Source organism: Pecten maximus, chromosome 10, assembly GCF_902652985.1.
Source record: "Pecten maximus chromosome 10, xPecMax1.1, whole genome shotgun sequence".
NCBI classification, from domain to species: Eukaryota; Metazoa; Mollusca; class Bivalvia; order Pectinida; family Pectinidae; genus Pecten; species Pecten maximus.
This window is the reverse complement of record NC_047024.1, coordinates 29,223,033-29,367,211: the sequence shown is the minus strand read 5'-3', so window position 1 is coordinate 29,367,211 and position 144,179 is coordinate 29,223,033. Positions and strand designations below refer to the sequence as shown.

Genomic DNA, 144,179 nt, shown 5'->3' with positions numbered 1-144,179 from the left:
CATCAGAATTTGACCAAATTTGGTCAGAAGCATCCCTATGGGTAGGGGACTCAGAATTGTACAAATGATGGGGCTGACCCCCTGGGGGCCTCAGGGGCGGGGCCAAAAGGGGTCATTTTTGCGCTATTGATATAAACGACTTCTTCTCTGAAACCAAGCAATGGCTATCACTCATATTTGCCTGGTAGCATCACTATGGGATGGGGATTCAAAATTGTACAAATGATGGGGCTGACCCCCCAGGGGCCTGAGGGGCGGGGCCAAATGTGGTCAATCTGGCTATATTGATATAAACGACTTCTTCTCTGAAACCAAGCAATGGCTATCGCTCATATTTGCCTGGTAGCATCATTATGGGGTTGGGATTTAAAATTGTACAAATGATGGGACTGACCCCCCAGGGGCCTGAGGGGCGGGGCCAAATGTGGTCTATCGGGCTATATTCATAATTGACTTCTTCTCTGGAACCAAACAATGGATATCTCTCATATTTTACTGGTAGCATCACCTTGGGGTAGGAATTTGAAATTGTACAAATGACGGGGCTGACCCCCTGGGGTCTGAGGGGCGGGGCCAAAAGGGGTTAATTTGGCTGAATTTATATGAACAGCTTCTTTGAAACTAAGCAAGAGATATCGCTCATATTTGCCTGGTAGCATCCTTTTGGGTAGGGATTCAAAATTTATAAAGGAAGGAACTGACCCTCACTCCCCCCGGGGTGCAGAAGGCGGGGTCAAAAGGGGTCAATTGGTTTAAACAACTTCTTTTCTGAAACTAAGCAATGGATATCACTCACATTTACCTGGTAGCATCCCTATGGAGTGGGGATTCGAAACTGTACAAATGGTGGGGCTGACCCCCAAGGGGTCTGAGGGGCGGGGCCAAAAGGGGTCAATTTGGCTATATTGATATTAGCGACTTCTTCTCTGAAACCAAGGGATGGATATTGCTCATATTTGCCTGGTAGCATCACTATGGGGTGGGGATTAAAAATTGTACAAATGATGGAGCTGAACCCCCGGGGGCCTGAGGGGCGGGGCCAAATGTGGTCAATTGGGCTATATTGATATTAGCGACTTCTTCTCTGAAACCAAGCGATGGATATTGCTCATATTTGCCTGGTAGCATCACTATTGGGTGGGCATTCAAAATTGTACAAATGGTGAGGCTGACCCCCGGGGGCCTGAGGGGCGGGGCCAAGAGGGGTTAATTTGGCTGAATTGATATGAACAGCTTCTTCTTTGAAACTAAGCAAGAGATATCGCTCATATTTGCCTGGTAGCATCCTTTTGGGTAGGGATTCAAAATTTTATAAAGGAAGGAACTGACCCTCACTCCCCCCGGGGTGCAGAAGGCGGGGTCAAAAGGGGTCTTTTCTGAAACTAAGCAATGGATATCACTCACATTTGTGTGGTAGCATCCCTATGGGGTTGTGCCAAAAGTTAATTTTATTTCATGGATTAATGCATTTTTTTACATCAAATCCTTACGTACCCATATAAAATGCCTATGATATATTGACATAGCAGTGACAAATATACTTAATAATCATTCTTGTTTCATATCTCATGAAATCCAGGTGAGCGATACAGGCCCTCTGGGCCTCTTGTTTAAAATCAGAAATGTAAAGTCAATGCTCACTATAGGCATACTACAGCAATGTTTGTCGCATACCGTCCCCGCTAGCTATCACACTGTAATGATCCCTGCTGGTGCATGCCCTGGTGTTAATTTGATATAATGGAAAGTATACAATGACAGGTAGCTTGTAACCAATTTTAATGTAATAATACAAAAAATTGTAATGTTATTATTCTTAAAGTAGGATTTTCAAAAACAGTAATTTGGTGACCATGACCTTACAACCCTAAAACTCTAACTCGTTCAAAGACATTATGATCCCTTATAAAATGATTGTCTGATACACAATGGTTGATAAGAATAGCATATAGTGTAATACAATTGACTCTCAGTATCTGACACTGTTAAAAAACTAGAAATATACAATGATATGTGGTGGTTTATTAGGTCATCTGACCCGAAGTGCGTAAACTTTTCACATTTCAACCAGTGGGATTGAGCTGAAACTTGCCTGAAATGATGCTGGGATGGTCCCGACCAAGTGTTGTTATTTTTCGGGTCAGTCTGAAATCAAAGATGGCCGCCACAGCCGCCATTTTGAAAACACATTTGAAACTTCTTCTCGAGTTCCACCAGTGCTATTGAGCTGAAACTTGCCTGAAATGATCCCGAGATGATCCCGACCAAGTGTTTTTATTTTTCAGGTCGGTCAGATATTCAAGATGGCCGCCATAGCAACCATCTTGAAAAACACATTTTAAACTTCTTCTCCAGTTCCACTGGTGCCATTGAGTTGGAAATTGGTGAGGATGTTAAGGAGGGAGAGCCAACAAAGTGTTGTTATTTTTCGGCTTTGTAAAAACTTCGACATGGCAGCCACGTCGGCCATTTTGTAACATGATTGCGCAATCATGGTTCTTCTGAACAACACCTATTTGAAACTTCTTCTCAAATTCCACCAGTGGGATTCAGCTCTTACTTACCAGAAATGATTCTGAGATGGTCCTGAGGAAGTGTTGTTATTTTTCGGGTCGGTCACAAATCCAAGATGGCCGCCATGGCAACCATCTTGAAAAACACATTTTAAACGTCTTCTCCAGTTCCACTGGTGCCATTGAGCTGGAAATTGGTGAGGATGTTAAGGAAGGAGAGGCAACAAAGTGTTGTTATTTTTTGACCCCGTAAAAACTTTGACATGGCAGCCATGGCGGCCATTTTGTAAAGTGATTGCGCAATCATGGTTCTTCTAAACAACACCTATTTAAAACTTCTTCTAAAATTCCAATTGTGGGATTGAGCTGAAACTTGCCTGAAATGATGCTGGGATGGTCCTGACCAAGTGTTGTTATTTTTCGGGTCAGTGTGAAATCCAAGATGGCCGCCACAGCCGCCATTTTGAAAACACATTTGAAACTTCTTCTCAAGTTCCACCAGTGCTATTGAGCTGAAACTTGCCTGAAATGATCCTGGGATGGTCCTGAGGAAGTGTTGTTATTTTTCAGGCCGGTAAGAAATCCAAGATGGCCGCCATGGCAACCATCTTGAAAAACACATTTTAAACGTCTTCTCCAGTTCCACTGGTGCCATTGAGCTGGAAAATTGGTGAGGATGTTAAGGAAGGAGAGCCAACAAAGTGTTGTTATTTTTTGGCCCCATAAAAACTTCGACATGGCGGCCATTTTGTAAAATGATTGCGGAACATGGTTCTTCTAAACAACACCTATTTCAAACTTCTTCTCAAATTCCACCAGTGGGATTCAGCTGTAACTTGTATCATGGCCCACAGTGCCACTATACCTGCTACAGAGAACGCATACTACAATAGTATAAGGGTCTTTAATTTAGAGTCAGATGACAGTTAAGGCCCTTGGGCCTCTTGTGTGTCTCTGTTATGGGTAAATAATTATCTTGTCATTCCAGCTAAACTTCTTCTATTGGACACATCGATCCAACCCCAATTTCCCTTAACTCAAGGATGGCTCAGACCAAATTTGGACGAACTCCTGTTATTGAATCGAAACGGAAAGTTTAAAGAGTTCACAATGTTTCCCCTATTGGGCCTCACCCCTCAGACCCTTTAGGGGCTATACCAAATGGATTTTCCTTCACCAATGCGTGCTTCAGACAAAATATGGACCAAATCCGTTCCAGTAATTTGCTTCATTTCCCTATTGCCCTTCAGTCCCCTGGGGACATCAGCCCCACCATTTGTAAAATTTAGAATCCCAAACTCTTAGGGATGCTTCCAGTGAAATCATATGAATGATATCCAGAGCATTATTCTAGAGTTGTTCATGGAGATAGCCAAGGTTTCATTAATTAAAATCTCTGCCCTAAGTGATGTTCCATGTCAATTAGTTTGATAAAAATTGGCCTAGAAGTTTAGAAGAAGATTAAAATGTACAAAATAAATTGATACAAGATTAAAATGTAAGTTATTGGACGACTGATGACAGACAACGGATGACGAATGCTGTGGTATGTCATTGGCTTACTTTGAACTTTGAAACAGGTGATAACCTAGCTGTCTCTTGAGAAAAATCCTAGTGATGTTCCATGTCAAGTGTCGTCCAAATTGGCTCCTTTTGAAGGAGATGATTAAAATGTAAAAAGTTCATGGACAATAGCTGACAGACAATGGATGACGAATGCTGTGGTATATGCCATCAGCTCACTTGGGCCTTTGGGACAGATAAGTTAAACTACGAGGGCTGATTGATAAATTGTGAGCCTCATATTGAAGGATTTGAATTTTGCCAGAGATATACATGTAGTATTATTTTTCAACATAATCCCCTTCAGTATCTATACACTTCTGCCAGCGGTGTTTATGGGCCTCAAAGCCACATTTATAGAACTCCTTTCCTTGGCTGTTCAGAAAGTCATCCACTGCATGTTAGGGTTAGGGTGCCTGAAAAAGCTGTTTTCAGTTTTGGAAATAGATGCAAGTCTGAAGGAGCAAGATGAGGTGAATAAGGCGGATGCTCAATTAATTTGAAGCCACAATCGTGAATGGCAGTCATGGCAATGACAGACTCTTTCACCCTAACTCAACCAATTTTGTCTATTTTGCAAACCAATCTGTTTATTTCAGAGTGCTCAATATAAACTAACCAAATGAGACCAGTCCTTGGGTACACGGCTCTACATAGTCGGAGAATAGTAGGACTTAAAAAGAATATAATTGAGTACCTCCTTCAATACGAGGCTCACAACACATCAATCAACCCTCAAAGCTGTCAACGGAGAACACCGACACCGAGGGTACAGCAGTAGTGCTTCTGGACTTTGTCCCATCATATGAACAAGAGGCCCAGGGGCCTAAACGGTCATCTGACTCTAAATTAAAACTCTTATATTATTGTAGTATGCATTCTCTGTAGCAAGTATATAGTGGCACTGTTAGCCATGGTGGCCATCTTGGATTTCTGACCGATCCAATAAATAACAACACTTGGTCTGGACCATCTAAGGATAATTTCTGGTAAGTTAGAGCTGAATTCCACCGGTGGAATTAGAGAAGAAGTTTGAAATAGGTGTTGTTCAGGAAAACCATGATTGCGCAATCATGTTACAAAATGGCCGTCATTGCTGCTATGTCAAAGTTTTTACGAGGCTGAAAAAATAACAACACTTTGTTGGCCCTCCTTTCTTAACATCCTCACCAATTTCCAGCTCAATGGCACCAGTGGAACTGGAGAAGAAGTTTAAAATGTGTTTTTTAAGATGGGGGATATGGCGGCCATCTTGGATTTCAGACCAATCTAAAAAATAACAACACTTGGTCGGGATCATCTCAGGCAAGTTTCAGCCCAACAGCACTGGTGGAACTTGAGAAGAAGTTTAAGATGTGTTTATGAAGATGATGGTTATGGTGGCCATCTTGGATTTCGGACCGACCCCAAAAACAACAACACTTGTTTGGGATAAAATCAGGATCATTTCAGGCAAGTATTAGCTCAATAGCACTGGTGGAACTTGAGAAGTTTCAAACGTGGATCATATCAGGATCATTTCAGGCAAGTTTCAGCTCAATAGCACTGGTGAAACTTGAGAAGTTTTAAATGTGTTCTTCAAGATGGCGGCTATGGCGGCCATCTTGGATTTCGGACCGACCCGAAAAGTAACAACACTTGGTCGGGATCATATCAGGATCATTTCAGGCAAGTTTCAGCTCAATAGCACTGGTGGAACTTGAGAAGAAGTTTAAAATGTGTTTTTCAAGATGGTAGCTATGGCGGCCATCTTGGATTACGGACCGACCCCAAAAATAACTACACTTGGTCGGGATCATATCAGGATCATTTCAGGCAAGTTTAAGCCCAATAGCACTGGTGAAACTTGAGAAGAAGTATAAAAGGTGTTTTTCAAGATGGCGGCTATGGCGGCCATCTTGGATTTCCGACCGACCCGAAAAAAGAACAACACTTGGTCGGCATCATATCAGGATCATTTCAGGCAAGTTTCAGCTCAATAGCACTGGTGGAACTTGAGAAGAAGTTTAAAATGTGTTTTTCAAGATGGCGGCCATCTTGGATTTCAGACCGATCTAATAAATAACAACACTTGGTCGGGATCATCTCAGGATCATTTCTGGCAAGTTTCAGCCCAACAGCACTGGTGGAACTTGAGAAGAAGTTTAAAATGTGTTTTTCAAGATGGCGGCTATGGCGGCTATCTTGGATTTCTGACCGACCCGAAAAATAACAACACTTGGTCGCGATCATATCAGGATCATTTCAGGCAAGTTTCAGCTCAATAGCACTGGTGGAACTTGAGAAGAAGTTTAAAATGTGTTTTTCAAGATGGCGGCTATGGCGGCCATCTTGGATTTCAGACCAATCTAATAAATAACAACACTTGGTTGGGATCATCTCAGGATCATTTCTGGCAAGTTTCAGCTCAACCATCACTGGTGGAACTTGAGAAGAAGTTTAAAATGTGTTTTCAAGATGGCGGCTATGGCGGCCATCTTGGATTTCGGACTGACCCGAAAAATAACAACACTTGGTCAGGACCATCTCAGGATCATTTCAGGCTAAGTTTCAGCTTAATCCCACTGGTGGAACTTGAGAAGAAGATTGAAATGTGAAAAGTTTACGCACGGCGGACGGCGCACGACGACGGACGAAGCATGATGACTATAGGTCATCCTGACCCTTCGGGTCAGGATGACCTAAAAACGAAACACAAACACAGAATTTCTTCAATCATTTTCATTGTACAACAAAAATGACGTAGGAGGACAAAACATACAAAAAGTTTGTTAAACATCATTGCAACTTAAATACATATTGACAATTCACATGTTAGCAACAATGACGGACAGATATATTGGTATCTTTGGTACACCAGATCTTCCAAAAAACATGGCACAATTACCAGATGACAATGATCAGTATAACTTACCTATAGTGATAAAAATTATACCCTAACAATTCCAGGGTAACAAAAACATACCGGTATGCACCATGTTGATAAATTATATTGGTAAATGTGACAAAAAGGAATGTCAATATTCTGTTGAAAAAAATGAAGGAAATTTGTAATATATCAACCAAAATGATCAATTTTCAGTCTATGATGACTTCCAGGCATTCTAAACAAACCAATTTTCATTCAGCTAATATTTCACGGTTGACCCAGCTGAAATTATAGCTAGGTTGTGAGTATTAAATTTCCTGCAACACTTCATTATAAATTCTGTTGAAAATGCTTCTTAAATAATTTTTTGTTAATATATAAATATTCACTGGTTCTTTATTTTTTTGCATTCAGTAAATATACATGTAAAATTTGTACTGCCATTACTGAATCTCCACAAATATTATCAATTATACAGTATGAATTACCACCAGGCATATCAAGGTCACCAAATAAAAACAATTTAAACTTAGAAAGATCAATATTTACTACTTCAACAACTCTTGGCTGATTTCAGTAAACACCACATCTAAATTTGGTAGAAATAGCCAATTTCAACATTTATAGCAAAAAATGCTGGCGACAAATCGGCAACATATATAGCTGTATTTGCTGAAGGGAGTAAACAAAAGTATTACTGAACCAAAAGATAAGTTGCGGTATGAGATTCCTATAACAAGAGTTATTGCAAGGCGGAACAATATAGTTGGTCGAATGTCATATACATCTAGTGTTATATACTGTCTTGCATGAAAATAAGATTTTCATCACCTTAAGAGTCACTAAATGGCATGTTATAAATCCTGTCTATCACTATGAAGTCATAGTTTTATTTTCTAACGATTTGATGAAAAAGGGTAATCAAAAGATCTGCTTAAAATTTTTAATTAAAAATGGTGATTTGCTTATTCAGGACTGAATGAATTCTTTTTTTAAAGTGTAAGCCACTTCAAACATGACAAGGTGATATAGAGTCTAAGTACTCCAGATTGGTTAATACCAGGTTAATGAAAAAATTTCAAACCTATAAATATAGTCAATTTACATTAATTGGACTGCAATGTTTTTACATATAAAAATTCAAATCCTATATAACATGTATGTAAATACATGTAGTACATTTGAGGTCTCATTGCTACTCATCATGATAAAAAAATGGCATCCCAAGCTAATTAAAATCACATCTCACATTTTGTATCATGCATTACATTAACAAAATACAGGAAACCAAATGGAAATGAGAGATCTGACTTTAATTGGATGTACCCCAGTACTCTGATAACGGCTGTAATTGAGGATTTCCCAATACATGTAATTCCTAACTAACGGGTCCCTTTGTTACCTGACCAACGTATGTCATCCATCAATAAGTCCATGTCTTGTAATAAGTCCACCTATATCAGAATCAGTTAGGCAGAATTGCTAAACAAATTTGTCATTGTCCTACAATTAGCCCATCTATGTCAATACATTTCAACAGAAATTAAATTATGTTATTGTGTCCTAAATAAACCCACCCATGTCAAATAAGTTCAGAGAAATCACATTCTTACCCACCTATTACCTAGTTTAAAATAAGAGTTTATGAGTTTTTTAAGCTGTAGCCTCTTAAAAATACCCAAGTTAACAACTCTTAAAATCTGAGACTGAGTTCTACAGATAGTGTAGTGTTAAAGTTGTTCTTTTCCATTTCTTTCTGTAGTCAAATCCATAGTCTGAAGCAAAAAGATGTGTTTTTCACTTTAACTATGAAACATATTACATTAATTTATATATTCAACTTTGAAAGTAGCAAAAAAATATAGAACCCCACAGAAAATTGTCCTAACACAAGCTTAAGTTGTAAAATATCAGCAGGTTCTCACACTGAATGCTGGAGAAATTCCGACGACAATCAGGCTTACTGCAATGACGGATCTACACATACTGGCAATACAAAGCAGATAAGTATATGTGTATATGATAGTAATGTCACTTAACAAATATAAATGATATTAGTGAAAAAAGTCAATCCTGCTCTTCAAAAGATTCTGTAGCATGAGAATGTTGTAATCCAATATACTGGTTAAATGTGATTCTACTGGTACATAAATGAAATGAAGCACCCCAAAGCTTTCTCCACCTGCATCATTTGCCATGTTTCATCCCAACAACAATAGTCAGTGAACTGTCGGTATATTCCCCCCCTGCTATCTCCCTGACAATAGTCAGTGAACTGTCGGTATATTTCCCCCCTGCTATCTCCCTGACAATAGTCAGTGAACTGTCGGTATATTTCTCCCCTGCTATATCTCCCTGACAATAGTCAGCGTTCTGTCTGTATGTTTCCCCCCAGCTATCTCCCTGACAATAGTCAGTGAACTATTGGTATATCCCCCCCTCCCCCTTTATTTTTTACATTTGAATAGATTTAGAGAAAAAATTATCACTTCCATGTAATGCAGAGAGAAAGAAAAATCTCAATCCTTGTAATACAATGTACATGAAATTTTTAAAGGTTAGTTTTCAGCAAATTTTAAACCTGATCACACTTTAATTATTATTCCAAAGTATGTATCATGGGGAGTAAAAAATATTATTAATCCTTGTTGAAAAGACACGACACCACCAGGTACATTGTATTGGGTTGTTTTTGTTTAACGTCCTATTAACAGCCAGGGTCATTTAAGGACGTGCCAGGTTTTGGAGGTGGAGGAAAGCCGGAGTACCCGGGGAAAAACCACCAGCCTTCGGTCAGTACCTGGCAACTGCCCCACGTAGGTTTCGAACTCAAAACCCAGAGGTGGAGGGCTAGTGATAAAGTGTCGGTACACCTTAACAACTCGGCCACCGCGGCCCCCTATACATTGTATATAGTGTACACAACCATTTTGCATGTAGAATGAAACCTATAGATTTTTTTAGCAAGAACATACACACACACATATATATATATATTGATAGGCATGTTCTAGGGTTATTTTTGTGGTGAGTTTGGGGGACTGGCAGAATATCTGAAAGGCAATGAAAGAAATAGAATGGACGGAGAGATATAAATTTTCAAAAAGTACAAAAATATTTTACACCAATGTTTAAACTCTTAACATCCCCCCTTCGACACTCTGACAATGTAAAATAACAATAAAAGCAATGATATACACATCTGTTTGTTAAACACAACTATTAAAAAATACAACTCACATTTACATACATTAAAAAATAACACAAAAATGTTCGTAGCTAGTCAGAATACATTTACATACACCTTGAAGATGGTATTTATCATACAACAACAGAGCAAAAAATGAAAAAGTTTTTTGGTGGGATGGAACAGAACCAATGAACAATGAGTTTGACTTATTCCAACAATGTCAATGCCTTACACATAAGTTATTTCTCTTTGCAGATAGTACTTGTAAAATGAAAGGGATTTAAAACAGTGTAAGTAAAATCACAACCTTCTTGCTGTCACTTTGAAGCAAATATTTCTTCAATAACTCAAGACAATGGATTTTATTTTATAAATACTTATGTTGTATATTTGTAAATAAAGTGTTACTTCAAAATCTACATCTGGGTAAGTGTATTCCTTGGCCTTTGGCTAACTCTACAATTACAATACGGAAGCATACATCCTAAATGATAATGAAATTTGAGTAATCTAAACATTGCTCATTTAAGATAAAAATAGTTTTTTAATATTTAAATAAAGTGACACCAACTTATGTACCTTTTATTTCAAACTAAGCCAATTTCAGCATGTGAGGCAAGATATTCTTTTGATATTTGTAAAAGGTGGGGTGTTGAGAAGCTGGATCTATATCAAAACAATGATGTTCTGGTTATATACATATATACATACATAACACCAGTACCTGTATATAGTTATTTATGGGGTGACAAACTGGACATGAACTTTAAACAAAGGTGAACTAAATCTGACCTTTGATAAAAATTGGATGATAAGATATTTGAACTTCAGAAAAACAAAGGAAAAACAAAAATTAGATTTACAAAGTGAATTTAAGAAAAACAAAGAAAAAACAAATCCTAGATTTATAAATCAAACAACTTAGGGTTATTCAGAAACAATTGTCGCGATAAATGATGACAGTGAAAATGTGACAATTTACAGAGTTAATTTCTCTAATCCAGCTGAGAAATGTAACATTAGGCCCTAGTCTCATCAATATTCCTTTACTGAAGGAAATCCCTGAACTTAAAATTTTCATTAGGAAGAAACATTTCAGAATTTAAAAAATTACCTTACTAATATTTTCTTCATTAAATCTAATGATGCATTCCTATGGAAATTTAAAGGTCAGGAATTTCCTTCAGTTAAGGAATGTTAAAAAAAGCAGGACCGTATAACACAATTACATATCTTCACAACAGTTTCACTGGACTATTGTAATAGATGCCCATTATTTACAGTGTCATGCCCAGTTTGATGGTTAATGGTCTTATGTCTACTTTTATAAATAAAGTCTGTGCATTCAAGCTGTTCCCAGCCAAATCAATCAGCAATTATAGTGCTCTAATTACCAAATAAGGCATGTCCACCACATTCATCCAATCAGATTAAAGTACACTGTACGATAACATGTCATCCAAAAGTCTGAACCACCAAATAACAAGTCAACCTCTCTCATCCAATCAAATTGAAGTAAACTTTTGTGCTCTCATCTGTCTAAGACAGAACTACCAAATAAGGTAAGGTATGTCTACTTCACTCATCATCAGATTTAAATACCAGATATGATATTTCTACCTACACTATTCAATAAGATTTAAATAACCAGATATGGTATTTATCTCTACACTATCAGATTGAACTACATGTGTACCCTTCCATTCTTGCTCAATATAGAATGAACTACCAAATAAAGCTTTTTGACAGTATTCCTCCCACCAAGTATGGAAATTCCGATCGAGTTAACTTCCAAATAAGGCATGTTTATCACAATCAGTAAGCTGGACATATCTACACACAAAATACGTTGTACAGGACATCAGAGATTCAATTTCGGAACTTGGTCCCATCACATTCCTTGCACGCACACTGAAAATACTTTAGTATTACTATACTACTTTAGGTACAATTTGTTCAAACTATTCAATGATATTAAAACTTGATTATTTAAAATAAATAACTAAGAATTAAATATCCATACTGAATCATCTCTGCATCAGGAAATCATTGTATGAAGAAGAAATGTTCACAAATGTCAATCTGAATAAGAATTCATCACATTGTCATTTGCATGTCAGCAAAGTTGTAAAAGTCCTCAATTTGTTTGTCTGCTAGTGCCTTGGACTGGCTGATGAACACTAGACCTGTGGTACCCTTCATAAACTCCACTAGTTCAACCTGACACAGGTTTATACAGTCGTCTCCATTGTACTCCAGACCAATCACCGCACCTGAAACAAATGCAGACAGCCAATCAAAAACTTTCATACATTGTAAACAGCTCAATTTTCAATCAAAATTGAATTCACCATAATATCTATGATTGTTTTTAAAATATAACCAGACTTGTAAGCTATTTAAATGATTACTGAATACCACTACACAAAAATAAAAATTTACATAAGGAAATTGTTAAAGGGGAATAACTCCTTAGAAAAAATCATCAAAATACATTTAATATCACAAGAACATAACTAATTTATATACAGATACTATGTAATATTTATGAAAATTAGTCAGAGTGTAAATGTATTTATTTAAGGATTGAATCTTGATTTGGTCGATTTCATGGGGTCATGAATTGAGTTGCTCTTGAGACAAATTTAATGAACTGCGAAGCAGTTCATGTTGAATTTGTCTCAAGAGCAACTCAATTCATGATCCCATGAAATCGACCAAATCAAGATTCAATCCTTATATTTCAACTGTTTTTTTTTTCGAATAAAAAAGTCGGTCTAGATATTAATGTCTGGAAGCTTGTGCAAGTCCAATTGCGGAAAAGCCCGAGGAGTTCCGGATTGTGCATGTCTAGTCGGTCGAGTAAAATAGTCCACAATATTAGGATTAAAAACAGCATTAATTTGTCAAAATAGAAGTATTTAGCATATCTGGTCTTTCATAAAATACAAGAATGCATTATAAATTTGATAATTTTAATAATTATTCCATGTTTATGAAATCGTTTCGCGGAAGGATTTTAACCATGTATTCATATGCACTGATCAGTGTTAATCTGGTCAAATTCATGAGCAAATGAAACATATTAAGTTTGGTAGTTTCATTGAGTCCAACTTGAGTAGAAATTGAAATATTTTACAATAATTGACAGACAAGTTATATCAACTTATACTAATCCCTCTTGTTGGCCTAGATAGAAATGCGAGTGTTGTTCAGAAGAACCATGATTGCGCAATCATTTTACAAAATGGCTGCCGTGGCTGCAATGTCGAAGTTTTTACGAAGCCGAAAAATAACAACACTTTATTGGCTCTCCTTCCTTAACATCCTCACCAATTTCCAGCTCAATCGCACCAGTGGAACTGGAGAAGAAGTTTAAAATGTGTTTTTCAAGATGGTTGCCATAGCGGCCACCTTGGATTTCTGACCGACTTGAAAAATAATAACACTTTGTCAGGACCATCCCAGGATCATTTCTGGTAAGTTAGAGCTGAATCCCACTGGTGGAATTTGAGAAGAAGTTTGAAATAGGTGTTATTAAGAAGAACATGATTGCGCAATCATTTTACAAAATGGCTGCCGTGGCTGCAATGTCGAAGTTTTTACGAAGCCGAAAAATAACAACACTTTATTGGCTCTCCTTCCTTAACATCCTCACCAATTTCCAGCTCAATCGCACCAGTGGAACTGGAGAAGAAGTTTAAAATGTGTTTTTCAAGATGGTTTCCATAGCGGCCATCTTGGATTTCTGACCGACTTGAAAAATAACAACACTTGGTCAGGACCATCCCAGGATCATTTCTGGTAAGTTAGAGCTGAATCCCACTGGTGGAATTTGAGAAGAAGTTTGAAATAGGTGTTATTAAGAAGAACATGATTGCGCAATCATTTTACAAAATGGCTGCCGTGGCTGCAATGTCGAAGTTTTTACGAAGCCGAAAAATAATAACACTTTATCGGCTCTCCTTCCTTAACATCCTCACCAATTTCCAGCTCAATCGCACCAGTGGAACTGGAGAAGAAGTTTAAAATGTGTTTTTCAAGATGGTTGCCATAGCGGCCATCTTGGATTTCTGACCGACTTGAAAAATAACAACACTTGGTAAGGACCATCCCAGGATCATTTCTGGTAAGTTAGAGCTGAATCCCACTGATGGAATTTGAGAAGAAGTTTGAAATAGGTGTTGTTCAGAAGAACCATGATTGCGCAATCATGTTACAAAATGGCTGCCGTGGCTGCCATGTCAAAGTTTTCACGAAGCCGAAAAATAACAACACTTTATTGACTTTCCTTCCTTAACATCCTCACCAATTTCTAGCTCAATCGCACCAGTGGAACTGGAGAAGAAGTTTAAAATGTATTTTTCAAGATGGTTGCCATGGCGGCCATCTTGGATTTCTGACCGACCTGAAAAATAACAACACTTCCTCAGGACCATCCCAGGATCATTTCAGGCAAGTTTCAGCTCAATCTCACCAGTGGAACTTGAGAAGAAGTTTCAAATGTGTTTTCAAAATGGCGGCCATGGCGGCCATCTTGGATTTCAGACTGACCCGAAAAATAACAACACTTGGTCAGGACCATCCAAGCATCATTTCAGGCAAGTTTCAGCTCAATCCCACTGGTGGAACTTGAGAAGAAGTTTGAAATGTGAAAAGTTTACGCACGGCGGACGGCACACGACGGACGGCGCACGGCGCACGACGACGGACGAAACATGATGACTATAGGTCATCCTGACCCTTCGGGTCAGATGACCTAAAAATAAAAATTTACATAAGGAAATTGTTAAAGGGGAATAACTCCTTAGAAAAAATCATCAAAATATATTTAATATCACAAGAATATAACTAATTTATATACAGATACTATGTAATATTTATGAAAATTAGTCAGAGTGTAAATGTATTTATTTTACAATAATTGACAGACAAGTTATATCAACTTATACTAATCCCTCTTGTTGGCCTAGATAGAAATGCGCGAGAGGTCTTATTGAGGACGTAAACCAATGACTTTAGAATCTGCGATCGATTGAGTATTGGCCTGTATATATAAAGTTTTCAATGGATACTGACCCCGCTGTACCAGAGATTGGTATGCGTCTGTACCAAACACACGCTGAGCATCCTGTGGCTGCATGTTTACTTCCTTTGTCTGTACTAATACACATGTGGGCTACAACATCAAAGGTGGAACAAATATTTATTTCAATATATACACATCAATCTACAAAATACTAAAGAATATTCCACATGAATTTTTTCTTCTTGTTAATAAAAATAAATTTTGTTGAGTTATAATATTGATGTACAGTACCTGGAATATTCTAATTCTTATTTTTTCCTCATTTTAACTGAAATGTAACTTTTTTTAAGAAATTATTTTTCCACAGTTCTCAGTACAGTAGGAATTATAACTAGGTTTCATTTTAAACTGGGTCTTAACATATCCAGGTTTAAATATGAAGTCAATTAATTGCATGGAGCACACCTGTTTGTTTGTTTTCCCTCAGAGAAATGTATACTCTATTAAATATAAGTTTACAATGTATCCCTTTGAATGAACTTAGACACCTGCCCTACCACCTGAAATTTTTGTCCCCAAGTTTAACCCTACAATACTCCCTACAGAGTACCTGATATTGGCCATGTAACATTTTAAAAAGAGACACATATTTTGGTGTGTAAATACAGTAAAATATGAACTGTAATAAAGAATATTGACTTTTTTTTGCCTCAATCAAAACACTGGTATAATCAGTATACTAAAGGGTCATATTTGTTTGTGAAATTACCTCATCCCAATATTATTCAGGTGTTACTTGGAGGAATTATGTATAACACAGACCATGAGATAATCGTGTGCCCCAAAGTGATTTATAGTGTACAAACACAACTCTTTATAGCTAGTTGCTAGATTCAATTTTAGAAACAGTCCACAATTCTAAATTGTACTATCACACAGAATTTAGCAGTTGAATGTGTGAATACCAAAAAAGTGAACACACAAACTGACAGGCTGACTTACAGTGAAAACCTATAAACCCCCTCATTACTATACAGGTGGAGGACTGACAGTGAAAACCTATAAACCCCCTCAATAATATACAGGTGGAGGACTTACAGTGAAAACCTATAAACCCCCTCAATACTATACAGGTGGAGGACTGACAGTGAAAACCTATAAACCTCAATACTATACAGGTGGAGGACTGACAGTGAAAACCTATAAACCCCCTCAATACTATACAGGTGGAGGACTGACAGTGAAAACCTATAAACCTCAATACTATACAGGTGGAGGACTGACAGTGAAAACCTATAAACCCCCTCATTACTATACAGGTGGAGGACTGACAGTGAAAACCTATAAACCCCCTCAATACTATACAGGTGGAGGACTGACAGTGAAAACCTATAAACCCCCTCAATACTATACAGGTGGAGGACTGACAGTGAAAACCTATAAACCCCCTCAATACTATACAGGTGGAGGACTTACAGTGAAAACCTATAAACCCCCTCAATACTATACAGGTGGAGGACTGACAGTGAAAACCTATAAACCTCAATACTATACAGGTGGAGGACTGACAGTGAAAACCTATAAACCCCCTCAATACTATACATGTGGAGGACTGACAGTGAAAACCTATAAACCCCCTCAATACTATACAGGTGGAGGACCGACAGTGAAAACCTATAAACCCCCTCATTACTATACAGGTGGAGGACTGACAGTGAAAACCTATAAACCTCAATACTATACAGGTGGAGGACTGACAGTGAAAACCTATAAACCCCCTCAATACTATACAGGTGGAGGACTGACAGTGAAAACCTATAAACCCCCTCAATACTATACAGGTGGAGGACTGACAGTGAAAACCTATAAACCTCAATACTATAGAGGTGGAGGACTGACAGTGAAAACCTATAAACCCCTCAATACTATACAGGTGGAGGACTGACAGTGAAAACCTATAAACCTCAATACTATAGAGGTGGAGGACTGACAGTGAAAACCTATAAACCTCCTCAATACTATACAGGTGGAGGACTGACAGTGAAAACCTATAAACCTCAATACTATACAGGTGGAGGACTGACAGTGAAAACCTATAAACCCCCTCATTACTATACAGGTGGAGGACTGACAGTGAAAACCTATAAACCCCCTCAATACTATACAGGTGGATGACTTACAGTGAAAACCTATAAACCCCCTCAATACTATACAGGTGGAGGACTGACAGTGAAAACCTATAAACCTCAATACTATACAGGTGGAGGACTGACAGTGAAAACCTATAAACCCCCTCAATACTATACAGGTGGAGGACTGACAGTGAAAACCTATAAACCCCCTCAATACTATACAGGTGGAGGACTGACAGTGAAAACCTATAAACCCCCTCAATACTATACAGGTGAAGGACTGACAGTGAAAACCTATAAACCCCCTCAATACTATACAGGTGGAGGACTGACAGTGAAAACCTATAAACCCCCTCAATACTATACAGTTGGAGGACTTACAGTGAAAACCTATAAACCCCCTCAATACTATATACAGGTGGAGGACTGACATTCAGAATCAGAATACTGTACATCCTTATAGCAATAGGATGCAATGTTGTCAGGGGGTAATGGAATGTCTCCTGATAATTAATTCCATAAAATACTGTTTACAGCTGCTGTAAGGTGACCTGTTGTAGGTTTATCATAAATGTTTTTTAATGTAATAAACTATTAAATATACCTAATGTTTATCAATACAGAAAGTTACCTTTTTCTGCCTCATGTTCCGTATGTACTTCATGGTACGATCTGCAGCACTGCCATCATTGAAGAAGACCACTAAGCAGGACTGAAAAAATCACAAATGTATATATTCAGTCTTCAAATCTTATCTACTGGACTGGAAATCACAAATGTGTATTGTCTACACATACATGTATACTTTATCTTTAGATTAAGGATTAAAAATTGTGCAATTGCGAAATCATAAAACAGGACATTTCAGCGAATTACATTCTCCCACCTGATCAGAAATTATATAAGAATCCAGATAATGAATTAGAGTTGGAACTAATTCCACACACTGATTGTTTGATAGACTCGCCACATTTGAACTGTAGTGTGTGGTATTGATGTAAACGAATTGGGGAATGTTAATAATCTTAGTAAGTAATATCAAAAGTTATAGGCAAGAGGCCATGTTATATGAACCTATGACCCAAGTAAAAAGTTCAAGTGACAAGAAGAGCAGCATATCAGACCCAGACACCTTTTTTCTTTGATGCAGGTCAAAGGTCAAAATGTAGGTCCATGTAACCTACATTTGGTTAATGACACACCACTTCCTGTAGGAAATGAAGTCCAGACGAAAGAATGTGCGGAGGGACAAAAGGACAGACGGGCAGATGGATGGACACAAATTGCTAAACTTTAGTCCCATCACATCAGGGTTAAAAATGAAGTTGCTAGAGCGCTGACAAACATTTTCTATAAAAAGTAATGATGACCTTGTCCTTGACCTTGGCAGCCTGAAACATGAACTCATTTAAAGTATACCCATACTTAACCAATGTACGAAGTTTGATTAAGATCTGGATACAAATTATTTCACTACGAGTACTGACAAAAGGTGAACATATGAATGAATGTACGTATGTACATATGGAACGGTAACCTTTTATCTCCAAGCAGGTCTATACCTTGTTCATATTTTGTCTTTGATAAACACATCATATTTGAATTCGCGATTGGTGGTATTAATGTGAATGAATTCAGGAATGTTAATTATCTTAGTAAGCACTATCAAATGTTAAAGGCAAGTGAACCCCAAGAAATATGAACTTATGACCTAAGTTAAAAGTTCAGTAGATCAGGTCCAGACAAACGTTTTCTTCGATGTAGGTCAGAGGTCAAAATGTAGGTCAAAGTGACCTACTTTTGGTACATGACAATGCCTCATCAAGGATTTTTTTATAAAAAGTAACGATGACCTTGCCCTTGACCTTGGCAGCCTGAAACATGAACTGCTTCCAGGTATACTCATACTTAACCAATGCATGGAGTGTGATTGAGATCTGGTTACAAATGAAGTCGCTAGAGTACAGACAAGAGGATAATAAACGAAGGTATTAGAATGTACGTATGGAATACTATATCTCCTTCCTAGCTTCGCCGTGAGGGTATGAAAATGAAGTATGTGATGATGTTAGGTGGATATGACTGGATTTTTTTACACTTTGTAAATGGAAAAGCTCATCTAACCTCATCCGATGCTTTGCGACGCAGTCCAAGAGTTACAGGGACAACACTTTTATCAGCAGACAGGTCAATCTCCATGGTAGAAAACTGCTCAGCAAGAGAAATGGGCACTACTTCTTCAACCTTAGTATCCTGAAAAATACATATGGAGGATCATACAATGTAATATCATGGAACAAGTTTGATAAATTGATAATCATTAAATCTGCTGAAAAGTGACATATTGCTAAAATAAGTGAAATCTCACAAATCAATTACCCTACTAATTATATAATACTTCAAAGTCAGATGGTATATTTTTCACTGGCAACACAACTACATATGTATATGAAATAAATTTTTTTTACACAAATTGACTACCAGGTTAGATTCTTATCATATTCATGTTGTCAACTTTCCATTTCTAGACAGCAACATCCCTGATCCTGGTTCCTAAACATTAAAGTGTTTTCATATTCAAGGACTTGTTCTGACACCCATTATGACCATGTCTACTGCTGACAGAAAAACTAACAAAAATGTCATTTAGAGGTTCACATTGATGAAGACCATGACAATGTTTTACTGTTGACATTTGGACATTTTTGCTATTCTGTGGCACAATATGTAGATGGGTTCAATGCTTGTTGCTACACTCGTATGCCTGGCAGATTCTTTGTCATCACCTTGGTTCTCATTTTAGAGAACATGGCAATACAAAATGTACCTGGATTTTGACCTAGATTTACCTGGCAGGTGTCATTAACAATATTAAAGGTGCTTACACATCTGGAACACCTGGTCTTATTCTCCTTGTATGTTTCAGAGGTCTCCATGCAGATCTATATCATGTTCATATTTTGCCTTTTTTATCAATTTTGAGTTAGGATGACATTTCTTTTGAGATATTTGTTTTCTCTTCATGTATTGATACCTATCTTGAAAAAATACACTATTATAATATCTACACCCCAATCCCCTACACCCCCATCCCCTACATCTCAACCCTCCTACACCTCCAAACCCCCTACACTCCCAACCTCCTGCATCTCAACCTCCATAAACCCCCAACTCCCCTACACTCCCAACCTCCTACATCTCAACCTCCCTACACCCCCAACTCCCCTACACTCCCAACTCCCCTACACTCCGCTCCCAACCTCCTACATCTCAACCCCCCTACACCCCCAAACCCCCTACACTCCCAACCTCCTACATCTCAACCTCCATAAACCCCCAACTCCCCTACACTCCCAACCTCCTACATCTCAACCTCCCTACACCCCCAAACCCCCTACACTCCCAACTCCCCTACACTCCCAACCTCCTACATCTCAACCTCCATACACCCCCAACTCCCCTACACTCCGCTCCCAACCTCCTACATCTCAACCTCCATACACCCCCAACTCCCCTACACTCCCAACCTCCTGCCTCTCCATACACACCCACCCCCATACAACCCTATCCTCTTACATCCCAACCCCAATTGATACTCTGTGTAGTTCATCCATCCTACTTACCTCTGGAATATAAGAATAATGCTTCTCACTTGGATCATTTGAAAAATCATGGATTTTACTCCAGTTGTTGTTGAACAGGCTCATATCCACTGCCTTAAACTGTTCTGAAAGCATGATCACCAAAAACCAAAGATCAGTCTATTATCAAATGTTATGACATTTTCTAAAATGTTTACCAATCTGCTTTTCAATTTCACATTATATTGATATTAGCTATTTTAACCATTCTAGAACCAAAATAGATGACTCATTTATTATTATAAAGATGACAAATTATTTCATTCAAAATCAGACTTAACTTTTGAAATTAGTCTCATATCAGATCTAGTTGTTATTTGAATAGCATCATTATACAATATCAGATATGTTCTGATATAATCCTTTATATTAATAAGCTAGCAGTTTGTGTTTTTCAGGAAGCTGCCATTGTTGTGCTCTAGATAGCATACAAAGGATATCTGGGATATTGTTCCGTGAGGTAGCCACCAGCTACAGCATGTCCTTGGGGAAGATAATTACCCTAGTTACTCTAGATAGCAAACAAAGGATATCTGGGATATTGTTCAGTGAGGTAGCCACCAGCTACAGCATGTCCATGGGGAAGATAATTACCCTAGTTACTCTAGATAGCAAACAAAGGATGCCTGGTATAATGTTCAGTGAGGGTAGCCCACCAGCTACAGCATGTCCATGGAGAAGATAATTACCCTAGTTACTCTAGGTAGCAAACAAAGGATATCTGGGATATTGTTCAGTGAGGTAGCCACCAGCTACAGCATGTCCATGGAGAAGATAATTACCCTAGTTACTCTAGGTAGCAAACAAAGGATGCCTGGTATAATGTTCAGTGGGGTAGCCAACAGCTTCTACATTGTGTAACAAGATCCCCTGCCTTATAACCCAGGTTGTAGAGAAAAATACCTACCCTCCAGTTCTGGATAGAAGTATGTGAAACAGCCAAACTTCATGCCTGTGGAGTCCTCAATGATCGGTTGGGAGGAACAGAAAAGGAATGTCTCGATCTTACTGCAGTCACGAGTACGGAACTGCTGGCATGCAAGAACTAACTTCAGGTTTTTACAGTCTCGTATAAATATACTGAAAAAAAAACACAATTTTTAATACACAGTAAAATAATTGGTACTAAAACAAGGCTTTATAATCTATGAAAGTTGTTGATTTTAATGATTTCTATTTTTTGTATTTTCAAGGACAAAACAAAATTGTAAACAAGAGATCCCAGAGGGATCTTGGCGCCCACCATTGCATGATCTTTATAGGTTCCATGTCAGATTGATCTTTTCTCTACTTTTCCCTTCCTCTAAGTCTTACTAATCTGTGTAAATTCAGAAACAGCCCTCTAGTACTTTTCAAACAAGGAGAACCTACCAGGGACCAAGGGGAACCTACATATGAAATTTGAGAAAGATCCCTTCAGTACCTTCTGTAAAATAGCGATAACAAACTTCAATTGTCAAAATACAAGATGGCTGCCTGTCGGGCAGGTTGTTTTCTGACTGGTCTCAAAATCCAATATGCATAACTAGGCACCAAGGGCAACCTACATATGAAATTTCAGAAAGATCCCTTCAGCAATTTCTGATAAATAGCGATAACAAACTTCAATTGTCAAAATCCAAGATGGCTACCTGTCGGCCATGTTGTTTTCCGATTGGTCTCAAAATGCAATATGCATAACTAGGCCCCAAGGGGAACCTACATATGAAATTTGAGAAAGATCCCTTCAGTACTTTCTTAGAAATAGCGATAACAAGTTTCAATTGTCAAAATCTAAGATGGCTGCCTGTCAGCCATGTTTTTTTACGATTAGTCTCAAAATGCAATATGCATAACTAGGCACCAAGGGGAACCTACATATGAAAATTTGAGAAAGATCCCTTCATTACTTTCTGAGAAATAGCGATAACAAACTTCAATTGTCAAAATCTAAGATGGCTGCCTGTCGGCCATGTTGTTTTCCGATAGGTCTCAAAATGTAAAATGCACAACTAGGCACCAAGGGGAACCTATATATGAAATTTGAGAAAGATCCCTTCAGAACTTTCTGAGAAATAGCGATAACAAACTTCAATTGTCAAAATCCAAGATGGCTGCCTGTCGGCCATGTTGTTTTCCGATAGGTCTCAAAATGCAATATGCATAACTAGGCACCAAGGGGAGCCTACATATGAAATTTGAGAAAGATCCCTTCTGTCCTTTCTTAGAAATAGCGATAACAAGTTTCAATTGTCAAAATCTAAGATGGCTGCCTGTCGGCCATGTTTTTTTACGATTAGTCTCAAAATGCAATATGCATAACTAGGCACCAAGGGGAACCTACACATGAAAATTTGAGAAAGATCCCTTCATTACTTTCTGAGAAATAGCGATAACAAACTTCAATTGTCAAAATCTAAGATGGCTGCCTGTCGGCCATGTTGTTTTCCGATAGGTCTCAAAATGTAATATGCACAACTAGGCACCAAGGGGAACCTATATATGAAATTTGAGAAAGATTCCTTCAGAACTTTCTGAGAAATAGCGATAACAAACTTCAATTGTCAAAATCCAAGATGGCTGCCTGTCGGCCATGTTGTTTTCCGATAGGTCTCAAAATGCAATATGCATAACTAAGCACTAAGGGGAGCCTACATATGAAATTTGAGAAAGATCCCTTCAGTACTTTCTCAGAAATAGCGATAACAAACTTCAATTGTCAAAATCCAAGATGGCTGCCTGTCGGCCATGTTGTTTTCCGATTGGTCTCAAAATGCAATATGCATAAGTAGGCCCCAAGGGGAACCTACATATGAAATTTGAGAAAGATCCCTTCAGAACTTTCTCAAAAATAGCGATAACAAACTTCAATTATCAAAATCCAAGATGGCTGCCTGTCGGCCATTTGTTTTCCGATCGGTCTCAAAATGCAATATGCATAACAAGGCACCAAGGGGAACCTACATATGAAATTTGAGAAAGATCCCTTCAGTACTTTCTTAGAAAGAGCGATAACAAACTTCAATTATCAAAATCCAAGATGGCTGCCTGTCGGCCATGTTGTTTTCCAATTGGTCTCAAAATACAATATGCATAACTAGGCACCAAGGGGAGCCTACATATGAAATTTGAGAAAGATCTCTTCAGTACTTTCTCAGAAATAGCGATATCAAACTTCAATTCTCAAAATCCAAGATGGCTGCCTGTCGGCCATGTTGTTTTCCGATTGGTCTCAAAATGCAATATGCATAATTAGGCACCAAGGGGAACCCACATATGAAATTTGAGAAAGATTCCTTCAGTACTTTCTGAGGATTAGCGATAACAAGAATTGTTTACGGACGGACGGAGGGACGGACGGACGGAGGGAGGGACGGACGGACGGACGGACCACGGACCACGGACGCAGGGCGATTTGAATAGCCCACCATCTGATGATGGTGGGCTAAAAACTGATAACAAGTCTGTGGTACTTTTAGGGCGGTTACGGTAGAATAAAAAAGTATCTAGGGGTGGAACAATGTACTCCCATCGAATGCCATACAATGTTATATACTACCATATTTTACTGGGTAGCCCAGCGGGTTAGTGTACTGAAAATGATGAAAGTGGGGGTTGGGCTTATCCATGGATATGACCCTACACAAGACGGAACATTTTCGGCTGCCATCTTGGATTATGATATGGAAGAGGATAGCCTGATCTACATCAATGATCCATAACTGAAATATTTTATAAAAATAACTCATGAAATTGGTTATTTCATTCAAATCTTGGTGTCCATAAGGTTAAAAAAATGTGTTCAGTCACCGCATAATTTGTGAAGACAAATAACAAGAATTACACATTATTATATAGGTTCATTTACATTTAATTTAACCCTTTAAACCATAAGAAATTTTAGTGGACTCTGCCTTTCATTCATCTTTCGATGTTCAATATAGTCAGTAGGGGTGAAAGGGTTAAGTCAACATGTATTTACTATGTTTATTGTTGTAATTACCTTAATTTTATCATTATTATTTTTTCTATTTTATTGCTGCAATATTTTTCTCCGAATATAAAAAATGAGAAACTAATTATAAGCTCAACCCCCAAGGTAACATTTTACAATTAATTAACAAAGTCAAATTAACTATAAACTGTGTGTAGGGATGCCCATGATTAAACTCAAATTGATTCTCAGCTAAACAGTAAACTTAAACATGGCCCAACTAATTATAATAAGAAAGTCCAAAACATAGTAGATTAAACTGAAATTCTGAATCTGAAATGTGTGTTTGAATGGTATATATATACTTTGGTTTGTTTTTGTTTAACGTCCTATTAACAGCCAGGGTCATTTAAGGACGTGACAGGTTTTGGAGGTGGAGGAAAGCCGGAGTACCTGGAGAAAAACCACCGGCCTACGGTCAGTACCTGGCAACTGCCCAAATAGGTTAAAGTGTTGGTACACCTTAACCACTCGGCCACCGCGGCCCCGTATATATATACAAGTATACACCAGGTGACATTATAATAGTTTATGTACTTAGAGATAAATTCAGATCAATGTGGAGGTAAATTTTAAAATGGTCCAATCAATTAACAAAGTCCAATTGTTGAAATTCTGAATCTGAAATGTGTGTTGGGATAGTTATATATTGACAGAAGGTCAAGGTCATTCATCTGAACAAAATTGGGAGCCATTTGATCTCAGCATACCAATGTACTTTAAAATCTACATCATGACCATATATGGGCTTCTCGGTAACTGAGAAGGTGTTAATTTTAATTATTGCAACACATTTGACCCCAGTGTTGAAAGTCGGTTGTGTAAAAGATTTTCAGGATTACAAAGACATTTTTTTTAAAATTATATACATGTAGGTGATCAAGCCAAAACAAAAAACAAAAAAAATAGTCACATTTGAAGTTACATCATAGGCCTGATGAAAACTTCTGCCCACAAAATATTCTCATCATCATCACTAAAGCAGCAGCATCATGTACTGTTGTCTGAACATGACACATTCTGATATTACCATGCTCTGCAGCAAACAGGTGATATTACATCACATATTGGGTAATAACGAATAATATTTCTTAAATCAATATTCTCGCCAGTATCTCCATATGATCAAATATCAATAAAACAGACAATCTACATTAATGAACATTTTCATAAACAGATCAATACAGTTACTGTAGAACAGTGTTCCAAGGCTATCTAATAGCCCCAACAGGTTAACGTAAGCTCTCAACTTATCAGAGGTTTTCATAACATCCTTGAGGTTACATTGTAACAGTTTGGTACAGTTGTACTCCTTATCCTTCAATACCCCAACCTACTAATTATCAGATTAATCAGAAAATGGCTAAATTTTTATCAACGTGAGGCCTCCTTTCTAGTATAACAGGAGAGGAACAAGATATCCCAGAGAGATCTCGGCACCCACCACCAAATGACCTTTATTGGATCTCTGTAAGGCTGATATTTTCTTTACCTTTCTCTCCTCTGTCTTAATCATTTGAAAACAAGAGGAACCTACATAAAAATCTAAGAAAAATCCATGAAGAACTATCAGAGAAATAGCAATAACAAACTTCAACTGTCAAAATTCAAAATGACCTCCTGTTGGCTATATTGTTTTTGGATCAGTCTCAAAATGGATATTCAGAACTAAGGGGAACTCACATGTGAAATTCAAGAAAAAATCCATGAAGAATTTTCAGAGAAATGGCAATAACAAGCATTGTGTAAGGATGTACGGACGACAGGCAACCACCAGATGAAGAGCGAATTCATTAGCCCATATGATGATAGTGGTCTAAAAATGCAACAAACAAACCAGAAATCGACCTTGGAACATGTACAGTAACTGACCCTCAGCTCACTTCAGTTTCACTACACTAGTTAACCTGGCAGCAGAAATCGGAGACTTCTGATTTGGTAGGCGTAACATTTTACAACTAAGTGACAAAATTTGATGTTTCTACCTTCCTGCTACAAACTACAGTTTCCTTAAAGCTGGTATCAAACATTGCTGGGTACAAAACCAAACTCAAGAACAGTAGGCTTTCCAGTAATATAGATACAGATTAGGCTTATAACAACATGGAACGGTACATACCTTTCTGAGATAGGTCCCAGGAAAATATTACAATTTATGCAGTCATCAACGGTTACACTTGATAATGAGTCGTATATATAAATATTGCAATTCTGAAATAATAAAAAAAAAATCAATTAGGAATGTGTGTGTGTGTTATGTTTCTATTTATCAATACAGAATGTGTCTTAATTATTACTTAATTATGTCAGAAACTGCTGATCAAGTTCTCACTTAAAGGTGGATTGCTGCTGAAGCAAATGTCTCACAACTTTCCAGTAAAATTAAATAAAAGTATGAATTAAGATTGTCTACATCATTAAAAACTAAATTCCACATTACACTGGGTTCCAAAATGTGTGCAATTGCACAAATATTTATAGAATTCCCTATCTGACTGGAATTAATGGCACTGACTTTGTCAACTGACAACTTAACATGTAAATGAGGCTCCCATATTTAGCTAACAAATCCCATAATGCAGTATAGGAAGGCATTTTCTGATGTAAACTACATGGCAACATGGCCAAACGAAAATGTTGTACTTGTTAGACATTTAGGAGTAATTTACAATACATTTTTTGCATGTTTTATATTGCCTCATTTTGATATACATTGTCACAGTACCAAATTAAGTTTTTTGACTTTTTTCTGGTCAAGCTGGACACTTACAAACTGTTTGTTACTGTACATGTGTTGATTTGATAAAAAATGTACTTACCTCACAGTTCTTTATTATGAACATCTGCCCATTGACCTGTCCAGGAGTTCGGCCAAGCGTTGCATCCTTGTGCCCATCAAATGTGTAATCCTCGATGTCGATCTTTTTACGCCGGTCCCTGAAAAACACAAAGAAACGTAAAATTACTTTTTTTCATCTTCTTTATGACAATGTATATCATAGGGATTTGGTACGTGTTACCCAGACCCAAACAGTAAATTAGTATGCCAATATGTAAGGTGAGGAATACTGTGTCAAATCCCTGTGTTGTAATTTGCCATATACACTGTATATACAATCAAATGTACATGTATGCCTTCAAACAACTCTATAGTGTATAATCAGTTGAGAATAGATGTTTTGTATCAATTCAAAAATTTTAATAAGATTAATACGATTTCAGTTTATATATATGCATACCAGATTGGCAAACAAGTTATAACAGGTTTTCCTGCTGACATACATATACTACAGGTAAAGAATAGGGATGGTGTAAGACAATATGGAAGTGAGTATGAAAAATCTTGTCTCGTATTCAAGACAATATGAAGGAGAGTATCAAAAATATTGTCTCGTATTCAAGACAATATGAAGGAGAGTATCAAAAATATTGTCTAGTATTCAAGACAATATGAAGGAGAGTATCAAAAATATTGTCTAGTATTCAAGACAATATGAAGGAGAGTATCAAAAATATTGTCTAGTATTCAACTGCAAGAGAATATGGAAGTGAGTATCAAGAATTTCGTCTTGTATTCAATAAAGACATTATGGAAGAGAGTATCCAAAATCTTGTTCAGAATGCCAGACAACAGGAAAGGAAATCAGCAGCCCATAAATTTGTTTAGTATGTCTTTGGTTTTTTCCAACTATTTTGTGAATGGGCCCATGGCTTTGAATTTGGGGGAAAAGTGTCACAAAACCTTTAATTGGCCATGGGTGACTTTCAACAAGTTGCAGACATGCAAGACAGCAGTCCAGATTGTCGACAAATTGTTAAACTTGAATCATTTTGTGAATTAAATGCTTGGAATTAGACTGGGAAAAATAAAGGCTTTGTCATTGGGAATGCCAGGGGATATTCAGCCCTAATTCCTGAAGAAAAAATATGTTAGAAAAGAAAAAAAAAAAAAGTAATGAAACGTTGTTTGGCACATTTGATTAATATTTGTAAGACAGATAACTCTTATACAAATCAAAGGAAAAATAAAGTGATATCCTTAAATAGTCATACTAGTACATGTTAAATACTCTCTGTCCATGTCAATTGTCCTACTCTAAATATCATGACATCTTATAACTCCCTTGCAGATTCCTCCGAAACCAGGCACAAGAGATTTGACTCAAAAGGCAGAGCAAACGGTAGAGTCTCGTGGCTACTGGTTCCATATGATGACTCCCCTGTAATGTTACAGATTAAAATTTTACAGATTCATTGACCATATATGGATATAAACTAATTAGGCAGCACACATTTTTAATGTTGACAGAGATGTGGCGATGATATGAAGTATTCAAGCCCGGTGTACTAAACATACTTTTTGGGTAAGCATACAACGAATAGTCAAGTATCATTGGCCAGGGGCACCGTTAATTATATATTCGTGTACCAGGTATATAAAAAGATTTTGTATATGCAAAATATATGAATTTTGTCAGATAAAGGATTAACTTTTACAATATTAAAAGTCCTTCATATCTTCATGGTTTTTCAATGCTTTGATCCCCAGTAACAATTAATCAAACTCCTACCTGGGGAATGACACCATTTTATAGACGTCATGCTATTGAAAACATAAATTGGTTATGGTAATTTTAACACAATCTATTGTAGTTATCAATAAATCTTCACATAATGTAGTATTTTAAATGTTTATATACACCAAAATCTAATATTCAGAAAACAAGAAAGAGAAATTTGAAGAAAGAACTGAAAGCATAAGTGTATATTTAACATTTATCAGAAATCTTTGACAAGTTAGTATGAATATGGACAGGTATACAAACAGTCTTACCTATAATGTTTACCAGAGGTATAACATGGTATTATCTGCTTAAGACACAACATTTCCTTTAGGCCTGAAACAGTCTAGATATGCAGGAATGTCCATGGAATCACACTGTCGGTGAAATCTCTTATCATACCAATATGGTTGTAAATGTGTGTTTTATAATCCAAGCATTTCACTCTTCATTTGGCATGTATAATTGTAACACATGGAGTCCAGTTATGAAGTTGTCGCATTTTCCTATTGAAAACAAACCGCTGTTGACCACTTTTCTGTAGTCATTTCCAGTACTGTAAGATGTTAATTGTCCACCCACATAGCTGTATACATATACCTGGTATGTATATATTGAATTATGACAATCTCCATAAAAATAAAAATAGATTCTTCAATTAATCACTTACAATCTGACAACTCAGAAATATACCACATCTTAACACCATGAAATCAGAGTTTATGCTCCCTTTACAATCCTAAATGTTTAGTGTGTAATAGCAAAAAAAAATCAATACACAATTTCTCTCCATACAGGAGAGAAAACTATTTATAATAGTTATGTATGTCTATATGAACAAGTATGTTAGTACGATTCACAAGAAAGACTGCAAATAAAATTATCCAGTCACAAATAGTGAAATGTCTTCTTTCAAACTGTGTTCTCTGGAGCGTGAAACTGAATGTTAGTTCAGCCTTAACACTTAAGAACCACCAAAAGAACTGATTATTTCAATAAGAGGTAATGATAATTGGAAGTAATTATACAGCAAAACTTATGAAATAAACAAGTTTATCCACAATGAAAAGGCTGTGATCCAACATTCTTAAAACAGAAAGATTACCAGTGGCTAAAGACAGCACAAATTGTTTTCACTTTTGGTAGATTTTAGAAATTACACAACTACGTAAGTATAAAAACTATTTAGTCAAAGTTTATTAAATGAATTTACAATTATGACACTTAATTTTATTGTCAATTTTTGCTTGAATTTGAGAATTCATGATTTTTAGCTTGAACTTTAAATTTTATTTCACAATTTAGCTAAGGTTTCATTGACCTTTGAGGAGAATTAATTTACATTGATAACAAAGAATAATTATTTGATAAAGATGTAATAAGTAATTGATGATATATTTTAAAGAGAATGTTGTTCAGATATAAGATATTCACATCATTGTCATGTGAACACCAATTACATGTAGCATCAACAGGTCCAGTGTAAAAATCGTTACAAAATGATATCCTTAATTCCAAACATTATATATATCATATCTCGATGCTAGATGTGTATCTCCTGATGAAGAAAACAGGAATGCCATCCCAGGATGAACAACCACTTAACAAACCAGAACACATTCACTAATATCTCCCGTGATCACTAGTGAGTTTAACATAACACAGTTCTCTCCAGGCTCCAGCTGTTGTTTATCAAAAGCGTTAGTGATTTAGTAATTACATAACGCCTGGCTATCATTTTAACAGGAAACATTTAAAAGAGGACAAAAAATCAATTAAAAACAGAGGTGATCAAAATCACTAATGTATATAAATGATTCAACAGGTTGTGTATTTCACTGATTCAACAGGTTGTGTATTTCACTGATTCAACAGGTTGTGTATTTCACTGATTCAACAGGTTGCGTATTTCACTGATTCAACAGGTTGTGTATTTCACTGATTCAACAGGTTGTTTTGTAATGTTTCAATGTTCCAGACCCCGATATGTTAAAAACATCCATTTCCTCCAGAAATCAATACGGGTACCCTTTGGTCAATCAGGCATTGAGCTAATGATGTCTGGTTTTGAAGAAAGGTTGAGTCCTATAGACACTCGTCAGAAGATAATTAGTTCCTACCATACTAAACAGAACGACAATTTCTTGACGGTGGAATTACTTTGTCCAGGAAAGTGTCTCATACCATCCCATCAGTCTGCACAAATTGGTGAAAACCACCAGTACATCATTATACATGGCTTGGAGTTCGGGCAAAAATCCATTCTCTACTGTATCAACATAGCTATGTTGTTATCTCAGACCCCGGTTAGAGTCCATTTTAAAGTCTGACGCGGAAGGAGTTTCAATAATTCATTATTAACATCAATTATAAGAGCTCGCCATTAAATTTCCCACAGGTATACGAAGCATGATGTCATAGACCAACTACGATATTGATACAGGTGAGACATCAATAAATAAGTAGCAGGGGAAATGGAACCACACATGTGATCGGTTCGCAGGTATATTGATCTAACTTTGTTGAAAATTCCAGCATAAAGAGAGGCCAATGGAATAAAAACATTGAGCATTGAGCTTGAAAACGGCAATGAAAATCGGAACAAATTACAACATTTATTTACAAACTGTTTTCAATTAATAATTACACCCTTCATTGGAGAATTCTTTGTTACGAATTAATCCCGTGGTCAGTCAAAAATATGTGGTTTTCACCTGGGGCCGAGTATGCAGTAATCCTATTTTAAGGTAATTACAATAAATCATTAATATTTTCATAAACGATAACAACCTAACGGACCATCAATCACAACAGATTCATAGAACATATTGGCGGCCCTGCCACCGAGGACATTCTTTTGGAAGGTGCTTGGGTACGTCTGGTAATAGTCTGGCACCATAGATAAATAACAACGACATACACAGCTTTATGAGGCTGGTTACAAGTACAGTCCTGATCATTTTTTTTTGTCTAGGTATACATGTGCAGAATGTTAATATATAGTACATGTAGCCTATTTCTAGGGATTTGATTCCTTACTATTGATGCCAGTATACCAGGTATGTCACTCCTGTACAATGAAAATAGATGTCTGTATATATCATGATGTCCAATATATAAAGAGTGATAATTCATATAATTAAACCATTTTCAGTGTTCTAGCTAAGAATTTTAAAAGGTTCTATAAAATGGTAAACAGAAGGATTAATTGTCATATTCGCCTACACACATCTTAATAAAACAGCAGGTCTAATAAATTGAGGAATACCAATAAATGAGTTGTGATACAGTAAAACCATGGTTAAATACTCTCTGCATATGGCAGTTATACATTAAAACAAAATGAAATTAAGATTACTGCATCCGATTTTAAAGAAAACATGACATATTAACTAAATAAACTACATTGCATTACATCATAACTAAAATGAGACAATGTTGGAATCACCTGAAGATCAACAATAACCAAAATGTGACATTAGTGGAATCAACAGACCATGACATTAACCAAAATGTGACATCACTTGGAATCAACAGAACATGATATTTACCACAAATAGACATTTTCAAAACAACAGACCATGACATTAACCAAAATGTGACATTACTTGGAATCAACAGAACATGATATTAATCAAAATGTAATATTACTTGGAATCAATAGAACATGATATTATGGTAATCAAAATGTGATATAAAGTGGAATCAATAGAACATTACATTAACCAAAATGTGATAATACTTGGAATCAACAGAACATGACATTAACCATAATGTGATAATACTTGTAATCAACAGAACATGACATTAACCAAAATGTGATAATACTTGGAATCAACAGAACATGACATTAACCATAATGTGATAATACTTGTAATCAACAGAACATGACATTAACCATAATGTGATAATACTTGTAATCAACAGAACATGACATTAACCATAATGTGATAATACTTGGAATCAACAGAACATGACATTAACCATAATGTGATAATACTTGTAATCAACAGAACATGACATTAACCAAAATGTGATAATACTTGGAATCAACAGAACATGACATTAACCATAATGTGATAATACTTGTAATCAACAGAACATGACATTAACCATAATGTGATAATACTTGTAATCAACAGAACATGACATTAACCATAATGTGATAATACTTGTAATCAACAGAACATGACATTAACCATAATGTGATAATACTTGGAATCAACAGAACATGACATTAACCATAATGTGATAATACTTGTAATCAACAGAACATGACATTAACCATAATGTGATAATACTTGTAATCAACAGAACATGACATTAACCATAATGTGATAATACTTGTAATCAACAGAACATGACATTAACCATAATGTGATAATACTTGTAATCAACAGAACATGACATTAACCAAATTGTAAAGTGGAATGCACAGCTGCAACAAAACTAGAACAAACACAGAGGCATGTACTTTTAAACTTAATGCTGACATGTTAATGGAAATTAAGCAAGCCTTTAGGTATGTTCAATATTTTAACATCATACCAAGGTATGTATAGATCTAATTAAAATCTGTTATCAGGACGGGAGTGAAATATCGCTGGTTATAATGGTTCAGTGACTGGCCTAAAGCAATCAATCAAATTAAAACAGCTTTATATACTGCAACATATCCTAAGTGTTTTAACCATAAATGGATTCTGATCATAATTAAAAATTACCTCATGTAGGCTAGCCAGATCAAATTACTTCTTGTAATCATTCATTTCAAACGGAAGATTTTCATTTCTTTTTTAAGAAAGTATATATACCCGATAATGAAAAAGCATATTGCTGAAGCAATGCATGTCCTTATTGACTATGCAAATTCAAAGGGACATAATTCAGTCATAAGGGGCAGTAAGAAACCTTTATAACAGCCGATACAACTGAAATGCCTATCATATCATTCTGGACAAACAATGAGGAGAGGTTAGAAGAAGGTCAACCCTCCTGTCTGAACTGCTGAACTCTAACTTTTCTATAATACATTAATGATAAATATGGACCAATGAAATACCCCTGAGGAAACCATGTATAATTTATTATTCTACATTGTTGTGATAATGTCTCCTTTTGAAGATATTCAGGCTATAATAAAGGACCAGCTATCTTTCTTTTCATCAAATCTGCAATGTGAGGACATTATAATTGGTGTTTATGAGGGGCAGTGAGATCTTAGATTCTGACTATAATGCAAACTTAGGTGAATATCTGAGGTAAGTGGTTCAATTCAGGCAGTTTTTATTTTGTGAAGCTGAGCTCACCGACCTTGATTCCCGTGATGGCATGGTTGTGCTTTGGACAAGACTCTTTATCCCAATGCTCCAGAGAGCAAGTCTTTAATATGTTGTTCAGCCAGCTAGCCACCAGCTACTACTGAAAGACCTGTCAGGCTGCATGTTCACAGGGCAATAAACCCAGCAAACAACAAAAGGTCAAGAGGGCCTGGATCATTCACCTGAATGATAATTGCAGAACACTCTGAGTTAATCACGAATACTTTCCCATCTTATGATCTGCCTCTGATTAAAGTACATTAAGAGTTAGTTTCCTTTAACTAAAACTTTGCTTTCTGTTTCTCTATCTCAAGATAGGTTAAGATGATTCAAAGCAAATTCAGTCAAAATATGTCTTTATCAGTATTTGGTTTGGTTTGTTTTTGTTTAACGTCCTATTAACAGCCAGGGTCATTTAAGGACGTACCAGGTTTGGAGTGGAGGAAAGCCGGAGTACCCGGAGAAAAACCACCGGCCTACGGTCAGTACCTGGCAACTGCCCCACGTAGGTTTCGAACTCGCAACCCAGAGGTGGAGGGCTAGTGATTAAGTGTCGGGACACCTTAACCACTCGGCCACCGCGCCCCCCTCTTTATCACTAACCAATTTGGACTTTCTCTAATACTGCAAGTTCCCACTCCATTGCCGTAGAGCAAAACCCTCTGTTTATATAACAATGAATCTTCTAGATCTTCCCCCAGTAATGCTTTATAACATTTGATCAAATTCACTTAATCAATGCAAAAGAAAGACTTAATAATGTTTCCCCTATTTTTTGCCCCCTGAGAAATGGACCAGTCTGTTTATCAGGAAGCGGAGAAATGGACCAGTCTGTGTTTATCAGGAGGCTGAGAAATGGACCAGTCTGTGCAGTCATGATACTGTCCTTAGGCAAAACAATTTACCCTAATTGCTCTGGATTGCATGTGATGGGGCTCCTGTATGTTGTCCAGTAAGGTAGTCACCACCTACTACAAAGAGACGGTTGAGACCAGCCCCAAATAACCCTGGCTGTACAGGGGGTAGTAAACCTAACTAGCAAAAAAATAACAGGTTTTAAAAACCTAATTATCACGTAATATAAAAAGTGCTATGATGGTATCGGTGAGTTCTACTTAGAATTGTCCTTGGAACAACAAGGAACAGCACATTGAAGATGGTCCACAGATAAGATATATGGCAAAGTAGAAAAAAAAATCAATTATACTTCCTTTGTATCCTCCTCACTAGCAATACAATAAAAATGTTTCCCACCTGCAGGGTGATCCATTGTTAATGAGATACCATTAATAAAAAAACAGTCTTCCAACATTATAACAGTCTTCCAACATCATAACAGTCTTCCAACATCATAACAGTCTTCCAACATTATAACAGTCTTCCAACATTATAACAGTCTTCCAACATCATAACAGTCTTCCAACATTATAACAGTCTTCCAACATTATAACAGTCTTCCAACATTATAACAGTCTTCCAACATCATAACACAGATATTTGTTTACCTATTTCCTTAAATACATGCAGATCTAAAATTTCTTTTGATTCAAGGTAAAATTTGTGTTTGAGGTTTTTCGGGCAAACAGTAAATACAACCAATTTGTCCGGTTTCTTATAATCATCAGATTTGTCTTCATAATTACAAATACTGAACTAAGTAATCTTATTTGGCATTTTAGGTACCAGAATTCAGTATTGTCAACCCTGTATTGATAAATGGTACATAGTAGCCCTCAAAAATCAAGGGTGAAAGCTAAGAGTGTTTGTAAGATCCCTAAATAAACAAGTGGTCAATTGGCCTTTAAACGTTAACCAGTCTTAAACATGTACCACCTATCATCTATGTAAAATTGATTTACAAATAATATAATTCAAAACATTTCCTATATAAACAATAGTAATGTTTAGCCCCTCATCATAATTGTAATCAAGTTTGAATCATTTCCAATGGAAATATCTATATTTATGGTATATTTAATGCTATTCTAATTATACAGTCAAACCTGTCTATGGGGAGGCAGGAAAACAGTCACTATAGACAGGGTGCCTTTATATACAGGTCAAAATTATCATATCAACCAGCTTTCATGAAACTGCCATAAATAACTTGTCATTGAATAGGGCATTCAGTAGACCAATAAGTTTTAACATTTTGAAAAGTCACATCAATGCATACGCTTTATATATATATATATTTTTTTTTTTGATATAAATCTTCAGGGTAAAGTCTTTATCAAAAAGATTTGACTTTTCCGTTAAAAATTCAGGAATAAAACATGATTTTGTGGAGTCCGAGACAAAACATAACTCAAAATGGTCTTTTTCAATTAATTCATCTTTTCCCTTTTTTTTTATTTCCAGTTTGATAACTTTAGATTTGATATCAGGTGATTCATCTTCTGGTTTTTTTTTCAATCTTATAATATTAATTCTAGTTGATTTTTGATTAATTCCTTTTTCCTTTTTATTTCATAATTTCCAGCCGAATTTCGATTATCAGGTAATTCATCTTCTATTGCTGCTGCGGTGGCCTCTGTTGGTGTCAGAGACCTCTACACTTTAGTCTGATGAAGTGGTTGTGTTATTTAACTTCAATCATATTTACATTAACAACCTAAAGTAAATGTTTCAGAATTAAGAGAACATCATAGGGGAGGTAACTCTAGGAAAACATAATACTGGTAGTGAGCATTTATGTCTGGTACCTGCATCTAACACTGGTGCTTTGGTAAGAAATAAGAAATTATATATTGCATTTGTGTACTTTATGACCCTCGAATTACTATATAAAATATTTTATATAATAATACGAAGCTCATATAGTACACATATGCAATTTATTATTTCTGACCCAATTAAGCACCTGTTAGATGCAGGTACCAGACAAAAAATAATCCTGACTTTTAAAAAATATGAAATATCTTATATAGGAATACAAGGCTCATATAGTACACATATGAACTATATTATTTCTAACCCAAAGCACCTGTTAGATGCAGGTTCCAGACAAAAAGTAATCCTGACTCTTATCAAATATGAAATAGTTTATATAGTAATACAAGGCTCATATATAGTACACATATACACTATATTATTTCTTACCCCAAGCACCTGTGGCATCTAACCTGAACTCTGATTGATCTCATACCTTAGGGAAACTCAGGAAGGCTTTGAAAATTACTATGGTATTTGTAATCTTTACCACCAACCTCCCAGGAGCCATATGTATTTATTGAGGTAGGCTCTGATCTATCCTTGAATGCACACAAGAAAGTTATAAAAGAAAAAAAAAATGCAAGCTCCATGTTCACACTCATTTGGGAAACATTTGACTTGAAAGATGATGATCTATATCAATTTCATTTACTCCTCCGTATAAATGTCATATCAACATGCTAGATGGAGTATAACAAATTAAAGAGCTCTCACTTAGAGATTGTGACCAAACCTACAGTCAGAGGTTGGATATGTTCATTATTGGCCGTCAGAAGACTTGAGTGAGATTTAATCAAAGTGTACAAAGTAACGACAAAACATAACAAGAGGCACAGTAGGCCTGAAGCAATCACATGACTGAGAAGAGGATTCTTGGAAGTTTTAACATACATGTACTTGACCCTGTGATTTTGTAAAAAGATCAAGGTGATTCATATGAAGAAACTATAATGTACTGTACCCATGTATCTCCTGGCCAGATTTCAGTACCTGGTTGCTTTTCATGAAGAATTTAAAAGTTGGCAAATGGTTTGGTTTGGTATAATGTGTAATAATCTTATTAACAGTCAGGGTCATTTAAGGATGTGTCAGGTTTTGGAGGTGGAGGAAAGCCAGATCGAGTACAAATTTTACAGAATTTGTACTAGTACTGGAATGTTTAACAAAATGCCAAACTGATACCCGACTTAGACTAACCAAAGTGTAGCCAAGGCCCAGTTGTTCAAAATGTGATTAGCTTAATAACGGGATTTAAGTAATCTTATTTTTCCTTTACTTCAAAATGTGTGTGTACCTTCCTTAAAATAGACAGATGCAGATCTAGATCTAGAGAACAAAGGGTGTTGTAGCATTTTGTCCAGTTATTTTCAACAAAATTGATTTTATCAGGATTTCAAAATTGTTAAAATTGTAATTAGCCTAATCACTTTTTGAACATCCAGGACCAGATGGCTGGCTGCAGGACTTAAAATCATAACTGTACTCACTACTGTCCCCAATGGTAAATCACATGCTGTTCGGTTATACACCACAATGTACACTGAAACAACTGCCATTGCTAGTGATTAATTTCATTTAGGTTTACACTATACTTTCAGAAAATTGCTAACATAAAAATATTACATTGTTGTCATAATACATTCAGTACATGTCAGGTGATCCTCAATCACTGCGACAGTGACAAGGTCTAATCCCTTCCACTCACTTAGTCGGTTGCATCTCTGTTGAAACTCGGACTGAAAACCTGAGTGGTCACCTGTTTACTGTCATCGTGGGACACGGTACGGAAGAGTGTAGGGGATAAGTAGAACAAAGGACCTCACTCATGATTGACAGGTGCACTGCCCAATACTGTGGTTAGAAAGAGAAATAAAGCAGCTAGACTGGGGTTCGAAGCCAGGAACCCTCCAAACTCTAGACTTCCAGAAGTTTTCTGGAAATCTGTAGGAGCCCGATGAATTGTTACATGGTGAAACAATCAGAATGAGTAAGGTATAAGAGCTCAAAGCACTGACCACAGCCACGTCTTGGAAACTCCCAAGTTGAAACACAGGGCATACTTATTCCCAACACTCGAGTCAGACACTCGCAAAGATAAGGGTCAAATGGAACCATAACACCTGACATATATTGTATATTCTTGTCTGCTACAATGAACATAAACAAGAAAATGTCTAAGACATAAATGCCCCCGCTGCCATTTGCCATGTTGAAACAATGTTTGTTGAGGGTCGTATCAGCAGTTCCTTGGATTAGATAGTTACATTGCATAGGGACAGGACTGGATGGTCAAGGGTAACACCATTTTATGGCAGGGGCATAAATATAAACAAAACCAGTTAGCATTTGTACTTTCAAACCCTATACTCCCAAAGAAATATACAGAAATGTTTACATTTTGACCTCTTTACAGATTTCAGACTCATAATATACCTAACAAATTATCGCAAAACAAAAACTGGAAGTAAACGTGTATTTATGAAAGTATATGGGAAATTCCCATAAATAATAACTGAGTCTGATGAACCAAGTATCTATGCAAATAAGTCCCACAATGCAACAGGCGGGTTATCAGTCAAAATAAAATGGCAGAACGCCAAAAGCGTGGGCTTGCCAAAAGGCAGAAGTTTCAGCCAATAGAAACATAAAAGGGACTGGAATCAGCAAAACCTTAAGATTTTCTTAGAAAAAGAATTGATTCATTAAAACTTAGCAAGAGAAAAAAAGGAATAGACTTAAATTCCTAATTCACAGGACATGACGGTGGTCTAATTGGATTACTGGTTAGCCTTTTCCTAACATTGTCAACTTCACCGATCTGAATTTTATTGATGTTTTGTTGTATTCATATTTATTATTGCTATATTTTAAAATTAAGTAGTTGGATGTTTGTTCATATGGATCAGTTATTATAAGAATATTTTGCTAATATGTTCAAATGAAAGCATTGTTAGGCAAGTTCATGTATACTCGTGATCGGTTTATAATCAACGGCCATGTATGTAGTGTACGTTGATGAGGCCACATTCTCAGCTCTGTGACATATCTCGCGATAAAAATAAATGTGGTGAGTTATTTTTATGTACACTGATGTCGCAAGGATTCCCCCAATCGAGCGTCCAGTCCAGTGGTCATTTTAATGTTAGGACAGAGTGAATGAGCATCATGGATTGTTGTTGGATCGATTGTGTGCAACTAGAATTTTAGGTCATTTTACTCATTTAAGGGTATGCAGCTTTGAGAGTAAATATATACCATTATAGTAATAATCATGATGAGGCATGGATACAGATATTTTAACAGGCCAGCAGGGCCTTTGCCACATAGGACAATGGTGGTGATTTATAATATCAGATAGTCTAAATGCTAACCAGATATCACTGTCAAGAGGTTCCAACCTAACCGTGAACCAGTTATCCTGTTACGGTCACCATTCAATTAGCACAAAATTTAACCCAAGCTGGTGGAATTTTTGGTCAGCAATCCATTTCGCTCCTGGTTATCTCCATAACTGGCACTTATTAACTGGGTATGTATATATGGATTATTATATATTCTTAATGATAGAATGTCAAACTCCTGTGATGAATACCAGGTACTAACCTCAGTTTTCTCTAGTCTTGACACCAAGTCTGGTGTAGAGCCAGAGCGCACTTGACTTCTATATGACAATGTGGAATTCTCTGACACTGTTTGGTGTCACTAAGATTTTGGTAGATAAAATAAAATCGGGGGTGACACAACACCTAACTTGTACCTTTTAATACATATATATGGATAAATGATATATTTATTCACTCCAAAACACATACACTGTACTTAGTTGATGATGAAATCAAGTATAGATGAAGTCCACAATAATCAATGTAATCACTGGAGTTAGCTAGTTTAGCTCTAATCCTATATAGCTACTGTAGCTAGTGACAAAGATACTTTTTTTACCAGCAACATAACTGTATGTTCGAAGCAGTGAATGCATGCAAATAATTTGCACAAAAATTTAATTACTAATTAGCAATGCAATATTTTCTGTATGAGGAAATGTCAAATTAAATATGAACATTAACTTTCAAATAAAACATTTGTTCAGAACAAACACATAAACCTATAAATTATTCATTTAAATTGGAAATCGATTATTGTAAAACCGGCTTGGCTGCTAAACCAAACTGAACCCCGGTTTGTTTACACTCGGCAACCGATAAAAACTAAAATCCAAAATGTAATTTACCATGAATACTTTGGAGGAGTTTCTTCCTCTAATTCTGCATGTCGTCTTGGTCGGAAAAGGCCCAATTTCGAGAAAAGACAACCCATCTTTAGCTTCAAATGTGAATAAGAAAAGCCAAACGTGAAACAAGTGTCGACAGAATCAACAAATACCGGAAGTGGGAACCAGCAGGATAGAGCAGAAATAATACTCGCTTCTGATTGGTTGATATTGCAATTAATACCGCATTTATTACAGAAAAAAGCATGTTTAGTTATAAGTTAGGTTATCAGTTTCTTTTCCAGACCAGGATTAATCCTCTACTATGTATACATGATATACTATATAATAATATATAGTATGTACAAGTCACATTAAAATATTTTTAGTGTTAGTTGGGTTAATTATTAATTAAACATTTCATATTGATACATCGACTCTGTAATTGTATAAGATATCTTAATTGGTTTTATCTCAGAATTTATCTAATCTGTTTTTGAAGTTGTTTGTTTTTGGGCTGATATGTGCCTGCTGCTCTTACAGTGAAATATTTTTTTCTGAAAACATTTTTTGGAATTCCATCTGGCACTGTGTTTGTCGGACATGTTAGACAACAGTTTTATATACAATATTATAGTTATAGTTATTGTTATAGTTTATTCAACTTGAAGCCTTACGGCTCATAAGTATAACATAGAAGCATCAACATACACATATATACAATACGTAACTAATTGTTATAGAGGATGAACAAAACAGTAGGCGTAACTGGTGAAAAGCATCCGCAAACATTGATTTTGGCAACAAAAGCACAATTTGTCAGAGTAGTCAGGGGGTGGACAAAACAATAAACATAAATGGAGACGAGTACCTTAAGTCATTAATAAAAAGTAAATAATACAGTTTGTAAGAGTAGATAGATAGTAGTTACCAAACAATAGGTATAACTAATATAAGTATCTAGGATTTTTCAAATGCAAATATATACTTTGTGAGAATAATTACATGATGAACAAACAATATATATAAATAGATATAAATAGAGATAAGTAACTAACATCGTTAATACAACACTAAATACAAAGTGTACATAATTTAGATGAATAGTTAGGGTATGAAAAAAAATAGGTATAGCTGGAGATAAACACGTACAATACGATATTGATCTATACTAAAGGTTGGAATCTCGACCGTAGTAACCAGCTTGATTGTAAATATTTTCCAAGATTACATAACTCTTTTTTATTGTGAACAGAAAGCAATTGGACAAGTTTAAAAGAAGACGGGTGATTCCAATAATATTTTTTAATGAATCTTTTTCGAATATCACCATATAGTGGACAAATAAGGATGAAATGGAATTCGTCCTCTACTTGGTTCTGGTTGCAATAACGACATAACCTATTTGACCTTGGAATATTACGATACCGGCCTTCTATATAAAGCTTATGCGATGAAAGTCTTAATTTCGAAATAAGTTTACGATACGGATCAGGAATAGATTTTGTTAGATAGAATTGCAGTGTGAAGGTGTCAACCATATATTTATACAGATAACATTTAGAAGATCTTTCAATAAATTCATTTCTTGCTTGAATAAAAGCATCAATGAAACTCTGCTTAAAGCAATGTAAAAATACCTTTTCATTATCAACATAACGTAGGTACAGCCTTCCTGGTCATAAACTCCGATACCTCGATCATGTCTCCCCGCGCGCCTATATATATACAAAGTAGTAATTTCAGAGTGTTTTTTTAATCTTTCTTCATATGTTAAATTTTGTAGACCAGGTATAGGCATCGTGTCGCTCTTCTTTGAACGTTTTCAATCAAATGAATATATTTGTATTTGTAAGGATACCATACTGCATTTATTTGGGTGCATTTACAGAAGCCATTATTCACTCCACTTGCACATAGTATCTAAGTCTTTTTGCAATATTGCTGTATCTTCAAATTTAGTTAGTATTTTGAATATTTTTGTATCATCTGCAAAACGGTACATGTCTGAATCCACCAAGCCTGGAAGCTCATTTAGGAAAATGACGAAGAGATGTGGGATCATCATCATCATCATCATCATCATAATCATCATCATCGTCGTCGTCATCATGGCAAGCACAGCCTTCATCACCACATCGACATATCATATTGCATTTTTACTCAAGTCATACATTCAATTCAATTTACATACTTATAAGCTTAAGTTCATTTCAAACATTACAATGACACTTATCACCACATATAATAGAAGAACCACATCCAGTCTTTTACAGCACTCAGCAGGGACATGTCCAAGGATGTATTACAACGCGTAATTCTTGTTATCATCATCGTGGCATTCCTGGAATAGGTAGGGGCCGCGGTGGCCGAGTGGTTAAGGTGTCCCGACACTTTATCACTAGCCCTCCACCTCTGGGTTGCGAGTTCGAAACCTACGTGGGGCAGTTGCCAGGTACTGACCGTAGGCCGGTGGTTTTTCTCCGGGTACTCCGGCTTTCCTCCACCTCCAAAACCTGGCACGTCCTTAAATGACCCTGGCTGTTAATAGGACGTTAAACAAAAACAAACCAAACAAACCAAATCCTGGAATAGGTTAGACTCGGGCAATAGGCTGTTTCTCGTTCTTCTTTTAAAACTGGCTGTTAATAGGACGTTAAACAAAAACAAACCAAACAAACCAAATCCTGGAATAGGTTAGACTCGGGCAATAGGCTGTTTCTCGTTCTTCTTTTAAAACTGCGCCATTTCATCAACAAAAATAATCTTCTTTTTACAACACTTGAGAGAGAAATGTAAATATGTATTAAATTGCAATCTAAATATTGTCCTTTGAATTATGGCTTAAGAGTAAATCTTGTTGAGAATTCTGTATGTAGATTAGGAAATCCTTGTGAACAATGTAAATCAGTTCTTTTTCATATGCCCTAATTAAATATGCACATGTATGTACACTGTACTCTTTATATTAATATTGATATTAATGTATTGCTTCACGGAAATAAAAATCTGACAGTAAAAACATGTAATGTAAATTTCAGAAAGGTGCTAAATCACATCAAATCCAGCCAAAGTTTAGTTAATGCGATACCTAATTACACTTTTCATCATGTACCTTTTGCATTAGTATACCTCTGTATGTAAATGATATTGTAAAGTTTGAATGCTAGTTAGTTAATTTAAACTTCATCTCATTTAATGACTGAAATATGTTTATAATCGCATACATTTTCACTAGATCTGGAAAAAGGCCAAGACACCATGAATTGCAATATGAAATATTATCAGGTCTCATATCAATATACATATTCTAGATGTTTAAGGCTACATTTTTTTGCTTTTAAAACACTTTTATGCTCCAGCTAACAGTTTCTGTGTGATTGATTTATGAGTATTGATGAGGTGATACAAATACTTGTGTATTAAGCTGTTTTAAGGTTCACTGTCGACGTAACCCAGTACCTTTGTACCATTAAATCTAACTATATGTACTCAGATGCCCCAAATTATAAATTAAGCTCTCTGATGCCAGGGCACTGGAATATTTTAGTCATATTTGGTAACTTCTCGGAATCTTCTTTGGAGAGATATGTGCATTGAAACACTTATGCCTCTGAAAATAATACATTTATGAACCTCCTTTTGATAACCTTAAATCTAAAAAGTCTCTTTCTGCTAGACTTATCGTAATTTTGAAATATGAATACAAAAAAGGGTTCAAAGATAATTTATGTAGAATACAACAAAAAAAAAAAAAAAAAACAGCAACAGAAAACAAACAAATGAAAATTTGAATTCACGCCATCAGACGAATCTAACAATACAAATTGTTGGCAGAGAAAAACATATTACAGTATTCAATAAAATGTCCGTCCAAATTCGAAGTGTGTAAAGATCCTTCTTGACAGGTGCCTCCACATTATCGCGGTTTTATTTTCCTTATAGTTATATTAAAAGTACTCACATGTACTATCTTGCAAATGGGTGTTTTCAGCAATTAAAGGGACACTAAAAATTGTATTAATTATTCAACCACCTTGTACCAGTCACGATTTCTAACTTCATGTATTTGACATTAGAGATTATATCTAACTTTTTTCACGGAATCCGTAATGACATATTTCGACTGACTTATACCACCTGATATTTAGAACATGGGGAGGCTTTGTGATTGACATTGTGATCTCATTATTAAACATTCTATTTCTTTGTGCGATAACTGTTCGGTGGATATTCATTAACCTAATGGGTCCATTGTCACCACGCTAACTCTCCTTTGAGAATGTAACTTAACCCGGACTTGACCTAGATTTGTATTACGGGTGTCGTAGTTACCTAGATTTGTATGACGGGTGTCGTCGTGACCTAGATTTGTATGGCGGGTGTCGTCGTGACCTAGATTTGTATGACGGGTGTAGTCGATGAAGTAGAAGAAGCTTACTCTGCCGGAACACCTGGTCTTATTCTCCTCGTACTTTTTTTCTAGGGGTGCCATGGACATCTTTCCCTATATATATATTTCATATTTTGCCAAGGTTTGATATATGACTTGTTATTGTACTTGTAACATGTGGCTTATAAATGCTGACTGTTGACCCAATTCAATCCACAGGCGCTTGCATAGAAAATGAGAATTAAAAAAAAATTAATATCAGTGGTATGTGTACTGTGTAATACGGTTGTACTTTACAGAGTACACATACCACTGTCATATAAAAAAAATGAAATCACATTTTCCATGCAAGCGCCTGTGATTCAATCCGGTCTTGAGCAAGATTTGTATGTCGAGTGTCGTTGATTAAGTAGAAGTCACATACTCTTTCGGGACATCAGCGGGTTTTATTCTCAACGCACTTTTTCACGTCTCTATGCGAAATCGATATGATTTGCTCGCATTTTGCCCTCGCCTTATTTTGACTTATAATTACGATTTTGTTTAATATTTCGAATTTTGTTGTTGTTTCTAGATATTAAAAAAAATATAAATTGTTTCCCAAACCTTTCATTTGAAATTCCATTAAGCGATGTCGGGGGTTAACTAATTTCAAACTTATGGTATTTTGGATAATTAAGCCGACACGAAAAGACGTTTCAACGCCCTGTGATGCGCCTTTGTTTGTAATGAGATTAATTGAGGTTGAGGCATTGAGATGAAAGGAAGTCGTTACAAAATCTGAAAGTATAGTTATGATGTCAAAGCCACCGAACTAACAGTGTGGATTTATGTGATGTCCTTAAACAGGACACGTGTGTTTTTGTTATGAAACAAGATTTATCTATTTTACTAAAATATAGTAATGTCGGCAGCGAGCTCTACTTGTAATTGCTACCTCGCATTCCCAAGTTTAAAATATTTCGAATAGTGCAATAGGTTCAGAAAATACAAATGTATTTTATGTTTAAAATCCCAAAACATATAATTAATTAAAATATATGATAAATATATATCGCTGTTATATTCGAACAAAGGTACATCTTATGGTTGATGATGGTAACGGGCTACTAAGGCTAAGTTATTGTTTTATTCATAAAACATGACATATGTGTATTTTCCCCAGTTTTATACAGAAGAATCATACATAGTGTATAACGTTGTTTTTTTTTTGTTTTTTTGTTTTGTTTGTTTTGTCTTTCCCATACAAATGATATAAATATTTTATCTTTTAAATTCGGTTTTTGTAGAAAAGATGTCATAAGATGAAATAACTCTGATAGTGATGTGTATGTCCAATAATATCAACACCCACCTCTTTACAAAATAAAATATTTAAGAAATCAAGACCATAAACAATTTACATGCAAGGAAAAGGACTGAATCTGTGGTGTGATTTCGAACATTATGAATACATTATATTGATTTCATTTGTAAAGAAATTTATCGCGTTGATGAAATAGTAGCGCAAACCGACAACAATGTAAAGCATTGTTATTCAACTACCTGCAATGACAATAGACTTCTGGGTTGAAGAAAACGTCTTAAAGCTGTCACTTTGTGAAGTCCTAAAATTCTAATTCCATTTATTCTTCGTTATATATCTATTTAATCTGTCACATTGAAGGTTACAAAACTGCATAATTGACAACTCTTTATCACCCGCCTAATTGAATAGAACCATTTCAAGTGCCCACATTAGCTTTTACTGTAAATAACCCTTACATGTTACCACGTCAATAACATGTACTTATATCAATTTGAACGCCAGTTGCATTGACTAAAACGGCAGAATGTAATTAAATAAGCTCTTTTTTCATTTAATTCATTTCAAACTTATAATTGTTTAAATATCACATTTTTACGACCAAACATTTACTTCAAATAAGCTCTCACCCACAATGTACCAAATAGTCCTAGCACGTCGAACGAGGCAGTAGGGCAGGAAAACGTCACCAGAGCGTTTGTAAGTATGGACATTATTATTCTGTTAGCAAAACATTTGTTATTGTTTCCTTTTTATTCCAAACTATTAAATACATTCGTTTTGACACTAAGTCTTCAAAAATGCCCAATCTTTTTTCAGGATTAGTAATACTGTAACAGTACTTTTTTTCAGAAAACGTTCCCAGTCCTTACCATGGAGGGGTATGTCAGGCGTTTGGTTTTTGGCTTGCTGTTTTTTCCGACAGTGTGGACACAAGGTAATTAATGTATTCATGCCATCCATTTATATGTATATTTTCGTTTATCTGTTGAAACAGTAGTTTTTATACTTAAGGATTCTTGAATTAAATCATTCGAGTTTATAGAAAAAAGTATTAACGTATAATATAGTGTTTTTCATAAAACTTAAATCGAAGACTGCAATTAAATTTTTATATTAATTTTATTTCAAGGAGACCACATACATGTATATTTAAAACAATATATAGTCGCTAATATTTTATAGAAAGAAAGAAGAAATAAACTTTCACGTATATGCGATTATGCTACCGTTGGTATACCCGATTGTGTTGCTGAATTGTGTCTTTAAGATCCATGCACAATACCAGTCCCCGATGTTGTCCCTTCATTGGGAAAGAGAGGTCCCAACACTGTAGACATTGGACTAGAAGACCTTCTCGCTAACCAATGGTTTAGTGGTACTGCCGACTACGATATGGTCATCACCGACCTTTCCAAAGCGGACCATCCGATTGACCAGTGCGGCTCAATGTACCCCGCCATGATCATAGGTATGTGACTGAACCCGCTACTCCATCTTATACATAACTTAGCTATTGGATTTTAGCTTAATATTGCAATATCACTACATTTAGCACATCTTCGTATTTATGTCAAAAGGTAGAACGGCGTCTTGCTCAGTCTTATATCAAAATCATATAAATGATACTGAGCTTTAAAATACTCGTCTCTAGGATTTTTCCCTGGTATACAAATTTAGTTGGACAATTAATTACCAAAAAAAAAAAAAAAATAAAAAAAAAAAAAAAACCCCAGTGTTTCTGGCATGTGCAGTCAAAAAGATGATATCCTTGATGATTAGTTAGGTTTAGTATTGTTGAATGTCTCATTAACATCTTTGGTCATTTAAGAATGGCCTCCCCTGTGTGCGAGGTGCACGCGTTTAGTGTATGTATGTGTGTTTGGGGAAGCTGCGGCTTGTTCGTGTTTGTAATAGAGCGAATCTGATGTCGACTTTATAGTGCTATCTCACTGAATCATACTGCCCAAGACATTCAGCAGGACACCCCATCCGTTCACTTTATAATGACAACGGGCGAATTAGTCGCTCCATTCCCTAAAATGCTGTGCGATAAGCAGGAGCAGCAACTACCATTGCTGTAGACTTTGGTGTACTAGGTGTCCTCGGCAGTATGATTCATGCAGTGAGGTAGCACTACAAAATTGGCTATGTTTCCTTTTACTTTAATTACCGAAATGAAATACAGTATTATGAAAATGGAATATATGAGCATTGACTATTTTACTACTAAAACACCAGTTTAATACATCCGTGCAGTACTAATTTATTAAAGAGACAAGATACTGAGCTGTAGTATTTTTATTACGATAGTTAATGTCATTACATTGCTTTCAATTTTCTTTTCCTTATTCTGAAATAAAGATATTTTGATTTCCATGAAAGTCGAACTATATAACATTTCTCTTTGCGATTGTTTTCATATAAAATAATGTATGCTGACTACTTATTATTTATTATTAATTATAAAAACAAAACCCGTAAGTAGTCTTGATAGGCACTGATGAGGAAATGCTCCTAAACATGTTGTTAGTTATATATTCGGCAATTCCTCTGAATGAAAAAGACCAATCTCTGTTAGAAATGGAGGCCAAATGTTCAGTCACCATATACGTAAAATTCTGATATAGGTTCTGTCAAAACGGGACATTTTGCAAAGCGAATTAAAGAAGCAAAACGAGTCCGCCGAGGACTTCGAATGATTAGCAAAATGCAAAGGGAATCTAAGATTGGACGAATTCAAAATATGTTTTAAATGAATAAGCTAGTATGATTTTCAGCGTGTAAAAAAAAGGTTTTAATCAAGGAAGAAGTTTAACATCAAAATGATATTAATTGAGTAGCATCTAGCTTAATTTCTATATGAACTACAGTAATTTCACATTTCTTATCGTGTTCTTGACAAATTATAAATTTTGAACATTCAGGCTTATTGTTAGTAATTCCGTGTGTTCTGTTATTGCAGGTCCGAATTATACGATACCTGATAACAACACACAACAAACTGTGAAAATCAGGTACCACGAGACCACGTCTATGATGTGGACGACGATGGACATTCAGATCAAAGACTGTGGCACTTATCGAATGTACCAACTGCCGTCGATACCCATGGGGACATATTGCTTTGGTAAGTCTTCGTCGATGATTTCACTGTTTTCCGCAAATAGTAGCGCTTATTTCGCACTACGAATATATTCATACTCTACATTGAATCTCCGACTGTACTGGTTCTATGTAACCTACTTGATAATTTTTAACGCATAGTGCCTCTAACCTATGGGAAACCTGCATTTAAAATTGAAATAACGAACTTTCCTTAAATAATTTATGAACAAAGATTTTTCAAGGCTTTTATCTTATATCACGTAAAAGCGTTCAAAATTATATCGTTTACTTCTGCTTTGCAATAGGGGAAATATGTAAGGTGACGTCAACGATAACAATGTATATGCATAACTTTATTAGCTTTCTTCTTAACGATTTAACGGTTACACCCAAGGAGTAGCTCGAAGCATCATTTGTTGGAAAAGTTAGTGGATTAGGTGTCCTCCTCGCACCCTCTATAATTGTACAATCTTTCTTGGTTTTCCCGTTTACACCTTTTGCTGATAACACGTTCTCAGGGATACTGTTCCATCCTCTCACTTCCAATACGAAGAGCCATTTTATCCTTTAAGAGTTCTTAACTTTTGAGTATATAAGATTTTTGAGTTCCCCTTCAATATGAATAACTACATATCAAGTTTGAGTTTCAGGGTTTATTTGGTCAAGGTGACTGTTTACTATTTCTAGCAGGGGTGTATGTTAATGTTACTAACGATCAAAGCAAGCACTGTTAATTGACTACTACTGATCAGGTGTTAAGAGTGCATCTTATACCCATTAAATCCCGAGAAGATTGGAAAACCGTTTTCACGATAAAGTTGATCAAGGTCGTTCGATTTCCCTTAGTCATAACAACATTATTTAACTACCGTTCAAATTTCTGTTTTAATACAAGTACAGATATAAACAATAATAAACTTCCAATTAAAGTGTTCATTTCTATTGAAACATTTACTTTTGTGATTGAGGAATTCCTGTGATGAAATAGTAGAAATATGCGACAAATAAGACCTTTCTTTAGCGATGATGGTATATGCATAGTGAAAAACAAAAGAAACAGACGATTGTTTAGAAATTAGGAACATCATTTTCCCTCCGCATGGATTATTTAATGAAATCGCCATGATCAATGATACAATACCATATTGATCATATACAACTCATAACACCTCTCTTGTGGTTGTATTACACGCTTCCGGTTTTTAAATGTTCAGCCTTCACCCATGGAATTCACTTGCGGAGGTTCGTGGTTCCTTGATATGTTGCCTCCTCTATACCGCTGATGTTTTTCACATCACGACATCCATACCTGTTTGACATACATATTTGATTTTGCAGATGATGTTATTCCCGTTTTTTTTACTTAAATATGTTACGCAGTCAATAAAGTATGGTTATACATGATCGTACAGACAATCACTTATGATGTGTTATGTGTTCAGCCGCAATGCCTGCCATGTGAAAAACACATTTACGGATAAACATTTTACATTGGACTTTTGGGACCTTAGGACAGCACTCGCTATTTTTCATGACATAATATAACACATTAAATCTATACATAGAAACGGCTAAAATAAACGAATCTGAAATCTTAAGTGTAACATAACCGCTTTTATTTCTGTCAGAATTTTAAGTGTGGTGACTTGCATTTCATTCTCCGCTTGGACGTTTGCATTTGCTGAATTTTGGTTACCCACCAATTCTTGGCTCCAATCTTTTACCATAAAATGAAGAGAACCACTACTAATTATCTACTATTGTTTGCTTAATTAAGTTTTAAGGTGCTTGAAATGTTTGTGGTGCCTCAAGCATGTAAGTCTACCAAATTCATGTTCAAATGTATGTGTATGTGCTTTGAAATAAAAAAAAGATTAACAAAATTCAGTTTCTGTTTCAAAACTGTTGATAGGTTCAATGATACGAAAGCCGGTTGGGACCATTTTTGTAGAAGAAAATAAAGAAGAAAAAAAAAATTCGCGTTATTACGCGAAACTAACGCGTTATATCGCGAAACTTTCGCTATTACGCGAAACTAACGCGTATTATTATATGACTGTGATTTTTCCCATTTCCTGATTAGCCAATTCTAAACATTCTCACTGCTCAAATATTATTATCAACCCCGAAACCGCGCTACAGAGTGATATAACTACACAATTACTGTACTCGAGTTCGTACCCGAATATAATAACAAGGGACTTTCCTGCGATCCGTGACGTCAAATCCAGGATGACATAACAATCCAACAACTTGATTACGCACCCAAATATAGTAACAAGGGAATTTCCAACTATCCGTGTCGTCAAAAATGTATGCTTACATGTACATGTAGGTATGTGCTCCAAGACAGAGTTAAATAGACTGAAATCTTAAATGTTTTAGCATTTACATTTTGTTGAATTTTAAGCAATAATAAATAATGAAGTCTAAATTCATTGCTGACATTGACTTATTAATTGTCATTTTGAACTTTTCTCCAGTCGATCATTATTATGTATTCAATCCTATGACAGGTAATGATAAACATTCTGTAATATGAAAATGTTGCAGTTTTGTCATATGATAAAGCAGTTATCGACCTGTTTTCAGGTGAATACGATGACCTTCGGCTTCGGGAAATATCATTTTCTCGAGTTTATAAATCATCATATTCACCTGAAAACAGGTAGATAATTGTATAATATCACGAAACTTTTGCGTTGTTATGCGAAGCAGGTTATATAAGACGATGAAATGGTTTCAGAGTATCAGATACTGACTGTAAAGATGGTGGGCGAGAAGGAAGTTTTTTTCTGTCCAGAATTTTGTAATTCATTGAGAATGATTATTGCAACATCGTATATATCAGAGAACTTATTTCCTTATTGTTAAACACTATCGTTTGAAATATCGTTTAAGTGTTGAATTGCTTAGAACAACTCTATCTACTATTGCTAAAAAAAACTCAAGGCCAAGCTCTGAATGAAATCTCACTAAACTGTCGTGTCTCATGTCGATACTCTTCAAAAGTAGCCGATACTTCTTATATCTTTATATATATATTCGTGATATAACGCGTTAGTTTCGCATAATAACGTGAAAGTTTCGCGATATAACGCGTTAGTTTCGCGTAATATTACGCGAACATTTTTTTTTCTTCTACGAAAATGGTCCCAACCGGCTTTCGTACAATGAGATCAGAATATATTATACCAATAAAAACAAAATAATTCTTAAAAAAAATCTTTCAAAAAGTATAATGTTAATGTCTATTAATGATTTTACTTGACATACTCGAGTTAATAGCACTTTTTAAAAACAAACTCATAGCTAGATGCAGTATAGCAAAATGAATTAAACTGCATCATGCTGCTGTTTCGTTCTTTTAGGATTCGTAAATAATGCTAAGAGCCTAAAACGTATGAATATGTAAAGGTCCCGTAATGTTGTAAATTTAGTTATTGATCAACACTGAATTCCAAAAGAAGTCTTTCTGTATGTATTCTGGACCTTGTCACTGAACTAATTTGATCTACGGAAAATAAGTCAATAAATCAAATACCGATCAATCACATCAATTGATTCTTACATTTTGTATTATGATCACATTCATATCGTTCATGAAACTCTGACATAAAACCCTTCAGGTTTCATATACACGTAGATATATGATTGATTTTGATTGACATATATCGGGTTCTTGGAAAAAATGTTATGTGACGCAATCAGGAAGATTTCCAGGTCATTATGTATAACAGTTTTATTAACTTTTTTTTTTATATTTCAGCACCCAATGTCAATGCGGGTAAGTGCATATTAATGATATCATACCTCATATTGATCAATCACCCCATCAATAAAATAGGAATACTACGCTCAGATTTTTATCTTTCAAAATCTTTCTTGAAACAAACATTTTCATTGGCTTAAAGATTGACGTTATCAAGCCCATCATATAAAAGATGTAGCGTCGATTTTGACTTGCCGATACAGCGGCGTATTGATCCTATAATTTCCTGCTTGAGTGAGGCTGAATTATCAACATAGTTAATCCTCAAATCATTTTCATGTTGTTTATATATTTCTATACTATCGTCGCACTTTTCTTTTAAGTAAAAATATGAATTAATGTTAGCATACGAATGGAGTTGTTTTCCACGGTGATGAATGTGGTTCATAAAATGACTTTTTAGCAGCTCTAACACTTTACGAAATTTGTGTGTTTATAAAAAACATCCCGTAACCAGACATGATACTGTGTTGCGATCATTTTTGGTAGATTATCGATTTCGAATTATGATCATTTTCTCACACGAATCCATTGTTAACCAGGTTTTATTTCACCAGAAATCAATGTTACATTGTCACACTACTTTCTTCTTACCAACAACAACTACAGCAAATAATAAAAATAGTTATTAATTTTGAAATTTCATTTTTTTTTCACTCCCAACGGACAAACAGAAAAAATAATAAATAACAAAAGCATGAGTTGATTTTAAAAACACCAGAATCAACAGAATCATCATATTCATGTTAATTTAGGCTCGTAATCGTAAAAAATATACTAAATTTCCAGGAAAGCATTTAATTTTATTGTTATATTACTTATTTTACCAATGAGTAGTAATTACCTCACACAACTGTTATATTATCTCGATATCTGTGAGGTATTTCAAATAAGTTGTGGTGAGGAAATGGTGGATCGTAAAACTGGTTGGATTATTTTATTGTGATATTTCGGCTTATGTTTCATTCCCACAATCATAATTTACTTATTATAGCCCTTTCAAGTAAACTATAAAACAACATCGTTGATCGGATAACCCCATGTCAACATCACTGAAGATAGTTGAAAGTTTGATGTCAGTACCATTTGATATTTGCTAATAGGAATTTCAGGAAATTATCCGACGTATTTATTTCAGACCTTTGTATTCGGGATGACATCCCGGAGATACCAGATGTTCTGGACCGTCGGCCCATGTTCGACGCAGCTTATCTAAATGACAGTAGCTTGACAACAGGCTGGGTCAAAAGTTCTCTGTTAGATATTTCGCAGGCATTTCCGGTTGACAACCTTGATTTTCATCACTGTGGTGGAGCACGACCAATTTTTGCAGAGAGTAAGTTATCTTAACATATTTTGGGATATGTACATGTACTACATTATATTAGTACATATTTGTGGTTATTTGTCAAGGGTGGCCGAGTTGTTAAGGTGTTCCGACACTTCAACATTAGCCCTTCACCTCTGGGTCGCGAGTTCGAAACCCACGTGGGGCAGTTGCCTGGTACTGACCGTAGGCCGGTTGTTTTTCTCCGGGAACATAGACAATGATGTGAGGTCATGCATTTTGAATTGCTTCACAAAATGACTGTTGTTATTCACGTTCGACTTAACAACCTTTAAAACGTACGTGTAAGTTCGTAAAAATAAAAAAAGATTCTGAGAATAATTTCATAATATCTCAAACGAAATAAAAACGCCTTTTAGGTCCTTTATATATGCTTGTCTTATACAGAATAAAGAATACAAAACTGTTTCAAACATATGTTTCGCCTTATTGAACTCACTAGTAATGCTAGGGACCAAATGTACAGAGATTCACAGGTGGGAGCTAGGGAACTCAAACTTGTCGTAAATCAATGTAAAAGAAAGAAGGGAAAGCACATTTACATGGAAAGATTATCGTCAATAGAATCCACATAAAAGATTGAATATCGAATAATTTCAAAAGAACGGTGTGCATTCTGAACTTGTGGCACTTTCATCAAGTAAGCTGTACCAATGGCTTTTGTTTGAGGATATAAACATGGTATATGTGTCATACATTACCTTAAAATATTAATTTGCCATTTGCGTTAGAGCCCAGGAATTAGCTATTTTATACATTTTATCTAAACTATAGGAATGTTTTGTGCTAAAAGTAAGGATATATGCTACCTTACTCGTCATATCAGTAATTTGTCTTAAAGTACCTTTTGGGATGGACTATACCAATGACTGTAGGCAACTTATTTGAGAGAGTTCACGTTGCATTATCGGATAACACCAATTACATGAGAGTATATTCCCGTCGAAATTTTAATGTTATCATGACTTTAATTCATGCACAATAACGACCAAGGTTATAATATCAAATAAGACATGTCTTAGTATTTTTAACGATTGAAATTAGAAGATTTTAAGCTGTCTGTGTCTTTTACCTTCGTTTATATATTACTTATTTACTGTATGACTTCACGAGGAATAAAACCTTAGCTAAGTCGATAAAAATATATAGAGGATATCTAACAGTGTCTTCAGTTTCAGTAATACCATATATATTTCATGGCTAATATTTTGATATTTTTCACGCGTAGCACGAGTGAAAAAAAATCACAATATTAGACACACGAGTGAAATGTATTTGGTATTACTGAAGATACTGTAAGATATTTTATTATGTTTATTACATTTTAATGCAAAATATACCGAATCAGCTCAAAACCTCCCCGAATTCATTGCGGTCCCCTGTCAATTGCTCACAAATGTACATCAAATCGTGACGTTATGTATTATACCTTACATTATGACGTCATATAACATGACGGAGAGCCATATGCTATCTTAGTTTTTCCAATTGTCGTTTGTAAACAGTGTTCTGGTTGGTCAAATCAGAAAGTGTTTTTTACTAGTGAAAAGTATCAGAAAAAATGAGAAAAACAATTTATGGAATGAACAATTTTCGATATTTCACTGGTTAAAATGTAATAAACATTCATATTGTTTAGTGATGTTGAGTATATTGAATACATTGGTTAAAACAGGTTATTTTCATTGTTTTCATACCATATGCTGCCGTGTTGTTTTCACTCCAGACGTACAAAACAATTCACTGTTAATTTGCTCTGCAGTGATTATCTTTTACATATATTACATTTGCTTTAACTAATATTGATACAAACATTTTGATTCTGGGTTAATTGACCACCTTAACTAATCGACCACCCCTTAACTTTACAGTCTTTTGGCTAATAACTGTATATAGTTTGTGAATTACGATAAGAAATTAAATTCATTACACCCATAGGCCCTTTGCCACCAAACGACAATATGGTTCACGATATGAATTTGACTATCTTCAATGTGAGTGGAGATGATCCATCATACATCACCATCCAAGTGAGGAATTGTGGAGAGTTTCGGATCTACAACCTTTCACAAATGGTACCCAATTACTCCTATTGCTTTGGTAAGATATTGTTTATTGTTTAGATTTAAATGGAAATATCTACAACATGGTAAGCTATGTTGAAATTAGCGCATTATCACATATGTCTGTTTTTTCGTGTTGTTTTCCCTTTTGGCGTTTCCTTGCACCCTGTTATTGTTAGATATTTACTATGAACTCCAAGGTCAATGCCCGCAAAATACTCCAAGGTCAATGCCGGCAAAATATATTTATAAAAAAATAGGTTTGTTAATATATTATTCATTATGACTAAAGAATATTTAACCTTAAAATCATCCTAAAAACTGTTTCTGATGCTTATGTTTTGTTGTTCAAGCTTTGCATAAAGCTTGGGGATTTTTTTCAAAAGCATATATACTTCAGCTACCATTCTATGTTTTCTAAACTGATATGTTCATTATAAAGTTGTCTATTCTAACAGATTTTCCACGTTCAACGGATGGTAAGTTTCTATTACCCAGAAAAGTACTTCATAGCAGATTAATGAATTGCAGTGTATCATAGAGGAGCGGAAATTACATGTCTAATTTCAATTAGATTGCCACTAGTACAAAGTGTCATGAAGCATTGCTCTCTTTAGACTCAAATATGTCAAGACATTACCCACTAGTACATACATTGTTACAGAACAATGCTCCCCTATGTACTGCCACTTTGCCATGGAACATTGCTCCTGTTATACTTATATATACTTAAATGCGGTATAAATGTTGCTCCCCAATATGAAATGTTCCGTGACAATGTCTGTACTAGTTGGTAATGTCGTGATACATTTGAGTATAAAGGGGAGCAATGTTCCATGACAATGTAAAGTTTCAAACTTTGATAATTTGCCGTTTATTGATATCAGCATAACAAGATTTCCGTAGGCGTATACTTCATTACAGGTAAGGGATGATGATTATATTGTAGAAGTATTAAGGTAGAAATGATCCATTACAGAAAATCAATTTAAGCAGAAATCTTCGTCTGTAGAAAACGTTTTTCCTAATAGAAGACGTTAAGTTAATATTACAACAGGAATGTTTGATTTCTATAAGATATAGCACCAGCACGCTCAATGAGGTGCACTTCAGAAACAGCCATTAAAGCGTCATTAGTTCAAACTGCAAAATCATTAACAGCATTATCTTTATCGTTATGTGTTTTATTGGTTTGATCAATGAAGAAATGTGGGTTTTTGTACCTCTCATGGTCATATAAACATGCAAATTTAAAGGCAATTAAGGAGCCACAAGAGTTATAAATCAAGAAATCACCAATCTAAACCCCACGTAACTCGATACACATTGGAACAGCGGATGCATCACATGTACTATGTAAATAAAGAGTTATTACTAATTGAAAAATAATTTGAATTTACATTTTGAAGTTTTTGACAGAACAAGTCGGGACTTGAAAATGTAGTAGTACTAAAACTTGTAGTTTATGTATATTGTGGCAAAGCAAATCACAGCTAATTGATCACTTGCTAATTTCGGGATTTTTTGTCATCAGCAACATCAGTAATTATAACATCTGAAATACTTAGTGAGGGAACACACCTTAACGTTTCTTCATTTAAATGTTGGACAAATAAATGAGTTTTTAGGAACTGGATGTATACACTATATCAATAATTACAGAACACATATGTATGTTCACGCGCGATGTTCACGAGAAAAAAAATTGCAAAAAATAATGCCCGGGAACCGAATTTTTAAAATCGAACCTTTAAATCGTAGTAAGAAACGAGAAATTATAGAACAGCAAATTTTGGTATTTTGTTAGAAACTTATGTAGCCGGGAAAGTTAGAAGGAATAACAGTAAATTATAGCAGATTTATTACCGAAAGTTGTTAATCATACTGGTGCCATCGACTTCAATTTTTCCGTAAGTAATGTTTTTTTTATCCTTTGTATAAATATTGCTATATTTACGACATATGATGTCCTTAATGATGTAAGTTAATGAGCATTCTTAATTAATATAATGCATTAGTATTTCACTTGATAAAATCATATAATTGCTTAACTGTCGTATTATTTTGTATACATTCGGCAAGTTGATTGCGCATTAGAGTATAAATGCGATCAAATGCCGAGTAAGCTAATCTCCTAATAAATATCCCGGTCAAATTAACTCGAAAAAATGTGGTTACATGTCGGCACGATTAATGCTGACCTAACGACATTTATTCCGATCATGACGACACCTTTCATAAGTCGATGACAGAATATGCCAACATTCATGGTACATTAATTATCAATCAACATATTTTTACTGTATGTTGCAGAAGCTGCGCCGTGGATAAATCCACCTGTGTCTATTGATATTTTCCATAACTGTGTGAATGGCACAGAAACGATTAATGCAGTGTGTGAATTTGAACCAGAGGCTACCAACGACACAAACTTCTACCTGATCACGTGGTACGCCTCCGGAATACCCCTCTTAAAGCGGCAGCAGGTCAATGCTACTGAAGAGGCCATGATAACGGATACAGATCTTGTAAACGAGGGATATTACCGGAAAGTGATGGTAAGACCTTCACAAACTACTGTGATGAGTGTAATAGAAAGTGTATTTTAATACAGAGAATATGGTTTAGGATACAGTCTTCATTACGTGCATTGTATGTTGAATATGTGCATCCAATTATCGAATGTATTACTGTAAAGTTCGTCGGTTTCAATGGACGATTATTTCGCGGTTGTCCTGGTTTGTGGGGAAAAACGTTAACGCGACATCACCACAAACAAAATCTGCCATACATTTGTGTTTACTTGTTATAGATATTTATAACTATTGATATTCGCTGACTTTTTAATTTTGCGCTATATTGAATGCTTCGCGAATATAAGCAACTATTCAGCATAATACTAACTGTCAAGAGTATATATTTAATACATTCGAAAGTGAGTGGTGCCAGATTTGGACTCATTTCAGCACTAGGGGTCTAATCAAGGGACAATAAAGAGAACACAATTCATCCGGTTTCGCATCACTTGAGATATTTATCATTTCTGTTATTTCCTGTGTCTTCTTCTTTATATGCCTTGATATCTTCCTGTATCTGCTTGGACACGCCAACTCACATGAGTCTTGCTACTGTGATAACAATAATCTCCAAAAAAGATTTCAGCATGATATTTCACCTATAACAATTGCACCTGCATGTATAGCTACATATATGTGTCATAGTCTATTGTTTCTAAACATTTCTCTAATCTCAATGACCAGCGCCACAATTGAATATTTACTACTTAATTGCGATATTTCCATTTAGCGTAGATAATCCCATACGCATTCGTGAAAAATATTAAAACATTAGCCACACTCGTGAAATATATTTGGAATTACTGAAGACACTGTTTGAATTCCTCTGTATACTGGTATATTTCAATTTCTACTCAAGTTTGACTCAATGAAACTACCAAACTTAAAGGGACATAATGGTTAGATTTCAATAATTTCTACATGCGTTTGATTTCCGGAAAGCGTTGTGATACTTGAAATTAGATTGTTTACAAAATTATGACACTTTTTGTGAAATATTGGCAATGTTTATCAACTTCGAATTATCGCTGAACAACATTTGCTGTTTACATCGGAGAGAGCCGAGTGCGTCACATGATTTCAGTATCCTCGCTTTCACCCGACGAAAATGGAATCGAGGTAAGTGTAAACATTTGTCACGTGGATGTAGAACATGTGATTACTTTGCAATCGGATGGCTTATACGGTCTCTAGGAATACCAATCGTTATTCACTATTGTTGATTGAGAGCTCAAACAGATAAAAGTACGTAATAACCCTCAGAAGTAGCATGTGAAATTTTGACATTCGGCGATGGGGCCTCCAAAGGGGACTTCGTTTCGTTTTTTGTGAACTAGGAAACTATTATTATTATTCATCTTTGAAGTGTTCATTCAATTCAATATCGTCCCAATGTAAGAAATCGAAGTGTAAACTCAAATTGGAATTGCTATTTTGTATGACCGTAAGTGCTGTGACGACGTAACAGTTATACAGTTGTAACCAGACATATATGTCTCTGTTGTAACCAGAGACATATATACAGATTGTAACATAAAAAAAAAAAAAAAAAAAAATGCCGATCACTAACGTGTTAGGCCTACCCAAATGTGAATTCGATTTAAATCTGATTAATGGAGACATTGTAAATTGATTGCACTGAGTGCAATACACAAACTGTAGGTCTAGGTATAAGAAAAAATAATTCAGTTTTACTCAGAAATTGTAATTTATTCGACTGTTTGAATTCCCTCGGCCTTTCAGATTGACATCCTAATTAAAAATCGGAACCTTCATTGAGTTAGTAGTTTTTGCACTTAACTTTGCTTCTGTTTGATGATTGTAGTTAAAATGTTGTTGAAAGTCTTGTACGTTATTTGATGAATTATATAATTAAATATGTACGTTAACAAATGGATAACAATGATACATGGTAAAAGATGGATATGAGTATTGTTGATTATCTCATTTATATCAATAATATATTATCTCATTTATATCAATTTATCATCGATATAAATGAGATATTTAATTCACAATACTGATGTCCATACTGTTTTAATAATTCAATGATTAGCTGACAGTCTCAATGACAGTCATGGATTGAGGAATCGGACTATTCTCAAGTTTACCTACATGTACAATTATGTTCATTAATATGTTACATGTTCTTGTATTTCAGTCAACCTCAATAGCATCTTGATTGGCAAGTCAGCAGAGCATGCAGTCTAACTATATATGGGTAGAGGTCAAGGCGACAGGAGTAAAGAAAATATAGAAAACGTGAAAATTTAAGCATTTTATTGGTAATCACCTTGTCTGTTTGCCCATACACATAAGCTAAATTATCTTATTTCAAGGAAGTTGTTTTGACACCTGTGCAGTGAACAAGTTTGATATAAAACCAAAATAAATTACATTACGTCACTGAATTCATGGAAACCTTTTGTTTTATTTACCATATTTCATATGCATCAGTTTTCACTGTTACTGGCTTATGTAAAACAAGAGGCCCATTGGCCTTAATGGTCACCTGAGTTTTGAAATATTCAATTTAATTGGCCCTTTTTAGCCTCGCCCATCAGCCCAGAAGGTCAGTCAGGGCCAACATGTGCATGCCATCAAGCTGTCATCCCATGCTGATACTGTTAATGAAGTTAGAATGAATTTCAATAGAAATCAAACAAATGCTGATCAAAATTGTGATTTCCCTATATAAATTTTAGTCCCCCCTCAGGGTCATGAAATTCACAATTTTTGTTAAAGACCTTGCTATCTGTTACCAGTATATGATTCTACCATATCTGGGAGCTGAGATCTTTTAAATTTTAGTCAATTTGACCCTTTTTGACCCTGCCCCTCAGGTCCCTGGGGGTTGGGACTATGTAATCCACAGTTTTGGTTGACCTTTTGACCATGAAAGCTTACTGACAAATTGTTTAAGACAAACAACGCAAGACGACAGACAAAAGTCAGTTAGAATAGGTCACTTCATACTTCATCTCAGGTGACCTAAAGATGCAACCCTAATTTATCAGAATATCAACAGAACAGTGACTTATGATGTTGATAATACACAAAACAGTAAATGCACAGTACAATTTGTCTCACAAATAGTTTTGATATAGAAAACACTGAGAAAAGTCAAACATGCAAATAAAGAATTTACCACATTGTATTTATTGTCTTGCTCAGATGTAAGCATTGGCATCAATGACTAGAGAAAGTTGACTGCCATGACTAGTGATTTAACATCAATGACAATTGTTGGCATCAGTGATAATTGAGTGTTGACATCAATGACTATTGAGTATTATGGAGTGTTGACATACATGACTATTGAGTATTTGTGAGTGTTGACATATATGACAATTGAGTATTAGTGAGTGTTGACATAAATGACTATTGAGTATTAGTGAGTGTTGACATCTGTTACTATTGAGCACTAGTGGGTGTTGACATCAATGAATTTTGAGAGTTTATAATTACTTGTGAGTGTTAACATGAATATTTCCATAGTGCACACATGTACAGCTATGAATAATCATTTTTGACTAAGCATTTAAATTTCAGACCACACAATGTTGTTTGTCTCTTGAGATTATATAAATTTTGAAATTAAGGCTGCACTGATTATCATATGACATTTATGGAATGGATAACAGCTAAGCTATTATAGTAACATTATACCAATAAACTAAAGGCCCAGAGGGCCTGCATCGCTAACCTGGATAATTCAGTAATGATGGCAAAATACTCAAATTTAAGTTACATTTCAAACATTTTTCTACTTTTGAACTACCTCTCCCAACAATGGTTCAAACTACAAGTGGACTAGATGTAATTCTTGAAAAAAAAATGAGTTTAATCTTTTTTTTTGCTATACCGGGTAATTCTCTTATTGTGCCCCAAAGGTGCCACTCAGATGATGATGACGCTTCATTTATGCAACATATAACATTGCCACATAATTCTCCTGGCCAAATTTCATCAAATCCATTTAATTGTTCAGGACTAGTAGAATTTTAAAAAGAGTTTCCATTCTGACCAGTGAACTAAAAAAATGTTAATAATAAGACCATTACAAAGGGCAATAACTCTGCAAACTACTGTCCAATAATTTCTATTTTTGAAGTTGTCTGAGATCTTGTCGATATATGGCTGCATATAAAGTTTTATCAAATTTGGTATATTCTGATATTTACTCAAGTTATTCAAATATTGTGTTCACAATGTTGACAGACGAATGCCGGACGCCTCAGTATGGCATACTCACCTTGGTCCTTCGGACCAGGTCAGCTACTAAACGTAAGGACAGATATTCAAAAGTAATAGTCTCTGGAACGTGATTAGTCTCAAAATTTCAATTATTCCCATTCATCTTAATTGGGATTTCTTCTCCTCTACCATTTGGGCAGTAGATGATGGAGGAACATGGGCTAGGAGTTTGAATCTTCTGGGATCTATTTGATGCAAGGGTTTTGGTTTAGATATTCCAGTTCTATCCTTTATTCTGTTGGCCACTATCAGATTGATGAGTCCCTGGATGTGTTGGTATGTCCTTTCCACCTTGTACGGCACTATTGTCCTCCGAGAACTTTTGTGTTATAAATCCTCTGATATCTATAAGAAGAAAAAAAAAGATATTTTCTTACACAAAATCAATATAATTTCCAGTTACACAAACCAACAAAATTTGCAAAATTGGCAATATTATAATCATGCCTTATAGGCCTATTGAAACATAGCAGTCATTTTTTTATCATGCAAAGATGGCTCTTCAGGATATTTTGTCTGATTTTTCATCAAATAATTTGCCTGTCAACATTTTCTCAACACACATTCAAGGCCTCTACACACAATCAAGGCTTCTGCTGGGTCTAAAATATGTATACCAGTATCAATAGTTGAAAAATGTAAATTCAACACAGTATATGTTGTGTTTCGCTAACGTTTTCAGGCCTAATGACCATCTTAAGGCATGATATTGTATATGTGACATCATGATGTGGTATCCAAGACGTCAAATAAATGAAGCGCATGAAGATGGCCATTAGGCCTAAAAACACCAGTATCAATATATAATGCAAAACAAAAAAAATTTACTAAATTCACAAAATTGATACTCCAGCAGTTTTTTCAATCCCCAGTTGCACAATATCTTACCAAATACACTAAGAATTCAGCAATTTTCAACAAGTGTTAACAGTAGAGGATACATGTGTAACAGGAGAGGAGAAAATGTAGCTTAAGCGGCCAGACCGGGGTTCCAACCCGGACCTCCGAACACCAGTCGGATGCTCTACCAATTGAGCTACCTGGTCACTGATGATCGACCCAGTCCAGTCCCGCTACACATGCATGCAGCTCATGCAGGAATTATAGTGGTCAAAACTGATTGGTTCACTTTTTCTGATTCAAATTATTAATTACAAAAAATCCATTATTGGTAGCTGCTAACAAAACCAATATTTCAAATCCATTCATTTTAATTAGAAAAAAAAATTGTTATCGAAAATTGATCGGTTGGTGGTATCTGATTACAAACCAATATAGGAATTGGTTATGTTTTTAAACTGATTACAATATGTCATATACTATAGACCAGAACATGTAATCAAACTTGACGCCTATATACGTATATATATCTATATCAATATGCAAATCATAACGTAATAACAGTTCACAGTGATACATGACTTGTGTTGTATAATTATGAGAATTTTGAATGTTAATAAGCATCGACAGAAACTATTCCACGACTTTCTAATTATACGACTCAATAAATAAATAATGTTCTTCCTTCGCATCCAAATGCTAATGATTTATATAAATATTTGCTAATTAATGGCCTCTAGGATTTGTAATCAATTTACTATGAAAAATACCTAAGTGCGACTAGTAATAGTGTCGTCCGTAGTGGCTGGACTCCATGCCGCCTGTGGTCATCTTCATTGGCTTCAGTTTCTTTATGACCAGACGCTCTAGATCTCAGGCTTGCTTTCAAAACTGTACAACAGAATATTAATAACACAATGTAAACTCAATGTGTAATATACAGGCAGTCTAACAAAAGCATAAAGTCATCAAGTTTACTTTCTGGTATAATACGATTAATTTTACAAATGTCAAAATCCCCTCTTGGGCGCCCCCTTCGATTTGTAAGCCCATTTCGGACTTGTGGAGGCCAATACCAAGCGATTCATGCCGTGTTAACACTACATGACCTTTCTTAAGGTTAATCTCGATATCAGTTGTTACCATTTATGATAATTATGTACCATCAAGTACTATCAAGTCATCATCTGGGCGTACACGACAGTTGATCTACGAAACTTCGAAGTCCAGTGCTGTCAACTAACCTGTGCCAAGGCATTAGCTTGGCCAACGGAGGGTCTGTTTTAATCCCTTCGGTATTTTTTAACTGATGCCATCTGCTTGCTCTGTCTCTAAGATACGTGTTCGTCTTTGTGAAGTTAAAATCACGTTCTCGATTCTTCGTTTCTTCGTGCTCTCGGTTAAAACTGATTCAGAACCCTTCCACTTAGATCGGGTGTTCGCCATCTTTGTTATGACGTTTCCAATTTCCCGCATCGCGCATGCGCAAAGGTACGCATAGGTATTTGTTTACACACATCGAAAAATAATAATATGAAATAGCTACTAGGTTGATCATATTTATTTTATTTTTTTTATTAAATTTTAACAAATTGTTATGGACACTTTTGAAATGTATAATTAACATAAAGTACATAACTTTTTACATCATTTTAAATCGTATACCCTTTTTTATATATTATTTAAGTGAAAATCTAACCATTATGTCCCTTTAATCTGTTTCATTTGCTCATGAATTTGACCAGATTAACACTGATCAGTGCGTATGAATACATGGTTAAAATCCTTCCACGGAACGATTTCACTTTTCTACATTGCTGTTATAAGAATCGAATAATTATTAAAATTATCAAATTTATAATGTTTTCTTGTATTTTATGAAAGACCAGATATGCTAAATACTTCTATTTTGACAAAGTAATACTGTTTTTCAATCCTAAAATAGCGGACTATTTTACTCGACCGACTAGACATGTACAATTCGGAACTCCTCGGGCTTTTCCGCATTTAGACTTGCACAAGCTACAAGATATTAATATCTAGACCGACTTTTTTATTCGAGAAAAAAAACAATTGAAATATAAGGATTGAATCTAGATTTGGTCGATTTCATGGGGTCATGAATTGAGTTGCTCTTGGGACAAATTCAACATGAACTGCTTCGTAGTTCATTAAATTTGTCTCAAGAGCAACTCAATGTTCATGACCCCATGAAATCGACCAAATCAAGATTCAATCCTTAAATGAATTCTACAATAGCAATAATATACTCTCTCTTGTCCTGAAGTCACAACGCATTTTGCGCTATGAAGTTATGACCTCACAATTATAAATAAGTCATTGCTAACACTACAATTGCTTAACTGTACAATTAATCTATTCAGCGGAGAAAATTCCGTTATTCTTTGCTACTTATTTTATTTTCATTACACAGCCTTTGAAGTTTGATTAACTTGTCTCTTAATTATATACAAATGCAAAAATAAACGCCATGAAAATACCATTTCTTTATATCGCTAAAACACATAGAGCATGCCAGCAACATTAACGGTACATTTGATTAGTGTAATTGTTGTTTTTTTCTCTCATTTATTGTTTTCTATATCTATTTCACATTTAATTGTTTATGATTTTTTCACATATTAATTCAGCTGTCATGCGGAGTTGGCGTCCGATCTACTGCCACTGGGTTTGTTGGAAAATTGTCACTAAGTAGCGAAGTCTTCTTCGGATTAGAGGTACATGCTACTACTGTATGCATAATTTGAATGGTAATCCCCCTACATCATATTCCTGTTGTTAAGATGTCTGCTTGGTGTAATTTCACGTTTTTATATTGCCCTAATTTTATACACATAATTAAAATATGGGGAAATGACACTCCAACATTATAGCTTTTCATTCGGTATTATTAGTATTCTTTATCTTTCAATAACGACGGATTTGATGAAAAGAAAGTAATTGCATTTATTTAATCATTTAGAATATATTTCAATATCTTAATAAATATAATGAGAATAATTTGTTTCTTTTTGTTTATGTGAAGTCACATAATTATCTGATAACATATCTATCATATTGGATTCGATATCCTGATTATATTCAGTTCATGATAATCATTCACCGGTTTGTTGAATTTCAGACGAATGAAACCGCTGTCGAGATTGAGCCCGGGGAATTCAGGACAGTTCATGTTTTCATGAACGCTCCGTTATCTTGTGCATGTGGAGAGGAGTTTTGCAATATAAAACTGTTTGCAACTGACCCAGCTGTTCCTACGACGACTCCAAACCCAGCAGATCAAATGGCTTATATATTAGCTGTGGGTTCAGCGGATGGTGAAGACGGGGTTATGGTAGAAGGTATTGTTATTTGTTTGCATGTTGATATTACCTTTACCAAATGCCTGGCAATGCTATTTTTGATATTGGTCAAATATTGCTGTATATGCACCTTACATTTTCTAATTAAATCTGTGTTATACAACAGGTTCGTTTTAAACAGATTCATTTGTTATCAACTCCACCACGGCAAGCACAAAAAGAGGAAACAAATCGCTGTAACTGTGTTTCGAAAATGTTACGCTCTTTATGCGTGAGAGGATTTCATCAAAATTTGGTTTGACATATTAGTTTTGGAACACATTAATTTCTGAAACATTAGTTACGGTGGACACTCATTTCTAAAACATTGGTAAGGGAGGACGATCAATCCTGAAACATAAGTTAGGGAGGATACTTATTTCTAATTACAATTTAGGGAGGATACTCATCAATGAAAAATTAGTTAGGGAGTACAATCATTCATGAAACATTTGTAAGGGAGGACAATTATTTCTGAAGTACATGTTAGGATGGATGATCATTTCTGAAACAACATTTAGAGAGGACGATCATTTCTGAAACACTAATAAGAGTGGACGATTGTTTCTAAAACATTCGTTAGGGAGGACAATAATTTCTGAAAAAAGCCTGTGCACACCGACTGGAAATCTCAACGTTTACACGGAACAATCAAAGTGAAAATTTCAACCAAGAATATAGTGTGTGCAGCTTCCCAATGTGTCGCTTTGTGATAAGTAGTCCCAAAGGTGACAACGCGTGACCACGACCGGCACAGTCTTCACTTTGTCAAACCTGTATACAGACTTATCAACGTACTGTCTAGGTATATTGTAGTCTGCACTTGTCGTTGTTGTTACCTCATTTACAGGTTGTATTGGTTATGACTGAAGATGATATTTCACTAGCGTATTTATAATAATAATATCTGATTTAATAGTTTTATCTAAATAAAAGTACATACATAGAATTGTCGATAACGTTGATACTTTCATGTTGATAAAGGTGCAGGTAATACTCCGTTGCGAAGACGACGAAGTTTCAGTACAAGTGGTAAATTGAATAGACTTAACTTCAATATGAAACACATGTTTCCGTCTACTACCAAGAATTATATAACCAGAGAAATGATACCCATAACGTTACGGATGAATTCTAATAAAAATGCGTTTTGGCCGGATGGAATTTTCGGTACCGTTGATGTAAGTACAATGGTTATTTTCTAAAAATATGACACAGGATGCATGTTTTCTAATCTCGAATTATATTGTGGCTTTATTGCACTGTGTTATCTATAAATGTAGTAGCAGACTAGGTTGTGAGGGCGGGATTCATAGCAACATGGCTTATAAATGATTTTGAAAATACTTTATCACATAATGCGCATGTTATCAGTTAGTTTGCCAATGTGATAGGTCAACTAGGAAACGATACTGGATAACAATTACACACATATGGGTATAAAAGAGACAAATGACTCGAAACTTAGAAACGAGTCGTCATATACAGTAAACACCCTACAAACAATAAATACAAAACTAAACCAATCAAAAACAAAACGCAAACCCGTTGTTCCCTCAAAACTTTCCAAGAGCTCCAGAGATTCGGGAAAGAAATTTTTTGATTTGTCACTCATCCTATTGAGGGAAGTAATGCGGGGAATCGCCTGTCAAGCCAATGGGATCAGGTGTTTTCCAATCGATGTTTACGAACTTCAACAGGGGAGAACCTTGTATTTCTAGTTTTGTGAAACGAAAAAGAGACCCACATATATACAGGAGTACTTCCAGCAAGTGGAGAGCATCCCGATCTTAGAGGTCAGACGGATCCCGTCCACGCGAAATGGTCAAAAACAAAAACAAATAGATCTAGGCTCACTTTTCATAATATCGCCGATGACATGGACATCCATTTAAGGTCCTATGTTTTTCTTTACCCGATTTTATTCACATTGATATTGATTTCCATTTTTGAAATACGCTTGTGTGATATTTGTAGATGTATATAGTGTGCAGAGGTGAAAATAGTTCAACATTTTATTAAGTTTGCGATACCCACACCAATTCGGAAATACCTATCGGTGTTACTGATTTTGAAGCCGATTCCGAGAGACTTTAGCGCTTCAATATCAATTTTCAGTGTATATTGATATTGTCGTGATTTCATTTTTACATATGATAAATAATTACAAAATCAGGTTTAATTTAAATTATCTTATACTATACCGATGACTAAAAAAGATCGAATAGCACAGTGAAATATTAATAAAAGATTCACAACATGTCATAATTTGAATAAAACTGATTTATACAGCCTCTTCGTCCATCAAAGACTATAAGGTCATGTTAGGGTCTTAAGTTTGTAAATCCATAAAGTACAACACAGATTTTCAAATATTTTCCCAATGTAATTATACTTTATCAGCTTATTAGCAAATGTAGAAATATTATCTTACATTGTAGTGTTATTTTTCATTGGAATATCATAGTGATATTATTTTATCGTTATTATCATCTTATATTGTTGAGATAGGTTTCATTGTAATGTTATGATTTTGTTGATATTATTTGACATTGTCATTATATGGTATAACATTGTAAAGCTTCAATCAAACTTTGAGGTAACATTATCTTATACGCAGCAGTAATGTCACTGTTATCTAATCGTTATCTCGGTTATTATTTTAACTCTCTTTTACTATTGCAACTCTTTTATTATATAAACCCTCTTTAATAATAATAATGATCTAAACTTACAATGGGAATGATTTTAAAAATGAATCTTTGTATATGATTTTGTTTTCACTTGTTTATAATAAGAATCCCAGTGAGCTTTTCTCTTATGGAATTTGTACTTTATATCAATTGAAATGGTCAAATTCTTTTAAATCGCATAGTGTTTTAACACAATTAGACCATTTAATTGATATAAAGTACAAATTCTATAAGAAAAGTTATCTCGCAATTGCATATTAAAATCTTAAAATTGATAAATTTGATATACAACCCTCCATGCTTTTACATCGATATAAAAGAGTGAAATATCTTCATAATTCAGTATTTTTGCAATTTTTAATAAAACACTAATCGTTCTGTATGGTAGATTCGGGTACGTGAGAAACCCAACCGTAACCACTGGAGACAGAAACACTGCCACGCCGTTTGTGACCCACATATGCTGTCATTTGATGGCAGGTAATGTAAAGCATCATAATCAGACAGAAAGTTGTAGGATGCAAATTAGTTTTGATTTAATTTTATAGAATAGACAATTAAAAGAAAATCAAACATGGTTTTAAAAAAATTGCTTCAGAAATGGTTAAATGATACCGTGTTACAAAACTGATTTTTGACATATAGCCAAGAATAACTGATAAAAGTCCGATCTAATTATGTACCTAATGTATAAGTTTTAATTACTTTGAATAGCTATGCGCTAAATTTTCTGTGCGCTGAAATAAATATGTTTACAGTATTTGCTCTCAGTACCATAATGGTCGTATCCGAACTTTATTTTAGGAGATACGAGTTACAGGATGCAGGGGAATTTGTGATGTATAGATATTGTCCCAATTCTTTCCCACAATGGTACCCCGATCCAACTGTCAACATTAAGGTATGTATTATTTCCTTACCAACAATGGATCTTTCTTTTATGGTTAATAGTACAGTAAGGTTGAAATATCTAATTAACAATCCGAGCACTGAAAGATAACTCTATCAACACCTCGCAAACGGTCCTGAAATTGAACTCTTCGTCGATGGTATATCTGTTATGTTGGCCCTTAATATTTACAGTTTTACTCTTAAGTACTTAGTTTATAAGCAAAGATATATGAAACTAAAAAAAAATATTCTGAACCAGAATCACATACCTTCCTGACTTTAAGACCACCCGTCCCATACATATATTTTCATATTCATATTATACTGTTCTACCAATCTCTGCAACAGATTCATTTGAAAACTATTTCTTGTCGGGAGGGTGGATACCCGCCATTTTGCCCCTGTGGAATGGCAGTAATGGCTGGCCATGATGTCTACGTGTTGGATACATGTGGTGAAACTCGATATCAAGGTTTCACTCGTTGTAAAGATCACATACTCCGTGTAGAGGAAACAGACATAGTAGTCAAAGTAAGTGATAAAGAGAAGTACAGATTAACATCATCAAACAGTGACTATTAAAGATTATCAAAGATTAGGTGATGAAGACGAAATATAAATGCAGTTTGGATATCTATCGCAACTCTAAATTCTTAATTTGAAAATAGGATGGAATCAAATAATGCTTGCCATGTAATTACTAGAAATAGCATATTTTTCGATAGTTCTTTTTTCATTGATTTATCTCAAGTTTGTAGGGAATATTATTCATTTTTCAAGGAAATTATGAAACTAACCAAAACATTTTTGTTCTGCATCCATATTTTGCAACAAAAAAAATACCTCAATATAATAGTAAATTCCGTACCCTTTGAAAATAATAACTGCATTATCATTTATTTATGATTTTGCTGATGCATATGTCATTGAATTAAATTAATATTGCCTTTGTATTTCGTAATATCACGATGGCTTTTTAACATTATAGGTATGGCTACCGCATGGGACTCGTGTGGAAGCGCGAAAGGGTCAGGTAAAGGAATCGTTTTCATTATGGAATGTGTGGGTCTACCCATCTCTAAACGATATCGACAGCAGCTGTGGTTTGTGTGGGTCGCTGGATGACAACTGTGGCAACGACTGTAATGTGTTTAATGGACAAACATATTTTAGCCCTTATGGATCTGATTGCAACGCCCGCATCCAACCAAGAGAGTTCACCGAACAGTTTCGGTTAGTTCCATTTCTTTGCCAGGTCCCGTTTTATTAGTATTCCTTAACTATAAGGAAAGTGTTTAGCTTAAAACAAGACAGTTTTACACAGTTAAAGGAACGTCCTTTAATACAGATTATCACCTTTAAATTCAATAAAGGTTTCCCGCGGAAAACCTGGGGCCTGATGTACAATACTCTATAAGAGTCTTCGTTAAAGGAAGTCACAATAAAAGCAAATTGCAATTTCCTGATTTAATGGAGGAACAAAGTGCAAATTTTAGGTTGTATATATCCAAAATGTTAAATTTCACTTAATACTGGGTTTCGGAAATATATTTAATTACTTAAATATAGATGGGAACATCAGACCGATCTAAATCGCTGAGGAAAATAAGGCTCATCAATTCTATAATGCAGTTTGAAAGCTAATATTCTGATGTAAACAGATAAATGGCGGCACATAATTGTTCTTGTTGCCGTACGCATTTAGTCACGATGTATCTATTATCTAATGGTTTAAAGAATTCTTATTAACTACAAATGTATACACAGAAAACATTCTGCATTCCTAAAATATAGATTTGGTGATAAGACAGGACCATACCTAATTGTAAAATAGTATTTGTGCGATTTATTCAGCTGTGTCTGCGGGTTGTTATTTCACAATTGTGAGTTAACCCGAATTCGTCCTAGATTCGCTTGGCGAGTGTTGTGGAACGCTTACGCATCAGGGACACATGGTCTGATAATACTTTCACTTTTTTCATGGGTACCCATTTTTGTTCGTATTGTGTGTCCTCGTTCAATATGTTTACAGTAAAAATAAAAAGTCATCATTTGTAACGCGGGACGAGCCCCAGCTTGGTAATTCTCGAAATCAACACAAGGAGTCTTACACCATGATCATATATACAAGTTTATTTACATAGAATAAGAAAAAAATACAAACTCATTCACTCTCCCAATCACACTCTCTACTATACTGCATGTATTCTTATATCACTGAATCTACAGTCTCTCCACACGACAGGAATGTCGTTCACTTTACTAAGTGCTTATGACGATTGGTGTCACGATCAGTTAATCTCCGCAATGTTAGTCACACAAATCATTTCATGTTTCACGGTGAAACAGCACAGAAAAATAAACGGCATCTGCAGCATCCAGCAAACGGATTACAATAATGGTCCTCTACTGGCGAGGATATATACAGTGGACAGCAACCACTTCTCCTTTTGAACCGATAAATGACCTTTGACTTTTCTTCCTGGCAGTTGACCTCAAACTCTGGTCGGCCCTGACACTGCATCACTGACGACCTGTGGTCCATTCAGGTTGACCCATTTTCACGTCTGGCGATCATGCGCCCGTCACGTGAAGCCCAATACGATGTCTGACATTCGTGAGTGGACGAACTGGTCACCTGGACAGTCCGACATATACTGTACCTAGGTACGCTCATACACACTCTTACGTAGCCAATAACATTCAAAGACATAAGTAAATATACAGGCGACCGTGACATTATTTTCTTTTTGATTTTTTTTTTTTTTGCTTTTTCTCCTATTGTTGTTGAATAAGGTTTTGGATTTGGATTTTTTTTCACACTTGGTCTTTGTTTTAAAGCGTACTTCCATGTAATAGTCCGAAAATGAACTCAGTAAAAATACATAAAAGCCATTCCTATACATCTTCTGTTTATATCTATATTCCCTTACCTTCGTTGTTTATAGCTGATTCGATATTCAAGGGCTTGATTCCATTATCAGGATTTCCGTGTCAGATGTTGACTGCTGACAGAGACGTTAATAACACAAGGAGAGATGCAGGTTGATGACGGAAATGGTGAAGTTCTATGGTCGATATCATTGTCTTGTTTTCTTGTTTGATATTAAGGCAGGCAATCTCGATGCTTGTTGATATATGCCTAGTAGTTCCGTTGTCACTACCCTAGCCTCATTTCGAGAATATTATCATAATTTTAAACTAAATTTTAACTTCTGCAAAATCAACGACCATACTTGGTCGGGCTGGTGACCACATACTTGTTGCGTCCGAACGGAGAAGGACCACCCTGGTTTATTAGTTTCCAGTAGACATGACCGTTGCATGGAGCCCCTTGACTGTCATGTCACTCCCAAAATGTAATTGTTTTTATGGAAATATTAATTCGTTTTATCGAAATGTTGTTTCGTTTTATCAAAATAATATATCAAAATGTAATTTCGTTGTAACGAAAAATGATTTCGATATAACGAGAAAATATTTCGATAAAACAAAAATACAATTCGATAAAATGAAATATTACTTTGATATAACGAAATAGCATTTCGATTAAATTATTATTTCGAAATATCGAAATAACGAAATGAAATAAGTGTGTGGTATGTCAGTCAAGGGGCTCCGTATCATTGTTCCCGATAGCCGAATATTAAACTCATCATTCAATTGAATTGGTTTACCATTATATAAATGAAATTGTTTGATGTTTTAATTTAGTAGTAGATGAGCTAAACAGCTGTATGATACAGTTTGATTCTGTTTCGGAGTCTGTTCCGGAGGTCTTGAGCTCTGACCCTTACCCCAACCTCTCTCTCTATTTATGCTCCAATTCTATTAGACCTAGCTGTATCTTGGCACAGCCCGATTGACCGAGCTTCATATCAAGAGAATGACATGTCTCGGACTTGCATTTGTCTGATTACATTTCCAAAGGTTCGAGAGGTACTTAAGTCTGTCAAGAATACAGAATATGCGATTATTGTATTACAGTGGTGTTCACTGTGAGTACAGTAACATAATAACGGTTTTATTACCAAGCCACCATATGTTACATACTGATATAATCAACCCTTCAACAGTCAGCCACATAATACTCAATTATGTATCTGGGATGCACCAATTGAAGTTATATATCATATAGCAACAATCTAATTCTCAATTTGTATTGAAAAGTGACACTATTTTGTGTGTTATTCTATAAACCTTTCAGGGTGTCTGCAGCGCAGTCATTATTCATGCCACTACAGTTCGACAACATCGCCTATATCAGCCCGAATCATTTTAGACCAGACAGCCCCAGCTTCTGCTTCTGTGGACATCGACAGTGGCCTGGAGATTCGAACACCTGCTCGTGTCAGCAAACACATTGGTGGGGTGACGAAAAAGATACGCCGTGCGATCAATACGAAGAGATACCGCCAAATCCGAATGCTGTATCATTTACGGAAGAAGAAGAACATGTCCTAGTAAGAAACCAATCAAAGATAAAATATCCCTTTTAATGTTCCAAGTTTAAATGCATTGGTATATAATATATTGTTTTATATTACGTAATCTACTTTTAATTTTACAGAAAAGAATATCGCTGTCAACCAGTTTTATTTGCAGAATCGCCCCTTGATAGTTTACAAGCAATGTATTTACCCCTACGACGAAGATAGAAAGTCTGTGGGCGTTCAGAATTTTTCATCAAATCTATGTGAAACTCTGTCGGTGTAGTTGTACAAATTGTTTTATTTTTCGATTCGCATACTTCTGTGTCATTCATGCCCCCTTTAACAATGTTTGTAGACAGAATCTTGTTCAGACAACCCCTCCTATAGTTTTGATCTATTTTTTGCTCAAAATGCACTGATATCGTCTGAAAACACTGATGAATACACCAATGCCCCGTTTCATAGTTTTTTGGACTTTTTTAAGGACAACTCTTGCAGCAGTTTTTGAATTTTGCGATACTTTTGTAGTCAACACACATGTTCTCTAAAGGTTTTCACATATGATAAAAAAAATAAAATAAATAAAAAAATGAAATAAAAAAAAGAGAGAAAAAAAAGAGAAAAAACCATTGCGAACGGACCAGTAAAACGATTTTGGCATCTTCGACTTCACTTAGCTACATGAAAGACAAAAATGGTTATGTTGGAAGGACAAGGCTCAATGGATTTATTTCTGGTCCTGGCTGTTTAAAGGAAATGTTACTTTAGCTTGTTGCATGACGTAAATAACCCTTTGTTTATTTCTCTTTAAGAAAGGAAAATGTTTCGTCAGTAAGGATAGTATAAGTTCTGTATATGCGCCAGGATTCAACAATTCATGCATATAGAATTAATGTCAAAATATTTCAACGTGTTTATTTATATATGTTAATCAATGAAACAATAACTTGACAGAAAGAAAGCATTTCACGTGTCAGATGCTGTATTCACATTTTCCATTAATGGAGAAAGATGTTTCCAATGTTTAGGCTTGCAATAACTACCTATTAAATGCATTTTCTACCTGTTATTTAATTTGCTTTAGTGGATAAAATTATATTCAATAACAAATACTATACACCCTTCTCTATGATACTAAATCATATTATTTTCTTTTAAGGCGACACCAGCCGATTGTGAAATAATGATAGCTAAACTGATGACAGAATTCCCCTCCTGTCCCGAACCTGTGGAACAGCTACAAAATTGCAGAGCAGATATTGAACTAGATGTACGTTGATATATAAAACTGACGTTACAAAGTGTTCCACTTAATATGGCGCCAGTTATATCAATAATGTAGCAAGCAGTCTTCATTTGATTCATCAGTATTAGTTGTTGCCTTTAACTTAAAGACTTCATTAAGCCTTAAAATAAATGATTTAAACTATTTGACATTAATGAATGAAGTTAAAGAATATATACATGTAATGATAAATTAATTCACTTCATTCGTTTAATAAATAAATGAATGTGAACGAATAGATTAATTGAATGATAGTATGTTAATTGATTTAAGAATGAATGAACGTCAAAATGTATTGATGCATAAATATGTCAACTAAGACATATTGTCATTCATTCGCTTTAAAGCAACGAAAGATTGAATCAATAAATAGAATAGTGAAATATGTACTTTTTAAAGAGACAAACACTCTGCCAGTCTTTAAGCAATTGTGATTCTAGGGAAACAAAATAATTACACATACAATTGTAGATACGTCAAATAGGCTGTATCGTTTAAGGATACTGATGGGTATATCGTTTCTTCTTCTTAGAAAAAAAATGAACAATGAAATAATGTAACATCAATTACAATCTTTTTAATTGAACGTTATTGAATGAAGTTATGGTTAGGGGTACATACTTATTCAGTGATTTGTTACATGACAAGAGCGTAAGAACTGTACGAAGTGAATTTAATATTGAATAAAACAATGGTTTTAATATTAGTCATTTTTCTTCGAATGATAATGGTAGTTCTAGGTTACCAAACAGGCATTAAATAAAACAGTTCATAAATTATAAGATTATGTGGAACAGCATACAGTATGTATTCCACTAATGTAGAAAATATCTCATATATGTGTGTGTTCGGCAGAATTCTCATTAAAGCTGACAGTGCAAGTTAAAAAGCATCTAATTGAGATTTAAAAAAAATAATATATGTACAGATTTCCAAAAATCGTTTCCGAGACATTCCCCAGTTATGGTAGTGTCGTATCTAAGGACGGGCAGACATTTTTCTTTTTTGTTATGCGTGGATACAACCAAACCGCCGCTGCTATAAAAAGAACGTGCTTCGTCACACTCGCATTCACTCTAACCTCAGGTGTTCACGGTGGCACACCTGTATCACCTACACTACATCTGTACATCACGTGACCTACAACTGTATTCGCGAACGACATCAAACAGACGAAGCACTTACCTGTAACCTCAGCAGAAAGATGGTCAGTGTCTCTCAGTTTATCTTTCAAATCTTGTTCAAAATAAAATCTCCAAATAAATGCTGAAAATGCATAACGAATTAATCCGAAATACTCTATCCATTTTCTCAAGTGTTTTTCGTGGGTGCAGCCATTTCGATAACAAGTAAACAGTCCGAGGAGTTCCAATTTTTACTCGCGTCTACACTAGCACTCGGAACTCCTCGGATGTATTCATGTTGTCTACACTACACTACACTAGGGCTGTTGTAGTGCAGTTTTATCACGCTTTAATTGCGTTATGACACGTGCACAAATGATACGAAGACACAGAAAATATATCGATGGAAACTATGGATATAATACTGTAACAGTTGTAAAGACTCAGGTAGGAGTTCTGTTTATAATTTTATTAGGTGCATGTTTTTGTTGAGGCCCAAATTTATTGTATTGTCAAACTTTTCTTTTCTTTCTTTTATTGTAAAATAAAATAAATATTTATTTATATATATAATTACCTCTTCAAATTCCATATCCAAGTTCTACAATTGCGTACAATGAAAACAAAAACCCGTTGGCGTGTGTATTGAGAACGTATACTATATAATAATGGAGAGATGTGTCGCTTTGCGCATGTATCGATAGACTGATACTTGTCTCAATGAACGCACGCGCCTTTATAGCGGTTCGTATCCATGCATAACGAAAAAGAAAAATGTCTGCCCGTCCTTAGATACGACACTACCATAACTGGGGGATGTCTCGAAAACGATTTTCGGAAATCTGTACATGTGTTTTTTTTTTTTTTTTAATCTCAATTGGATGCTTTTTAACTTGCACTGTCAGCTTTAATGTTGAATATCTTGCATACAAATGAATGTGCGTGTGTGTTTGGTGTAAGTGTCACTGCTATATTACAGAAGTGTGAAATATTAATAGTGAAACGAGTACTACTATACAGTTGAGTATGATTCTAACTTGAACTATTTACATATTTACATTTCAGCCAATTGCAGGCTTTGAATGGATAGAAAATTCCAAGCACATTCTCGCCGCCACGTGCCAAACCGCTAACGAGGCAGAACGTGAGCCGGTGCCTGCTATAACAAACATGTGTCCACAAGGTTGTGATCATGGTCGATGTGTACGAGGTAGGTAATCACTATGAATATAATCCATATAAACCTCATATTTTAATCTTAACAGTTGAAAATGGCATATGGTGACAATATTGGCAAATCTATTCTGATACAAACTTAAAAGAACAGTCAACTGACCAAGAGAGTTATGCAAGATTTACGCGTGTCCAAGACGTCTTTGATGTCCTCAATTCAAACAGATCGTGGAACTCCACGATTACCATTTAGCACACTCTCGATACTCTCAATTGGCCCAGAGTACACCAAAATGGATTCTGGGATGAACATGGTTGAATCGTAGTGAACGTTTAGACATCTTGTTTCCAAGCCCATCCATACCTCCTACGACAATACATCTAGGTCTCTTGTGTATTGCTATGGTCGTTAAATTTTAGTGACTGCTCTCATCCACGATTACCACGTTCTTCACGCTCTTATATTGTCAAAATTCTTACATCGTCAGCCACTACCATCCGCTGCGATCCCTCAAGATCATTGCGATTCCACTACGCTCCCTCAAAATCAGCTATATTTGGCTATATTGGGCTATATTTCCTCAATATCAACACGATTCCACTTCATATCCTCAAGATTCGACACCACTCCCCTAATGCTCACCATACTACTCTCAGATCGTGGAAAACGTAAACATCATGGCCAAATGTAAACCAAGCATAAAATAATCTATTACATTTTTACCAGTGAAATATCAAAAATTATTCATTCTATAAAAGTGATATTTTTCACTAGTGTTCACTAGTGAAAAATATCACTTTTGCTGATTTGACCAATCAAATTAATGATTAGAAAATACCAAAATAATTGACCAATCAGAAAGCCCGACATATATGTCAGCACCTGGACAGGGGAAACTACTTTTTTTGTTTGCAAATTTTCGCTGTAGGCCTAGTTAGCATACGGGGTAGGTTTTTCGTTGATAAAAAATGTAATAAACAGAATATCTAACAGTGTCTTCAGTAATACCAAAAATATTTCACGAGTGGGGCTAATATTTTGATATTTTTCACGAGTGCGCAGCACGAGTGAAAAATATCAAAATATTAGCCAAACTAGCGAAACTAGCTAATTTCCTATTGGCGTACAGGAACTCTCCACATGCTACTACCAATGAAAGTCCTGCTAAGTTGTTTCTTGGAAGACAATTACCTTCAAGGTTAGACCTCATACGTCCAAACGTCCAGGAACGAGTTGCTCATCAACAAGGAAAGATGATGGAAAAACCTAAATCTTCGACGAGGGAATTTGAATTAGGACAGTCTGTGACGATTCGTGATTATTGTCGGGGAGGAACTAACAAGTGGGTATCAGGAAAAATCACACAGAGAACAGGACCAGTATCATATCGTGTGGAAGTATTCCCAGGAATATTTTGGCGAGTTGGGTTATCTGTCAAGCGAACAACAAACACAACATTATGTGCTGCGCACTCGTGAAAAATATCAAAATATTAGCCCCACTCGTGAAATATATTTGGTATTACTGAAGACACTGTTAGATATCCTCTATATATTGATTTATCCAGGTAATTGATTTAATTCATTCTTCTCCTCAAGCCTTCAATAATTATATCTCTACATAGCTTTAGCTGTTGGCAGGACATGGCCCCTTAAATATCCAGACGTAAATGTTGTGTCTTTTTCCGAAGATCCTATAACTTCTCCATGCGAAGCTTGGCACACTGAATTATAGGTATACGTTGACCCAAATAAGCAATACGTGTATTTTGAACAGTGTTCGAAATGAATACTATTGATGATGATTTCAATTATGATATGAGTTTCATAATATTTATGTAGTGATTATCAACTAACTATATATCATATTTATTGCGTATCGTGTACCAGTCCTTTCTGGATGCGAGCCATATCTTGGCGACACAATTGTCTGTCCGTCAGGCATTATCTGTGTTCGGGACGTAGCTTAATTAATTTACTGCCGGCAGTGCATCTTATTTGAAATCACTTTTCTCATTATTTTTCTCTTGCTTAAATGTAGAATGTAATATTAAACACGGCATATTTTAAGTGTGACCATTTATTATTACTAATTATTTGACATGGCACAAAATGTGTGGAGTTAAAAGAGTATAACATAAAATATCACCGATTATAGCAGACCTTTAGTCAACGTTGACTCGTTCTAGACTTCTGATGTCTTGTCCGCATGGGGAATCCCATTCAAACGTCTACAGTTAATTAAAGATGTATAATAGTCTCCTTTCTGACTTCCATCTTCGCTCCTTCGTATGATTCAGTCAAATCAAAGATATCTGAATATAATTTTTAATAAAACTTAACTCCTTGTAGGGAAATGTGTATGCTATGCAGGATATGGAAACTCGCTTTGTGATACTGCAATTACCGAGAAAGTGAGTCTTCTTCATGCTAGAGATAATTTCTGTGACCGGAAGAAGAAACGATGCAGAAGCTTCAACATATTACCAAAATCAAAGGCATTTGTCCCCGAATTTTCCTACACTGCAAAAATCGATGTGAAACGGGTACGTTTAAGCAAGCACTCATTAATCAGAAACAGTTCGAAAGAGAATACACGGAAAACACCAATTAACTGTGTGTTTGTTTTTAGCAGACCATTTTTTCCTGTATTGTTTACATTTAAACGAATCAAACTTTAGTTTAAAGGTATATGCTAATATGGAATTGGAAAGAATTGTTCTGTCTAAATATCATTGAATAAATGCACAATTGAATATACATCCAATGTGTGCTAATGTATCAAGATAAACACATTTTCCGTCGTAAACATCATCGTTCACATACATGTATGATAAAAATCGAGATGCTTGTGTCCGCATTAGTCAAATATTTCTATCTCGGAGGTGTTAAACAACAAAACTACTAACAGTGGAACCGAAAATGTTGACAGAAGGAGTCGAAAGAGTTTAATTACTAAATATTTGTCAATCTCAACTCGCAGTATAAACATGCATATTTAGGAAAGTTCAGACCAAATTAGAATATTCAAATCAATTGAGAAATATTGAAATCAATTAAGAAATATTCAAATCAATTGAGAAATATTCAAATAATTGAGAAATGATTTATTTAATAAAGTGTCAAAATATTCTAAATGACAACATAACTTGTTCCTAACTTTGGCAATATAAGCCCTAACACTTCTATACCTCGTGATGTTTCTCCCTATGCGGGCTTTAGTTCTTTATTACATAAAAAAACCTATAAAATTTCTCATAGAAATCTAGAAACCAAAATGGGTTTGCAATCCTATATATTTTGTAATTATTTTGTTTAATATTCAACCGCAATATTAAGTTCATAACATCAGCACTATCACATTGAAAATATCCTAACGATTCTACAGATAACGCCGTCCGGGCAACAACTTACGTTGGCTACAGGAGTACGAAAAAAAGGCGATGTGAAGGGTTTCATGTGCCTGAGTGTGGACATGCCACTGATTGAGGGGACACTTTCTCGTTTCTATCGATACGGTTCCGAAGTTAGATATAAACGTTCATCAGATAATAACGAGATAGAACGCCGCATCGAGCTGGAAGACACAAATGAACGAGAGAGGAGACAAGCCGAAACTGAACCCTTGATAGAAGGGATTGAATCATTCGCCCTCGAGTATGTAGTTACTGTATCAACGGACAACGTTACGTTCAGTGACCCGGTGTCTATTTACAACTTCGATGCCACGTGTGTTGGAAGCGTGGATAACGGTGACGGTGATGTCACCTTGTTTATCAAGGTAATGTTCAGAATATAATGCTTATTCGTGGACTCCTTCATTGCTGCACCCCTTAAGTCATTTCTCTCCTGACATTTGATGTATTTTCATCAAGGATATGTTAAAACCATTTCAACTAGTAATAAGTATTTTGATGTTGTATTTTACCATGGAAACGGTGTATTCTTTTTATTCTTGATTTCCATTGCGGTCATTACCTAAAGGTACAATTGAAACAAACAATAATACCATTATCGCTTAAATGAATAGACCAATGAATTATCTATCTGTTTTAGCCATTGTTCTGTTTTCTGGATTTCGAGTGTGTGCCTAATGGAACATACCACATAACTGATGGTTGCAAGTTTTGCCACACTGAGCGGAACCCCATAGACTGGACAGAGGATCTGGACAATATTGGTACGTCACGAGGATTAAAGGTTTCAACCAAAATACAACAATGATTTGTTAAGATTTATGTGGCACGAAATAGTATTGCAGATACGTATTACATAGACTAAAAGTGATTAGCCATACATATTCCAATTATCCATCTATGGTCTTATGTTACAACCCAGTATTATACCCCGACAAGGATGTATGGCCGTATTTTGTTTCCCAAGGATTTCAAATCGTACAAGGAATATGAGAAAACTATTGTTGCGCTGCTTATTTGAAAACGAATATTGTAGTCCGCAGATAGAAATGACTAGCCTAACTGTATTAATAAAAGAGAAAGTTATGATATTAACGAACTTGCAGATGTTGATGCCTTATTCAGAAACTCAATTTATAACGTAAAATGCTAGATGGTCATCTCTAACAAAAACAACAACAAAAAAACCCAATCTGACCTCCTTTGATAACAGCTATGGTGTCAGATACACGTTAATTGAACGCATCGATCATAACGCTTGTTTGGTGAACTGTAATTGTGTAATACAATAATTTATGCTTTAAAGATACATAATAAATAAATAAATAAATTACATAACAGAACAGTACCACTAACGGAACATAGTGTTTTTTTTTTATCTTATTATAGAGTGTATTGAAGTTACAACCATTAGGCAACCTGATCCAGCCGAAAGGTCCCTTAGTATAGCCGTTATAGCAAGCAGTTCCTCGGCTGGGATTGTTGTACTCATTGCGGCCGTAGCCTTCATCATATACCGTATTTACCGCAAATTCGTGTAAGTACACTTTACTAGTGAATTAAAACAAGTCTGATTCGTCGTCAGGAACTGTAAGGAAAAGCCGTTCGATTGTATGTAATTCAATAATACAAATCTTGATAAATCTCTTCATTCCGTGCCATCTCTGTGTATTAGTGTGCAGAAATTTACCTTAAGTCTTCAATACCAATTACAGAATACACCGTTTGCTTTAACCGGATGCATGCTTACATTTGTATTATGTATGTATACTATCTTCAGATGTAATATGCATAATATATTTCCCGAGATCTTATCAGTTCTTTGCAAAATGCAATATTTAATGTATTTTTTAATTTTCTTTTTATGCTATATAATCATTTGTTTTACATAACTCTTTAAGCAAACATTTCTACTTCATTTAAGACTCAGAAATGCAACCTTTCCTGAGACTGCACATACATTTGGACAAAATAATCCTCACTTCAAGCCGGGAGAGTTCCTTCCTGAGAAGAAACATATTATCTGACGACAAATCTCCATGGAATACGTCGTTTTTTAAATGTACCTGCTGTGTGAGACAGCTTTAACTGTTCGATGATGTCGTCATTTTTTCAATAATCGTGACCATCAGAAAAAATTGTGAACGTGCACAGTGACTTATTCGGTTCATGATTATCAAATTGCTGCTTATATAATGTTAATCCGAAGTTAAAAGAATACAACTTTGATTTTTTATTCAAATGAACTCAAAATGTGTTTGTACAGGTGAAATATACATAATTAATACGAGTTAAGTAAACATGTTTGTAAAAGTTAAATATACATTTTCATACAAGTTAAACACATATATTTGCACATGTGAAATATACATATATATACAAAGTTAAAAGATTATTTGTACAAGTGAAATACACATATATATAAGCATTCATATTTGTCAAAGTTTGATGAATACAAACCGTGTCAGACATCACAGCTTAAGATTCACAAGATAATCAACTATTTGTTGGAATATTACACGTTTTTACAGAAAATAAATACACATTTGTACAGGTGAAGCATAATTTTACAAGTTAAACACACATGTTTGTACAGGTGAAATATACATCTTGATACAGGTTATGCTGAAATATTTGTACAGATGAAACAAACATTGATACGAGTTAAACACACAAGCTGATACAAATAAAACATAATAAGGTGATATGGAAAAACCAACATTGTTACAGTTTTCTTATTTTCATGTTATTTATGATAATTTTATACAACTATTAATCAAGAATCATTTATATACAAATATATACTATGTTTGGACTCTTTGTCGTTCTGCATTTCCATCCTAATTAAATTCCTATTAACATTCATTGTTATTACTGCTGTGTATTCATTTCCTGTTTACATGAATCAAAGGATTACTTTAACAACAAATTATTTTAAGTTTGATAAAATTTAAAAGCATAAATATTTAGTATTTGTTAATACTTTTGAATTTGTGTGTTCTGAATAAATAATTTCTCTTTATTTCCAATTTCATAATAAATCACAGTAAAACTTTATCCTATCTAGATTTCCTGTCAGCTGTTGTTTGTGACAAAATTCCAAAATTTATATAATACAAATATAAAAGTATCTTAGGGTTATAACGTTTACATTAGATCGAATAGTGGCAATGATGAGAATATGTACACATATAGATATCACTAATATCCGAAACTAACGCGATAGAAATACTGGGATCAATACAGCTCCTCTACATTTTTTGAATTGTTATAAAAAGGAGCCCTTTACAGGCATATTACTTGTACAGTCCTATTGTATCTTATGTTATAGGCATGTGGACCAACAACAGACTTACGTATACAAAATCTAACTGTAGACTGTTAGTTTATAGTGTAACTGTGGACTGTTAGTTTATAGTGTAACTGTGGACTGTACGTTTATAGTGTAACTGTGGACTGTACGTTTATAGTGTAACTGTGGACTGTACGTTTATAGTGTAACTGTGGACTGTACGTTTATAGTGTAACTGTGGACTGTTAGTTTATAGTGTAACTGTGGACTGTTAGTTTATAGTGTAACTGTGGACTGTTAGTTTATAGTGTAACTGTGGACTGTTAGTTTATAGTGTAACTGTGGACTGTTAGTTTATAGTGTAACTATGGACTGTTAGTTTATAGTGTAACTGTGGACTGTTAGTTTATAGTGTAAGTGTAGACTGTTAGTTTATAGTGTAACTGTGGACTGTTAGTTTATAGTGTAACTGTGGACTGTTAGTTTATAGTGTAACTGTGGACTGTACGTTTATAGTATAACTTTAGCCTGTTAGTTTACCGTCTAATTATGGTCTGTTAGTTTACCATCTAACTAGTTATTCTTGTTATCCATTGTGGAGGGAACGATGTGGCCCAATGCAAATTTTGTGTTCTGAGGCATCGGATGATAGCAGTCTTAGAACAAATATCAGTAATGTTTCCAAACACACGGTTGGTCTGGTCTGGCATTCTACCTCACCTAAAGTGGAGGGGTGGCTCATATCACCAAGCTGTTCGTATAAATAGCCAGGTCAGTTCCCATGTTGTTTGTAGGGGTGGGGGCTATATCAGGTACCCTGAAATAACTGACAAAAACCCTGCCCTTTTTTCCGATGATGTCCATCTGTCCCCTATAGGTAATAGTCTGTTTTTATACCATTTGCAGGAGGGGCTACAATTGTTTTTGACCTCCAGGGGAAGTATGTCCCCTCGGTTTGGTGAATGTTGTCCATGGTTACAAATTACGGCTACCTATGGGAAATGTCTGGTCGTATCCTGAGCATAATTTTATTTTAAGTCAGTGTCTTTCAGTTGTGTATGCTAAAGAAAGGGATGTTCCCCAATCTGAATTTTTGCTGAGATTTCAGCTTTTGCTTTGTTGCTGTTGGGACATTTAGATGGCAGCTGGGTTTTTTTAGAGGTCGCCATATTTCGCCCATGATTTGTTGGATCGGTGTCCTCTTCTTGCTATTTTGCAAAAGTTTTTGACGAATTGGTTCGTCACTTCCAGCTATTTTGAACTTGTGACATTTGTCCCTTCATTTTTTTGTTATTTGCAATAGTTTTATATTGCAGTGTTTTTGGCATTTGGCCATTCAATTCAATCTTTTATATGCAATTGTATATTGCAATTTTAACATTTGACAATGGTTTTGGCGATGTCAATTAATTTATTGCTCCTATTTTTGTTTGAGGTTTAATTTTAGGCAAAGATTTTCAGGGATTTTGACCAGGTGTTTTCCATTTGTTTTCTACCCATGCTAGTTTTTATAGCTTTACTGCTTCTCTGTTGTGGCTGTGACAACATTTCAGTTTTCATTTTTCATGTTGTCATTTGGCAGCCTTCTACTTGGCACTACAGAATGTGGTATTTAATTGAATAGAAAATGACATTCTTCATATATTATACAAAACAGCTTCTGTTAATTGGAATTTTCTGTTCCCAGTTTCCATTTAATTCTAGCTGTAGAAGCCATGGTCATCCTACGCTAATTCATTATATATAAACACTAAACACATTCCATAAGTAATAAATCCAGTGATTCAATCAAATTTATTGTGTTTGTCTTCTATGGGATAATAAGAATTAATTTTCTCTATTAATTCAGTTTATCCTCCTGAAGACGATTTATCTCCCTTGGACCAGTCTTTATAGCTATGCACACGGTGTAATACCCCTGAGTCATAGGGATTGGTCTGAAAACCGGATATGGCAGTGGTAAAATGACAGGTACTGCCCTCTACCGACTCTCTGAACAATATTATAATACACACTAATTTTGCATCTGCTGAACAGAAGATGTGAAAGCATTACTGTAGTTAATTTGGTTCCTGTAAATTAGTCAAAATCATATTATTATTACATCATTTCCTTCTTATTTTATTGTCTAAGTATATTTTTAGCCCACCATCATCAGATGGTGGGCTATTCAAATCGCCCTGCGTCCGTGGTCCGTCGTCCGTCCGTCCCTCCGTCCGTCCGTCCCTCCGTCCGTCCCTCCGTCCGTAAACAATTCTTGTTATCGCTATTTCTGAGAAAGTACTGAAGGGATCTTTCTCAAATTTCATATGTAGGTTCCCCTTGGTGCCTAGTTATGCATATTGCGTTTTGAGACCAATCGGAAAACAATATGGCCGACAGGCAGCCATCTTGGATTTTGACAATTGAAGTTTGTTATCGCTATTTCTGAGAAAGTACTGAAGGGATCTTTCTCAAATTTCATATGTAGGTTCCCCTTGGTGCCTAGTTATGCATATTGCGTTTTGAGACCAATCAGAAGACAACATGGCCGACAGGCAGCCATCTTGGATTTTGACAATTGAAGTTTGTTATCGCTATTTCTGAGAAAGTACTGAACGGATCTTTCTCAAATTTCATATGTAGGTTCCCCTTGGTGCCTAGTTATGCATATTGCGTTTTGAGACCAATCGGAAAACAACATGGCCGACAGGCAGCCATCTTGGATTTTGACAATTGAAGTTTGTTATCGCTATTTCTGAGAAAGTACTGAAGGGATCTTTCTCAAATTTCATATGAAGGTTTCCCTTGGTGCCTAGTTGTGCATATTGCGATTTGAGACCAATCGGAAAACAACATGGCCGACAGGCAGCCATCTTGGATTTTGACAATTGAAGTTTGTTATCGCTATTTCTGAGAAAGTCCTGAAGGGATCATTCTCAAATTTCATATTTAGGTTCCCCTTGGTGCCTAGTTATGCATATTGCCTTTTGAGACCAATCGGAAAACAACATGGCCGACAGGCAGCCATCTTGGATTTTGACAATTGAAGTTTGTTATCACTATTTCTGAGAAAGTACTGAAGGGATCTTTCTCAAATTTCATATGTAGGTTTCCCTTGGTGCCTTGTTATGCATATTGCATTTTGAGACCAATCGGAAAACAACATGGCCGACAGGCAGCCATCTTGGATTTTGACAATTGAAGTTTGTTATCGCTATTTCTGAGAAAGTACTGAAGGGATCTTTCTCAAATTTCATATGTAGGCCCCCTTGGTGCCTTGTTATGCATATTGCGTTTTGAGATCAATCGGAAAACAACATGGCCGACAGGCAGCCATCTTGGATTTTGACCATTGAAGTTTGTTATCGCTATTTCTGAGAAAGTACTGAATGGATCTTTCTCAAATTTCATATGTAGGTTTCCGTAGGTGCCTAGTTATGCATATTGCATTTTGAGACCAATCGGAAAACAACATGGCCGACAGACCGCCATCCTGGATTTTGACAATTGAAGTTTGTTATCTCTATTTCTCAAAGTACTGAATGGATCTTTCTCAAATTTCATAAGTAGGTTCCCCTTGGTTCCTTGTATTGCATTTTTGGACCAGTCTGTCCTGAAAACAACCTGGCAAACAAACAGCCATTATCGTTAAATCTCAACTTTCTTATATAGCTAGGGTTCCCTTGTTTGAAAAGTACTGGAGGGATGTCTCGATTTGCACAGATTAGTAAAATGAAGGGAAAAGTAGAGAAAAGATCAATCTGACATGGAACCTATGAAGATCATTCAATGGTGGGCGCCAAGATCCCTCTGGGATCTCTTGTTGTGTGTTTGATGTTTACTTTCGAAGCTAAAAGCTAACCTGCTGTAGCCATACTGGATATTATAGTGAAACCACGTGTAGCGTCACCACATATAACATACATATACAATAATGGTCACTGAAATATCACATAGTATGCTTACCAAGCAGCGCGGGCGCAGCACAAACGGCAATATAATATGAATAACAAAACATCTCAAGACTGGCTTGACTCGCGCGCTCTCACCGGAAGCTCGAAGACACCTGAGACTTCCTGAATGCCCACGGCATTCCGGCAAGGCGGACAATTACTGTTGGCTCAGTCCTGTTTCACCACAATATAGGTTATCGTAGGATTGGCCTATATAGTAACTTCACTTCGGTTCCGATTGTGTAATTAATACATAACACTGCAAATTGTCGATAAATACGCCAAGTTACCTTGGATTCATATATTCCATGTAGAAGGTAGAAGTATTGAAGTGATGGAAAAGATTGACGAGTAAATATGGACTTCGAAAGATTACCGATAGTGCCATGATTGATTGATTGATGGGGCTTAATGTCCTTGTTCCGGTTATAACCGATAGTGCCAGTTTGTCCTCGCTATTTTTAGGTGGAGTTTTTGTTTGTACAACATACTGAATCGGCCCGGATATTAAATCCGGAAAAAATATAAGTGGTCTAATTTATTTACTCATTATTTTATTTAAACGCTAAAAGCTTTTAAATTTATGCCACTTTGTGTGTAGGTTTTATTAGAAATGTCTTCATTATTTTGTTCGATTTATCAAATGAAATATCACAGTTTAATATTGTATCCGGACATTTGACCCGGTTGCTGGTTTGTGTGTCAGTTTTGCCTTGTGACCCGTATGTTCATTGAGACATTTCGCCCATCTTGTATAACCGGCGCAGACTTTTGTGATTGTAATAAACCTGATCAGAATACTATGCAATTCGATAATTATATATTGGTAGCTATTATCAGAGATGTGTGCTGTTGAAAAAATGCAAAAGTTGCGGTTAACGTGGGATTGGCAGGCTTCTTTCACCGTCAAGTTCGTGTACGGACGTACCTGTTCGGTCAAAATTAAAACAAAAACACACCGGAGTAATACATAATACCGTTATTAGAATTTACCAACAGTGAACACGGCAGGTGAGACATTGTTTTCTTATTCAACAGAACATTTCTGTTTATAATTGGCCTAACTGAGTGTTTTCTAATTCAACAGAACATTTCCGTTTATAATTGGCCTAACTGAGTGTTTTCTCATTCAACAAAACATTTCCGTTTATAATTGGCCTAACTGAGCAGAATTTCTAACTCAAAAAGGGTCGATACCAGTACTAGTATACTATAGTGAAATTTTACAGAGGTACTTCGCTGTCATTGATGATTTCTGATTGTGTAATCATACTGTCTACAAACAAGCATAATAAAGCAAAATAAAAACAGACCTATCTACCATAGTTTTTGGACATTTTTGTAAAGAAGTTGTGAATACTTTATGACAAATGTACATATCATAGTTATAAAAAGAGATATACAGTTTGTCAATCAATCTCTGACTGATGAACATACTAAAGACTTGATTTAAACCAAAATTTTAGGTATGCTAGGCAACAGGCATACCATCACATAATAATACGTAAGTATTTAAACTACAGTGACCATGACCTTTGGTCAGTTGACTCCTTGTTTAATGCCGACCAACATAATCTTCATCAGTGAAAAGATACAAAATCAAACCTTAAATTTTTGAGCTCGGTATGAATTTGATGTGAACCTAACATCTTTACAAAAGTTCATGTAAATCGGTCAATAAACACTGAGTTAAGAGCAGGAAGCCAAACTTGTCAAGATTTGAAGAACAATCTAAATTTCACCTATTGGTTCCCACTTCTCAGGGGGCCAACACCTTGATGTCCGTCCTCATCATTTATACAAAATTTGTTCACCTACAACAATTACAAGCATGCTTCATAGCATAATAATGGACTTAATCCTTTCATTGTGTTATAATTTCCATATTTGGGCCTCAGATCCTCAGATCCCGGGGGGAGGGGCCAGTCCACAGTTGTACAATTTTGAATCCTGCCTCGCCCACCAAGGAATGCTTGAAGTCAAATACCAATTATATCCGATACAACGTTCTAGAGAATATTTGTAACAATATATAGTCAAATTGCTCACTTGGTCATGTCCCTCAGCCCACTGAAAGGGTCAGCTCCATCATTTGTACAATGTAGAATCACCACGCCTAGGGCAGCTTGCAGTCATATATGATGAATGAATGTAGTGCGTAGTTATAGAAAGCAATTCATTTTAGCAATATAGCAATATTACCCCCCGTTGGACCTTTAAATTCAATCAGATTTGAACTATTGGACCTTTATTTGAACTGTTTGACCTTTAAATTCAATCAGATTTGAACTGTTGGACATTTAAATTCAACCAGATTTGAACTGTCGTACCTTTAAATTCAACCAGATTTGAACACAGTTAATGCATTAGTACTACAGGAAAGAAATATTGACCTTTACACCAAAATCTGTGTACATTAACCAGAATACCACTGACATGAAAAATTTCCTAGAAAACCACGGACATGAAAAATTTCCTAGAAAACGAAAGTGTATAACACCTTCATACGGTCCCTAATGTACCAGTGTGGTTTCATTTTAATTGGTCCCCAGTAAGATAAGTAATCTGAGCAATATTTGCCCAAATTTAGTTCTTCTTACCAGGGCAAACGATATATTTGCATCACTTAATTTACTTCATTGAGAAAAACTATCATATTATTTATGTTAATTAGGTCATCATTAAGCTTAACCCCCAGCTAATCCGAATACTTTTACATTTTACAATTAGTTAACAAAGTTCCATTTACGGCAAACGGTAGGGACAACAGAACAAAATCAAAAGTAGATGGTTGGTTTCCCCCTTATGGGCAGAAGATTTAATAGGAAGGTGAATGCATCGGGGCCTAATGACTGGATATTCAGGTGAGAGAAGTTTCCAAAGTTATATTTGTGGGTTAGGCAATACATGTAGATGAAAAAAAAAATCCTAGCCTGTTTTTGTCAGGGTAAGTTAGTTTAGTGAGGGATTTGTTGTAAATTTATAAAAAAAAAAAAAGAGTTCAAACCGGTAGAATTTTTAAATATTCTATTTAAAGGTTTGCGAGATGACTTTCTTCAATATTAGGTCTAGTAGACCAGTGTTGAAAACTCCATTTAAGCAAGACGTTAACATTATCGTCTATGAAAAATCATTTGGTTCCGTGGTTCCTGTAGGTGAAATTCAAAATATGAGGTGTGAACGGATGCCCATATGCATAGATGAAAGTAAAATAGAAAAAACTAAGTCCAATTAACAGTAATTTTTTTGGTTAAAATTCTTAATCTGAAATATGTTTTGGGATGGTTATATATAGATATAAGTATATTCCTGGTGCCATTATGAAATCTTACGAAATTAAAGAGAAATTCAACTCAATGTGGAGCTAAATTGAAAACTTTAACATGGCAAAGTCAATAAACTAAGTTAAACTAATAGTAAATTGATGTTTAAATTCTGAATCAGGCGTGTGTTGCGATGGTTATATAGATACCAGTATATTTTAGGTGCCATTAAGAGAAATTCAGAGTAAAACGGAAATGTTGACGCCGCCCTATCTATAGGTACCACCGATGTCTCGCTTCACGCCTCCATCGCACGCAGGACAAACATGCAAAACCTACTGTTACATGTACACTTAACTGTCTTTTTCTGAATCAGTTCTGCAGAAGTAGTCTTCTAACCATAAGAGTAACATTTGCCAACAAATGGACTGACCAATTCAGACAACATGAAGAAGTTAAGCTTTAACCATGCTACTGTTATAACAACCATAGACTGTTTTCATTAGCCAGGGACACAGTATAGATCCAAAATTCATACAATGCTACACTGTGTACTAAAATTGTCCAAAGGGTGAGATGGATGTCTGTTCTGTGGCAACGGGTATTGTTGGTTTTTAAAGTCTCTGATATCCATCCTTTGGCAGGTAGTGTTGTTCATGGCAGTGGTGTTTGTTGTTTTAAGTCGTAGATGACATCAATACACAACGGGAAAGAATATCAACAAAGACTCACGGTTATTGTCAAGATACATATATAGTTGCCCATATCTCCTTAATTATCTGTTTCCCTTTTGATAAGTTGATGGAGAGGCTGTGTCCGGACACACTTCAACTAGGCGTTACATGTACACGTCCTCGGATGTTCTATGTATGTTCATGTTAACATTCAAGTGAATTCTAGATTCTTTACCAGGAAATTTCCTTTATGTTCTCTATATATACAGGAAATATCTTGCTTGCATTAATCATGTGACTTAGGTTGATATAGCACTAGTAAAGTGTCCACTTTAAAATTTGCATTGAACTTTGCAATCCGTGGGTGACACTCGAGTGTCTTATACATATAAGGCTTCCTGGTTACTCTTAACTTTCAGATACAAAAATACATTAGAAACTATGCTAAATCCATGTAAAATGTTCCGAGATATTATAATGAAGTGTCCGCCTATGATACAAAGACACACCAGAACAGACGAGTCCAGTGTGCGTGTCACGTTCAAGCTGTTAGCTTAGTGCAGAACAAATAGCATTGATGTGGTTCGGGAGAGTATCCTAGGGTAAGCATGTCATTAGGTTAAGGTATTTACTTAAAAGTGTTCTCTTTGTGGAAAAATATTTTACAGCCACTGATCTGAATATCAACATGTATTTTTGCAATGTTTTCCTTCCTTTTTAAGGACTTATGATAACAATATACAAGTTTTAAATACATGGTATATTTTTTAGCATAATGAGTAATATAGTATACTATATATAAGTTACACTGTTTTGTTGGTGAGTTGGTTATAAGATCATTATTTTTTTTAAATATTTTAACAGATTAATAAGCCCTGTGGACTAACCATAATGAACCCTGAGGAAAGTGAGCGGATGTCTGTGCTCCTGTCTACATCACTGGAGAGGTGTTTCATAGGAACAGGGAAGATTATTAACATGAAGAGGAGAATGGTAGTTTTAAGTGAACTTTTGGTAAAACCTGATTTTTATGAACTCATTAACACTGGAAGTTTTGGAGAAGGATGCTATATAACGGGATCCGACACAGACCAAATGTCTGTAAACAAGAGAATAGCAGTGATGTACCCTGATCAGTGTAATAATATTCCTCAACACCTGGCACACAAAACTATTCTGTGCATTCGCGAGGCAGACTGCCGCCCCGGCTATGTCCAATTATAGTTAGTTCAGCTAAAATACCTAGAAGACGAATGTTTTCATCATGCAATAGTTAGAATTGGGAATTCAGTCTTTATTTTCCAGCGATATCTTTAGAGAGGAATATGTCAATGAACAAGCTACTGTCACAGGTCTGAAATGTGAATCCAATGGACCAAGTAGTACATGTTTCCTTACAGGAACAATGGCAACGGATATAGTTCACTGTTTTCCATGTAACAGTTGGCCAAAGGAAGCAAATGAATGGATTACACGTACACGTCTGTATGGATGGCCACATCCAACCTTAATCAACAAGATTGTAAACAGTGGATGCCATCTTGTTCCAGTTGGGGATAAATGTTCAGACGATACATTTTTACAATGGAGAATCTCATTTGCAGCGGCAGAAAGATCATTGGTTCATTCCTTTAGTCACAACCAAGTCAAAGTATACGTGCTGTTTAAATATGTTTTAAGACAAATTAAGGAGACATTAAAAGAAACCATTGGGGATGACGACATCTTGTGCTCCTATTTCCTAAAAACAATCTTGTTTCATGCGATAGAAAATTCAAGCCAAATGTTCTGGCAAGACAAGAACCTTTTCTATTGCTTTTGGTTTTGTTTCAACATTCTGATTGCGTGGGTCAAGGCGGGATTCTGTCCCAATTACTTCATCCGAGTTAACAACTTGTTCCAGAGGAAAATACACGGACAAAATCAACAAATACTGTTGGAGATTTTGGACAACTACTCTCAGATTCAAGGTGTATGCCTATCAGTAGGAAACTTTAAAAAACCTTCAATTTTGGGGAATTTTTTTTGTGACACTTCAATACCTGAGCTTCTTTGCCCAAGGACTTTACAAGAAAATATTATGGATCAGGATTCGCATATTCTTCCTATGATATCGGTTTTATCAACATATACCACAGCATCAATGATCACCGGAAAGGCATTAAACTTATATTTATCACAGTCTAATTTTGAGGAAATGTACATATACATGTATGTCCAAGTTATGAATATTGTCAGATATCTTTCATTAGGACTAATCTCTAATGGTCTGTGTGGAAATGAGGCTGCCCCGGGTAACAAGGCCAAATACCAGCGTCTGAGGAAATGTAAGTACTTGATGACTCCCGTGGCTTTATTCGGTACAGAAGGGTTGTATTTAGCAACTTTTCATTTTTTGACTGGAAATATCAGCAAATGCCTGGAGCTTAGCAGACGAATATTGAAACTAGCATCATTTTTCAAATATGGCTATAAACTTGATCCAGAACTGTGCACATTGTACAGACACATGTATCATCCTGGCTGCACATTAGAAAGGCTCCAGAAAACGTACATCGACAGCATTATATGTGTACGCGAGCACATGCATCTTCCTCATCTCTGTCTAGAGCTGCACATAGAAGGAAGAATAATAAGCATTCCACCTCTACCATATGTCTTGTTCCTGAACTTCCTTTGTTATCACGAGATTGGAGACACCAGAGGGCGTGATGAAGCATTAAACCACCTGATACAGATTCAGTATCACAAGGAACAAGGAGGACATAAGTACTGGATCGTTCACACACTTCTGGGGATCTGTTATCAAACACTCGGGAACTATCAAAGGGCCATCAGGGCTTACTGGGAGTCAACACAATCACAGGCTGCTTTTCCTGCGTGGAACACTGGTATTCACAGAATAGCAATAGTGTATCTATGTATGTATGTCTCACAGAGGTCTGACAGAGGATAGTTGTGGTGTATCTATGTATGTCTCACAAAGGTCTGACAGAGGATAAACTAGGTGTATCTATGTATGTCTCACAGAGGTCCTACGGAGGACAGCTGTGGTGTATCAAATGAACGAATGTTAAATGTGTCCTAATTGATGGAGTATTTTGAATTTCTCATCATGCAGGAGATGCTCAGCTCAATCTATTAGCTGTATGAACTTATCTTCCGATTACGTCACTTCAACTCAATGACAGCCATTCTCAAATAGATAAGAACTGCATTAGAGACACGGAAACTGACAAAAACTTTTATTGCTTCTTAACTATCACCTGCAAAAAAGGTATCTGCGATATCTCTACAATCATCAGATTTGCATACTGGAGTTCAGATTGCGTATTCAGAAAACTGTGTGGAGTGGGAAACAACTTTTAGTCAATTATAAAAATATGGGTATAACGGAGAGTGTAATGTAGTAACAAGTATAACCCCCGCTTTTCCATGATTGGTTTGGATGATTTGTGAAGCTGCCTATTTACATGTATGGTACTATAACCAAATCAAACATGTTCTATGTTTAGTAAGAACTAAGTGCTCATTATTAAAGAAAAAGAGGCATTACATTAGAACTGGTAATTCGGCAAAATATTTGCATAGAGCTAAGCTAAGCCTCATAGAGTCATCTAACTACATATCAAATTTTAGTAAAATCCATTGAAAACAAAGCAAATGCATAGCCGGACAAGCTAGTAACCATAAAGGGGCATAACTCTATGAAAAGTTGTTTTTTTTCGGAAGAAGCTGTTACTGGAGACACAACTTCATGCCATCCTTCAACTCTGTATAAGTTTCAAGAAACAACATAAAAAACTAAGTGAATGCATAGCGGGACAAAATTATTATACATTTTGTATGAAAAAGGGGCATAACTCTGTTAATCAAGGTACTGAAAGTACTGAAGACACAGGGGTGCACATTTTTTTTTGCAGTCATGAGACAGGTAGGCGGAGCTTATTCTGGGTGTTGTAAGTTGTAGTAATGTAATTTGAAAAGTCGAGTACTCTACTTCACCCATATACTATTTTCGTGATCATGATAATGAAAATAATTGCACTATTTCATGGATTCAAAATGTTTTTTTTAAATATAATAAAAGATGGTTATTGGCTTATATTGAAACTAGAAATGGCATTTACACCTCTAGCATAGTCAAAGGGGACGTAACTCCATACTATATGGATTGTAAGGGTAGCACAAATTTGTTTCAATATATACACTCATAAGCAAACAATACTTGTTGTGTTGATAACATCTTTGCTATCATATATATAATGAATATAATGATTATGTAATATATGTATCTACACAGTGTACTGGTGAATTAACCTACTGAATTTGTTGTTAGGCAATACCTTGGTACACTAATACCAAAATAATATATTAATAGTGCAAGCAGTAGATGGTTTATGCTACAAATTCCAACATTCTACACATATCTGCCAGAAACGGGTGATTTATTGTCTTTAATTCTTTGTTTGCAACAAGCTGCAACTTGTTATTGCTATAAATGTCAAGCATAATTTTAACTCATCAAGGGCAAAGTAACAGATCAGTCATATAGGCATTAGGACGTCGCCGAAAATAGCACAACAGAGTATAGGTATTAACAAACAACGGAGTACAGAGATTAAATGTCCCGTCACAATATCAAATTCGACAAACTGAAATCCTCAGGAGGAGCGAGGACTTTCATGTCTTGGAGACATATTTATAATTTCCAAAAAATAAATCCTTTCTATATATATGTGTCTATACAGGCATGAGAGAATAAGACGATATCTCAATGTTGTCCACATCATACATACTGTACCTCTCAAAAATAAAAATACTCATTAACAAAAGATCAGTGTTTATTTTTTATACTTTTTGTTTCAATGGCTTCATGACATAATAACCAAAAGATCTGAGTGCGCACACTTGGCACACCATTAAATGATCTTTATTGGTCAAATGAAAGATCCTGTTAAGCACTGTTAGAATAAGCTAAATTGGTGCAAGAAACACAAACCAGTCCAGTCAGGTCATCTCTAGAGATCCCTATATTTAGGGAGTCTGATTAGGGGTGTCCTCGCCAGGGACAAGGGGCACCTACGTGTGTATATAGCGAGGGCTAAGTGCCCAAAATAAGGTTCTATTTTTTTTTTTATTCTTATCTAGATTCTTATCTAGTTATATTCTATTGAGATCATTTGGCTACAGTGCTTTGATAATATGAATGAAGGCAAAGCCTTGGAAGAGCACAGCTAATCTAATTGCCACTTGCAGACGAAAATGTTTATGTAATATACCGGTATGTATTTTTTTTTTCATTATATTAGCAGATTTATGAAAATCACAAGGTCATGATAAGTCCTCAAAAGGCCTTATATAACAAGAATTATGCAGAATTATATGTCTGATCTTTCCCGCTTTATCAATAACATCTTTCAATTTATGGATTACTGTTCAAGTAATTAAATAATATCAGTAACCAAGTGTTCAGCATCATAGTAACAGTAACCTTACCAAGATTCAATTCAATGAGATAGGGTGAAAATTGAACTTTAATGGAAATTCTCAAAATTCAGTTTTGATGCCAAAATATGTGAATCTGTAAAGACATTTGAGTTTCAAATAAATTAATATTGCTTTTATAACACAGTTTAAAATTAATCTTAACATAACTTCACAAAATTCACTGTTAGTATTTTTATTTTACCCAAAAATAGGTGAACCTGGAAAAAAAAATCCTCTAAATGATGGATAGGTGCATGTACAGTATAGGTGCATGCATGTACAACAGTATGATGACTGTATCAGTACCCTCACCAGTTTCAATTCAATATGACAGCATGCAACGCAATAACACTGTCAAAAGTGGACTTTATACAAATATTGACGCCGCTGCTATTAAATAGTGATGGTTGTAAACTCGCTTTTATTTAATAAATCAATTGAACAAATTAAATAAGGCCAAAAAGTTTGATTTCTGTACATGAATTGAATAATCATTTCTAACCCATCCCTATAGGGGTAACAGGACACCCTGTGGTAAAAAAACTAATATTTTTAAAGGTTACTTAAGTCTCTTTCATCCATGAAGGAAGTTTGATTTCTTCATATCTGGAAGTTTAGAAGTTTCGTCAATTTTACGCTTTTTGGTCCCACTACTCAGGCCACTGTGGATCAGTCATGCATACTATTGCACAGATATCCCATTCTGATACTTCTATTCAAGTTTGTGTTATTTCCAATAGCAATATTCAATATAATTTCTGTTTTTGTATTTTCCCTAATTACTGCAGAGTAAACTTATAATCTGGGTCCCCTCACCTAAAAAAACTACAGACCCAAGGTGCATTAAATTATATCAACTTTAAAGGATTTGAATTGAAGATCCTTCTATCCATGCGTAACATTTTATTCTACCATATATTGGGAATGGAATAGAACATTTTGAACTGTTATTCAGTCACTTCAACTCATTTTTGGGCAAAACCGCATTAGACGGAGGACATGTACTTATAACATATGATTTGATGATCTGTTTAGAGAGAACTTTAAAAGAAATTCACTTAACAGTTAATATTGTGCGCCTTTCAAAATAAAATATGAATCAATTTTGGGATTACATCAGTAAATATAATGTTCTGTCAATTCTGTAATATCTGGGTGGAAATTCAAATTTAGTTATTTATATCAGAGTTTTTCGAGTTGTCAAAGTTTGAATTATCTGATATATATTTTATTACTATAAACATAAAGATTTTGACTTGGAGCAGTGATATACTTTAATTTATAATAAGTGTTTTTGAGTTATCCTAGTTCGAGTTAATTAATTTTGATTGTAAGTACATGTATTCTCTTGTCTTGTCTCCACTAAAACAGAATTTGTAGCAAATTTAACTTAAACCTACTAAGAGTCACCACCATAGAGAATTACTCTCCTTTTGTAATTATGATTAATTACAAAAATAATTATAGAAATTCTATAATCTTCCAGGCTTTGGGAATTAACAGCAGTTGTTTATAAGGTTTAAATCATATACACTGTACATGTACATGTGTTCATAAACATTGTAATAAATTTGGTTTGGTTTACTTCATTTAGAGGGTCATTCCTTCATTAAAGTTTGAATTCAAAGGTTAGATCATCAAAATTAAACTTATTGGGAAATACGATTTTTTCCCCAAATAGCGAATGTTGGAATCTTTAACTTACATAAATCAAACAGTTTGACTCGCAGGGTAATTAACACAAGTTCTCCAAGTTCTAAGTCCTAAAAAATCTTCATTCCTACCAAAATATCACTTTTTACTTGAAAGCCAGTCAGTATTTTTGTAGGATTCATAAGTTTTCTGTACATTTTGGCATTGATTCATTTCCCTGTTCAAAAGTGGATTTCATCAGTAAAAATTGTGCACGGTTCTGATATCCGAAAGAAGGAATGTCCCTCTAAAGTCGTATTAACTGCCAGGGTCATTTAGATCATGCCAGGCATTGGAGAAGAAAATCCAGAGCACCAGGAAAAACCACGCCCTAATGTTAGTACCTGGCAAAGGCACCCTATTATGAGCCAGTCAGTTTTCAACTATCAACTCAGAGAAGTGGATCCCTAGGGCTAGTGAAAAAGTGTTGGAACTTCGAACACCTAATTAGAACACAAACAAAAAAAACAGTCCTTGTATGTTTTGACATGAGTACAAACGATTGTTTTAAATTTCCTTTTTATAAATTTCGGGCAATAATTTTGTGAAATAAACAGTTACCATACTTAGGTATAGAAATCTGATCTATAATACTCTCAACAGTATAATATGACAATAATTTTATTAACACTGCAAAGGAATTATTTTTCAGATAAATTTCATTTAAAATTTAATCATTATTTTTTGTACAACCTACATATTTGCCATGTTGATCTATGTTTATTTCTGCTGACTAATGTAGACTAACTACACATGTACCAAGAGCCTGCATTTCATAAATGATAAAAATCTAGGGTTATCACATGGGCTTATACTATAGCCTAGTAGGCCTATTACTCCGACACATTTTAAGTGGATACTAGCCCCGTTTGCTGTAGATAATATAACCTACTTCTAATTATAATAAACAATGCGAGTCAGACACATATGATATATCGTATCATCTGTAACTAACAATTTAAAATCTGGGACGTAACTGACAGGCTATGCCTAGCCTAGTTGTCTTTCGGCATGTTATTGTTTACAATGAAAATCAAGTGCCTGTGACCATAGGTGCCTGACTCGTTTTATAAAATAATAACATATAAGAGTACATTTTTTCTCATTTATATGTACTCTTATATGTTATTATTTTATAAAACGAGTCGGGCACCTGTGTTGTGACGTAAGCCTAACGTTAACGCTGAGAAAACAAATCGACAAGGCGGCCTAAATATTTTCGATAGAATCGATCATAACACAGTGCTGATGCTATCGGCAAATGCCTACCTTTGATCAGATCAAACTGGAACCGCATACAAAAATAATGACTATACAGTACTGAGTTTAATTCCAACGTACTCGCATGTCTTATTGTGTAAAATATATAGGTCAGACGTGAAAGGAGTCGATGACATTCGTTAATTCCCGATCGGTTACGGACGACATGATAAAAATAAAAGCGAAAACATACCGCTGTTTTGTTATTTATTTTTCACCTGAAAACAAAAGTCATATATAACTAATGTTAAAACACTCTAGTGAGACTTTGGTGTTGATATTTGTTCAAGATTATTTGCCCATGGGAATACTACATCCGGATTTGAGCCATTCCGGTTCCGGTTTTTTAGACAATACGATTTTCTTTGTTCGTATATGTACGGGAAGGGAGGCAACTCTTGCTGGAGGTACCGTTTTCCAGTATTTAGAGAGCTTCGCTCGGCTCTTATTAAATTTAGACTCGCTATTAGTATTATTGATATTGGATAATTCTAAGTATGGATTATACTGTGAGTGGATGTGTACTGACTGTGTAATATTTTGTGATCTGGAATATGTCATTATAACACTTATATAAACTTGAGGAATGGCAACTTGACTTCTGTAATATTCTTATGGTAACGTCATAATGACGCATCGATACTTAATAGTTATGGCCGACTACGTTAATCGGTCATGCTACCTACCAATTCCTTGCTCAACATGTAGCTGTAATGAAAATTTGAAAGATGTGTTGAAAATGCATGAAAGTTTAAGTCACTGCTTTGAATCATTTTTTTGAATTTGATTAACTCGTTTTTAGCTCACCTAGACCAAAGGTCCGGTTGGCTTATGCCATGGTGCGGCGTCCGTCGTCTGTCCGTCCGTCGTCCGTCCGTCAACATTTGCTTCAAATCACTACTAGTCAAAAAGCTCTGATTGGATTTTTCCAAATTTGGCACATCCTTGGCACATCCTTGGCGGAAGGGGATCAGATTTTGCATAAATAGTGACTCTGACCCCCAATGGGCCAAAGGGTGGGGCCCAATAGGGGAAATAGAGGTAATTCTTTAAATCGCTACTAGTCATAAAGTTATGTATGGATTTGAACACAATTTGGTCAGAAATATCCTTGGCGGAAGGGGATCAGATTTTGCATAAATAGTGACTCTGACCCCCAATGGGCCAAAGGGGCGGGGCCCAATAGGGGAAATAGAGGTAATTCTTTAAATCGCTACTAGTCATAAAGTTATGTATGGATTTGAACACAATTTGGTCAGAAATATCCTTGGCGGAAGGGGAACAGATTTTGCATAAATGCTGACTCTGACCCCCAAGGGGCCAAAGGGGCGGGGCCCAATAGGGGAAATAGAGGTAATTCCTTTAAATCTCAACTAGTCATAAAGTTATGAATGGATTTGAACCCAATTTGGTCAGAAGCATCCTTGGGAGAAGGGGAACAGATTTTGCATAAATGGTAACTCTGACTCCTGAGGGGCCAAAAGGGCGGGGCCCAATAGGGAAAATAAACGTAATTAATCTAAATCTCTACTAGTCATAAAGTGATGAATGCATGTTCTAAAAACTCAATTCTTGAGATCTTCAATGCCTTAGAGAGTCTGGACTTAATTATTTCTTTAAAGCAGTTGGGATCCCCACACTATAACCATATATAGCATTGTTTGAGATTTACAAATAAAACGAATTGAACATGAACATTATTTTGACACTTGGTGTAATCCAACCAGGTGAGCGATACAGGCCCCATGGGCCTCTTGTTTTCAAAGAAGAGGGAGAGCTAGAATCATTTTATCAGTTAATTTCTTCAAAGAAGATGGAGAGCTAATGTTGTCACCTTAGTTTCGGTTACGTTGGTTTTCAAATGTTAATAGATTTGGTGTAAGCTGTTTATCAATGAATGTCACATGACTAGTACAGTTGATCAATAAACGTCAATGTCATATGACTAGCACTGTTGATCAATGGATGTCACATGTCAAATTAATATATTTTGTGACAAAAAGCTGCTTTTTGACATGCTTTGAAGTTGATCGATTATGTGAAAACAAAACCTTTTTTGGTGTACGTCTAAGCGTTAAAAGGTGTCAAAACATTACTTTACAGATATTCGGCATATATGACCTTTTGGAGTTAGACTATCCCTTCCCAAAGTCAAATTAAATGGGCTTTGTTGTCGTCATTCACGTTTTTGAGTAACAGTATTGCATATTTGCCAAATATGATCATTGTGTAGCAAATACATTGGGTTTGTGTGGAGATCTCCTCCTACACTTAATAATCAATTTCTTTCAAACTTAGTATACCATGACATTAAGTTGTGTACTAGGCCCACATTAGAACTTAATTAAATTGGGCATTATGTATCAAAATTGATGTGGTTTGTCTGGTAATCTCTTCCAAGTTTTTAAACTTGGTATGTTTCATAACCATGACATAAAATTGTGTTTCCTGAATTGCAGTTTGGTTTGACAACATTAACTAGAGATATGGGCCGAGGATAAGTCCTTTGTGGAACTTATTTAATTTAGGCAGTATGTATCATATTGGTGTGGTTTGTTCGGAGGTCTCTTCCCATGATTTATAACTATCTTTTTACAAACTCGGTATGCTTAATTACAATGTCATGAAGTTGCGTTTATTTCATTTGACTATATTTTACGAGTTATGGCCCTTTGTGTGTTATACATTTGTATTTTGACTCGGTTAGAAAAAGCAAGAACCTTTTAGCTACATTTGTTTTTGTGATAGGTAAAATGTTTACTTAATACTAATGCAACAATTGAAGAATAATTTGTAAATATTCATCATTTCCAATGATCTTAATGACAAGCACACATCAGACTCCCTAAATATAGGGATCTCTAGAGATGGCCTTACTGGACTGGTTTGTGTTTCTTGCACCAATTTAGCTTATTATAACAGTGCTTAACAGGATCTTTCATTTGACCAATAAAGATCATTTAATGGTGTGTGCCAAGATCTCGCGCTCAGATCTTTTGGTTATTATGTCATGAAGCCATTGAAGCACAGAATGTATGATTGAGATATCTTCTTAATGACTTAAAATTGTGCTTGGCATTTATAGCAATTACAAGTTGCAGCTTGTTGCAAACAAAGAAATTAAAGACAATAAATCACCCGTTTCCGGCGGATGCGTGTAGAATGTTGGAATTTGTAGCATAAACCATCTACTGCTTGCACTATTAATATATTATTTTGGTATTAGTGTACCAAGGTATTGCCTAACAACAAATTCAGTAGGTTAATTTACCAGTACACTGTGTGGATACATCTATTACATAATCATTATATTCATTATATATATGATAGCAAAGATGTTATCAAAGATATTTATGGAGTTACTTTCCCTTTGACTATGCTAGAGGTGTAAATGACATTTCTAGTTTTCAATATAAACCAATTACCATCTTTTACATTACATTACTATAACTTACAACACCCAGAATAAGCTCCGCCTACCTCTCTCATGACTGCAAAAAAAAATGTGCACCCCTGTGTCTTCAGTACTTTCAGTACTTTGATTGGATTTAATTGTTAAATAATTTGTCGATTCCGATGCGGCTGTTCGTATTTCTATTTTCTATTCCAGTTTCTGGTCAAAGCGACCCTTTCTCTTCGTCATGGCTTTATTCTTATTTGCCAAGTCGTGAGGCAGCGGCTTCATCTTATTCGTCTAGTCGTGAGAAGACGGCAGCGTTCTACTTGGCACAACAGAATGTGGTATTTAATTGAACAGAAAATGACATTCTTCATATATTATACAAAACAGCTTCTGTTAATTGGAATTTTCTGTTCCCAGTTTCCATTTAATTCTAGCTGTAGAAGCCATGGTCATCCCTACGCCAATTCATTATATATAAACACTAATACATTCCATAAGTAATAAATCCAGTGATTCAATCAAATTTATTGTGTTTGTCTTCTATGGGATAACTGTGGACTGTTAGTTTATAGTGTAACTGTGGACTGTTAGTTTATAACATAACTTTAGCCTGTTAGTTTACCGTCTAATTATGGTCTGTTAGTTTACAATCTAACTATGGACTGTCTGTTTATAGTCTAACTTGTGTCTGTTAGTTTAAGTTCTTACTAGTATCTGCTTATTTAAGTCTAACTATGGTCTGTTAATTTACAATCAAATTATGGACAGTTAGTTTATGGTCAGATAATGGACTGTTCGTTTAAAGTGTAACTTGTGGCTGTTAAGTCACAGTTTAACAATGGACTGTTAGTTAATAGTTTAACTATGGACTAATATTTTACAGTCTGACTATGGACTGTTAGTTTACAGTATAACTATGGACTGTTAGTTTACAGTATAACTATGGACTGTTAGTTTACAGTATAACTATGGACTGTTGGTTTACAGTATAACTATGGACTGTTAGTTTACAGTATAACTATGGACTAATATTTTACAGTCTGACTATGGACTGTTAGTTTACAGTATAACTATGGACTGTTAGTTTACAGTATAACTATGGACTGTTAGTTTACAGTATAACTATGGACTGTTAGTTTACAGTATAACTATGGACTGTTAGTTTACAGTATAACTATGGACTAATATTTTACAGTCTGACTATGGACTGTTAGTTTACAGTATAACTATGGACTGTTAGTTTACAGTATAACTATGGACTGTTAGTTTACAGTATAACTATGGACTGTTAGTTTACAGTATAACTATGGACTGTTAGTTTATAGTCTGACTAGGGACTGTTAGTTTATAGTGTAACTATGGACTGTTAGTTTATAGTCTGACTAGGGACTGTTAGTTTATAGTGTAACTATGGACTGTTAGTTTATAGTGTAACTATGGACTGTTAGTTTATAGTCTGACTAGGGACTGTTAGTTTAATGTCAAAAATGAACTGTTACTTTAATGTCAAATAATGACAGTCTACCTAAGGTCTGTAAGTTACAATATAACTGTAGACTTTTAATGTCGCAAAGGTAAAATAGGGTAATCACATAAGAACCACAGGGTAAAGTGTCATTGTCTTCAGCTAGGAAGATAATGTGATGAAAAGGGATTGGTATGAAGATTTTTAAACGTATTTCAAAGTAGCTACCAGTAATAATACAGCTGATGAAGTTATTGAAGCATCAAGGGTAATTAGTGTTACTTTGATTTGTAAAGAAAAGAGACAAACTCCATTTAAAGTTTATAGAATACGTGTATATTATACAAATACAACAAAGATGTACACATATATAGCATAAGTAATGGAGATATATACAAATACAAAGAGTTCTCTTGCGTGATCAGTTTTTTTTTTTTTTTTTTTTTTGCGACTACATAACTGCACATCCTCTTAATCCTGCTTCACAAAATGGAATTAGCATAGTACTATACCGGAACGTTTAATAATTATTTATCATTCAGTGATATAACTCGTACCTTGATCTGGTTACAGACTAAACCATCAACATATAATAAAAGTACTGGAATATTATAAGTTTGTTATAATTATATAAATGAATATATATCAAAAAAAGAAGAATGTTTTATTCACCAAATAGTCATCAGAATTTGCACTAATTCAATTGTCTTCTCAAAGCAGGGCTTTCACTCATCATACATCAATGAAGTAACTAATAAATTACAACAATTGATATATGCTACAACATTTACGCACATCGCGTCTCTCATATACAAAAATATAATTACCCTATACAATAATGGTGTTGCGTTGACTCAATAAGGGAGCTAACTCGTATCAGAACTCTTATAAGTACAATTGTCCTTTTGCACTGATCTTTTGTTCCCATTTATATAAAGGTTCAGCTGTGCAGCTTGGTATCCATGTGTTACAATACATGGCCCCAATGCAAATGATTGCTTATATGTGTTACCATGAATACGGGTTCCCAACTATTGTCGTATCAAAACCATTGTCTTTTAAACGACCACCTTAATCTGTTCCCTTGAACACAACTTATTAATCAGCATTGTGGTATTTAACCTGTACCTGTAATGATATCCACTATCTCACCCATAGTGTCTGTGTCATGGTGCCATTGTAGTCATATACATGTACGTATTATTCGTGACCAAAGACAATTTTTAATTTTCCAATTAATTGTTATGAACTTGGCACATCTGATAATGTTTTACGGTAACATGGCTGAGCACTTTATCAATTCTATCAATAGACATTACATAAACATGACTGTATGCAAATGGACAAATATACATTGTACATTTATATACACTGTACGTTGGCGTTCTCGGTGAGGGTTAAGTGGCGCAGATATTTTGGACGCGTACCAGTGTTCTTTTTTAATTAGATTTCATTGAAATGCACTGCGTGACAGACTTTGGTTAGAATAAGTTGATACATGCTGATTGATCCCTTCATTACAATGTCTGTCTGCCAAAACGATGTTCATGTAAGGAATGCTCGATATAACTGGTAAAAGTCAGCATAAATACAATACAATTAAACCATGCGTTGAAAAATATAGCAAACATGTCGACAGAGATGACCACCATTCAGAAAGATTAGAATAGCTTTGCAATCAGAGAAAATCCCAAATGAGACATGGCTGGATGTACCCATTGCATAATTCGTATTTTCTATGGCGTATTGCCATCATACATGTACCATTTGACGAATGGTCAGAAATATCAATCATGTGCATTTAGTCAGGGCACTTCACCAATGAAGGGTCATTATTTCCGCGGGTTTGATAACACGATTTCCTATTTGGCAATGAAGATATTGATTGTCATTTTAGGTACTGTTGAAACAGCAAGCTTTAGCTGTCATCGCCAAATTTCGCTAGAAGAAATTCATTCGGAACGCTCGAGGGAATCAATGTGTAGCTTATTTGAATGATAAATCCCGATGAGTTCAGGATGGGCCCGGAAATAATTTTTTTTCCAAAAACCGCTAACAACACACTAGAGAATCGTGTTTCCTTCCGCGAAGTGATTCACGCTTTTATATGTTTAAAGACAAATTTGTTGACTTTAAATAAATCAAAGAAAAACAGCTGAAATTCTACACAATGACCTGTCTTATCGCTTAGTATTCCGAACTATTTTCTGTGCAAATTATTACGCTTGCTTCCAGGGTTTGTTCGAGGGAAGGTAACTCGTATACACTCTAGTTGATGCGACATTGGAAAGTCACCACGAGCTCTTGGGTTGATAAAAATGGCCCTCGACCGTCGAATACTGTTTTTAGTCTCGAATTTTCCAATCGTTCGTCATTTTCGAGAAATAGGTCACACACAAATGGCCATACAGGTTGAAATGGTTGAAGTGATTATGAGGCGAAACCTAACTTTAGCTTGTTTCCGCAATAGAGATTCCGATAGCATTAAAGAGGTTGCATGTTTTAAATCAGATGATAGTGAAATGCTTGCACAAAGTATATAACATGAATGTGCGATTCAACAAGTCATCGGAAAGATATTGTAGACCAATTCATCAGTCGGTAACAAATTTCCGAGATGAGTTTCTTCTAACAAAAGTTGCCAGATCTCTTATCAGGATGCAGATCAGTTACTATACGGAGAGAAAAGGGCAGTAAATTGAGTACAATTTAAAAACTGAGGAAGCAAAATAGATTGGGAGAGTAATTCATAGGAATCTTATATATTGGGAATCGCGATTTGGTTTATATCAGGAGATATGACGGACATCACGGATTGATATCTATATAAGAATTAACCTTAATCATAGTGTGCCAATTCAAGTGAGGTTTAAAAACGAAATTCCTCACTGTTCATCACAACTTTAACGCGACCTTAGACTTTTTAAAGTAAATAAAATTCCTTAAAATGAAATAGGATAGCCATCAGTAAAGCATTCAGGAGTGTACTTCAAAAACAATAAAAATGTCTTCTTATTACAGGTCATTTTATATTTATATAATATTTGCTTTTCTCCTGTATTTCAACCCCTCGTGCATATCACCTATGAGTGGCCTCGACACTTTGGTTAAATACACCTTAGGCAAACAAAAGACTAGAGACAATTACAAAAAATCCTTATTTTCAATAGGCATTATTGCCATTGAGAGTGAAAAATAAACTTTCTGCAAAGTTATTCAGAAAGCGCTAACACAAGCATTTTTTCGGGGATGTAATTCACTTCAATATATAACTCACACACTAGGAAACGTTATAGTCCGTAGATAATAATGCACAATCTACGCAATGTCCCACAGAGGTATTGATGTAGTAACTTACGATTAGAAGTTGCCACTGGTAGGTATATACCAAACCGATAGCCCCTTTGTGCCAATTTTATTGTATACAAGGGGTGGTGGAGGATGAAACACATTTTGAATTGACTATATTTATTGTGTGAGAACATCAGCTCACATAAGGGATCCGATGTTCTGAATTATCCATTGTGTGAAGAGGTCGGAGACTGGCAATATTTGTCCCTGTATCCAGCCACTAAACGTGTTCGACATACACATGAAGTGGAATGGCCATCGCCTAGTGGACAACATAAACACACACGTGTTGTTTTGTACATTTAAGATGTTCCATTCGCCTTCGTCACCGGGTTTCCCATTTTGCAGCTCCACCCACTTATTTTTTATTCATCACAACATACACAATAGTCACACAACATACACAACAGTCACACAACACACACAATAGTCACACAACATACACAAGTCACACAACATACACAATAGTCACACAACATACACAAGTCACACAACACACACAATAGTCACACAACATACACAACAGTCACACAACAAACACAATAGTCACACAACATACACAATAGTCACACAACATACAAAACAGACACACAACAAACACAACAGTCACAAAACATACACAATAGTCACACATCATACACAATAGTCACACAACATACACAATAGTCACACATCATACACAACATACACAATAGTCACACATCATACACAACATACACAATAGTCACACATCATACACAACATACACAATAGTCACACAACATCATTCACACAACATACACAATAGTCACACAACATACACAACAGTCACACAACATACACAACAGTCACACAACATACACAATAGTCACACATCATACACAATAGTCACACAACATACACAAGTCACACAACATACACAATAGTCACACAACAGTCACACAACATACACAATAGTCACACAACACACACAATAGTCACACAACACACACAATAGTCACACAACATACACAATAGTCACACAACATACACAATAGTCACACAACATACACAACATACACAATAGTCACACAACATACACAATAGTCACACAACATACACAACAGTCACACAACATACACAAGTCACACAACACACACAATAGTCACACAACATACACAACAGTCACACAACATACACAATAGTCACACAACATACACAATAGTCACACAACATACACAATAGTCACACAACATACACAATAGTCACACAACATACACAATAGTCACACAACATACACAATAGTCACACAACATACACAACAGTCACACAACATACACAACAGTCACACAACATACACAACTCACACAACACACACAATAGTCACACAACATACACAATAGTCACACAACATACAAAACAGTCACACAACATACATAACAGTCACACAACATACACAATAGTCACACAACATACAAAACAGTCACACAACATACAAAACAGTCACACAACATACACAATAGTCACACAACATACACAATAGTCACACAACATACACAACAGTCACACAACATACACAATAGTCACACAACATACACAATAGTCACACATCATACACAACAGTCACACAACATACACAATAGTCACACAACATACATAACAGTCACACAACATATACAACAGTCACACAACATATATAACAGTCACACAACATATATAACAGTCACACAACATACACAACAGTCACACAACATATATAACAGTCACACAACATACACAATAGTCACACAACATACACAACAGTCACACAACATACACAATAGTCACACATCATACACAACAGTCACACAACATACACAATAGTCACACAACATACACAACAGTCACACAACAAACACAATAGTCACACAACATACACAACACTCACACAACATATACAACAGACACACAACATATACAACAGTCACACAACATACACAACAGTCACACAACAGTCACACAACATACACAATAGTCACACAACATACACAACAGGCATACAACATACACAATAGTCACACAACATACACAACAGGCACACAACATACACAATAGTCGCACAACATACACAAGTCACACAACATACACAATAGTCACACAACATACACAATAGTCACACAACATACACAATAGTCACACAACATACACAACAGGCACACAACATACACAACAGGCACACAACATATATAACAGTCACACAACATACAAAACAATCACACATCATACACAACAGTCACACAACATACACAATAGTCACACAACATATACAACAGACACACAACATATACAACAGTCACACAACATACACAATAGTCATACTACACAACAGTCACACAACACACACAACAGTCACACAACATACACAACAGTCACACAACATCTTGATGATTGATCGTTGATATGTATGTAAATCATATTATTCACGGGTCAGGGTAGAATAACATGAATGGAAACTGAACAATTATATTGAATCAAGAAGTCTGAAAGAATTGAGTTTGCAACATTGAATTTCAATATGAATCAGTGTAATCTATAAAATATATGTAATTTTTTTTGTCAATTATCCGGACTTCATTCGTGGCTCTTAATGGAATGATGCATGTCGAAGAAACGGTATCTAGCGTTTCCTTCCATGAATAATCAAATGTCTTGTTATTTGAACCGCGTGATACTTTGCACGCTTACCAAATAACATCAAAATGGAGTTAAAAAATTTAATAAAAATCCTGTTGTAAATAACTCGATTTGTTAAGTTGATAACAACAGAAAATAATAAAATCAATTTATCCCAAAGTTTTGATAAAATCGGCTCTTTAACAAATTCATAAAAATCATCGAGAAAAGATTATACTGTAAAAAATATAGTACAATTGACTATGTCACACCTTGCTTTATATATAACTATTTATGCTTTTCTTGTATAACTTTAACAACAGCACAAAATTAAAACACGATAGCATATTGATATTGGGGGTGTTTTAGAAGTATATTTCTGCTATTTAGTAAATATTTAAACTGTTCAGTAATATCTGGTTATATTCGCTTAAACATGGCCTTTATACTCTCCGATTTGAAAATTTTGAACATATATTTAGCACCAGCTGTGACACATATTTGATATTGTTATGTTACAGATGAACAGGCATATATTAATAAATATCAAAATAAAACAATCAACTGTGTATCGAATAGTGGGGTTGGCTATTTGTTTACTAGTTGCTATTGGATACATGAGTGTGTTATGCAATACACAGTAGTCATTCATGATTGATTGCTATGACTCATCATTTAGAGATAAAAGAAAATACGCTAGCTAGCTCGTTTCCCAGGATGTCTGCCCACGGGTCCTAGCCTCGTCTGTCAATACACCCACACCTGTGGTCTGCCCTTAGTACGGGCTCGGGTAAACAATGCGAGTCCAACGGTCATCACTGCGGTTACAAAAAAAGTCACCAGTTAGGTTAACTTGTTGTATGAATGAAAATATCACAAAATTAAAGTATTTTCTGGAACGTAAACAGCCCCGCTTGAGTGCGGGCTACACATAATCACCCCCTGATAACTGACTTACAGCAACTCGCATTATATATATTGTTGTAGAAAAATAACTTGCGTTCGGGCTCGGCTCGGGATACTAGAAATTCAACCCATGCTATCCCATAATGCAAATTATTGATGATCTATTACAAATGATCGTATATAAATTTAAACTCACAAATTATCGAACATATCGAACATATATTTACAAAATTATTGAATATATATTTACAAATTATCGAATATATATTTACAAATTATAGAAAATAAATATAAAATATTGAATACAAATATGGAATTATTGAATATTACACTTTGACACGCCATACACAGGTGGAGAACACCAGTTTATAATGACTCAAGATTAATGTGATACATAAATTGCACGAATCGTTATCGACATACCTGTCTGCATCGCTATACCTGTATCTTTATACCTGTATCTTCATACCTGTATCGATATACCTGTATCTTTATACCTGTATCGATATACCTGTATCGGTATACCTGTATCTTTATACCTGTATCTATATACCTGTATCGATATACCTGTATCTTTATACCTGTATCGATATACCTGTATCGGTATACCTGTATCTTTATACCTGTATCTTCATACCTGTATCGATATACCTGTATCTTTATACCTGTATCGATATACAAATGGACCTATATCGTTATACCCGATTGGATGTGGAGCGAGCTGTTAAAATTATAAACTAATGGCATCGTTGATAGACATACGAGATCAACTAAATAAAATATAATTAAATGTTCTTGGCCTTTGAAAACGAACTAAAACAATCCAGTAATGAACGATAGTGTATCAAAACAGTTGCATTTCTATTAAAATTGCGTTAATGCTTTTCTTGTTATGTTATGTTCTCTCTAAGTTAGGAAAATATGTGACTAGGTTTGATCAACGGCCATTCACATATATGGTCATATCCGGTCTCGCAAAGGATAATAATTTATGAAACGAATACTGACGATTGCAGATTAGTTGAATGAGCCAATCATGCAGAATGAAGCAAAGGTACAGACATTATTTGATAAGTTGTCTATCTGATTTTCAGAGCTTGACCCAGAGTGCTTAGAAACAATCAATAAAAGGATATACCATATAAGTTACCATTTAAAGTGTAACGTGTTGATCTAACAAAAGAAACATATGATGCATTACTAGGTTGTTGGCATGTGTGTCCATTCCGCTCACATTTCATATTTTCTTGTCAATTTATCAAGCAAACTCGCGACCCCTTTATTGTCAAAGAAAAACAAGATAACATGGATTTGATATTACATGTCGTGTATTCTTTTTGACAATACAAATAACTCTCTGTCTCTTTCTCTCTAAATCCTATTTCTAAGATCCTAAATATAAAGTCTGAGAAATATATTCTCAATATCTCTCAAGACCAAGTGATATAATAATTTTTGAATATCAAAATTTAAGATGGTCACCATTCGGCCATTTTGCGCGTTAGATCAGACTCAATATTGAACGGCCACAATTATGGACATATGGAGTTTCAGAAAAATCAGTAGCTCTCTAGTAATAGCGATACGTGTAACAACTTAAACTGTCAAAACCCAAGATAAAGTTGTTGGCTGTCGGCCATTTTGTTTCCAATTAACCTCAAAGATAAATTGGCACAACTAGGTACCTAAATCACTCTAGTGTCCTCAAGAAATAGCGGTAACAAGAATTGTCTACAGACGGAAGCACCACGGACCATGAGCGAAAGGTATTTTGAATGATCATCTGATGATGGTGGCCAAAACCCATAAAAGGTATAGACAATTGGGACATTATGTCAAATTCTTGGAATTGTACAATGCAAACGGATGCAGTCTTACTAAACCAAGTTGATATAGAAGCGATGATTGCCACAATGCTAAACAAACATGTACAAATCAACTTCAAATTAACAGACATTTAAAAGGCACATCACATCATCTTTGATCCATTGTACTGAATGACCCAATGCGCGGAAGGATCCGAAAGAGACACTACTCGTCCTTCTATCCATCCAAACCAAGTGTCCGACATGGTCATAAAATGAAGTGGCCACCGTCTAGTGGACTAACATGTACATGGAGTCATTGTCTTGTACATTAAAGATGTTCCATTCGCCTTCTCTGCCTGGCTTCCCACACTTTATATCCACCCACTTCTTATTGCCTTCCCTCATTACAACATACTTATTGTCCTGATTTTGGGGACAGATATAATAACACGACGAAACTTCCTTTTTCAATAGCACGAAGTTGTGTTTGGTCTTGTCCAGAGGTTTCTCTAAAGAGGATTTCAAGGATCGAAGACATATTGCTGGTGATGTGTCGTGTGTTGCAAACCAATTCATCCATTTCATTGTTCTCATGGCTATCGGTACCTTATCTAAGTTTTCCAGAGCTGGCAAATCTTTGCAATCTTCCATGAATTTGAAGGTGAACGGCCAGCGGTCAGGATCAAAGAAAGAAGCAAACCGGACATGTTTTTGATTAGGAAGTACCAGGGATTTTACCAGGTTCCTGTCCCGCTCATGTTCGCCTTTAAGACCTGCTCTGACACCCTCTGCTAGACAGCCAGAATGTCCTGAAGATGTCAGAAGAGCATAGAACTCCAACATGACGGCGTCACGTAGAATCGCCAGGTGACAGTACATGTCGATGTACTTGAGGACTCGTTCAGTGTACGTGGATACCGCTTCTTCAGATTGTGCTTTTGGCTGGTTTTCCATCAACGATGAGATCCTTGATTCTATTTTTCCTAGCGTTTTGATACCGGCTTTTATGTCTATCATTTGTATTAAATCAGAAATGTCGCTTCTACTTGGACTTTTGTCCGAATCAGAACATGCACCTATAATGACGTTGTGCGCAAAGGAAAACACTCGACACGTGCTATCAACATTGCTTTTGATCATGGCATCTCCGTGAGAATCAAGGGTGTCCGAAATTACCTTAGTCAACATAGCAATGGCGTTTCCCTTCTGAATCCCATCCAGACCACTCACAGCACAAGATGAAGTAACTTGACCCACAAATAAAACGGAGCTAACAAACTGAGCAAACTCCCTGGCGGGTGTTTCAAAAATGACAACCAAGTCGCGAATGGCAGACACAACGGCGATTAAACCACGGCACTTGTTTACCGGGTTCGGATCAAGCATATCCTTAACACCAAGTCCTATACGGCCAAATTTGGTGAGAAGTGTACGAAAGTTTCCTCCGTTCTTAGACGCATTATCCAATATTTGAGCCAAAGTATCCGTGATATTTTCTTTGCCCAGATCCTTTCCGATCTCTTTGAGTTTGACCAACACTGCTTCTGCCTCCGTCATGGTGAATTCGTTATTTTCTGAAAAAAAGTGAGAACTGAACTTTAAATATAAACTTTCAACTTATATATATATATACATTTGCTCTACATTGTCTTTATATAACACTGCCAAGGCCAGTTCCGTGTTATGACCCATAACACGGGCGTAGTGATATGTAAAATGCATGTTAGTAATAAACCTAGCTTTCTGACGTCGTTTTTGAAAAAAAAAGGTGAGCGCGGCCGAATAGTTCTTATCAATGTCAGAAAATAACATAAAATGCGAATTACATATGTTACTTGATTAAATTTCGGAAATTATATCAGTGTACTTGTGATTTTTTTCAGGCACTCGTTTCTTTGCAGGGAAAACCACGAGACAAAATTCCGTGGGCAGTTCCATCGGCTGTTCTACTTGTTGTACAGACATCGAAATATTTTAATTAAAAGGTTACGTGCAAACGAAAATATGGTTGTTAAAAATATGAAAAATGTATACGTAACTACATGTATAAGCCTGTTCCGTTTTATAGGACCACAACACGTAACAGAATGTTGATATAGTGTTTAAATATATACACGTGGTAATTGTCCTTTTAATATGGCTAGCTGTGTTTGACGGAAATATCGAGGCAAATTCAACACAGACCTACAATTCAGTTTAATAAAGCCCAGTTAATTAACACACCAATAACTCCAGTTATGCTGTCTTATGTGGATTTATTTTACAATACAGTAAGTGTATGTAATTATGTGGAAGATAAATCTTACAGATAAACAAATATCTAACCTTTATTTCTCCCAAATCGAAAAACGAAAGTAAAACAATTCAGTCTCACATTTCGCTGATACATCCCTTAATATAACGCCCCTTATCACATACAATGTATCATTATGTATTGTTAAAACATTAAATTCCACAATAAAGATTGTGATGAATTTATCTAATCTTGGGATAGGGGTCATGAGGTGCTGAACTATCTCGTGTGGTTTGAAATCAATACGCTTATATTACAGTCTACTAGTCAAAAACAGGTCTACTCTACCAGTCAAGGAACTCGCCGATCGCGAGGCTTAGAACGAATAGTGTTCATACCCTGCCTACACTGCTTGACGACGACCATCCGTCTGAAATTGTCCGTCTGCCGTCCAGAGCTACGTAATCGTAGCTAGCCGAGGCTCTAACATAACATGAAGATCATATAACCATACGGAATATAGATAAGTATTGGTACAATAGGTACAATATACGATTATGTACAAATATCTCAAGTATTTCCTACCAGGTTTTACCTGTGTCCCAGGTGGTTATTTATCCTGACAGGAAGCCTCTGGTGTTATGCATATAAATGCGCATGGCAGGAACTTTCCCGAGAATTCTTGTCAGCTCTCCAAATATCATCTGACTGAGCCAAAACAAACAATCACACAGCACAGTACATCGATCGTAGAGATAAAGTTAGCACTCATTACAACATCGTACGTCGTGTTTTAGAAACTCTACTGTGTGGTGCTCGTGCCACAGCATGACGCCGGTCGTTACGATAACATATACGTATGTAGCCTTGGGTTTAGACTGTCCACTAGCCCCAAATAAGCTTTTTTTGCGCACTCGTGAAAAATATCAAAATATCAGCCCCACTCGTGAAATATATTTGGTATTACTGAAGACACTGTTAGATTTCCTCTATTTATCTTTGGGTGTTATGAGGGAAAAAACAATGTTGATAATTCAGCTATTTTAGTAATGAAGCAATATTTATACAGAACAAGATGCCAGGAAAAAGAGTCAGTCTTTATCGGCTTTGAAAATCTATATTAAAGAATATCACACTCTAAGATATATTGCTACTGGCAGAGGGGAAAATTATATTGCAATCTTTAATAATGACTGGAAAAATGGGAAAGATTACTTGTCTCTACATCAATTACTTCAATTTTTAGTGGATTCATTCTATTTTCAGAATTGTGTGTGATGCTAGTATATGCTTTTAATGCAGTTCCACTACATAAGCTTGTTTACCGGATGATGAGTTCCTGTATTCTTTTGGAATATGACCAGGGGCGTAGCTTCCTATACGCATAATTTTCAAAAAAAAAAAAAAAAAATCCTGATGCTAAAATAATCCTGAGGCTTTGATTGTCATTGTTTTTTTTTCTTTTTGTTTTGTGTTTTGATAGAATACTGAGTATTGAGAAAGTAAACACGTATCCCCCTCCAATAACCCCACCAACAAGCCAAAAACACTCCCATACCACCCCCGCCCTCTCATCGCGCTTCAGTTGGTACCTTCGGCACCACATCTGCGTACACATCAAAACAGGTCTAGCTACGCCACTGATGACAGCAGAGTTTTTCTGTAAGTTTTTTTTTTGCCTTTTTCTGCCTTGCTTGAGGATTTTCCATTCTCTGTTAATATATTTAACCTTCTCAAATCTGTCCCCAGTTTATGCTTGATTGCCTATAGTGATCATTTCTTATAATTTTTCTAAGTGAGATAGGACGTGGGTTTTTTTCAGAAAGAGTTATTGCCCTTTGTTAATTCTTAAAGTCCCTGGCAATATCAGTGTTATTACAACAATAAAAAATAAGAGACAGTACCCATAAAAATAAGTAGATTTATTTTTTTTCTTTATGAAATACTTCATAGTCCATTGTTATATCCTCGTGTACCCTTCTCCCTCTTATTTAACTACTCATTCTTTGCGCTGATTCTATTCTACTTTTTATTTAATAAACATTTTCACGTAAAAAAGTTCTATTGCTCTCATTCTTTCTTTCTTATAAACAGTACTGTACTAACTTAGATCTAGACATCATTAATATAATTTAACTAATGACAGATTGGAACGACTGTGTGTAGTCTATACATGTATGGAAAAAAATGAATTATAAATATATCTACTGTTAAAAAATCTTGAAAAACTAAAAAGATACACCCTATAGGTCTAAGCTCTAACAAACGTTTGATATTAGTAAAACCAGAGACTTGTATATCAGTGGTATATATATATACGTCTCTGGTAAAACGCTAACCAAAATTATAAATATACGCGCCTAAAATTCTGGCAACCTATTTCCGGTGCGTTCGCTCCAATTTAATTATCAACATCCGGTACGTACATGTACTCTTTTCCGGTACACGATGCATTCTGCAGTCTCGTTGCTCATCTGCAGCAGGATTTCCCTGACATAAATAGCTTCGCCGTCGGAATGCTGTTTTGACATTTCTTTTCCAACGATTACCGGGTAAGTTAGTTATTTTTGCAGTCAATACTGATGTCATGTGCTAGCCTCTTGAAGAAACGATACCGTAATTGCTCTTAGGCTAGGACCTGTGCTCTAACGTAAACAGCTAGCAAATGTTAACACCAACCATGCATTCTGTAGTAACTAGTTTCGTTGTGCGGACAAACATTTGGTACTTTTGATTTTACACTCTAGTCTGGACAAGACAATCTGAATTGTCAATTGTTTTCGGCTGCAAAATTATAAGTAAGAAATTTCTTGCTAACTTTATCATATTACACATCATCAGGTCATATAATACACCACAGGTGCCTGACTCGTTTTATAAAATAATAACACATAGAGTACATATAAATGAGTATTATATGTACTCTTATGTGTTATTATTTTATAAAACGAGTCAGGCACCTGTGAATACACATGGCCTTTGACAGACCTGATGGAAGTCATTTGAGTTTTTACGTTGATTTCGGTACTGGCTATAGGTATAATAAAATATCTCTATTAATTTGATACCAGATTTTTGTAATTCAAATTGAAACATCTAGTATATTTCCCCCAATAAAAAAAAAACAAAAAAAAACAACAACATATATCCTTGAAAATTAAAGATCAGATATCTTTCTTAAAAATACATATGTAACAGAGCGCAGGATTAATTAAAATTTAAATCACTGCCTCCGCTAGGGATCAAACCCGGGACCTCTGGCTTACTAGTCTTATACTCAACCGATCGAGCTAAAGAGAAGATCTCTCTAGCCGAGCGGTATATTGCGGCTAGTATTTATCAGGGTTACATACTCCCCCTCCAGGAAAGAACTCGTCCTTGAGTTTCCAGAGGTAACAGCGATGTTTGTGGAGTAAGGCTGAGTATTTTTCCCGCGTCCCTACATGGGTGCCAATGTAACAGAGTGCAGGATTAATTAAATTTAAATCACTGCCTCCGCTAGGGATCGAACCCGGGACCTCTGGTTTACTAGTCTTATACTCAACCGATCGAGCTAAAGCAAAGATCTCTCTAGCCGAGCGGTATATTGCGGCTAGTATTTACCAGGGTTACACATATCTCTATTTCAAGTATATATATTTTCCATGAAATACAGATATATGTTAATGAAAAATATAGATATATATATCTTTCTTTCAAATACATGGCTAGTCATATGAGTAAATAATTCAGATATCTGTATTTTGAATACAGATATACAGATATACATTTTGTATTTTCTTTTTCTGAGATAAATAAGGGTATATCTTTTTGAAATATATTGTGATGGGGACAAGATCACCAGTACAGATATCTCTAATTTAAGTAAAGATATCTGTGATTTGAATACATGTCTAGTTCAAACACAGATATATATGTATTTTGTCAGAAAAAGATATATCTGAAACTGTGTTTAGAATACAGATATCTCAATTAGATAGGTAAAAATCAGCTTGCCAAATGTGCCTTGATCAAATATGTTTTTGCATTACATATCAGGAATGAAATTAATTGTTTTGAATTTTTATCTTAGTTTTAGGAGTTTAACTGACTCACGATGACGTTGACTGGAAAACAGATTGTAGTATTGGCCAACCTGTATCTGAGTTATGCTCTCTATGTCTATGTGCGGAGGTCATTCTCGTTTGCAATGCCTACAGTATCTGAGACAGCCAGTCTTGACAAGAGTCAATTAGGTAAGTAAAAATCCGACTTAATTTTCCTAAACATGAAATATTAAAAACATTGTGGGATTTTATTGGAAATTCATTATTGTAGCAGAACTGGACTGATGTGATCACTGATGTCCATATGTACATTGACAAGAAAAATGAAATAACTAATACCACATGAACTTGTGGCCACGAAATTTAGATAGATGTTCTAATCAATATAAGCTTCGTAGCTTATTGATTAGAACATCTGTCTAAATTTCGTGTGCATGTACATAATTATACTGGTAAAAATGGCAAACAACTGATTTTACATTCATCTTAGCTGTGAAAATGTAACCTTGGAGGACAGACAGACAGTCGGGATTTCTGATATGAGGACGAACAAGACAGATCTAGGCTGTGTACGAAAAATTTGCACTATAATGTAACTTTCTCTCTCCAACATTAAATTCTTTGTCCTATATACCATTTTGTATAACTATATTTAAAGAATGTCATATTCAGTGTAATATTAAATACGTTATATAATCTAATTTGCTATGCTAAGCAAGTCATATAACATATTCTTTGACTTGTGAACCCCACATCACCTTTGCACAAGTGTCAGATTATATTTCATACATTTCACTGTATTTCCCTATAATAATATGCATGAATCTCAAATTCATGCTCATCATATATGGCAAATCATGTGATATTATTTATTTATAACTTATCTTAGTATTACATGTATGCATGTGTCAAGCCATGTTTATAGCAGGGGAATATTGCATGGAAAAACAAGTCATGATAGATATACATAAACAATTTTCACTATCAGTAATAAATCTATGTGCGAGTCATTTTCCTCAAATTTGTTGGGGGGAATAGAAATTCTGCAAGTATTGGAAAAAAATAGAATAATCTAATTTAAACAGAACTGACTCATCAACACTATATTATTGTGGATTTGTCACTGCACTATATGTGTTTATATGAAAGAAATGTCACTTAGTTGAATAGTAATTTAGATACATCAACACAACCTTATATGATTTGAATCACCTATGTATAATTGTATATTTATATATCAAGACTCTGTTTCAGCTACAGATGATCTCTCCAATGACAGATATCTCATGTTTCCTGGCTTTGTTTTCATTTGTAAGACTTTTAAACATCTTTCTCTATCAGGGATGATCCTAAGTAGTCAGTCACTTGCCTATACCATCAGTAAGTTTGCCTGTGGTATTCTTGCGGATGTTGTCAGCCCAAATGTGTTGCTATCAGGTGGCCTGATTTTCTCCGGATTAACAGCAATATGTTTCACAAGTGAGTAATTGTACTTAATTTAATCAACTTAAATTTGAAATTACTATAACAGAAATTTTACAGACAACATATTCAATATTTTCTGAATCTGAGTGAAATATTTTACCTGTACCTGTGCCCATGCATAAATAAAACAGTGTGTACCAAAGTAACCGTAAATAAATAAAAACTATTCTTATAGACAATAAGTCATATAATACTTCACAACTACTTACTAGATAACTTGCAGAAAGCAACATGATTTAAAGAGAATTTTAGTTCTATTAAAGAACCTTTTATTTTGAATTTTGGGTACGTCTGATGATTAGTTACACTTATAAGGATAATGAAATGTCTGAATAATTATATATATTAATGCTTTGTGTAGATAACACTGTTATTTTTACTACAATATAATAAATTATTTTACCTCATTTATCTGCTAATAGGCCCCTGTCCACAAATACCCCTTTTTCATTAGTAAGCTTACAATTTTATATGGCTCACAAATAAGCCCACTCAAGCTTTAATGCTAACCTTTTATACTAGGGGAGGAGGCTTATTTGAGGGTAAATACAGTACATTTGTACATTATTTTTGTTTCATATATATTTCCAGCAACAACGTCTGCTGTGATGTTGAGTGGTATATGGTTTATGAATGGACTTGCCCAGGGACCAGGCTGGCCAGCTATAGCCATCAGTCTTAAACATGTAAATACAGATTATCTGAAATTTTAATTTTGTGTTTTATCATGTTGATACCAGTGAATGATTTTGAACTACTTTCAAAATAGTAAGATGCATAAAACATTAAAAAAATCTTAAATTATTAAGAACTATGATGCCTATAGGGAAATATGATACCTGTTTGATTATAGGAATGTAACAAACACATGCTTGTCTATTCTGACATTCAGGTATTTTTTATTGTTAATGCGGTGCACGGCTTCTGATTAATCATCAAAACAATCGTGCTGGTAAACCATGCAACTTGTTTTAAGCAATTTACTAGCTGAGAGAACTGATGTTAAGCATGGTAGCAAAAAGAGAAGAACATGTTTTAAGATAATTAGTGTTTTATAAGATTGTAGAAGTACCTTATATTGTTTGAAATGTCATTTATCTACTGGTTCCTAAATTAAGTGGTTAGTTCGACTTTGTTGATTGATTAATGAAATATAATCAATAATGAAATGTGTATGATGGGTTTTGAATCATTGAGATTCTTATCTACTAGTCCAGAGTTACTCCCCTTTGTTTTTCACTTTATCAGATGGTACAGCAGTAAGATTAACAATGGGTGGAGTCCAGGATTGAATTATACATCACACATTCTAAAATGGTTCACTGAAATACAATGATATTATGTATTAGCAGGTAATGCAAGGGAGATAATTCTTCATACAAATTTAAATTTATGTCTTTAGTTGTGTGCCCCAGAACAGTTTGGGTCAGCCTGGAGTGTGGTGTCAACGTCCATGAATGTGGCCGGAATGATTGGGCCTCTGCTGACCACAGTGTTGATTGCCTGGTCTAGTTGGCAGCAATGTATACAACTAGCAGGTAATGTATGTTATTCACTAGTAGTTAGATATATATATATATTGGTGTGGTGTATACTACATAGTGTTGAGATATATGTATTACAACTGCTACACTCATTGTATTACAACTGCTACACTCATTGTATTACAACTGCTACACTCATTGTATTACAACTGCTACACTCGGATGTTTTCACAAAATAGCCACCAGGAACACCTATGTTATGGTCTTTATTTTGTAATTTGATATTTTGTGAATTCAATAATTTCTTTTCAATATACAGCTTCATAATTAATTTGCAGCTTACACTTTGAGTGCTTTGAATAAACTACAATTACCCGGTAAACAATTTGAAAAAAAGTTAAAGTCAAAGTTAAAGAAATATAAGAGTTTGTTCAACTTAAAAGTTTGTTTAATAAAAAATATGATTTCTTTTATAACTTAAACTTAGAAATTTTAATGTTAATTGTCTTTTTAAATACTCTGTGTTACATCTGGATACCCATGCATCCAGACATCAACATATAATCTGCCTTATGGTTGCGGTTGCTCCATATAAATTTTTTTTTAGGCAAATCAAAAAAAAAAAAAAAAAAAAAAAAAACGGATCTTATTCAGTTTGATAAATGCCAAAAATGTCAAATAGAAAGTACAATTTATTTTCTTTTTCTCAGATTTTCAAGTTTAGTAAGTACTGTTTTTCGCCTACATATATCTGAATAGCCACTTCACATACTGTATATCCAAATCTATACCTCTGTACATGTGTCTGTGCTGTATTGAAGAGTGTGATGAAGTGTATACAGTCACCACAACCAGAAGCAGTGTTGTTCAAACCTACACATCAATAAATGTCTTAATGATACTTTCAAAATGAAAGACCGGATTGGCCCTATAAAAATATTATTTTAACCATAAATCTTAAACAAAAACTCTTTTTAAGCTGCAAAAAATTCTTAAGCAGATCTTTTATTACAAAAAAATTTGGTGGCAAAAAGAACAAGATTGGACTATATCATTTCCTTTCAAAGTAAAACCCTACATATTTATTTGTTACACCAGATCTAATTTCTATCATTTTGCAAGACCTAATATCATAAACAGCCTTTGTTTGTGTGTTAAACCATATTTCTTTTACTTCCCAGTAATTTTAAGTCTTATCACAACAGACTTACATATTTTAAGATTTAGGCTCACCACATCACTTGATCAGCCATTTCTTCTTATGAATGAATAGAAATAGTCCAGCTGAATGTACCATATATGCATTTAGTACATGTATGTAACAAAGAAAATTACAAAAAAAAAATAGCAAGTTGTCTCCCTTGGTTGTTCAATACTCATTTTCTTAGAAACACAACTTTATATTGTTATAGCCATTATTAACAAAAACTAGTATTATACAATTGCTTTTTACCAGGTTCTGACACTGATGAGAAACCTTAAAGAAATAAATGATTTATTTGATGGTTTATCAAAGAATATAGGTCATAATATATTAATCATATACATGTATTCATGGTAAAACTTTTTTTTTCTTTTTTTCACCTGCAGGAATCATTTCAATTGTTTTTGGATGTATTACATTCTTCTTGGTGCAGACCAAATCTGATAGCCATCCCACAAAACCTATGGCTTCTAACCATGACAAGTCATCAACAGGTGGAGGTAAGTCATGGCCATATACCCCACAACCCCAACATCACTAATGCATGACAACACATTCAAAGTTAATTAATGTCATGTCTGATCTGTAATTTCTCCATTTTTATAGCGGGTTCCAACATTCTGACCCATCACCTGAATATTTAATTAAACTGACTGTAATCACGTGTTAAATTCCCAACTTCTGACCACTTGCCTGGGATCAGTTTCCTATCAGATGACTGGTCAGAATTTTGGAAGGTGCAAAGATGTGACTGGACAGAATTTTGGAATCTGTGATTAAGAAATGGGTCAAAATTTTGAACTTCGGATTAACGGCTGGACATTATTTTGGAACCTTTGATTAGATGATGGGACAGAATTTTGGAACATGTGGTCATGGTCTGTTTTAATGGACTAGCTTTTAAGTATTTAGTCTATGGTAACTAATTAGATAAAATTTGTGATGATTAACTTCACAATGACAGAATGTTTATAACAAGAATTTGCAGACACGAGAGTAACTCGTATTCAGGATGGTGAATGTATACTTTAATGATTACCTGTAATTCATTAATGAGGATACTGAACGCTTGTTTTAGAATAAATGTTAAGAGCCAGTCTTACCATGCTTGTATAACTGCATATTCACATTTCATTTCTGTTATCCACAGATAAACCCCTGTCTACCAATAAGCTTCTTCATTTTTCTGAATCATCAATAATAGAATAGTAAGGTCAAAGTGGTTCAAGAAAAAGCCCTCACCAAACTATAATCCTTTACACTAGGGGAGGGGGACTTATACAATAAATACAGTATTACACTAGGGGAGGGGGACTTATACAATAAATACAATATTACACTAGGGGAGGGGGACTTATAAAATAAATACAGTATTACACTAGGGGAGGGGGACTTATAAAATAAATACAGTATTACACTAGGGGAGGGGGACTTATAGAATAAATACAGTATTACACTAGGGGAGGGGGACTTATAAAATAAATACAATATTACACTAGGGGAGGGGGACTTATAAAATAAATACAGTATTACACTAGGGGAGGGGGACTTATAAAATAAATACAGTATTACACTAGGGGAGGGGGACTTATAAAATAAATACAGTATTACACTAGGGGAGGGGGACTTATAAAATAAATACAATATTACACAAGGGGAGGGGGACTTATAAAATAAATACAGTATTACACTAGGGGAGGGGGACTTATAAAATAAATACAATATTACACAAGGGGAGGGGGACTTATAAAATAAATACAATATTACACAAGGGGAGGGGCTTATTTAATGATAAATAAATATGCAATGTAAAGTATTACACTAGGCCCAATTATAGGGCAGGGGCTTATTTGATGATAGATACAGTATTAAGTAAATACAGTATTACACTAGGGTAGGGGGTTATTTGATGATAAATACAGTATTACACTTGGGGAGAGGGCTTATTTGATAATAAATAAATTATTTGATGATAAATACAGTATTACACTAGGGGAGAGGGTTTATTTGACGGTATGTAAATGCAATATAAAGATATGATCACTTGTATTGTACGTATATTACAGACGAGGACCTATCACGATGGCAGCTTCTGTTCCTACCAGGTTTCCTGGGAGTTTGTCTGAGTATGTTGGCTACATCTGTTGTCCAGTATGGCACGGTGAACTGGACACAACTTTACATGGTCCAGGAGAAGGGACTTACACCACTGTTAGGTAAATCTCAGTGCTGATAAGTGTTAGAAACTTATCCTTCTCAAGGAGTGACTCCTAAAGTAAAGAAATTCTATGCTTGGTAGGTTAAAAAGAAGACGTACTAGCTTAATATATACCATGATATGATTTGAATAATTCTCACAATTGGTCACTTTTTAACAAGCTTTGTCATTTAAGAATACATTTTTGTATTTCTCTGTTAAGATTTAAAATATAAAAGAATTGTATCACCATCAGAGCGTTTTTTGGGATGTGGAACATGAATTGATCTGTAACTTCGGGAAAAGGATTGGCTCTAAGGGCTGGGCCGGTCGGGCTGGAGTACGAAGCGGGGCTGGGATGGGCACGGGCTGCGCGAGGCCTCACAGTCGAGCTCGGACCGCTGTCTTAACCATCCCGGCAACTAACAGCCAACTTAGTGTCTAAGTGCACTAGTCGAGGTAGTTACTCGAGGTGTTCCGCAAATCCTTTCCTCTGCCCAGCGTCCTGGAATTCATAGTGAAGAAATCCAAAGGAACGTAGGTAATGGCAGGAAACCGACTTCTCGTCCTCGAACTTCTAGCGAAACCTAGTGAGTCGGCCCTCGGCAATTGTGGCATATTTCAAGAAATTCTTACGTATAGATAATTTTTTGTCTGTTTACAGGCAGTACCTTTGTAAGCAGTGAGGAACTTGGAGGAATTGTTGGGTCTTGTGTTGCTGGATTTTTGTCAGACTTTCTTATCTCTAAGGTACTGTTATTTTACATCAAAAACTACAGTAGTAAACAGAAAATAAGGCAACTGAGTATCAGTGTATATTTCTTGAAGGAGATGTATTGTGTCATTAAATAATACTTTCTTTTTATGTTGCCAATGCAAGAGCATAATAAATTAAATTAATTTCAATGCCTCCACTAGGGATTGAACCTGAGACCTCTGTACTAGTCTTACACTCAAACGATCAAGCTGAAGACAAGATCTCTCTAGCTGAGGGATATTTGCGGCTAGTGTTTACCAGGGTTAAAATATTTTCAAATCAACAATTAATGATACACTTTGAATTCAGATAGAAAATTACCTTATCTACCATATATGCTTAAAAAACCTAACTTAAATAACAATGTTATGTTTGTTGCAGAACCCAGACGTAGCTAGACATTTAATGAGACAGGTTGTAGTAATGTACTTCATGTTGTTCCTGACTGGTGTCCTATATTGGATCACATACAGCTTGTCGTCCTCCACCTCACAGGTAAATCCTCACTAGATCACATACAGCTTGTAGTCCTCCACCTCACAGGAAAATCTTTACTAGATCACATACAGCTTGTCATCCACCACCTCACAGGTAAATCTTCACTAGATCACACACAGCTTGTCATCCACCACCTCACAGGTAAATCTTCACTAGATCACATACTGCTTGTCGTCCTCCACCTCACAGGTAAATCTTTACTAGATCACATACAGCTTGTCGTCCTCCACCTCACAGGTAAATCTTTACTAGATCACACACAGCTTGTCGTCCTCCACCTCACAGGTAAATCTTCACTAGATCACACAGCTTGTCATCCTCCACCTCACAAGTTAATCTTTACTAGATCACATACAGCTTGTCATCCTCCACCTCACAAGTTAATCTTTACTAGATCACATACAGCTTGTCATCCACCACCTCACAGGTAAATCTTTACTAGATCACATACAGCTTGTCATCCACCACCTCACAGGTAAATCTTCACTAGATCACACAGCTTGTCGTCCTCAACCACACAAGTAAATCTTCACTAGATCACACAGCTTGTCGTCCTCCACCTCACAGGTAAATCTTTACTAGATCACATACAGCTTGTCGTCCTCCACCTCACAGATAAATCCTCACTAGATCACACACAGCTTGTCATCCTCCACCTGACAGGTAAATCTTTACTAGATCACATACTGCTTGTCGTCCTCCACATCACAGGTAAATCTTCACTAGATCACATACTGCATGCCCTCAGCTCAGGCACCTGTCAGGTAAATCTCCAGATTTATTCTGAATTTCACATGAACCCATGAAAAATGTCAATATCATTAGCTTCACTTGTGAAATGTAATTGGTATAAAACTGTTAGATACATCCTCTTTATAGTTTTGTCAATACATGTATCTACACCTGTATAGTATCATATTGTTAGAGGATATTTAGTGGTATTGTTTTAAGTGTGAAAGAAATATGTTAATGTATCAATGATGTCGATATTACAGCTGATGGTGACTGTGATGGGATTTTGTGCTGGGTTTGGTGTATATGGCCCTGTAGCTATATTTGGTGTAATAGCTTTGGAAAGTGGACCAGAAAACAAGGCAGGGACTTTACATGCAATATTTGGACTTTTTTCTAATGGTAAGCTTTCATCCAGTGTTACTAATTATGATCAGTCTTGTTTAACATTGTAAAGATTCTAAAAATTGTGAATTGCATCACTCCCTGACCTTATATTTCTCCTTAGGAAGGGACAGAAGTTTACTTTTATATAAATAGAAGACCCATTTTGCTACAGTTTGTATTTTATTATCAGTTAGAAATTCTTCACATTTGTATTTAGTCCTAAGTCTGGGATGCCCTCTTAATGGTATTGAGATATTGACCTGAAAAAAAAAAGAAATGAAATTTTGTCAGCTAAACCCAGCAAATTGATTTCAACCGTATTAAGCTACAAGCTACCTTGGGTCAAGATGGTTAAAATTCTGGGATCTTTCTCCCGAGGATCCCGCAGAGAGAACTTCAAAGTGGGGAATATGCTAATTATTCATATACTGTCTTCTATAGTACTACAAATGCTACAACCAAAACCTGTTAATGTGTTTGAAGGGTTTTGAGGTGTTTTATATTATCTATGATATATTAAATGATTTTATTTGTTTTGAAAAAAATTCAATAATAAGACAGATGTCAGACCATTAAGTCCTATTTTGATTTCTATGCCTACCCTTCTTCTGGAGATTTACGGTTTTGGTTCAAGTCATCATTGAAGAGTACCAGAAGAACAGAGCACTTAACTGATGCAGTTGTATTAATATTTTGGTATTTATTGTAACTGTTACAGAAATGATAAACATTTTTTTGTGTGTACAATCCTATAAATCCGCACAAGGTATCATGTTATTGATATTATGTTTCAGCTGGTGTGTTCATCTCAGGATTGCCTCTTAGCTATATTGCTAAACTCTACGACTGGCAGACAGTGTTTCTTATCCAAAGTACTCTCATCGCCATGACCTTTTTATATTTTCTTCTAAAACTACGAACAATATTTAAATCATCTAATCAAAAGTTGTTTTACATATTTTAGATTTCTTTTTATCTGGTACATATGGTTGATGTTATTGTCCAGGAATTTACGTATACAGTTTGTTACTCGGATATTAAATTGTTATTCAGGTATCTTATTTACACAGAAATTAAATTGTTTTATAAAAGAGGTCGCCTGTTTGTTTTGTATCTCGGCGATATGTCAGACAACTCATAGCTGTATCCGAAACACCTGTATTAGGATAATGTACACGATTGATAAATTAAGATAAAGATTCAATTGTTTACAAGTATGTTTAAAGATACTACATCGCGTGCAAACACTGCTAGTCACAAACATGCATGAAATATCATCCACTGTGAAAAAATATATAATTAACATCAACAAATGAAGGAACAACTATAATAGTTTTTAATAGTTTTTATTTCATCCAAATGCAAAACAAGCATGTAGGGAACAGTACAAACATTTTCGTAATTATCATGACATAGACAAGCATGAGATGGCGGAGGACAATATTACCATCAATACTAATGAGATGTACAAGACATGTTGTAACTACATTGTGTTATCAATATACACTGTAAACTCACCAGTTTCACCACCTCTATAATATATACTGTAAGACCGTTCTAAAGATGATCTCTTAGAGAGGTGCAGCAAGACAAATAAGTTTCGGGGTGCAATTGATTATTCATGCACTTAATATTTATAAGGTAAATTTGAAGCACGATCTTCTCAGGATGGGTTTAAGTGGTATTAAGTACCTCTGTAACTTTTGGTAATGCATGAAATCATCTTTGGTAAACCACGGTAGTCTTGTTATTTGTCAAGCGACCGTGCAACAAAACGTGGGTATGTTACTGACGATGCATGCAAATATATAACAGATTATTTTTGTTTACAATTGATCATAATTACTCATGTCGGAGATGTAGCACCTAGAGAAAATTTGTTAAAGATACTTCTGGTTTGACAATTACCACTTGTTATTTATCTGGTAATTCCTCATTGAACATTGACGTTTAATTATCAAGGTACATTGTGTATCAAAACAGACTAATGGGTTATATTTGATTAGTGTATATCAAAACAGATTAATGAGTTAGTGTATATCAAAACAGATTAATGAGTTAGTGTATATTGAAACAGATTTACATCAAAACAGATTAATGAGTTAATGTATAACTAAACAGATTAATGAGTTGGTGTATATAGAAATAGAATATTGAGTTAGTATATATCTAAACAGATTAATGAGTTAGTGTATATCAAAACAGAATATTGAGTTAGTGTATATAGAAATAGAATATTGAGTTAGTATATATCTAAACAGATTAATGAGTTAGTGTATATCAAAACAGAATATTGAGTTAGTGTATATAGAAATAGAATATTGAGTTAGTGTATATAGAAATAGAATATTGAGTTAGTATATATCTAAACAGATTAATGAGTTAGTGTATAACTACATGTGAACAGATTATTGAGTTAGTGTATATTGAAACAGATTATTGAGTTAGTATATATCTAAACAGATTATTGAGTTAGTGTATATCAAAACAGATTATTGAGTTAGTGTATATCAAAACAGATTAATGAGTTAGTGTATATTGAAACAGATTTACATCAAAACAGATTAATGAGTTAGTGTATATAGAAATAGAATATTGAGTTAGTGTATAACAAAACAGATTATTGAGTTAATGTATACCTAAACAGATTAATGAGTTAGTGTATATCAAAACAGATTAATGAGTTAGTGTGTATAGAAATAGAATACTGAGTTCGTGTATATCAAAACAGATTATTGAGTTAGTGTATATAGAAATAGAATATTGAGTTAGTGTATAACGAAACAGATTAATGAGTTGGTGTATATCGAAACAGATTAATGAGTTAGTGTATAACAAAACAGATTAATGAGTTAGTGTATATCTAAACAAATTAATGAGTTAGTGTGTATAGAAATAGAATATTAAGTCAGTGTATAACTAAACGGATTAATAAGTTAGTGTATATCAAATCAGATTAATGAGTTCGTGTATAACCAAACAGATTAATGAGTTGGGTGTATCGAAATCCATATCACTTTCCAATCTTTGAGAAAGTTTCGTAACATGATACCGTAACATTTGGGGGTTTCCTTATTGACTATATCAATGTCCAGTTTCTGAAAAGCAGCCCTATTGAGGGGATTCTTTGGATACCGTATCGCTCTCAATCTATGAGAAAGTGTGTGTAGCAACATTTAATACGGAGGGAAGCTGTTTAAACCATATCAGTGTCCAATCTTTGAGAAAATACATCGTCATTGTGGGGGTTTCCAATAAACTATATATAACTACTGTATTTTATCTTTGTAAAAGTGTAGCAACATTTCTCTCCGATCTGTTGGAAAATGTTGAAACTTTCTCTCCAATCTTTGTGAAAGTGCAGAAATTTGTTTCCCCTCAAAATTCTGTAAATGGGTGAAAGTGAAAGCAAACCATTTCTCCTCGATCTGTGTGAAAGTGTAGCAGTTTTGTTGGATTCCATATCAACCATATCATTTTGTTTGAGACAGTGTGTAGCAGCATCACTTTCAGAAAGTGTAGCACCATTGTGGGGAATTCTTTTATACCATGTCATCATCCAATCTTTGATGAAACGTAGCAACATGGTGGAAAATCTCTATAAACTAAATTTCTGTCCGATCTTTGGTATAATACATCAGCATCGTGGTGATTTCCTACAAACCAAATCACTATATCATCTTTGAGATAGTGTAGCAGCATTGTACGGATGACCTGTTTACCATAACCCTATCCAATCAGTAAGACAGTGGAGCGTCATGATGAGGATTCTTCTTAAACCATATTTCTGTCCCATCTTTTAGAAAATAATTAGCAACATTGTGTGATTTCCTATCACCGATATCATTTTCCAATCTTTGAGAAAGTGTGGCAGCATCACTGGCCAACCTTTGAGGAAGAATAGCAACATTGTAGGGATTCCCTGTATATCGTATCACTGTCAAATCTGATCAAGTATAGCGGCATTGTGGAATCCCCTGTATATCATAAGATCCCGTGTATACCATACCACTGTCAAATCTGATCAAATATAGCGGCATTGTGGGAATCCCCTGTATACCATACCACTGTCAAATCTGATCAAGTATAGCGGAATTGTGGGGATTCTCTGTATACCATACCACTGTCAAATCTGATCAAGTATAGTGGATACTCACTATAAACCATATCACTGTCCATTTTGAGTGAAAGAGAGGCAATATTGTACAGGAAATTCTTTTTGGGGATCTCTGTAAACAATATCACTATGCATTCTGAGAAAGTGAATCGGCATTGTGGTGATTCCCCTTATTTCCATATTCACGACCCAATCTATTGAGAAAATGTAGCAGTATTGTTGGGATTCCCTATATATTAAATAAGCTTATGCAGATGGCATTTGAGAACTCGGTACAATAAAAACTGAGGAATTATAGCAAAATACGGAATATTAACTGTCCAATATGAGTCGTTTAATATTCAAATTGATGCAAAAAATAGGAACAGGTTTTTCCACAAATATAATATCCTGGATATAAGCGGCTCTCAATATGCGAATATTGAAGTTCACGAGTATATATCTGGACGTAGAGTGATACGGAAGAAGTGTTAGGGCTTAGATGATTTATTTTACAATAGAATCATAGAAATTGCGAGTGAATTCCGACTTAATAAAACGGTTTCCCTACAAGTCGGATGTATAACCAAGTCCTCATAATAGTTATTATGCTAAAAAAGCATGATAAAATTTATTTATCTATATATTAATTTTGTACCATGTATACCACTAAGCTTTTTTGATGAAATGTTATTACTAGTACTGCTACAAGCAATTTCGATGAAATTATTGATAATATAATAAGATATTTGTACATTCAAATGTTAATAATTGTGTCAAATCCTACTCGTCGTGGATCATTTTCTGAATATAGTGAGGATATCTTTGTATCTCCCCTCCATATTGCTGGTATTGTATGTTGTCAGATAACGACACGTGTTCCAATGGTGACAGTTTGTGCTGCTGTAGCCAAGTAGCTCATATGTCTGTATAGCTCTCATCATTCCAGATGATCAGATATTAGATATCTTCGTTACTGACGACTGATGTCAACATATGTCATTCTCCATCTCATCCTGTGTTTATATATTACATGGATGACTGCATTTTGACCAGACAATGAAGTTAACTAATTTTATACCAGTATTCATATCAAAATGTATCAAAGTATTGTCATCTTAAATCGATACATCTGGTAATGTTTTCAAACACTTCCAAGTTAATATTTCGATGTCAACACACAATGTATGTTATTCTCCAGTTAATCTTGTGTTTAGTTTACATGCATCTGGCCGGATTATTTCCAGGCAGTATCTCAATAAGATTGTTTACCAATTTTACAGGACAAACATGTAACAAAGTATTGTCATCTTAATTCAACACATCTGGAAATGTCTTCTTTTCCCGTGTTAGTAATGATAATTACCGACAGAATTATACAGCTGAGTCTCTCACTGTTAATACGATTCTGTAAGAACGTATTTAGAGCATCACATATCAACATCCAATCATGGTTATTCATCTTTATAATTAAACCAGACGGATAATGAATATTTTGTAATTCGATAGAGGCCTCATGTGGTATTGTTTTTATTTTGAAATAATATGTCTGAACTTTAGTTGACACAACATATGGAAGAACCTTAAAATAGAATATTTCACCCTCTTGAACCCGAGGAGTGAGATTGTAAAGTTGCCAAACACGAAGCGTATCGAGGTTTGAAATCTCCGAGAGTTGAGACCCCCCTCTCACTCCCAAAGGAATGAACGATTATTTTTCTCCTACCATGATATGGCGTGATTGGATTTTCTACGTGATGCCATCGTGCTGTTGTCATGACGTCATAATATTGTTATAGCGATATCAGAACACGTGTAGGTTGTCTCAACCCTAGCATGAGATAAAACCTCATGCTTGTAAAATTGTGGACATCTACGTTCAGGGCAAGTGATGAGAAAGCCTTACACTGGTAAATTGTGGATATCCCTGTCTAGGGTAAGATATAAGAAAGCCTCACTCTGGTAAATTGTGGATATCCCTGTCCAGGGTAAGATATAAGAAAGCCTCACTCTGGTAAAATGTGGATATCCCTGTCTAGGGTAAGAGATAAGAAAGCCTCACTCTGGTAAATTGTGGATATCCCTGTCCAGGGTAAGATATAAGAAAGCCTCACTCTGGTAAAATGTGGATATCCCTGTCTAGGGTAAGAGATAAGAAAGCCTCTCTCTGGTAAATTGTGGATATCCCTGTCCAGGGTAAGATATAAGAAAGCCTCACTCTGGTAAAATGTGGATATCCCTGTCTAGGGTAAGAGATAAGAAAGCCTCACTCTGGTAAATTGTGGATATCCCTGTCCAGGGTAAGATATAAGAAAGCCTCACTCTGGTAAAATGTGGATATCCCTGTCTAGGGTAAGAGATAAGAAAGCCTCACTCTGGTAAATTTTGGATATCCCTGTCTAGGGTAAGATATAAGAAAGCCTCACTCTGGTAAATTGTGGATATCCCTGTCCAGGGTAAGATATAAGAAATCCTCACACTGTTAGATTGTGGATTCACTTGTTCAGGGTAAGAGATAAGAAAGCCTCACTCTGATAAATGGTGGATATCCCTGTCCAGGGTAAGATATAAGAAAGCCTCACTCTGGTAAATTGTAGATATCCCTGTCCAGGGTAAGAGATAAGAAAGCATCACACTGGTAAAATTGTTGATATCCCTGTTCAGAGCAAATGATAAGAAAACCTTAAGTGCTAAAATTTTAGATATCCCTGGTAAGAGATAGGTAAACATGAGATTGCCGGGTGGATATATTTCTGGTGATCTTTTTATTCTCGAGGTTAAGCGATATCTTGCATTTAAATTAAATTAAATAAAAGTGGGGTCAACATTTGACCACCACATCAACTTCTTTCATAGTTTCCTCATATGTAGAATATGAAAATGAACCATAACCCCATAAAGGATTAGTCATTATCACTACGGATAGCCATACTGGACCTCCTTGCATAAAACCAGTTTGAGGGACGGACGGGGGCACTTTAACAAAACGCTCGATATTTGTCACAGGTGAATGTCAATTTTCAAATAACTGATATCATTGTATAGTGTATAAATGTACAGTTATTATGATACCAAATATGTTATATTAGTATACACGAAGTAAGCGTAGTGACACCTTTAATTAGAAAAATATGCGAATTTTTCATAAAACAAAAAAATATATCCAACATCGTCAACATGATTTTGTATGAATCTAATCAGTCTACCTTTTATACTTTTAAAAAAAATTCGACATATAAATGCTGTATACAGACAAAAATAATGTAATTTCAAAACGGATAAAATGTTTTTTTAGCACGCCAAACATGCCCCATGCATAAATACCAATAATCATAAAGATTTGCCTATCATGTTTTTTATGCAAAAACTTATGGCAAGCCAAGTTGCCATTTATTCGCGGACCAATGTTGATCCAGTATTTTACCAAAGTATATAAGATATCTTATATATTATATACTATACATTATATAGCAGCACCTCTTACAGCGACACAGGTGTTAGTCAAGGAGGTCCCATTTTTCACAGAATTGATTCTGATATTAACTTTTCCAGATTTAAGCTTCTCATATCCACACCTTTTTGTATTTAACATACATATTTTTTTTTTGTATTTTGAAAATCCAAGCAGGCGCCGATGCTAATGTTAAATCTCCATATATTGTATGCTGACCCCACCTTTCTACGACAGTAGAACCTATTCGAAATCTGCACGCGTAGATCATTTTCAACCAAATATCCCCGAATCATGAAAATAGTGATATAACTTGTCTATTTCCATTGATATTTCCCTAACTCCCCTGATGGAATTCAACGAGAAGAACGGAAAGCTGTTTGATGCTAATTTATATATGTATTTTGTAGTAGGCATATACTGTACCTACAGTATTCTTAAATCTATATTTAAATACCGGTATTTTTTAATCCTTTCTGATCGCTGGACGGTTTGCCTGGCTTTTGGTATATTTAATATAAACTTTATTTTATTTATTCAATTCATACATATACAATACACAATCATACAATCATAATTTGAATGGGATTTGGAAACAGGTATTAAACTTATATCAATCCGTCACTTTACGACACATTAGTAAACGGCAGCAAGTGGAAGAATAGATAACTGGGCAATATAATACTTAGTACTTGTATAGATGAAAAATGAGGAAATTGAGAAAAGAGGAGAAATGAAAAGAAGAAATAAAAGAGAAAATGTATATATGCCATAACTAAAGATAAACAACCTGCTGTAATAGCTGTGTACTGGTCAAGAAAAAAATACAATCATTCAAATCTTTTGGAACTAATTATAAACTCTTGAACACTTGAGAAAATCAAAAGATTTTCATCATTTGTTAGTTCGTTGTCACCGAAGAGTACTAGTATTTCGGTTGATAAGGGCTAGTTTAGAACACTAAAACAACGTAAGCGAAACATCAAAAAGCGGACAACGTTATAAGAAATGTTCATTAGTCTCATCTTGATTACACGTGCATAGAGGACTATCTATAAGATTTCTATGAAGTAGATACAATTTAAATGGACTGCACTCCATCCTCTATCTAGCATGGTGAATCATAATTGATATTATTACGCCGAGAAAGAATTTCTTGTAGATACTGAGGAAGGAGACCGTGAACTATTTGATGGAAATGAATAATTTTGTGGTGCGTACGTCTTTGCTCTAAAAGGAAGCCAGTCCGTTTCAAGATAAAGTTTTCCGTTTCTTGTATGTGAGTTTAGTTCCGCCAGTAACTATACGCGCTGCTTCTTATTGGAGATCTCCTAACATGTCAGACTGAATTTTAGTAAAGTCATCACAGACAATGTTTCCATATTCAGAAATAGGTCGGATAAGAGTAAAAGACAGAGTTTGAAGGGAAGTACGATCTAAAGTGAATTTGAATTTGTGTAAAATATTCAATGTTGGTGAAACCCTAGATTTGATCAAGTTAATATGGTCGTTCGAACCGCCGTTGTTAGATAAAATCAAATCGAGATGCCTATGTGAACCTACCTCAGTAAGCAAAATATTGTTCATGTATATAGAGGAGGATGAATTTGGTAAAAAGTCTTTTTAGATATCGATAGGGTTTCCGTTTTTGTAGGAGTGAAGTTAACCAACCAATTCGCTGACCATTAATGAATTTTACTAAGTTCGAAATTCAAATCGACTGCACTAATCATAGATGAGTTGATAATGACATACAAAGAGGTGTCATCTGCAAATAATTTTATGTTAGCTCGTATGTCTTTCACAATGTCATTTATAAATAAGAGAAATAAAAGGGTGTCCAATATCGAACCTTGGGGAACCCCGGTCTTAATTTCAGACCAATTAGAAAATTTCCCATTGATAACAACTCTTTATTTACGATTGTAAAGATAATTTTCTTCACTTCTTTATTTCTTTACCATGGTCTAAAGCAGAGTAAATATCAAGTATTCTAAAGTCATCGAGGTTTGTCGATATACCCTGTATTCTCCTTTTAAATTCCTATAAGTACTGGAACTGGTTCAGAATAAAGTTAAATGTCTTATATTTCGCCTTGGATTTATTTTTGCGTTCATACGCCAAGAAAGTCAATCTCGAATTAAAATACTTCGCGATTATTTGTACGAAACACCTTTGGACGGCGGCAAAGCTATCGGTTACTAGTTTAGGTGTCTTGCGGAGTCCATGACTCTGATAGGCCATCTGTTTGCATTTATCGATCGAAACAAACGCACATGAACTCTGTTACTTTAAGGTTCCAAACTGATTTCATGTTTTTAAATTACCATTTCTATTAGTGTTTTTTAAAACCATAACCCATTAAAGCTTTGTTTCTTTTAAAAGACAAAAAACTTTTGACACCTACGTATACATGTAGGTTTGACATTTGGATATCAGAAATATTCTGTAATCCGAAAATAAATGATAAAAATACACACACACATAGGATGACGAATCCTTAAAAAATCCTAAAGCACATACTTAGATGAATATGTAAATATCGAGGGTAATAGGAATCGGGCGTAGGTCTTCATTTAATACAACACATTTGAAGAGGTTGTCATTAGTGCCGAGTCTCATGCTCAATATCCGCCAAATGGGTGCTCATTTCCATTGTTAGCCATTAGAGTGGGATTTAGAAGTCTCCGTCACTGTCATCAGGCGAAACCACACACGGGGCGGGCTTCCTACATTCTGTACAACTGACGTAGAGTGATTTGAGGCGCGGTCTCGGGGCACTTCGAACTTTGATTTGAGTGATGCTGTCGGTCGAAAGTATAAAGCACCATGAAAACATCCAGTCTTCCTCTGGGACTCTCATAGGACAGAACCAAGCGAGCAAACAACTTCAGGAGGTACGTACTATGCTTCTTACAATTTATTCTGATTGTCGCATGTCCAAAAGAAGAAAATATTTTATTGATAGTCATGAAAAAGCATTGTATCACCATGGTTCCGTATACATTATATATTCATACATTGAAGTGCAATAACCTTTACTTCAAATAAAAAAAGTAATATTGGTGGCATTAATATATTTTCAAACTCTCTAGGAGATTTTTAGAATGTGTATTTCATACTAAACTTTCAACATACATATATATTTAAAAATATGTTTTCAAAATAATCAAACGAATATAGAAGTTAAATATAATTCACCTCAGTCAAACATGAAAAAGTGCAACAACTGAAAACTAGAATGGTTAATAATGTAGCGCAAAGATCCTTCCGTACCAACAATATCCTCATGTATTTTTCTGGCATCTTCATCCACCGAAGTGTATAACTAGTATCAATTTAGAATAATGATATTGTGTATACTTTTAGACAATATATACTTTATGCGTTTTTGTTTTTAATTTTTGTTCGTTGTTTGCTTTACAATATTTTTTAATTTTATTTTTGCAAATATGTGCATTAGACACGATGTTGTTGAAGATAAATAAGTCTAACAACTTGGATCTATGTTCACAAGTCAAACAGTGGTATCTTGTTATCGTAATTTTAACAAATCACGTTAGCATGCATTGAGAATGTGATATTGCACATTCCATATGGACAATATTTCATATATAATACAACTTGTTGATTTATATGTATTATTGAATAAGAACCATAATGTTCCTGGTTACAATTTTCTGTAAACCATGTCGTCTCTGACATCAGACTGTTTATGACACGTTATTAGAAGGGCGATCATATTAACCAAAGCCGCTTTCGATATATCAATTCGTCTATGGACATTTATCAACCGTTAGCTTATGATATTAGTCTTATTTTTCTCGTCGGTCAATATCAAAATATTCAAGTTAATTAAACTCATATTCACCTCATTAAGACAATATTTGTAATATTTTTCGACATCGTCATAGAATTATGGGTAATTGCAGTGGTTAAACATATGTATAACGGGTTTTGTGAATGATCAATTATATACACGTATTAATTAAATGTAAACATTGTTACATGTTAAAGAGGCTTGCCCGCAGAGAGATCAGAAAAATTGGCTAATAGAAAGATTTTTTACACATGACAGATTGTTGGAATTGTTGAGTTTTTCATTTTACATATAGTGTATTTTCCTTATAAAACGCTGAAAAGTGATATTAAAACCTCATTTTTTAAATATTATTTATTTAATCGCAACCCGCAATAAGTCCCCGCTATAAAGTGGAGTCTAATTTGATTGACACATCAAAGAAACAAGCACGTGCACAGTGCCGCACAGTGATAACTTCAAAGGCAGCGGCGATTTACAAAGAAGATTTGCCGTTATATTCCATACATTTCCCTCTCAGGTTGAGTTTTAAAACGTCTTTTAAATACATATTCTGTAATTGTTTTCAAGAAATAAAGTCGGAACGCGTCTAATTTTGTCACATAGAAACGTGTACTGAAGTTTATTTAGTGATCGGAGATGTGCCGTTTACCGGTCCGTCTGCGGGTAAGCCTCTTTAAAGTTTAATAAATATAATACAATTGTGCTTATTTCTCATCATCGGTATCACTCATGCCTTCAGTTAACATTTATTTAAATCATGAGGGAGTGACAGGTGATCAGGAATACTCACGCTTACAAACTGCAATTCTGGTGTAAATTTTCAATAAAAATCAGTTTTAATCACCATAAAGTATTGCTTGCCACTGTAAGTGAAATAAT

General features: G+C 35.2%; 4 protein-coding genes, 2 long non-coding RNA genes and 1 other non-coding gene across 10 annotated transcripts; 3 read left to right on the top strand and 4 right to left on the bottom strand.

Moving 5' to 3' along the window:
- Window positions 1–9,750: 9,750 nt before the first annotated feature.
- Window positions 9,751–41,882, bottom strand: LOC117335650 (protein XRP2-like). Of its 2 annotated transcripts, none has more exons than XM_033895793.1 (9): window positions 41,740–41,882; window positions 27,730–27,847; window positions 27,030–27,121; window positions 21,845–22,017; window positions 20,920–21,023; window positions 19,421–19,549; window positions 17,928–18,008; window positions 15,215–15,314; window positions 9,751–12,408 (listed from the first exon to the last, which is right to left on the bottom strand). In XM_033895793.1, exons 1-9 carry the CDS (start codon window positions 41,823–41,825, stop codon window positions 12,233–12,235), a joined length of 1,059 nt encoding a protein of 352 aa, XP_033751684.1. In that variant the 5' UTR covers window positions 41,826–41,882; the 3' UTR covers window positions 9,751–12,232. The 2 variants fall into 2 exon arrangements, with proteins under 2 accessions (XP_033751684.1, XP_033751685.1); XM_033895794.1 differs by lacking the exon at window positions 41,740–41,882 and adding an exon at window positions 29,745–30,652.
- Window positions 41,883–62,932: 21,050 nt separating this feature from the next.
- Window positions 62,933–66,828, bottom strand: LOC117336758. Its single transcript, XR_004534647.1, has 3 exons — window positions 66,626–66,828; window positions 66,152–66,272; window positions 62,933–64,886 (listed from the first exon to the last, which is right to left on the bottom strand). It is a non-coding gene; the product is annotated as an uncharacterized LOC117336758 (long non-coding RNA).
- On the bottom strand, window positions 65,517–65,587 carry Trnat-ggu. The gene has a single exon. It is a non-coding gene; the product is annotated as a tRNA-Thr (tRNA).
- Window positions 66,829–84,404: 17,576 nt separating the features above from the next.
- Window positions 84,405–86,513, top strand: LOC117335457. The gene is made up of 3 exons (XR_004534406.1): window positions 84,405–84,522; window positions 85,148–85,295; window positions 85,683–86,513. It is a non-coding gene; the product is annotated as an uncharacterized LOC117335457 (long non-coding RNA).
- A 9,278-nt stretch (window positions 86,514–95,791) lies between these two features.
- LOC117336507 lies at window positions 95,792–99,757 on the top strand. The gene has a single exon (XM_033897099.1). The coding sequence runs from the start codon at window positions 96,328–96,330 to the stop codon at window positions 97,876–97,878; it is 1,551 nt and encodes a 516-aa protein (XP_033752990.1). The 5' UTR covers window positions 95,792–96,327; the 3' UTR covers window positions 97,879–99,757.
- Window positions 99,758–116,409: 16,652 nt separating this feature from the next.
- Window positions 116,410–119,988, bottom strand: LOC117335812. 3 transcript variants are annotated; one of them, XM_033896016.1, is made up of 2 exons: window positions 119,726–119,988; window positions 116,410–118,481 (listed from the first exon to the last, which is right to left on the bottom strand). In XM_033896016.1, the coding sequence occupies exon 2, from the start codon at window positions 118,462–118,464 to the stop codon at window positions 117,196–117,198; it is 1,269 nt and encodes a 422-aa protein (XP_033751907.1). In that variant the 5' UTR covers window positions 118,465–118,481; window positions 119,726–119,988; the 3' UTR covers window positions 116,410–117,195. The 3 variants fall into 3 exon arrangements, with proteins under 3 accessions (XP_033751907.1, XP_033751906.1, XP_033751905.1); XM_033896015.1 differs by having other exon boundaries at window positions 119,736–119,987; XM_033896014.1 differs by lacking the exon at window positions 119,726–119,988 and adding an exon at window positions 119,539–119,675.
- Window positions 119,989–121,535: 1,547 nt separating this feature from the next.
- On the top strand, window positions 121,536–133,024 carry LOC117335813 (glucose-6-phosphate exchanger SLC37A4-like). Its single transcript, XM_033896017.1, has 11 exons — window positions 121,536–121,692; window positions 123,213–123,375; window positions 124,528–124,665; window positions 125,263–125,357; window positions 126,074–126,209; window positions 127,746–127,859; window positions 129,426–129,575; window positions 130,221–130,306; window positions 130,695–130,808; window positions 131,807–131,945; window positions 132,725–133,024. Exons 2-11 carry the CDS (start codon window positions 123,237–123,239, stop codon window positions 132,892–132,894), a joined length of 1,281 nt encoding a protein of 426 aa, XP_033751908.1. The 5' UTR covers window positions 121,536–121,692; window positions 123,213–123,236; the 3' UTR covers window positions 132,895–133,024.
- Window positions 133,025–144,179: the final 11,155 nt, after the last annotated feature.

What these genes read in the sequence shown, in the direction of transcription:
- LOC117335650 (XM_033895793.1), bottom strand. Translation starts at nt 41,825, where the DNA reads ATGGGTTGTCTTTTCTCGAAATTGGGCCTTTTCCGACCAAGACGACAT. An exon ending in ACTCCTCCAAAGTATTCATG is followed by an intron (nt 27,848 to 41,739) that starts GTAAATTACATT and finishes TGTGTTTTTCAG; the next exon opens with GGACCGGCGTAAAAAGATCG. An exon ending in TCATAATAAAGAACTGTGAG is followed by an intron (nt 27,122 to 27,729) that starts GTAAGTACATTT and finishes TTATTATTTCAG; the next exon opens with AATTGCAATATTTATATATA.
- LOC117336507 (XM_033897099.1), top strand. Translation starts at nt 96,328, where the DNA reads ATGGCAACGGATATAGTTCACTGTTTTCCATGTAACAGTTGGCCAAAG.
- LOC117335812 (XM_033896014.1), bottom strand. Translation starts at nt 119,566, where the DNA reads ATGGTCGTCGTCAAGCAGTGTAGGCAGG. An exon ending in CGTCAAGCAGTGTAGGCAGG is followed by an intron (nt 118,482 to 119,538) that starts GTATGAACACTA and finishes ACTTTTTTTCAG; the next exon opens with AAAATAACGAATTCACCATG.
- LOC117335813 (XM_033896017.1), top strand. Translation starts at nt 123,237, where the DNA reads ATGACGTTGACTGGAAAACAGATTGTAGTATTGGCCAACCTGTATCTG. An exon ending in GCAATGTATACAACTAGCAG is followed by an intron (nt 126,210 to 127,745) that starts GTAATGTATGTT and finishes TTTCACCTGCAG; the next exon opens with GAATCATTTCAATTGTTTTT. An exon ending in ATTTGGACTTTTTTCTAATG is followed by an intron (nt 131,946 to 132,724) that starts GTAAGCTTTCAT and finishes ATTATGTTTCAG; the next exon opens with CTGGTGTGTTCATCTCAGGA.